Source organism: Peromyscus maniculatus, chromosome 23 (assembly GCF_049852395.1).
Source record: "Peromyscus maniculatus bairdii isolate BWxNUB_F1_BW_parent chromosome 23, HU_Pman_BW_mat_3.1, whole genome shotgun sequence".
In the NCBI taxonomy this organism is placed as follows: Eukaryota; Metazoa; Chordata; class Mammalia; order Rodentia; family Cricetidae; genus Peromyscus; species Peromyscus maniculatus.
The window spans coordinates 15,204,183-15,348,361 of NC_134874.1; the positions used below are offsets into that span (position 1 = coordinate 15,204,183).

Here is a 144,179-nt window from a genome sequence, read left to right on the forward strand (position 1 = left end):
GACAGACAGACAGAAAGAAAGAAAGAAAGAAAGAAAGAAAGAAAGAAAGAAAGAAAGAAAGAAAGAAAGAAAGAAAGAAAGAAAAGAGAAATGGTCAAGAGCATTTGCTGCTCTTCCGGAGAACAGATTTAGGTTTCCAGCACCCTCATGGTAACTCACCCATGTCTGCAACCCCAGGTCCAGATCCACTGATGACTGCTATGACAGCCCCCACAATCGCCCAGTCACCTCAAATTAATGCTAAAGTTGAGAATTTCTGTTGCAGGGTGTTATCTACTGAAAAAAAATTGTGTAGGGGAGGTTGGCATAGAGCAGATGTTCAAAGGTGAGCACTCAACGGGTTCAGTAGCTGTCCTAACAGTTTTGAGAGTTTACAAAAGCATGCGGACGACTAAGCAGATGACGGAGTGGCACATGCCTATAATCCCACCACTTGGGAGGCAGATGAGGAGGACGGTGCATGGATACGTGCGTGTCAGTGCAGGTACCCACAGAGGCATCAGACGCCCTGGAACTGGACTTCCAGGCGGTTGTGAGCTGCCACCTGGGTGCTGGGAAACCACCACCCGTCCCCCAGAAGAGCAGCCAATGCTCTTAACTCCTGAGCCATCTCTCCAGCCCAAGACTTGGGCTTTATTCAGGGATCGGAGAAGGCCTGTGGGTGGCAGGGGGTGGGGGAAGGGCACAGGGCTGTCAGTTGTTTGAGAACTCAGTGCTAACCTTACCTTACCTCTTAACATCTGGACACCGGAGCGGAGTCAGCCAGTGTGGACTTTGTGTTCCTCCAAGGCCATCTGGAGAGTTAACGCAAAGCAAGCAAGCTGTTCATGGTGGGTGCTAAGCTAGCAATAACTTGTATGTGCAGATTCCTCTTTACGATATGGAGTGTAGACTATCTGTTCCCATCCCCCACCCTGTCACTCCCACTTACCTTACACCTTTTGTTTGTTTTCTGTTTTTTCGAGACAGGGTTTCTCTCTGTGTAGTTTTGGTGCCTGTCCTGGATCTCGCTCTGTAGACCAGGCTGGCCTCGAACTCACAGAGATCTGCCTGGCTATGCCTCCCGAGTGCTGGGATTAAAGGCATGCACCAATGCCGCCCAGCCCACTTTTTTTTTTTTTTTTTTTAAATATGCTGTGATAAAGCAGTGGATTACCCACAACATTTAATTTCTGAATGGTTCACAAAGTGCTTTCAGATGAAGATCAGTTATTTCTTTTCCAGCTCCTAACAGGGCCTCATGTAGTCCAGGCTGGTGTTGAACTCACTATGGAGCTGAGGATGACCTTGAATTCTTGAGCCACCTACTAAGTACTAAAATGACAGATGGATACCACACATGGCTTATTTTGATTCTTCTTTAAAAAGAAATGTGTCTCTCATGTTCTGGTGTGAACAGAATTGGTTGGTGGTGTTTCATGAAGTCACTTGGAAGCCCAGGACCCTTCCAAGAGGTTTTATGGTCTAGGACACTCTCTCTTGAGTTGGAATCATTTTAAATCTTTGTACACCCTGCCCCCACCTTGAAACAGGGTCTCATCATATAGTTCAGGCTGGGCTTGAACTCTTGTCAAACTACCAGCCTCAGTCAGGATGTCTCCACCTGTCTCCCCCCAGATCCCAAAATCCACTACATCACCTCAGTGTGCAGCATCCTATCTTCTTGTTAACAGTGGTACCTTATAGACCAAAGCCTACTAGCGCCTGGTATTTATGTGTGCACACGCAGGGCATATGCTCAGGATAGAGGACAACCTCAGTTGTCATTCTTAAGGTGCCATCAACCTTTGTAAAATTCTTTCATTGACTTAAAACTTGCTAAGTAGGTTAGGCCAGCTGGTCAGCTAGCCCCTTAGGGGCCTGCCTATCCATCTCCCCTGTTCTAGGATTACAAGTGTGTGCCACCATGCTCAACTTTGTGGGTTCTGGGAACAAACCCATGTCCTGACAGAGCTATCACCCCAGCTTTTCTTCTCAGACAGGTTGTCTCTCATGTAGCCCAGGCTAGCCTCAAACTTGCTACATGGCCAAGAAAGACCTTGAACTTCTGATCCTCCTGCCTCTACCTCCCCAGTGCAGGGATTAGGTATTGCTGCTGTTGGCATTTGTGTGTGGTGCAAAGGATTGAACTCAGGTCTTGTGCATGTTGGGCCAGCACTGTAACACTGAACTATATGTCCAGCTCCTGCTGACATTTTTGTTGTTTGTCAAGTCAGGGTTTCTCTGTGTAGTCCTAGCTGTCCTGGAGCTCTGTTGACCAGGCTGGCCTTGAACTCAAAGATCCACTTGCCTCTGTCTCTTAAGTGCTGGGATCAACAGTATATGCCACCACCAAACTAACATTGCTGACATTCTTATAAGCAACTCCATCAATAACTCCCAAGGCCTAAAACATTCAGGACATACCAGGTTAGTTTCTTTCTCTTTTCAGACAGGGTCTTATGTAGCTCAGGCTGGCCTCTAAATTGTTATGTAGGCAAGGATGGCCTTGAATTTCTATCCCTTATGTCTCCGCCTCCAAAGGGTCCAGCTGGACACACCAATCTTTTATAGTTATTTAGCAAGTTATTTTATTGAGGTGGAAAGACTTGTTTGCAGAGCTGTCAGCATGGCTTAGTGGTGGTGGTTGTGAGGGCAAGAGATTGCCTTTTGGATCTAAAGGGCTTTTTCTTTTTTTTTTTCCTTCCCCAAGACACGGTCTCTCTGTGTAGCCCTGGCTGTCCTGGAACTCACTCTGTAGCCCAGGCTGGCCTCAAACTCACAGAGATTCTCCTGCCTCTGCCTCCCAAGTGTTGGGATTAAAGGCATGCGTCACCACTCACTTCAAAGAGCTTTCTTACTTGAAGAAAAAGATGACAAAAAATCCCAAGAATATGTGTTTGCTACTGCTGGCAGAAAAACCAAACAACGGAACCTATTTATTAAAGTAGATACAGAACTCCGATTTTAATACTGCTTTACATATTTTGTTTGTGAAGTAATTCCTGTGGTTTTATTGACCAAAAATGTCAACTGGTAACAGATTTGTTTAATGTTCACTCTTGTCACGCACGGTGGATAATCTTGAGGGGGAGTATGGCAAAGGCTTATATACACAAAGACGGAAGTTCTTATCATGCACGCCACATGAAGGGGCATTTAATTCCTTTTTACATATTCTCAAAAAACATTCAAGTGAAGACAGACTCAGACTGGCTGATAAAACTCTTTTTGTATGTTGAGGTCCTTCGTTTTATCTTTTTGTGATAAGAAAATTCAAAATTATTCATGTTGAATTTCTCATCATACATTCATTAAAAAACACAGTAAAAAAAACAAAAACCAACCCACAAACATATCAAGGAGGGCTGTAGATCAGTTAGCTTAGCTGCTGCAGTGGCTTAGTCCACTACCGGGGTTGTCTGCAGAAGAAGGGAAACAAAGCCAGACAGCTGGAGGCAGCCCTTCCAGCTGCTCACAGCTGGTTAAGAAACGACATACAGATGGTGACAACAATTAGGAAGCTGCAGAGGCTGTTCCTGGCCTAGTCAGCCACATCCTGATGATCCTTTCAGGTGTTTTCTTTTTCATAAAAGTAAAAAAATCTGAAAAGACACATTGTATATACTTTTTTCCCAAAATATAGATTTTTAAAAATATATATATATACACATATAATATATAGAGGTTGAAATTATGTAAAACCAATGAAGAAAACACCACTGTTGGGTCCGTGGGTGCAGCATACAGATTATATAAAATGTCCCCACAGCAGTTTGGGGCTCCCCTCCCTTTTCTCTGTTTCATGATTTACAGTCACGCCTGTGTATTATTGTCAAGCCTGGGAAAAGGCACTACTGAGGGCAGGTAGTGCGGAGAGCTTGGATATTTAGGAATGAAATTATTTAAATGAGCACATGAAAATGCAAAGTGGCACATTTTTTTTTTGCAACTCATTCCAGTGTCAAAGCGTAACAACAACAATAACAACAACAAAAACCCTAAATATACAGATGTAGCCAGGAAATATCTTAGTGCAAATATGAGAAATAACGGCATAATTTAAAGTTTCTTAAATAAGATATTGTCAGGGTCCAGCTTGTCCCACGATGTTTCTCTAGGAACAAAAAAGTAATGGCACCTGGTGCAAAGTCTTAAATCTTAAAAATCCAGAAAATGAAGATGGAAGTGAAAGCCCACCTACCAAACATTTATTATTTGAACTTATGAGGGGAAATGTGTTGAAGATCAAAATATTTTCAAAAAATAACGAGTTCTTCTGAAGTTGCTCACAATGCTGGTGGGAAGCCGCCGAGATGCCGGAGTCTGCGGAAGCCCGGTCCCGCCCTCAAGGCCCCTCAGAAGGTCTCGTCATCATTGCAGTTGGTGGCCCAGTGCCCAAACATCTCACAGATCTCACAGTATGGCCGTTCCTCGCTCCGGCTGCCGTGGTGCGTGGAATGCGGAGGGTCTTCCGACATCTGTGCCTGGGTGGGGCAGTCCTCTGTGTCGTGGAGGTCAAAGCAATCACAAATGTCACAGAAGAGGCGGGGTTTCTTCTTGGATTGTTTCTCCGGCTCATCGCTACAAATGTCAACACAGGAAACCAGGACGTTGGTCAGAAGAAATGAAATGCTGGAGGTCAAAGTACTAACAGAGATGCTACAACCACACAGGGACCCATGACAGCCACATCTGGGGTTTCCAGGGAAGCCAGGACAAAGCTTTGTACAATGTGCACCTTAGGCTGAAGAGACGGCCCAGTGGTTAAGAACAGAGTTCCCAGCACCCACGTGGTGGCTCACAATTGTCTGTAACTACGGTTCCAGGGCATCTGATCTCCCGTTCTGGCCTCCGAGGGCACCAGGCGCACGTGCAGTGCATATACACAAGCAGGCAGGATGTTCACACACACAGGCAGTCTAATAAAATGAGCAGCTGGACTGCCACGCTCTCTCACTCTCGCCAGACTTGAGGCGGTTCGTCCTGGCAGAGTGGGCACCCGGCAGCCGCTTCTTATCTGACAACCGACACTCAGACCTCTGCCGAGGGACTGAGCGCTGTCATACCTGTCATAACTGTGGAGGTCGTCCCCGTTGCCATTCAGCGCGGCTTCAGACATCATCTCCACCTTCATCTTGAGATCTTCGTTCTTTCTCTGAAGGTCCACTATTACTGAATTGAGGAAATCAATCTGATTTTTTAAAAGGGGGGGGGGAGAAAGAAAAGAAAGAGTGAGGGATGTAAATGCCTAAGCCACATGCAGCTGGAGTCTAGACGTTAGGAAGAGTGTGCTCACACGACAGCTGCAAGCGTGCGTCTCAGCAGGACCAACTGTGCCTGCTACAGAGCCTGTGCTTTCCAGTCCCCCCAAGGAACAGGCGTGCTGGGGTGCAGGACGAACTACAGCCAGCTGGGACGAGAACATAGCTGGGTGAAGGGGGCTAGGGACTTTCTTTCTTCCCTTTCCCATCCCTCAGTGTTGGCTACTAAGGAACCATTTTGTATGTATACACACACACACACACACACACACACACACACACACACACACAAATTCATGTCATCGAATCTGAAGCTGTGAATGGATAAACCTTACTTGCCATTCAGACAAATGACATTACACTTAAATCACTAGTCTGTGGATTGGTGAAATGCTACTGATGCTTTTCAACAAAACACAACACCTATTCTGTCCACAGTCATAATTTCACGTTTCTGAATACACAGGCATGGTTAATTTTTCTTTCGTGTGTGTGTGTGTGTGTGTGTGTGTGTGTGTGTGTGTGTGTGTGTGAATCCAGGGCTGAAAATACAGTTAGTGGCAGAGCTCTGCCTGCTATGTATGAGGTCCTGGGTTCATTTCCTGGAGTCATGAATAAATCAGTCGATAAATCAGCATTAAAATTGTCTATATTCTAGAACTGACTCAGGACTTTTCTGATATGTAGATTTGGAAAAGTGATAACGGAACCTTTCTTCAGGTCACGTGACTGCTCAGTAAAGGGACAGGGCAGCAGAGCCTCTTCAGGGAAGGTGCAGGCTCCACAGAGAAGCCACGCTCTCTTTCTGCGGAGGCGAGCTGTGACATGCTTGACACACAGGAAGGGCATCTGTCCCAAGAGCAGCTGGGCAGCAAGGACAACAGAGTGACTGTCTGAAGGAAGCATGTCCTGAACACGCCATGTCCTTTTGAACCAAGGGTATTCTCAAAACAGAACATTCTTCCCTCTTTACAAAGTAAAAGGTTTTATTTCTCTAAATTGAAGTTTCTCTCTCTCAACACACATACACACACACACACTTTACCTATTCTTCCTTTTTTTTTTAAGATAGACTTTGCTATGTGTCTCAGACTGGCCTTAAGCTCACTGCGTAAATTGGGAATGACACACACCTTTAATACCAGCACTCGGGAGGCAGAGGCAGGCTGCCCCCTATTACTTTGAAGCCAGCCTGGTCTAAACAAGTTAGTCCCTATTTGAAACAAACAAACAAACAAACAAACAAACAAAAAAAACCAATTCACTTTGTGGCAGAGGATGGCCTTGAACTTCCTTTCTTTACTTTTTTTTTTTAAGACAGGGTCTCCACATTGTAGCCAGCCTCAAACTAAGAGATCTTCTTGTCTCTGCCTCTTGAGTGCTGGCACTACATGGATGTGCTACCACACCTGACTTTCTTTTTTATTCTAGATTTATTTTATGTGTGTGAGTGTTGTGTCTGTGGCCTGTGGAGGTCAGGAGGGGTCACTGGATTCCCTGAACTGGAGTTAAGGATAGTTGTGGACCACCATGTGCGTGCTGGGGACTGACCCTGGTCTTCGGTAAGAGGAACCACCGTGCTTAGCCACTGAATCTCTCCAGCCCCCACACCTGTCTTTCAAGTGGCATCTTCTAAGTCATTCTGTTAGGAGCTCCATTGTAAGAACAAGGAAACCACACACACAACCACACGTACATGCACACTCAAATAAGGACAAGGAAACCACACACAACCACACATACATGCACACACAAATAAGGACAAGGAAACCACACACAACCACACATACATGCACACACAAATAAGGACAAGGAAACCACACACACACAACCACACAAAATGCACACACAAATAAGGACAAGGAAACCACACACACACACACACACAACCACACATACATGCACACACAAATAAGGACAAGGAAACCACACACACACACAACCACACATACATGCACACACAAATAAGGACAAGGAAACCACACACAACCACACGTACATGCACACACAAATAAGGAAGCGTGAAACAAACCATTTGCTGATGGGAAGAAAAGTTCGGCAGCGGCAGAAACAAACGGAAGCAGAAAGGAAGGGGGAGAAAACAATGTTAATTCTGTACTGTGCCCGTGAGACACACTAAGAGACAACGCTAATTCTGAGTCGGTGGGAGTCTGACAGCTATTCAAGGTAAGTTCTTGCAGCACTATTTATAAAACACAACCACAAGCTTAGAAGGATCACGGTGTCCTGCCACCAAAAGGGAACTAAGTGATGGTACACCCATACAACGGAATACTATACAGCTAAAGAAAGGATAAGCACAGGGTACTTTATGTGGTATGCTGCAACTTAATGTTAAAAAAAAAAAAAAACAAAACTGGAGAGGTGTGCTGGTGTCGCACACCTGTGATCCAGCAACTGGGAGGTGGGTCAGGAGAAGCACCTTGTTCAAGGACAGTTAGAGCTACATGAAAGCCTGACTCAAAAAAAAAAAAAAAAAAAAGCTGGGTTGCGGCAGCATATGCTTTTAATCCCAGCACTTGGGAGGCAGAGGCAGGTGGATTATGAGTTTGAGGACAGCTTGGTCTATAGAGCGAGATCCAGGACAGCTAGGGCTACACAGAGAAACCCTGTTTCAAAAAAAGAAAAAAGAAAGGAAAAAAACTGGAGGAGATTGTTTATTTATATCTAGTATGTGATTGTTTATTTATATCGTGTATGTGATTGTTTATTTGTATCGAGTATGTGATTGTTTATTTGTATCCAGTATGTGATTATTTATATTGAGTATGTGATTATTTATATTGAGTATGTGATTGTTTATTTGTATCGAGTATGTGATTATTTATATTGAGTATGTGATTATTTATATTGAGTATGTGATTGTTTATATGTATCGAGTATGTGATTGTTTATTTATATCGAGTATGTGATTATTTATATTGAGTATGTGATTATTTGTATCGAGTATGTGATTGTTTATTTGTATCGAGTATGTGATTGTTTATTTACATCGAGTATGTGATTGCTTATTTGTATCGAGTATGTGATTGTTTATTTATATCGAGTATGTGATTATTTATATTGAGTATGTGATTGTTTATTTGTATCGAGTATATGATTGTTTATTTGTATCGAGTATGTGATTGTTTATTTACATCGAGTATGTGATTGTTTATTTTATCGAGTATGTGATTATTTATTTGTATCGAGTATGTGATTGCTTATTTACATCGAGTATGTGATTGTTTATTTGTATCAAGTATGTGATTATTTATATCGAGTATGTGATTGTTTATTTGTATCGAGTACGTGTGTTGGAGATAGGGCTCTTGCTATTGTCACACAGGCTGGTCTCAAACCCCATGGTTCCAATGACCCTCCCATCTCAGCCTTCCAGTGCTAGAGCCAGAGGCGTGTGCTGTCACACACCATATCTAGCTGTCCATTAAATCTGCAAAGCTAAGACGAGGGTAAGCGTCAGGACTGTGGGACCAAACGGCAGGGACTGGAAACCTTTCTACTGGATACCCTGAGAACCTTTGAGCATGTAGTCCATAGCAATGCATTACGCACTCTCTCTAATGACAGGAACAGGGAGACAACAGGAGCGCTAACGGAGGAGCATTACCTGACTCTCCTGGGCTCTCTCGTCCTCTTCCGCCTGGGCATCAGTGTTACCTTGTATTAAAAACAACGAGAACAAGGACAATCAGAGGGGTCGCTGCAAACACCGCTGTGATGGGCTGCTGTGGATGGTGGATGCTCACTGTCAAGCGCCTCCGAGAACTCGGAGAAGTCCCGGCCTGCTCTCTGGCCGCTATTGGGTCTCACAGACGCCAGCCCCGCCCCTTCAGGGATTCTCTCAAGCACCAGCTCTGGGGACTGGTGCCTGGTGTTTAAGGCCGCAGTGATCGCTGCTCTCCTCTGCGGCCTTGCACTCTGAGACCTGGTGGCTGCTGGTGTGACGGCAGCTGTCACACACTGCCCGCCTTGGGTTACAGCAGTTAGGCAGCATGAGAAGACCCGACACCAGGCACACTCGGGACCAGCCCCTGTTCGGCTCAACAGTGGGAGAGCTGGGGGCAGGATGGTGAGGTGGGGGTAGGGGTGAGGAGGGGCGGCTGGGCAGCGCACTGGGAGGGCACCTCTACCCGTGGAGGCTCAGCATGGCGGTGAGGAGGAGGAGGTACAGGGGTGCCCTGGAACACCATGTCGGCATCCCCCTACCTGAGGAGCTGCTGAGCTGCCTCTTGTTCTCCTTGAGTTGCAGCTCCAAGTTCTTGACCTTGAGTTCAAGCTTCACCTTATCCGACTCCAGTGTCTGCACAACTGAATGCAGGGACTTGGCAGAGGCATTCTCTCCGCGAAGCACCGTGACCTGGAACACACATGCTGCGCTCAGCCTGGGAGGAGGGGCGGAACGTGGCCAGGGGACCATCATCCCCACGGGACATCCCCTACCTCATTCCTCAGCTTCTCCAGCTCGGCGTCCTTCTCTGTGAGCAAGGCACTGGTGAGACTGATGGACTTCTGCAAAGAAGCTTTCTCTTCATCGGCGTCTCTTATGTACTCGGATTCTCTACGGGACCAGAGGGTTAGAAGGGGTCCAGAAGTCAGCGGAGGGCGTGGTCAGCAAGTAACTGTTGCAGAACAGGCTTGAGAGTAACTTCAGTTAACGTGGTAAAAAAGGTGAACGGGGAAGTTGCATGGGGGGTCAAGGCTGTTATGCCTGTAGATTTTACTTACTGCGAGGGAGAAAAGGTTTAGCTATGCACAGACATGCAGAACCCGCATGTCATTGTGTCCATTTGAACTCAAAAAGACAAGTCAATACTGTTGGAAGATGGAGATTTTTAAAAAAAACTGTCGCACCCTCCCCCCCTAAAAAAAATACAGCAAAATAGAAAGAACCCCACGTTGAATACTGTTACTTCTGGAATAAATAATTATCAAGCAATGACATTTAAAATACACACATGCAAAGCAATTATACAGATGTCATGCAGAGCAGATTGATGCTGGAAATATCAGTTGGTTCTCACTAATTTCAGTAACTTCTTGGTAAATGCTGAGGTTGTGTTTTTAAGATTGTGTGAGCCAAAACAGTAGCAAAGATTATTATTATTCAAACTGAAAAATAACTGCTTTTCAACCAATCTGAAGAAGGCACCAGGCTGTTTCTAGAACTGAGCTGCAGGAAGGCTGGGGGTCAAACAGAAATGAGGGGTTCACAGAGCCTCGCCCCTGCTCCCTGCTGGCTCACTAGGGGGCGGGAGAGGCCTCTGGGGACACTGTCCCCCGTGGAGTCCAGGCGGAGAAGGGAAAGGGTGAGGGGGACACATGGAGGCTGGGCAAGACACAAGGAAGTCGGCCCCAAGGAGGGCGGGAGGGTGTGTACATGTATGGTGTGCAGGCGTTTTTTTAGGCTTTGCTGTGAAGTACGAACATGCTGAGGTCATGAAAGGCATGACTTAGTGAGGGACTGTCAGAGATCTGAGGAGACTAAGCAGACAGAACCACACGAGTGCAATGGTATTTCCTAGCTTGGACCCTGGATGAGAAAAATGATGGATGGACAATTGCAGAGAGCTGAGTAGTGGTGACTTGGTGGTCTGGGTACTGGTACTGAGGCTGTGTGACATGTCACAGTGGGGCAGCTGGCTAGGGAAATGAACTGGCCACGCCACCTTTATAACGCTTCTGTAAACCTAAGACCAGTTTTGAAAATACAGAAGTTCTTAATTTTCAATAAACAGATCTGTGTCACCAAATTAACTTTAGGGAACATAAAACAAGAGAAAAGTGTCTCGGGCTAACGCTCAGGCCACACAATCTCAGACACTGCATCAGTGGAGGAGGAGGTCGCCAGCAGGAGTCTGTCACTAGGGAGCTTTGAGTCCCTGCCAATTCCATGAGAAGCAGGTGGGGAGAGGGAGAGCAGGTGGCATTTAGTCTGTTTTCAAATCAGCTGGGGGAATAGGGAATGGAGTTAGAGATGGCACACGGAATATGGCTGGTTAGTGAGACCCAAGGTATCCGGCACGTGAACTACAAAATTCTCATGGCTCATGGTAAACTGAAACTCTACACGAAGATGGAAATAAACGTGTTGTATTGATCTCGTTGTGTGGCTTAGACCTTCAAACTCCAGAATGAGAAGTAGTGAGAGAAGAATCTGAGACTTTACGGAAGTGCTCTGACTCAGTCACCCTGGAGAGGAAGGAGCATCAGGGGCGTCAAAGTCCCGAGGGAGTGTGAGGACAGGGGGCCGTCTCAGAGTTACAGCAGGGCTTCTGGAGTGGGAGGAAGGACCAGGCAGTTCTGCAATGTGGAAAGGCAGGTTTGGGTGCTGCCCAAAGACACAGTAAATGTGGGCTCCCTGGATTTCTCTGAAACGTGTTTGGTATTTTGTTCTATCATAAAAATGAATCCTGAAGCTTTATTTAAGTAGCACTCAGAGTTGAAATAATTTTTTTTTGAAGTTTTAACTAAAAATTAGCAGGACTGGAGTTTGCTGAAGACAGATGTGGATTCTCCTCTGCCCAAAGACCTAGTTGGCTAAGATCCCATGGACACTTAGCATCTGGGAGGACAGTCACCAGTAACCAGCGAAAGGTCACCAACTCAACTCCGTGCCTATCCTGTCTACACACAACCCAAGCCATGCAGATGGCTAAGATGGTGGCAGGATGTTCCCTTCACGAATCAACCAAAGCACTGATCACGTGCTGAAGAAAGAGACGGCTCAGCGGTGAAGTCACCGCCACAAGCCTGATGAGTTTGATCCTGAGCATCCACATGGTGTAAGAATCCACCCACCCGCCCCCCAACACACAGTAAATGTTAAAGGAAGAAAAAAGAAAAAGAAAGAGGAAGAGAGAAAGCAGGAGGTCTACCAGATGACAGGGCACACAGGCTTGGCAGCTCATCTTTGTGACAGATCTTCAGTGATGGCTTCTTAGGCAATTTCTACGCCCTAATTCCTCTGCACAAACCAAGAGGGGCTGAATTAAACCATCTGTGCCAACATTACTGACGTGTGAGAGGCAAACAGTTTAAGCCATGTTGGCTAGAAGGGTTTCCTCATGCTACCAATACCAAGACGGGATGCTAACAGGATAAAAGAAGGGCTTCAGGGCCGGAAACTCTTGTCCTACCCCCCAAGGGAATGTGTCGCTCAGATTCTTTTCTTACTACTTACATAAGAAATAAAGTCCAGTCATGAAGCAAATACCTTCAAGTGTTACTGGGCAAGCTTTAAAGTGCAAGATAATAAGAGCCAAATATTAGAAACATGAAGAAAAAATGCAAAGACAGTAAGGAGAACTAAATTTGCACCCAAGTTCTTTGCTGTATATCGGTATCAAAAAGGAATGTGTGTGTGTGTGTGTGTGTGTGTGTGTACATTGCTGAGCATATTTTACAAAACAAAAGCAAGACACAGAGGGACAAAGGCAGCCAAAAAATATATACAACGATTTGGTTTACTAAAAATATATGAGATTTATTGATTATAACGTGGATAGACTTTCTTTAGTCTTACCATGAAAGACACACAGATATAGCAAAGGAAGCAAGAGTAGGAAAGGGAAAAGAGAGGATGAGGTGAGCATTGGTGAGCAGCGCAAGCTCGGAGACAGTCAGACAGTTACAACCCACAGGGAGCCCAGGGGCCTGGCCAGCGCAGGCCGCTTCGGGAGGTCCTCACGGGCTTACATTCTGCTCTACCAGGTGAAGTTAGACTCATAAACCCCCGTCTGAACCTCTGGCTTTGCTGTCCTTTGGCATTAAAAAGCCCAGAGCAGAAGGGGACCGTGCTAGCCCCCGGTGTGCATCAGCCTGGGCAGCTGTGGAGGGGCAGATGCCTCCAGTCCCAGCAGATAGACAGCTCCCCTTCCCAGCTAGACCCCTGGAGACCTGCTTTTCCCCGCTCCTCTTCGTCTTTTGTTTTAAGACAGGGTCACTCTGTAGCCCTGACTGGCCTGAAACTCACTCTGTAGCCCAGGCTGGCCTTGAACTCAGAAAGATCCTCCCGCCTCTGCCTCCCTAGTGCTGGGATTAAAGCTGTGAGACAATACACTGGCTGGCACGCGTGTCCATCTGTACCCAAGTTTTCAAATGATAACAGTTTTAAATTCAGAGAAAAATGATCACTCCGCCTTGCCTGCAATGCAATGTTTACCGATACCAGAACCACAAAGCACATGCAGGAGGGAGGATGCCACTGATCTAGTTACAACAGTCTCCTGGAGCCAGCTTGGCCTCCTACCTCTCCTTTGCTGGGGTTGCAGGCACATTCTACTGTGCTCGGTTCATAACTTAACGTTGTGTTTATTCATTAGCTCTTTCATTTACTGTGTGCATGTGGGTAGGTGCGCATGCCATGTGTGCGGAGGTCAAGAACAACTTGCTGGCATCCGTTCTCTCCTCCTATCATGTGGGTCTGAAGGGTCGCACTTAGGTTGTCAGGCCTGGTGGCAAAGCCCTCTTACCTCTGAGCCACCTCACCCATCTTGGCTTACAATTTAAATGTACTCCTTGGGGCAGGGCAGCTTTGCGACCCTTGGATCCCACAGAAGGCTTTTCCTAGGGAACCCAGGACCTTACAGAAGCTGGCCTGGAGCTCTCACACTGACTCCTCAGCGACTGCTTCACCTGATGGTGGGAGAGTCCTGCCAGTCTGTACCGTGACCATGAGGAATAGGGTCATCTCCTGCCTTCACTTCTAATTTAAACCACAGACCGGCTCCCGACACAAGGAGGCTTGTGTGCTTTTCTGACGTAAGCATTGGGAACAAGGCATTCACGTCAAGATCATATAAAGCCTTTAGTCCTCTCTGCAGGGCAGACAGAGTTAGACATCACAAGCACACGTCCACAGAGGACCTTTCCAAACTGACACCTGGGAGACACTGAAGGGTCTCACTTGTTGATATTTTAAAATACATTCAAACTCAGCCTTCCAAAATAGAAGCAACTGTCCATGAGAGTTGATTAACAAGAGGAAATCAGTTTAAACAGAAACTAAATTTATAACTTTTCCGAAATTTTCATCTTTAGGTTTGTTCACCAAAGTTAGTAGGAATCATTTTGGTGTTTTGGTTTTGGTGGTAGCAGACTGAGAGCAGGGCCTCATGTGAACGGGAATTGTCCAGTCACTACTCAGCGTTTAATTGTTTGAGACAGATCTCATTAAGTTGCATAGGGCTATCTTGCCTTCAGCCTCCCCAATAGACACTAGGCCTGGCTTAAATTAGCAGCAATTTTTGAGAGACACTTTGCTAAACATATAATTTAGTCAGTCACAGATAAGTGAGGACTCACAAAGTACACTATCTTTTAAAAATCAGTAATAAATACAAGGTACATGGAGAAGAGAATACAAAAACCTGAAGTTCTAGGTCTCAAGCCTGCACCCATTACTAATGGGCCTGAGTTCTTCACTAAGTTCTGGCCTGGGGGCTTCTGCTTCATCATTAAAAATGCACACCCCACCATTATCTTCCACTTTGAGATTATATGAATTTGTGAATTCAAAAGTGTTGTGTAAATGTAACGGGATTGTGTATTGCATCAGCCCATTTTCATTCATTTGTCCCCTTTTGAGAAAGCTACAAAAACAAGGTCTCGTTATTTTTCCGTCCAGTGGAAGCATGGCCACGGTGAGACACATGTGCATTCTAGAATGTAAAGACCTTGGATAAACTCAACAAAGGAAACCAAGTATTTTGTGCACATGCGCATGTGGGTGCGTGCGTGTGCATGTGCGTGTGTTTTTGAGACGGGGTTTCACTGTGTAGTCCGGGCTGTCCTGGAACTCACTCAGTAGAGCAGGCTGGCCTTGAACTCACAGAGATCTGCTGGCCTTTGCCTCCCTAGTACTGGGATTAAAGGCATGCGTCACCACTGCCTGGTGAATCTCAAGTATTTCTTAATTAAAACCAGAGAGAAGAAAAGGCTTCCCCTGGACCAAGGCCCAACAGCCTCTAAAACACAGCAATCCACATTGTGCAATCCAAATATTTTTGTAGGCTAAATAAACCCTTGAATTCCCAAGTGTGAGACACATCTGTCAAACATCAGCAGGACAGGGAAACCTCTGCTCTGACAAGAGAAGCACTTCCTAAGAGCATGGGAAAATCTTGGGGTTAGGCTGGATTTCTTTTCTCTCTTTTGTTTCTTCTTGTCTTAAAAAAAGCACAGGGTCTCAAACATCAATATGTACCCAAGGATGACCCTGAACTACTGATTCTGTCACTCCCAAAGATTATAGATGGTTTTGTTGTTTGTTTTTGGTGTGGGGATGCACACAGGAGCTCATACATGTAAAGCAAGCTCTCTATTGCTAGGTTATATTCTTAATCCCTACTTTACTTTAATTACTTAACTAGTTAATTATTTATTTGTGACGGGGTCTTATTATATAGCCCTGGCTGTCCTGGAACTCACTCTGTAGACCAGGCTGGCCTTGAACTCTGAGATCCACCTGCCTCTGCCTCACAAGTGCTGGCATTAAAGGCATGCTTTACCACTGCCTAGCTTTTAATTTTTTAAAGCAGGATTTTGCAATGTAGCATAAGTTGAATTCAAATTTATGATCCTCCAGTCCCAGCCTCCTGAGTGCTAGAATTATAGGTATATTTTATCCTGACCTGGCCTAAATATTTCATTTCTATGGACCCCATTTATCTCTACTCAAAAGAGCTTGGAAAGTTATAAAATATTATGGAGGGATAATGAATAATAGAAACAAAATGGTATTACTTATTAAAAAAAATCAAGCTTTCCCATAATTAAAATCAGTACTGTATCTAAAGTGATTACTATATATACAATTATCATAATGTTCATTACTAAAACCATTGACATGAGGCCGTCTGAATTTAGTAAAGTAGTTCTGAGTAGATGCAGTTGAAAATGGCTTAGAATTTTAAATTTCTGAAACCAGCACAGACGGATCTTCATAACTTGTCAACTGCAAGCACTAAATACCACAATGCCATTTTCTGAATTTAAGAAGTTGACTGTTTTCTACGAGCTAGCGCACACAGCATGTTCTGAAGCTTGTTAAACACACACACATCAGTAAACAAACAGGGAGCCTACCTCTTTTTCATTTCTAACAACTGATTATTGAGTACAGATCTTTCTTCTTCCAGCTGAAAAACAAAAACAGAGAGAGTTCAGTTGATAGCAAGTCCATCCACAGAGGTCCACCGCTCCTTCATACGATCCACTCCAGGGTGGTCGATCCCACCGGCTTCTCTCAAGCAGTGACTACTTAAAAATTGCTTTTGATCTGATGGTTCACCCCTTCCTGATAGGCCTGAGAATCAGAATATTCATTTTTTTAACAATATAATTTTTGTAGAAAATAATAAAAAACTGTGTCTGCATCTACCCATTTGTAAATGCTGTTATACATATAAATAACCATAAGAAAAGACACACCAAGTCATGTACGATGTTTCCTCAATGAAACCCAATGGGAGGAGGAATCATTTCTAAATTGCACTTTTCTATACTGGTTCATGTTACAGACACGAGAGAGACAGACAGATGGGGGAGGTCATGAGACAGGGTCCTGATATGCAGCTCAGACTGGCTTCAAACCGGTGCTCTTTTTCTCTTGCTTCAGCCTCCTGAAGGCTGGCTGGATCACAGGCATGCACCGCCATCCCTAGCTACATGTATGATATGTTGACCTTAAAAATAACACTTCAACTTATAAGGAATAGTAATGATTAATTTTTTTCAGATAAAAAAAAGTCTTTATAAGCCAGGCATGTTAGTACTGTAGTACCAGTCACTCAGGAGGCTGAGGCAGGAGGATCATTTAAGCCCTGTTAAAGACCAGCCTGAGTAATATAGTAAACCAGTTCTAAAACAAAAACAAAAAAATGAAAGGAAAAGAAAAATTATAAATTCGCTTTAAAGTAATACTCAAGGAACCAGGAATGGTGGCATACACCTATAACCCCAGCAGTCACAGAAGAATGAGGATTGGAAGCTTGAAACCAGTTTATACAAAGAGCCCTGTCTCAAAAAAAAAAAACAAAAACCAAACTAAATCTAGCAATTTAGGGTATCCAGGCATAGTAGTCTAGGTTTATAATCTCCAAACTCAGGAGGCAGGCAAACAGAGAGTTTGAGATCAGTCTGGGTGCATGGCAAGACGCTGTTCAAAAACAAAAAACACTCAGGAAAAACTGCAGAAGGTGTGCGGAGAATTGCTGAGACAAGAGCGGCCAAGAACTCATCACGAGGGGCATCCGATGCAGGAGCACAGGAGGGGTGCTCCTCGCACTGCACATGCTTGACATGTTTTATCATTAAAGCCTAAAAAGGAAGACCGGAGAAGAGATGGGAGGTTCTTATTGTGAGGAAGCCTGCAATGAAGGCTGTACCCAAATGGTCACGGTTTGGGAACACTAGAGCAGAAGAGTGTCCAGCAGCTCCCCTGAAAAACCACAGAGGGAGCTGGAGACGCTCAGCAGTTAGGAGCACTGGCTGCTCTTGTAGGGAACCCGGGTTCAGTTCCCAGCACCCACGTGGTGGCTCACAACTGCCTGTAACTCCAGTTCCGGAGGATTCAATGCCCTCTGGCCTCCATAGGCACCACATGATATATACTCAGGCAAAATACCCATACATATCAAATAAAAATAAATAAACCTTTAAAAACCAAAAAAAAAAAAACAAACAAGAGGTGGGGAAGGCGAGGCAAATGAACGAAACAGTGTACTGGGTACGTTGCGTACCTTTCAGCCCATCACTTAAACTAAGCTATCCAAGCTTGAGTGAAATAAAGGCCAAGGACAAACTCAGGGCCAACATCAACTCCGATTTCATAGGTCCAGTACGGACACTTGAATCACAAGGGGCAGGCAGGGCTTTCCATTCTGCTTCCTGCTGTAACTGAAAACACACGCAGGAGGTGCCCAGTAACTAGAGGGAGGGAACGACAGGATGCTGCGCTCTCCTCTCCGTGAGTAGGATAGTAACACACTTGGAAGCCCAGCTTCTCACAGGATGAGCTCCCCGCTGAGAGTCTAAGCTGAATCTTTTTCCACCAGTTTCCCCAGTGAGGTGGTTCACTTGGCCTATTTCAGTCTCTTCTCCGAGTGAGGGTTCTGAGGTCCAAAATAGCAACTCTGCCTTGACAGCACAAAACACATTCTCCGTGTCTGAGGATTTCTTGTCTCGCCTCCCACACACAGACAGACAGACTTCTGCTCTTGGAAGAGCATATGAAAAAGGAAAGATCCAGTGGGTCTGCCTGTGACAACCGGCTTGCAGAGACGAAAGGGGAATGGTAGAGGGAGGAGGTGATGCTGTGGGGCCCTCTCAAGGCAGAACTGGTACCAGTTTCTAGGAGCCACCTCCACAGGGCCACACCCTTTCCTAGGACAGATCTCACCCAGGGACCCATCAACGGAGAATATAAAGACTGTGGGCTAGAGGCTGAAGAGATGGCTCAGAGGTTAAGAGCACTGACTGCTCTTCCAGAGGTCCTGAGTTCAATTCCCAGCACTCACATGGTGGCTCACAACCATCTGTAATGAGATCTGGTGCCCTTTTCTGGCCTGCAGGCATATGTGCAAGCAGAAGACTGTGTAAATAATAAATAAATAAATTAAAAAAAAAAAAAGACTGTGGGCTATTGAGATGACTCCACGGGTAGAGGCTCTTGCTGCCAACCTGATAACTTGAGTTTAATCACGGGGACCCATGTGGTACAATCTGTTCATATGTGTTCAGTGGCATACACATGCCCTCCACCCCAACAAATAAAATGTAACTTTAAAACAAGGAAAGAAAGAAAAAGGAAAAAAAAAAAAACCCGAGACATTTCAGTGAAATTTGGGGCTGAACTCTAGCACCCCAACTCTAGCACGCCAGTAGAGTGAGTCAAGGCTACCCTCAGGCTGGCAGGACAGCTTCCTTCTCTTTTTATAGATGCTGCTGAGGGCTCCACTCATAAACACTGTACACCACACGTCCCCTCAACCCTGCTGCCCAGGGAAGCGGGCCTGCAACAGTGATACACATTCCGTTACCAATTCAAGTTGCATAAGCTCTCAAGAGATTCATGAGGAGACAGCATGTCTTAACAGCTGGTTTGAGTTTATAGGAATACATACACACAGCTGCCCTCTCAGACCCATACATTCGCAGCTACCACAGCCTGGCCAAAGAATGCTGCTGTGTGGCCACAGGGTGAGAGGACTGAGGGGACTCGGGACAATACGTACACATATCGTCTCAGTCCCGGTGAAGATAGCTAGCTATTTTCCCTCGGTCCCCTAGGAGCTCTGCCATAGCCTGACCAGCCGCAAATATCCTTCCCTGCACAGGCAAAGTAGAAAAGAACTGTCCCTTCAGCCCTAACGCCTTGGCAGCCATTCACAGCTGAGACACCCATCAGGTCCAGGGAACAGCCCTCTAAAATGTCCCTCAAAAGCTAGAGGTGAGCAGGAGGCTGAAGAAGTCTAGAGGGAGATCTCAGGAAAGAAACTTCAAATGTGTCTGCTCAGGGAAGACCGTGAGTAGATGAACTAATGCAATGCCTGACGAGTGAAGGAAAGACTCTCCAAACAGCAGAGGTTGCTGGCCTCAGGGGCCACACTGCATACAAAATTACCATTTCTCAAAGAATAATTAACTTCATTGTTTTGTTTTGAAAACACACTCTTTTTAAAGAGATTTTACAATACTGTATAGAAACAAAGTCAAAAGGAGGAAAACATCCCTTAATGCTGTCACTCAGAGACAACTCCAAATATCATCAGCTGAATGGCCTGGGGATGGACAGGCCGTTTTCATTTTAGTTGGCGCGTGCAAGTGCTTGGGCGCGTGTCTGCAGAGGCCAGCAGACTGCTGGGAGCCGGTCTTTGCCGGCCACTGCACTGAGGCGGGCAGGGTCTCTCCTGCTGCAGCACTGCACTGAGTACTCCAGGCCAGCTGGCCCGGGAGCCCCTGGGCAGCTCTTGTCTCCACCCCCATCCTGCCTTACAAGCTCTGGATGCGCACCACCCCAGTAGTTTGTGTGTTTGTGTTTTGTTGTTATTCAGACAGGGTCTCTCTCTGCAGTCCTACCTGGCTGGGAACTCACTATGATAGTAGACCAGATTGTCCTGGCATTCACGCAGCTTGGATTACACGTGAATGACCACGCCCTGCCTCAGGTAACCTTACATGAGGACTGGAAATCTAACTCGGGTTGTAAGGCTTGTGTGCATGGTTTAGTCCTTTACCAGATGAGCCAGCTCTCTGGCTGTCTTAGGGTTTTTGTTTTCCTTTTTGGATTTCCAAGACAGGGTTTCTTGTGTAGTCCTGGCTGTCCTGGAACTCATTCTGTAGACCGGGCTGGCCTCGAACTCACAGAGATCCGCCTGCCTCTGCCTCCCGAGTGCTGGGATGAAAGGCGTGCGCCACCACCACGGCCCGGCTTATGAGGAGACTCTGGCCAGCTCAAGCATGGCCAGCCCTGGTCTGGCAGGCCTTGCCCTTCTTCCCTCATTCCCCAAGCCAGCCATCAAGGTCTACTCCCTTATCTGACCACTTCCTCCTCCCGAGGCCGACCATCAGGAGTCAAAGGCTCCCTTTCGCTCACCTAATTAACATGCCCAATTAAAATTAAACACCTCGCCAGGCGTTGGTGGCGCACGCCTTTAATCCCAGCACTCGGGAGGCAGAGCCAGGCGGATCTCTGTGAGTTCGAGGCCAGCCTGGGCTACCAAGTGAGCTCCAGGAAAGGCGCAAAGCTACACAGAGAAACCCTGTCTCAAAAAAAACAAAAAAAAAAACAAAACAAAAAAACAAAAAAAAAAAAAAAAATTAAACACCTCATCCTAACATGGGGCTTCCCCTTGTACCTTTATAAACTGCCGTTTTTCCTATGTGCCATGTCTGTCTCCTCTCTATCCGGGGCAGTCCTCCTGCCATTCAGGGACAAATCCCCGGTCCCCCTGTCCCTTCTCCTTCTCCCTTGTCCTCCATCTCCTGTCTTTGTCTGTTGTTCCTGCAGTCTGTCCCTCCCTGGCAAATAAATCTCCTTTGGGCTGAGAACTTGGTCTTGAGGTGTTCTCAGCCGATACTTTTCCTTTCATTTTAAGATTTTTGTCTTAATAGTTTTTGTAGGAATTTGCTTTTTCTGCCTAGGCACTTAAAAACTTCTTTCTAAATTCTTGAGTTTCAATACTAACTTTTATTATAATTGTGAGTGATGATGTGTATGGGGCTCATTGGCACCCACACACGTCATCCACATGCACAATTTTTTAAAAAATACAACAACACAATAACAAAATATTAATTTTGACTTGGATTAGGACAGAACTTCCAGCATTTCTGAAATGGCTCTAAACATACTTCTGCCATTTTGTAGTACATGTTTATGTGACGCACTGTTCTCAGCCTTGACAGTTATAAAATTGTTGTTTGTTGTTTGTTTGTTTGTTTTGAGACAACGTCTTATACTATGGAGCTCTGGTTGGCTTAGAACTCACTATGTAGAGACTTTGGCTGGCCTCAAACTCACCGAGATTCACCTGCTTCTACTTTCCAAGTGCTGGGAGTAAAGGTAAAGTAAAAATATTGATCAACTCTTAAAAGTGTTGAAGATATCCTACATTCTGCAATATAAAACATTCATCCATTATTAGTATACAAATTTTCTTTCAGCTTTAATAACTCAAAGAACTATTTTACAATAAACTTATGATTATCAGTAAATGTTTAGTTGGTACACTTACTTTATATGCCTATGTACCTGACGGCCATAGAAATATTTCTCAGGCAAAAAGAGGTCACGAGTTGACGGTTCAAGCAGCCGTGGTTTTAGTTGGTGCAGTGGCACACAACTGTCTCCAGACCGCTTGGGAGGTAGACGCACGAAGATTAAGAGTTCAAAGCTGGCCTCAGCCACGTTAGAGTTTGAGGCCAGCCTGTGCTACGTGGGACCCTGTCTCAAACAAGAGAAGAACAGCAGCAACAGCAGCTCATATTCATGTGACACCAGAAGGAGAGACCCTGTGATCCAGCTTATAACAGCCCTGTTCTCTAGTGTTCCCTGAGCCTAGTTAAAATTCTCATGGCTGCTGTTCACTATTGTTACAAAATAACGCATAACAGCCTTAAATTAGCTTTCCTTTGCTAATCCATGTCTATGACTTTAGGCGGACTGAAAAGGCAGGCAAATTCTCCTGGATCAATTTAGATGTCAAACCAGGTTTTTGTACATTTTCTGCCATAACTTCGCTCAGAAAGGACTTTTCACAGTACAGCTATTGACCCGTCTTATCCTTGTCAAGCCATAGCCTCATTTCGCAACTACCGCTGGGGAAAAGCTGCTGTCTCCATGGTGACAGCTCGGCGTACCTGCTGTCTTTGTAAGATGGAATACATGTGAGGAGGCCTGCAAATGATAAAGCAGACGTTCATCTCAAAGGTGGCCTCCAGGTGTTCACTTCTATTGAAGACCGCACATTACTATATATAGATGAACTTTCTCTCTTGTTGTTCTGAATACATGTGAGGAGATGATAAAACAGACATCTCAACTGATAAATCAGACATCTCTCAACACTGACCATCTGAGATGCCTTCCTGTACTGTAGAACTCACGCCATTATTTTTAGAATACCCTATGAAAAGAAAATAATGCTCTGTACACTTTCCATTTATGTGACTGCCTGAATTCGGTCTCAGTGCTCCCACCACCCACACACAGCAAATCCCAGGTGAAGGGATCAAGAGCTTATCAAGCCAAGCAGTGGGGGTGCACAGCTTTAATCCTAGCTCTTGGAAGGCGGGGGCAGATGGATCTATGAGTTGGAGGCCAGCCTGGTCTATGGAGTGAGTTCCAGGACAGACAGGGCTACATAGAGAAACCCTGATTTGAAGAAGAAAGAAAAGGAAGGAAGAAGGAAGGAAGGAAGGAAGGAAGGAAGGAAGGAAGGAAGGAAGGAAGGAAGGAAGGAAGGGAGGAAGAAGGGGGGTGGAAGGAGGGAGGGAGGGGAATTAGGGTCTCAGTGTGGACCATGTTTTAGACTTACTATTGAGGAGAAAAGGGAGTTCCCATCTTACAGAACATCTGAGGTGGTATTCAGAGGTAGCTACCATAGGCAGGGCTGCAGACCTCAAAGGACAGGTATGAACGGAGAAAGAATGCATATAGCATCCAACAAAATGGGTAAATAAACATCAATAGATGTCTATTGGAGGGAGTAAAATTCAGTAATGAAAAATAATTACCCCCTCCTGAAATCATGATGTTAAATGAAGAAGACGTGCAGTATTTGATTCCAGTGGTATGTGATGTACAGCACAGACAAACCCTTAGAAAGAAGGGTGGTTTCCAGGGCCAGGAGGAGGGCATGGGAGTGACTGCTTAAAATGGGCACGCAGTTTCCCCCCTAAAGTTTTGGGGTTTGTTGTTGTTTTTTGAGACAGGGTTTCTCTGTTTTAGCCCTAGCTGTTAGTTATGCCGCGGCGTTGCCCCTCGTGGCTGGTCGCCGCCCACAGCAGCATCGGAGCAGCGTGCTGATTAAAAGAATCATAGCCATGGTTACCTTTTTAGAGCTTTATTGGGGGGGGGGGAGAGGGAGAGAGAGACAGAAACAGAGACAGAGAGACACAAAAGGGGGGGAGGGAGAGAGGGGAGCCGACGGGAGGAAGGAGCAGAGAGGAGAGGGGACAGAGGGCCCACAAAGGGCTCACCCTCTTTTTAGGCTGGGAAGCTGGCGAAGGCTGATGATGTAATTAAGGATCAAATCCTTACACTACCTGTCCTGAATCTCGCTCTGTAGACCAGGCTGTCCTCATACTTATTAAGATTCACCTGCCTCTGCCTTCTGAGTGCTGGGATTAAATGAGTGCACCACCACCTGGCCCCCCTAAAGTTTTAAATCTGTTTTGGAACTAGACAGAGGTAGTGATTGCACAACATGGGCACTATAAAATTAAACATCACCACACTGCACACTAAAATGTTTAAAATAGGAACTGAAATACACGCACAAACATGGAACAACAAGAAATCACCCAGGGCATCAGGCAGAAAACTTGCTGTGAGCACAAACTGCCCATGCTGTTGCGTTAACAGTCATAACTCCCGAGTCATGTCTACCGTCAGATTGCTAAACCAGACATTTTCTTTTGGTTCTGCCTAACATATTCTGTTTTAAAAGACAACATGGGGCTGGTGAGATGGCTCACAGGGTGAGAGCTTGCTGTGTAAGCCTGGCAACCCGGGCTTCACCCCTGGAGTCCTCATAAAGGTGGAAGGAAAGACTTGACCAGAGTGTCCTCTGACCTCCATGTGTGTGTGCTACGGGATACACACTTGCAATCACACATACACACATTCACATATGATAATATTGTTATGCACAGGCAAATAATAATGACAATAATTTTAAAAGCTTAAAAGCTAATGCACTTTGCACACTGTTGCCAGATAAACACTCTGGCCACTCGCAATCCCGACTGGCCCTGGTTGTTGGCCCTCTTCTCACTTAAAATGAAAAATCTTACACAAAAAAGACGACTTAACTTTAGGGTTGGAAGATGGCTAGGGAGTAAAGGCACTTGCCACCAAGCCTGACACCTGATGACAGAATATAATGGACTCCCTCAAATTGACCTTTGACCTCTACATGGGCTGTGACATGTGTGAATCCACACACAAATAATAAATAAATGTAATAATTTTTAAATGTGAGATTCATTTCTTTTATATATATACGAGATTTGGTCTGCATGCATGCCTGTGCACCACACTCACGCCTGGTGCCCACAGAGGGCAGAAGAGAGCATCCGGTCTCCTGGAACTGGAGCGGTGGGTCGCTCCTAGCCACCATGTGGGCACTGGGAACTGAACCTGTGCAACACCGAGTGCTCTAGACTGCTGGGCCATCTCTTTAGCCCTCTTTGTCTTATAAAGTAAGGATTTTAGTTGGAGAAAGCTTCCTAACAGCTAGCACTTGGCCGCGCAAGCAGCAGACAGGCGCGGGGACTCTGTTTCTGACCAAGCAGGCTTCTCTGCAGGGGACTGTAGGCAAGCAAAGGGTCCTTCCATGTTAGGATTCCCCTTCACACCACGGCAGGCCAAGCAAACAGGATCTCTAAGGAAGAGCCACTTCCAGCGCCCTCCATACCCACAGTCAAGTCCCCCTCATTATCTTCTCCCACCATTTTCTCCCTCCCCACTTCCTGGTTTGTTGAGACAGGGTCTCACGTAGCCCAGGCTGACCTTGAACTCACTATACACAGGAGGATGACCTTGAGCTCCTGACCTTCCTGCCTCCACATCCCCAGTGCTATGATCATAAGCATGCACCACTGTACCCAGCTTTTGAATTTCTTCACTGCCTTTTTAAAGAGAATAAACAAAACCACTGTCACAGGGAGGCAGGGAGGCAGTCCTCTAATTCAATAAACAGCCTTGTCTTGAAGAACAGGGTTTGAAACTTCCGACAATGATTCGTCCTGGTAATAGGAAAAGGACAAGCAGGAAGTAAACAGTCCTCAAGTAAAGGCTCTTCCCAGGGGAAGTAGAGCTTCCTCCCCAGGGACTCCCCAGTGAGAGCCTTAGTATGCAGACATATGTTGGGGTGTCTTGGGATTTATAAGCAAATAAACATTTGAAAAAGGAAAAATAATATACCAGCAAAGTTCAGAGTGCACCCCCACATCAACACTGTGGTGCTGGGCTTTAACCCAGAGCATCCTGTATTTGAGGGGTTGCCCTGCCACTGAGCAACATCCCAGCCTGCAAATACATTTGTACGATACTGTTCGGCCCCACCTACCCCATATTCCTGACTCACAATTTTGTTTCAAGCCTTTAAAACAGCGGTTACTAGAGAAGGAAAGAGGTTCCATCCTCAGCAGGGCAGCAGCAGGGAAGAGTCCTAAGCCATAGTTACTATTTCACATCTCCTTCCCAATGGGGTGCATCCCCAGCTAGCTGTCACTTCCGAGCCTCTGCTTCCTCACCCCTAAGACTCTCAGTTTCAGAGGAAGGTTAGGATGCCACAAAAGCATAAGGTTGATTATAAACTATTTTATATATGTATACTTGAACGTATGTATGCATGTATACATGCATGGGTGGATGAATAGATTACTGAGAGAGGGTCTTGCTGTATAGTTCAGGCTGGCCTCAAACTTGCAAACCTCCTGCTTCAACCTCTCAAGTACTAGGATTACAGTTACAGGGTTACAGGTGTGAGCTACCACACGCAGGTAGGTTATTTTAAGTGGGTGGTTTTCTCCATTCTTTCCGAGTGTACATATCAAGACAAGAATGATCTATATGTAATCTTTCTTAGTTATTATTATCATTTTCATTTTTTACCTTATTTTATTTATTTTTGGTTTTTCAAGACAGGGTTTCTTTGTGTAGCCCTGGCTGTTTTGGAACTCGCTCTGTAGACCAGGCAGGCCTCAAACTCAGAACTCTGCCTTCTGAGTGTTGGGATTAAAGGTGTGCGCCACCACTGGTTAGTATCACTTTTAATAATCTCCATAATCAGAGATGAGGATATAGCTCAGTTGGTATAGTGCCTGCCTTATATGCATAAGGCCCTAGGTTTGATTCCTAATTGAAAAACAAGGAAAGTGTCCATTACCGAGCTATCATGTTTTAGTTGACATGTACTTCTTTTCTGAATAAAAAACAAACAACAATCTAAAAGTGACACAATGACTAATGTTTTAGTTGTTTGTTTTTAAAGGAAAGGTCTCTCATGTGGCCCACATCAGCCTTGAACTGGCTGCTGCAGCCTGGGTGCTTTCAAACTCGGTGTAGCCAAGGCTGGCCTTGAACTCCTGACCCTCCTTCTTCTGTTTCCCTAGTGCTGTGATGACAGGCTCATCCACCAGTCCCTGCTCCCACTCTTTTTTTTTTTTTTTTTTAAGATTTATTTATTTATTATGTATACAGTGTTCTGCCTGCAGGCCAGAAGATGGATCTGATGATAGATGGTTATGAGCCACCATGTGGTTGCTGGGAATTGAACTCAGGACCTCTGGAGGAGTAGCCAGTGCTCTTAACCCCTGAGCCATCTCTCCAGCCCCCTCCTGCTCCCACTCTTTAAAAGGAAGTTTCTTTCATAGCTGTAGCTGCTATTTTCTAACACCCGGCAAAATGAGTTTTCAATCATGAAGCACAAAATCTTTTCAGTAGAAAGCTAAGTCAAGAGCTTTGAAAACTCAGTCAAGAGTCAGGAGGTCTCCTCAGCCCCCTCCAGCTGAGTAAGACACAAGGAATATAACTAGTCCAGTTCAGATCACAGCATAAGAGGACAGGGCCACCTCCCTGCTCATTCTACAGATGGACTCCACAGTCTCTACCACAGCTGTTCAAAGAAATGTGGAAAAATCAAAAAGAAAAGATAAGGAAGGGAGGGAGGGAGGGAGGGAGGGAGAGAGGGAGGGAGGGAAAAGCCAACGAGATAGACTGAGCACTTAAGCAAAATCCTTCTCTCCAAGTACTAGTGACACCCTGGTATTCAACATCCCAGCAATAACAGAAAAGAAAATCTTCTTCAGGTCAAAGGGGTTTCTACTTTTCATAAACTCAAATTTCTCACGAGCGGATCAAAGCAGAGTGCAGTGACCCCGCTTAAGTCAGTGCCCTTTGATTCTGTTCCAAGCCAAACACGAGGACAAACACTGTGACCCTGCTTGCCAGAGAATCTCAACAAGTCACTATCTTCTCTGGGCTTCTGTCTTCTGCTACACAAGGGTAAGGGCACCCCTCCCAGATCACCCTGTCATCTGGGGACCCATCACACAGCTGTCAGCTGTGTCCACCTGCAGCACCCGGCAACATCTCTCAGAGCTGGGAGACTGCAGCATTTTCTTCACGAAATGAGCAGAGTGGGGACAGCTATAATAAAAATCTTTTTTGTTTGTTTTGTTTTGTTTGTTTTTCGAGACAGGGTTTCTCTGTCAAACTGTCCTGGCTGTCCTGGAACTCACTCTGTAGACCAGGCTGGCCTCGAACTCACAGAGATCCATGAGCCTCTGTCCCCCGAGTGCTGGGACTCAAGGCGTGCGGCACCACCGCCTGGCTTCTAATTAAAAATCTTAAAGTGTGAAATAAACTGTGGACATGGTGACTTCCCCAATCCTCAGGAGGTAGAAGCAGGAGGCTTTCTCTGAGTTTGCAGCCAACCTGTGCTACCTGGTGAGTTCCAGGCCAACCAGGGATCCCCTGCCCTGAAAACACAGAAAGAATAAAATGAGGGGTTTTCCCCCACACTGCACCATCGTGGTGACAATGAAATGCACTGACCCTAAACTACTCCAGCTAATCAGAGCCAAGGCTTGCAAAATGTACCAGATCTTTCCCTTTGCAGGGCAGAGCAAGCATAAACGGTTAAAAATCACAGCGGCTGCCCTGGGGGTCAGATGTGACTAGCATGCTGATTCAATGTCAGAGAAGAATTCAAAGCAGAACACAGCATCATTTACAATCAGCTCTGGTCCCATGTGTAAGTAACTTCTGTCAGAAACCTCAGCGACGCAGATCTCAGCAAGCAGGCTGTGATGCACTCTAGTTAGGACGCACATTCCACAAATCAACACGCACACATATTCACAAGTCTATTGGGAAATTACTACCAAGACCAACCGGTAACTTCACACCAAAACCATATTCTTAGAATCCATATCCTCAAGACCAATTTCAGCAAAATAGGGGGAAAAGCCTTAAGGAAAAATAAATTTGGAATCAAAGTTGCGGTAGGGAGATGTTTGATTCTTTGAATTTAAGTGCACTGCCAGAAGACTAATCTAGGAAGGACCTTTTCTCGTTGCTTGTAAGGTCTGGTGCTGGTGCTGCTGGTGTGTGTGTGGTGTGAGAGTGGAACCGTCAATTCACTGCGACCCTACATTCTATAGCAGTGTGCCTCCCTGAAAGCAAGGAGCCGTGTAACACAGGTAAACAAGCCATCCCATTTGAAACAACCCAGTCACACAGAGCAAATCTGAGTAGCCTCTAGGAACGCTGCAAGCACAGCAGATGCCAGCACCCCAGATCTCAACCCCCCACTGAAGGTCCACTGACCTTTTGATGATTTGTGACTTCGTCCCGCGTTCTCCCCAGTTCCTCGGCAAGTTTGACGTTCTCTTCTTGCAGTGCTGAAAGCTGCTGGGACTTCTCAGCGGCTGCCTGCTTTAGGGTTTCTCTGCAAGGACAGTGAGTGCAGGGTTACCATAGAAACAAGACAAGCAAGGAAACTGTGGGAGACAACAGCTTCGCAGCACTGGGGAAAATAGATCTGGGTCACGTGCCTGATAAGATCTATAATAACAAGGGACCGCGTTAGCTACATGAAGGAGGGCCAAAAAGAGATTGGCTGACCACAATTATGACATTTTAAAATACGCAACAAACACTATCTCTACTCTGTTACCACCCCTACCCCACACAAAAGCAAATGGTGCCGTAAAATAGGTGAGAAATGACGTGGCCAGCATAGCCTTCATCTTTAGGAAAATTCCTGTTAGATAATTGACACTAAAACCCACTCTGGTGACAGCGACTTAATGGGCTGCCAAGGCACTTTGTTCAGGAGGCGCAGGTCTTTTCATCTATTTCGCTCTTGCTAAAATAAAAATCCAGTGGTCGCATTCACCAGTGTCCATCAGAGTCAGGCGCTGCTGTGAACCCGAGGGTATTTTTAGGACAACGGAAAGTGAAATGCCCACAGGAATTTTTTTCTGAGTAAACAGCAGTTATTTGATGGTATTCTTTCTACAATGCTAATTGTTAATTAAAAGAAGCAAATAAAAACGTAACACAGCCTGCCAGCTAACTCATATCATAAATGCTAACACAATAAGGTAGACGTTATTAGGTATTTTCCCATTATTAAAATTAACCTAAACATACATTCTGAACTATTATCTTTTACATATGGCTATTCAACATATTTTTACTTCCTCACTAGATCCTAGTTTTATGCCATAGAAGGTTTGGAAGCAATTTTGAGATTTAAGTAGGTCTATGCTGGGTAAACTCTTCTTAGCAAGCTGTCAGACGTGGCTGGATTCCGAATCCACTCATCTGGGTATGAATCCATTTGCCGATGCATGAGTGCATCTATTTTTAACTTCAATTGTCTAATGGGTGGCAGCGCTTGGCATCTTCAATTGTCTCAGTTTTTAATTCTCCACCTAGCTATACAACACATACTCTATGATGACCATGTGAAGATTTAGGAGAATAAATCTACACAGAAATTCTCTTAGCACACTAACTTTTTACAAAGATGTGTATTTAAAAGGACAGAAAAACTGAGAAAGAACATTCAGACTGTGCATCCATCAACCCATCTACTCACTGGCGTATATAGACACCCTCAGTTCCTTTGTGTCAACGTGACAAACCTTGACATGCCTGGGAAGAGGGGAACCCAACAGAGAAACTGCCCCATCCCAGTGGCCTAGGGCATGTCTGTGGGACATTTTATTAATGGCTGACTGACGTAGGGGGTGGCAGCCCGCCATGGGCAGCACCATCCCTGGGCAGGTGGTCATCCGCTGTGTAAGGAAGGGAGCTGAGCCTGAGTCCGAGAGGGAGCCAGTGAGCAGCGGTCCTCACTGCTCTCTGTTTGGATTCTGCCTCAAGTTCCTACTCTGGCTTTCCTCAATGATGGACTGTAACCTGTAAGCCAAATAAACCCTTTCTCCCCCGAGTTGCTTTTGGTTGTGGTCTTTATCACAGCAACAGGAAAGCAAACTAAGACACACACACACACACACACACACACACAGACTGCCCCGCTCCCCACATAGCTTAAGTTCACTGACTGGCTGAAGTCCATTAACACTTGACAAGCTGGAAGATTTTACTTACGATGAAACCATCATAAACTAAATACTGTATTTCTCAGGTTGTCACTGACTTCATAGGAACTTTTTTATTAGCCAGACAGTGGTGGTCCATACCTTCAATCCCAGCACTCTAGAGGCAGAGGCGGGCAGATCTCTGTGAGTTCTAGGCCAGCCTGGTCTACAGAGTGAGTATCGGGCCAGACAGGGCTGTTACACAGAGAAACCCTGTCTCGAGGGGGTGGTGGGAGGAAAAAGAACTTTCTGTTTATTGATACACAGTCTTGCTATGTTTCTAAAGCTGGCCTTGACCTTGAAATCTTCCTGCCTTGGCCGCCAGTGTGCTGGGACTACAGACACACCACCACACCTGGCCGTCAACACTGATGTCTGTGCTCCTCTTCTGCCTATTTAAAACTTTCTCATCACAGAGACACAAAGTTCTGGTCGTACAAAGTTTTTGAAAGCACTGTTTTAAAGAAAGCACAGTGAGGTTGGGTGTAGTGATCCCAGCACTCAGGAGGCTGAGGAAGGTGGATCTCTGCAAGCCTGAGGCCAGTCTGATCTACAGAGCAAGCTCCAGGACAGTCAGGGCTAGAGAGTGATCTTGTCTCAAAAAGCAAACACAAAGCAAACACAAAGCATTCTGTGGGCTGGTGGTGTGGCTCAGTGGTACAGCACTTGCTTAGTAACCCCCCTGAAAAAAAGAACTCACAGTAAAAAACTTCAAACAAGAAACTAAAGTTATTTTGAAAACGGCCACTGGGGCTCAGCAGGTAAAGCCCTTGCCACACAAGCCTGATGACTCAAAGTTCAATCCCCAGGACTCATGTAAAGACGGAAGAAGAGAAGCAACTTCTCAGAGCTGGGTGCCATCTCACACACCACAAGAAACAAGCAAAGATTTCTAACAACTGTGTGTGTGTTCACGGGGACATATGCAGGTGTGTGCATACACACGTGAGGCCAGAGGCCCACACCGGATGACTTCTTCTTTATAAGACAGTTCTCTCACTGAGCCGGAGCGGCTAGACGGCACCAGCAAGTCCCCGGAATCTTCCTCTCGCTGCCTCCCAGCCCCGAGCAGCACTACAGGTGTGCAGCAGTCAATTCCAGCTTCTACACAGGTTCGAGGCGTCCAAGTCAGCCCTCATGCGTGCACAGCAGCCATTTTCCCACGGGGCCATCTCCCAGGCTCTTAACCAACTTTAAAGCTACTTTTCTGTTTACAGGACAAGACAGGAAATATACGCTAGCTTTAAGGTGAGAGACAAAATAAACACTGTTGATCCTGACTTACATTTTACTCATAAATGTATTTATTTTGGTTTTCCAAGACAGATTATTAAGTTAAATTCAGTCTAGATTTCTTACTAAACCCGCTATGGAGAGAGAACAATTAGCCTGTTTCGTCACTGCTAAGATAGAAAGTCCCACAGCAATGGAAGCCACTTCATTGCCGCTCTCCCTGAAATTAAGAGCTGGCTAACCCAAGCCAAGGGTTCTCTCGAAGCAGCGCTAGAGGAGCATGGAGGGAAGACTACTGCCTCACAGGTGCGGGTTTCCAGCTGTAGGGGCAGTGGCCACGGGAGGCAGGGAGCTCGGTCACAAGGCTGCTGCCGCTCCCCTGGCACCAGTTTCTCTAGGCAGCACAATTCTGTCAGGTGAGGACAAACACCACAGCTCTGGAGCACACGGGCACCATTGTGCGCTTGTCAAGACGCACGCACGCACGCAGCTGTTTATTCTCTAGCTTTAGGCAATGAAGAATCAACTAAGGAACGCAAAGCACCCCAAGAAGTACTGTTCCCATCACACTGTCCTCTGAAAGCCGATGTCCTTGCCTTGAAGCGTGGCCAAGACAAGGGCAGAGTCCCAGGCCAGGGCTTTTCACCAGCTCCCCAGGCCTCCTTCCACTAGTTTCTATGTAGAGCTAAGATCTAGCTGTGGGGTGCCTTGTCACGACAGGAAGAGGGAATTTCCCCAGGCCTGGTGGGCAGAGAATCTAAAGCAGCCCTGGCACAGCGCTGCTCCTCTCTGTCTCAACAACTTCCCCCAGGGCAGTATCAGAAGAAAGACAGGCTTCCGTTGCTGTGGCTGCAGCGGGCATCTTACTGTCTTTGACTTCCACTCTATCCACAGGCATGAAGCAGGGCACCAAGACAAACTGGGGGTAGAGGTGAGCCAGGTTCTCACTAGACAGCACAGCTGGCCTGAAATTCAGAGTGGTCCTCCGGCCTGTCTCCTGACTTCAGGGGTTACAGGCATGCACCACCACATCCAGCTATGAGGACAACCTATGCCCACCCTTGCCTGGAGACTCAACACCTCACACACGCTAAGCATGCTCTCTACACCTGCACTGAGCCACTGTTTGTCTCTTCATAAGTACGACCCTGATCCGACACTGCGGTGATCTATTTGTAATCTAAGAAATAAAGCTTGCCTGAAGAGCAGAGGACAGAGCCAGCCAGAGTTAGCCACAGAGGACCGGGTGGTGTTGGTGTACCCAGTCTTTAATCCCAGCACTTGGGAGTCACCCGTCTTTAATCCCAGCACTTGGAAGGTTGAGACAGGAAGTGAAATGGCTGGGCAGAGAAAGGAATATAAGGCGGGAGGGGAGGAATTAGGCCCTTTCGGCTGAGGACTCAGAGGCATTCAGTCTGAGGATGCATGGAGACAGGATCTTCTCTTTTTGGCTGAGGAGCTGGCGAGGTGAGAAGTGGCTGTGGCTTGTTTCAGTATTTACCCCAACATCTGGCTCTGGGTTTTTATGATAAGACCATTTAGGATTCGTGCAACACTACACAAATTGGGAAGTGTGATATGATAGGACACAATTAAGTGAGGCATTTAGTGGGCAGACTCACTGGAGGACTGGTCCTATGTAACGATCAGTGTGAAAGGAGAATGCTATCAAAACACAGAGCTCTCCTGGTTAGGTCCACCGTGGCTCTGCCCCTCTGGGATCTACCGTGGCTACAGAGAGCTCAGGAGTAGGACCTGTAGCAATGGGAGGCCAGTAACCCCTCAGTGTCCCACACTCCAGGGAGCAGACGACTGTGTCACAGGGAAAACTGCTAAACTTGAACCCACCCCCTCTGAATGTCACTAGAATGTTAGTTTGTGTATGACATGTGTTCTTATTTATATGTGAACACGCGTGTGCAAGTGTGTAGGTGAGTGTGTATGACATGTGGGCAGAGGCTAGAGGTAGTCAGTCACTCTCCACTTTATGTTCTGAGATAGGGTCTCTCTCCGTAGTGATTTGAATAAAAATGGCTCCCAGAGGCCCCATAGGGATTGGCACTGTTAGGAGGTGTGGTCTTGGAGGAAGTGTGTCACTGGGGGTGCTCTTTGAGGTTCCAGATGCTCAAGCCAGGCCCAGTGTGGCAGTTTCTTCCTGCTGCCTGCAGATCCAGATGTAGAACTCTCAGCTCCCTTTCCAGCACCAGCCTGCAGGCCTCCATGCTTCCTGCCGTGATGATAACGGACTAAACCTCTGAACTGTCAGTCAGTCCCAATGAAATGTTTTCCTTATAAGAGCTGCTATGGTCATGGTGTCTCTTCACAGCAATAAAACCCTAACTAAGACACTCCCGGAACCTGGAGCTTACCATTGCAGCTATAAGAGATGTTCGGCAAACTCCAAGGATCCTCCCGTCTCTGCCCCACAGCACTGGAGTGTTGTGGAATATCTGACTGCACTGTGAAACTGAGACTGTCTTAATAAAATTAACCTTGAATCGGGGGCAGAGCCAGCAACTAGTTGACAAGCATTAGCCATAGAGAGTACGGAGGACCCAGGAAAACAGATAGATGCACAGGAAGGAGTAGGGAGGGACTTAGAGATTTGATCCTTTTTGGTTGGGGGTGGTGTGGAAAAACACTCTCTTGCTTGGTCTCCAAGCTGAAAAGGAAGGAGGAAGGTCAGCTGGTTGATTTTTTTTTTTTCAAGACAGGATTTCTCTGTGTAATAGAACTGGCTGTCCTAGAGCTCATTCTGTAGGCCAGGCTGGTCTCGAACTCACAGAGATCCACCTGCTTCTGCCTCTGAGTGTTGGGATTAAAGGTGTGTGCCACCACTGCCTGGCAGCTGGCTGCTTCTTGGCCTCTCTGATCTAGCAGGTTTTCACCCCAACATCTGACTCCCAGGTCCCTATTCATAAATAGAACAACTTAGGTAAAAACAACACTTGAGGCCGGGCAGTGGTGACGCACGCCTTTAATCCCAGCTCTCGGGAGGCAGAGCCAGGTGGATGGATCTCTGTGAGTTCGAGGCCAGCCTGGGCTACCAAGTGAGTTCCAGGAAAAAGGCGCAAAGCTACATAGAGAAACCCTGTCTCGAAAACCAAAAAAACAACACTGGAGTTATAGATGTGTACCACCATGCTCAGCTTTGTAAGCAGATGCCTGGGATTTCAACTCAGGTCATCATTTTTGCCCAGCAAGCACTTGATAAATGGAGCTGTCTCCCAGCCCCTATATTATTGTTGTTATCTTTCTTTTCTTTTTTGAGACAGAGTCTCATTATGTAGCCCTGGCTGTCTTGAAACTTATTATGTTAACGAGGCTGGCCTCCAACTCACAGAGATCTGCCTGCCTCTGCCTCCAAATGCTAGAATTAAAGGTGTGAGCCCCCATGCCTGACCCTAAATTGTTATTTTTCAACAAATGCATTTATTTTATTTTATTTTTTTGTCTCAGTAATCATTTTCCTAATTGTGCTATTTGTCTCTGGCAGGCTAAAGAAACATGACTCTCCAGTGACTAATCACAGCTGTACATCTGTAAGCCCGGAGGATGGGATTGTTGGAAACTGCTAAAGAGAGGAAGGGAATTAATCAAGACATCAGCTGGGGGTCTTCTTACCTGAGTAGCTCAGATCAAACCATTCCTAGGAGAATTTATTTCATTCATTTATTTTGAGACAGGGTCTTGTCTAGCTCTGGCTGACCTGAAACTCACTATGTAGATCAGGCTGGCCTCACATTCACAGAGACCCGCCTCTACCTGTACCTACTAAACATCTCAGCAGCCTGCTTCCTGAAAGAGCTTAAAGACCTCTCAGCAGAGGCGATGCACATACTAATTCCCTCCAAGTTTTTAGGCTTTTTTTTCAGAGACAATCTCCGCATCTTGAGTTGGCCTGAAACTCGTTAAGTACTTGAGGCTGCTCTCAACCTCCCTGCCGTCCTCCTGCTTCAGAATCCCAAGTGTGGGAATTGCAGGTGTGAGCTCCCATACCTCGTGTTGAATCCAAGACTGATGGATGGTACGGTAACAGAAGCTGGGAACTGACACCTTTAACTTGGCTTGAATATCCTCTGTTTACTAGAATTTAAATGGTGTGAAGCCCCGAGGGAAGGACCACATAACCCTTCTGCACTTCCTCCTCGGCCTTATTGTCCCTGGTGTGAAGGACACAGGGACTCACCGGACTAACTGGCTCTGGGTCTCTAGGTTCCCAGTGGACATGGTGCAGTTATCCACCGAAAGACCAAAGGAAATCCACACACTAACCATCACTGACAGTGCCATATAAACACCAGTCTCTGGCAAATGTAAACAACCAAGCTTGAGAGGCAAGGGCTTAGGTGGTGTCACCACCGGAAACACAGTCAGCTTGAAGGCTGATGGGAAAATCCCAAGAGAAAGTTTTCCAAATTACTGTCTATGTCAGAAGACTTGATTACTTTATAATCAAGGGACTGGGGATAGAGATGTATGACATTGAAAATGATATGCTGGGTTTTTTCATTTTCATTTTCTTTTTCTTTTTTTTTTTGAGACAGGGTCTCACTCTATAACCCAGGCTGACCTGCAATTTACCATGTAGGACAGGCTGGCCTCTAAATCACAATAACCATTCTGTCTTGAACTCTCAAGCACTTGGGATTATAGGCATGTACCACCATGTCTGACTTCTTTTCTATCATTAAAAAAAAAAAGATTTATTTTTACTATTTAGTTATTTTTGAGGCAGGGCTTCTCTGTGTAACAGCCCTGACTGTCCTGGAACTCACTGTGTGGACCAGGCTGGCCTTGAACTCACAGATATCCACCTGCCTCAGTCTCCCAAGTGCTGGGATTAAAGGTGTGCACCATTGTGCCCGACCTTTGAAGGACTTATTAATAAAAAGACCTCATAGTTCTACGTGTTATGACCGGCTATCATGTAAACACACAAACTTAACTCTGACACATCGCCATCCATGGGTTTGTATAGCTTTACAAAGTCACACTCAGACTCTGTGTTTCTCCCTTCAGCAACCAGCCCAATTCCCTCTGACCTTCAGCTTGGCTGTATCCTAACGGTGGTTCCTGAATCTGCTGGTGGAGAATGCTTTGTGGGGAACAGACAGACAACTACTTTACAAACCTTTCAAACACTTTAAAAATAGTGCTGCTTTCCTTTCTAAAAGGTAAAATAACTCCCCTCACAGGAGGTAAACTTACATTTCCTTCTTGAATTCTTCCATCTTTTGAGTCTCTTCATTGAGAAGTTCTTTGGATTTGTTCAGCTCTTCCACGTTCCTCAAGTTGTTTTCTTTAAGTGTGTCCAACTTAAAGACAAAGATAAAACAAAAAATTGATGAAATCATTTCATTTTTCAGTGACATGGCTGGATAAATGAGTCACAAAAACATGTATTTAAAAATAAATGAAATTAGTCATGTGTAATGAGCGGCAGGGAGAGTCATCTGGAGAAGAGATTACAAATAGCAGTCCTTCGTTTCCTGTACACCTGGCCAAAATGTCAAACTAGATTGCTAGTGCATATTAAAACAGAAGCTATCTTTAGTCCTGTGTGCTTCTAGTTGTCTGGTTCTTGTACAGTCCTCAGTATGAGCCACTGAAGTTGCCATTCAAAGCAATCTGTCTTTAAAACGCAAGAACTAGCCGGGCAGTGGTGGTGCACGCCTTTAATCCCAGCACTCAGGAGGCAGAGGCAGGCGGATCTCTGTGAGTTCGAGGCCAGCCTGGTCTACAGAGTGAGATCTAGGACAGGCACAAAGCTACACAGAGAAACCCTGTCTCGAAAAACCAAAAAAAAAAAAAAAAGAAGAAGAAGAAAAGAAAAAAAAAGCAAGAACTAAATTGTCAAACAGCGACATTATCAAGGATCAATCTGTAATGAAACAAAAACTTCTTTCCTCCCCCTCACTAACACAGGAGACACTTCCCAATCAATGTCAGTTCTAAACTTACGCAATTCTCCTTACAAAACGTATTTGAATCAACCATTTGTCAGTTGGGGGAAAGACTGTTATCCATCTGCAATTTCTTGAGGAGGGAGAAGCCATGCAGTGAGACTGAAGGGCGCTCACACATGCTCCATCCCACCTCTGTCCTGCGCTGTCTTAGCGCCTGCCTGCCCTCTAGTGGAAAAGCCAGGCATTTCATGAGCTGGAGGTGACTGATGGGAAGCTCTGGAGGGTGGCTGGAATTCTAGGAATGGAGTATCTACCAAGATGGAGCTTGTTCTCTCCATTCACCACACAAGGTGTGGTGTGGGGCCAGGCTGGCCATCTGGGCTCTATGCCTGTCTCTCTAGACAGAGGAGGGGTTGTCTCCCTTTGTCATGCCTGCCGTCAACCAGAATTCTAGAAAGTACCGTGCTAATGTTAACATCACCACCTTCCTCTTAATGATCTTTAACACCCTAGGTTTATGAACGAAGGAAATAAAGCATTGTAATGGGCCCACTTTGTGGTCTGGCAATAACAGACATGCTGAGGGAGGACATAATACTGCCTGACCCCATCCTCTAGGAAACGCTTTTTCAGGCTTCTAATTTCAATTTTCATCTGTGTGCACTCTCTGTAAGCTTTTATCTTCCCCAATTACCTCCAAATGTCTATTTGGGGAGGTCGTGATCTTTAACCTTGCATGAGGAGGCCTGGTCTTCATGTAGCTATTCCACCCGGGAGCATCTTCCTCTGAACAACTTTCTGAATGCTACCTGCCTGTGAAAAGCACCAGAAGCTATATAAAGAGCTTCACATCCCACTTTAGTGAAGCAATCGGCTCTTCAGACAGCAGCTTTTCAGAAAGGATTTTTATGGGCCGAGAAGATGGGAAGAGAGCATCAGAGAAAGGTCCAGAGGGAAATGCTGCTTGTAGACAGAACAGAAATAACCTGATGTCACAGTTGTCCCAGCTCTAGAAATGACTCCTTCAAGACAGCACAAAAGGATGAAAACACTGAACTAGGCCAAGAAAAAGCCTTTATCGGGGCTGGGGAGATGGAATGTGGTGGCTCAAATCAGGAAAAAGTTTAGGGGGAAATGTGTGGGATAAAAAGGAAGGATGTGAAAACTTAGCAAGTGTCATCACTACGTAGTTATCTAAGAACACCACAATATTAGAGCTTCCTTTTCACTTTGGGGGTTGTTCATTTGTTTAGACAGACACTCATGTAGCCCAGGCTACCCCTGAATTCCTAATCCTGCCACTATCTCCCAATTACCATACCTAGTGTCACCTAGTGTAAAGTTTAGTGCTATTAGTAAGTAATGAAGTAATAAATCTCATTCAACATTACCATGGCTTGGTGTACATAGATCTCTAACATAGATCAACCTGTTTTAAGTCCACACTTCAAAAGGACACACTCTGAGTCAAGCGACCAAGCATTCCATGAAGTTGGTAAGCTGTTCTTTGAACAGACAAACAAAATTAAAATCTGATTACTTCGCTCTGAAGTTTTGCATTGGTTTGCTTGGTGTCCTCCAAGAAGGCCAGCGTTTCCGTCTTCTCTTTGGTCATCTGTTCCATGATCTGCATGGCATCTTCTGCGCTCTGAGCAGCCTAAGCACAAAGAGACACAGTGAGGGACCGGAAAGGGCACTCTCTCCTGGCACCATCAGGGGCATTCGGGAGGCAAGGCCGAGGCAGCTCTCAGAGTCTGTGTGGTACGCAGCACACAGAGGATGAGAGTCAGCAACCCTAAGGCACACAAACCGAGGCAGGAAGTGTGTATACTGTGGAGGAGAACAGGGGAGTGGACCCTTCCCAGGGCATCTGTCATGAAGTCAACTCTGAAACCATCTCCATGTCCTCACATCCTTCTAAACCTACATCCAACTTCCACTGACCAGCATGTGCTCACATCCTGACTTACATTTGACAGACTATTTGGTGAGAATGAAGCGTAACAATCCTATATAACTGAATGGCTCTTAAATGTATTGGTGTAAGTGTAGAATTTTTTCTGGCTATTTCAATTTGGGGCTTCTGAAATCACTCAATTCAAGCTAAGAATTTTTCATATAATAATATAAATTATTTGGGCATTATTTAAGGATCAAGTGTTCCATGAGAAGCACTGAATGGGAAAATGTATGAGAGAAATGGAGTAATGAATATAACTGTATCTGTGAATAAAAAAGATGTATACAGGAATAAAAATTCTTAGCTACTAAATATCCAAAATAGTCATAAAACTGTTTGAAGACATTTGATTACAATTTCATTTGGTGGGTTTAATAATGTTCATGAGAATTTTGTATTATTATACGTGCTCTGCCATCAGCCACAGAGACTTCAGTGGCCGCTTCCACCTCCAAATGGACAGATACAATGATGGGAATAGAAGCCAAATCGCAGGCTGGATTTCAGTGTGTGCACATTCTAATACTGCTCTGAAACCTCCAAGAAACAGTTAACTTTTACAGTTAACAAAGCTTCTCCTCAAATTAAAGGGAAAAATGCATCTTTTTATTCACAGTTTTCAGGTCTTTCTGAAATGAGGGGAGACTACCACAATCAGACACTCAGTAATGAATCCACCGTCCCAGTTGTAAGGAAAGCCTGGACACACACAGCTGGCTGACTCAGGTAGGTTTCCCTCGGCTGCACAAAGAGAAATCACCTAAGCCACCAATGTTAGTGCAATTAGTGAGGAGCCTGGGGGCTCAGTAGGTGAACCTCTCACTTTACCGTGAATGAATGAAGGGTCTCAAGCTCTCTAATCTTAAGGGTAAGCTTGTTCTTGTCTTTTCTCAAAGCACGGTTTTCGCTTTGGGACTCTAGGAGGTTGGCTGAAATGTGGTTGTTGCTCTGGGCCAGCTGGCTAATCTCTTTCTGGAGGATGAAGTAGCTTTCCTCCAGCTGTTCCTTCTCCTTCAGGACCTCTTCAGTTCTCAGCATCATTTCTCGTTTCTCGGCCAGGAGGTTCTTGTTGTCCTGAAGCACCTCGTCTCTCTCGGTCACGGCCACTTCGTGGTTCAGCCGGAGGTCATCCAGGATCTTGGTGAGACAGCTGTGTAGCTCCTGTAATTCCAACTTGGACTTGGAAAGGGCAGCGAAGTCACTTTTGAGGGTCTCAATGTTGGCAGCAAGCTGAGCGGTTTCTGCACTCAGGAGCTCCTTTTCCTTGATGATTTCTACCACCTTTTGCTCTGAGTTGGTTTTCTCTTGGACGAGGGTAAAATTCTCAGTCTGCAGCTGCTCAGTACACGCCCTCAAGCCCTGGACCTCCTCCTCCAAGAGCGCTATTCTCCCATGGAGCTGGTTGCTGTCAATCAAAGAGGCCTCGCTCTCCTTCGCCCTGGCCTCCTCCTCCAGGATTAACGTCTGCTGGATCTCACGGACCTTCTCGTTTAACTTCTGGCACTCTTCTTGCAGGCTCAAGCCATCCCTCAGTAAGACGTCCTTCTCAGAGCGGCAAGCCTTCAGCTCGGCGGCCAAGTTCTCCTTGGCCTGCATCACGCTGGTGTGCTCTTTTTCAAGACTCTTTTTGGCATCCTGGGCCTCTTTCAGCATCAAGGAGAGGTCGCATTTGCTGCTCGCCAGCTCCTGGTTTTCCTTCTTTCTTTCCTGGAGTTCTTTCTTCAGAGCGTCGATATTATTGAGTAGCCTCATCTTCTCCTGCACGGCTACTCGTCTGTTTGAAGCCTCTTGGTCACACTTCCTTTTAAGATCTCCTATGGTTTTGATAGAATTTTCCCTCTCGGCCAGTAACTCTCCGTTTTGCATCTCTAGCGCTGATTTTTCTTTCAAGAGGCTATCCTGCTGCTTTTTAAGCCTAGCGATCTTCTGGCAAGCCACCTCCTTCTCAGAAGTTAAGTACGAGACCTTCTCGTTTAGACTCATCTCCAGATGTGTGGCCTCTTCTGAGTGCTTGTTGAGTTTTTCAGTGATGGTTCTATTTTCAGTTAACAGCTCCTCTTTCTCCACCAGGAGCTTCCTCTCAGAGGCTGCCAAGCTCTCCTTCTCGTGGAGAAGCTGGATACACTCGGAGTCCGTGATTGCCCGGCAGGTCTTAACCTCTTCCAGGAGCTTGGTGAGGCTTGCGTTGGTGGTCTGGAGCTGCCTCGTGTCCAGCTCTGCCTTCCTCAGCGCTTTGTTGGCACAGTCCAGCTGCGTGCGCAGGGTCTCCGCCTCCGTGCTGAGTAGCTGTTTGATCTGGAGGGTGGCCTCCAGGCTGGCGCTCAGCTTCTCCTGGCCCTGGCGCAGCGTGTCCTTCTCAAACTGCAGGTCTCGGTTGTTCTGGAGAAGGTTCTCCCGCTCCGCCTTTAGGGTGAGGCAGGTGTTATCGAGGTTCATCTGCTTCTCGGCGGCTGACTTCTTCTCAGTCGTGAGCTCCTCAATCTCCTGGACCAAGGACTTCTGGTCCTTGACGAGCTCCTCGTAAGCGCTCTGAAGCTTCTGAATGACGTCATCTTTGTCTTTGGACAGGAACATGTTCTCGGCAGTGAGCTTCTTGACCTGCCCCTCCAGGTGCTCCTTCTCCGCCCGGGCCTTCTCCGACATGGCCATCAGCTTATCCTTGCAGAAGCGGAGCTCCTCGATCAGCACCTGCATGCTCACCTTGGAGGCTTCCAGGGCGTCCTTCTCCATGTGCACCTTCAGGAGCTCTTCCTGCGTCACGCCGACCTCCTTCAGCAGCCTCTCCCTCTCCACCACCAGGGACTCCTTTTCCCGGTGCTCCTGCTGATAGCGCTTTTCGGCAGCCTGCTTTCCCTCGGAGGCTTTCTCCTTCTCTAAATGGAGGGTTTCGTTGACTGCCCACAGTTTCTGCTGGTCTTCCTGAAGCAGAGTCAGCTTGGTCTCCACTTCTACAAGCTTTGATAAAAGTGAACCTTTCTCTAACTGTAAAGCATTTGCCTCCTGTACAAGAAGCTGCTTCTCTGATTTCAGACCCCTCAGCTCTTCTGACATGACTTCAATCTCTTTTTTGGCTGATGTTAACAAATAAGTTAGCGACTACAGGGACAAGAGATGGAACAAAGAAGGGAACAAAATGAAATGCAGCAGACAAACGCAAGCCCAAATAACTTAATGCGGCCGAAGCCAGGCAAATGTAGAATGCTCTACAATAAGCTTCATAGAAACTATCTGAATAACAAAGGGATTAAAAACTAGAAAAGCATGGGATAAAACGATAATACAAAGCAAAATTAACTGCAAAGTGCCTACTGGCTTTTTCTCTTTGAAATGATGTGTGACATCATTTCTGTTTGGTTTTCACACTAGGGATAAGACTTTCCTACAGTTCTGTCCAATTATTTCTATGTCAGAAAAGAGTCAGAAGATTTTTCAAAAGCATAATAATTCAGAGCCGGACAGTGATGGCGCACACCTTTAATTCCAGCACTCGGGAGGCAGAGGCAGGCGAATCTCTGTGAGTTCGAGGCCAGCCTGGGCTACAGAGTGAGATCCAGGACAGGCACCAAAACAACACAGAGAAACCCTGTCTCAAAAAAGCAAAAAAATAAAATAAAAGTATAAGTCAGGGGCAAAAGCAAGTCAGGTGGGTATATTTTAATCAAAATGAGAAGTAGCAAGGGAAAATATTAGTATTTAAGCCCTTCCTTAGTAGGAAGGGGAGGCAACAGGCTAAAAGTGTCAGTCCCAGTAACATATATATGTTACTCAAATGCAGACTAATTTCTAGGCTTTGCTGGCTACAACAAAATGTTTTTTAAATATACTATTTATAAGATAAATTAATGATGTCTATATTAGCACTACCCAGAATCTTCTGTGACGAAATAAATGTTAACATTATTCACGCTCCTGCACATAGTAGGCATGTGACCAGTGAGCTCTTGAGATGCACTGGATGCACTGAGAGGGCTGGATTTTCTGCTGTACAAATTTAACTTTCCACAGCCTCATCTAGCTGGTGGCTACTGGAAGAGACACCAGAGTTCTGCGTCACTGGCTTACTTGCTCTGTGACCTCCTGAAGTAATGCAAGAAGCTTACTGACTGCATACATAAACTTCCTTGGGGTGACACATTTAGGTCTCATCAGACTCTCCAGAGTTTGTAACTTATTGAAATCCAATATCCAGATAACAAATTTGGAAGAGGAATAATCCTGGTATTTTAACCAAAGGGTGTTTTTTTTTTTTTTTTTTTGGGGGGGGGGGGGGTTCCGAGACAGGGTTTCTCTGTGTAGTTTGGTGCCTGTCCTGGATCTCGCTCTGTAGACCAGGCTGGCCTCAAAGTCACAGAGATATGCCTGCCTCTGCCTCCCGAGTGCTGGGATTAAAGGCACCGCCTGGCCCAAAAGGCTTTTTATAGAAAACCACCAAAGTCAGTGTAGCTTCCCACAAGCCACTAGAAGGCTGTGGTGTGGTCTACAAAACTGAAGGCCTTTGAGACACAGGGGACATTAAACATGGGACTCACAGCCACCATTAAATGGTGTGTCAAGCTGGGGTGTCTGTGAGAAAAGAGGGTACAGGAGAAGCTCTGACAGCAGGCAGAAAAGAGGAAACTGCATCCACTACACTTGACATGTATGTACTACGTCATGGTTCTCTTATTAACAGACGTTTCTGTGAGTTTTATGCTGCTATTCTGTTTCGGTCCTGGGATTTGATAATAGGGCAGGGTGGGTTGGCCTTAGTTCTACAACTAAGCCACATCCCTACCCCTAACAAGAGGTTTTTAATAGTTTCAAGTCTACTTTCATAATTTCTTTCTAGTAAACTCATACATAAACATTTACGGGGCTGGAGAGATGGCTCAGAGGTTAAGAGCACTGACTTCTCTTCCAGAGGTCCTGAGTTCAATTCCCAGAAACCACATGGTGGCTCACAAGTATCTATAATGAGATCTGGTGTTCTCTTCTGGCATGCAGGCATACATGCAGGCAGGACACTGTATCATAATAAATAAATAAATCTTTAAAAAATTAGGACAAAAATAATTTTTGAGCAATAAAAAATTTAAAATAGTAAGTAGTAGAAAGGGTAAACTTTACTAAGTTACCAAAGTCAAAAAACATATTGGGGTGCAGATAATTGAAGTTCAGGATACCAAGTTCTAACTATTTCCAACTAATGAGATATTCCTGACTGACTTGAGCCCAGCTTCCTGGTCAGCGAGGAGTTCACAGACCTTTCCTGGAGACATTCAAAGCCCTCTCCAGAGTTCTAATTCTTCCTGTAAGACGCTGCTCGCCAGCTGCGCTCCTCCAGTTCTAACACAATGCCCGCTTGCTTCCCTGGGCCTCTGCCTCCTGCTTTTCCGATGTTTGTCTCCCTTAACCCTAGTGACAGGTGGAGCAGGCTCAGCCAAGATCAGAGGGAGCTGCTTTCCCAGAGTCTACGCAAGCAAGCAAACAGACAGAAGCCAGGCAACAGCGAGCAGCAGAGGGGTGGGTGATGGCTACACGGTACATTCAGGGGGAAGACCGATAGCCATCAGCCTCCCCTATGAGGAAGGACAGCTGGCACGAAACACTTAAGGCCACCAAAGACGCAGCTCACCACTCTGCTGTGCACGCAGAGTCTAACAGGCCACACATGCCCCAAGCTCTCTCGCAGGCTCCACGGAACTGGGCTAAGACATAACACAATCGCACCATTTCTGCTCCAGGACATACTTTGGCTTTGTTGGCCTGGGTTTTCAGTTCCTCCACGTCCTGCATCAGATCTCTGTTGGCCTCCTGAGCAGCCTTCAGTCTCTCCTCTGTGTCCACCAGCATCTTCTGCAGGTTCTGCAGGATTTCTTCATGCTGTGCTTTTGTCTCAGAACTGGCTTTTTCATACTTGGCTCTCAGGTCCTGACACTGGGTGTGGCTTGTTTCCACCTTCTTCTCCTGAAGAACCCAAAGGAAGGGGTAAGGCATCTGGCTGCACGGTGACTACCCACCCGCCTTACCAGCAGCCCCCTCACTTCTCCTTACCAGTTCCAACAACTTCCCCTCCAACTCTTTCTTTTCCTCTTCGTGCTTTTTAGCTGCTTCCTGCTGGCTCTGTTCAGCCTGAAGAGTCACCTCCCCGATACTTTTCTGCAGCAAACTTGCATTTTCATTAGCCTTGGTAAGTTTTAGCTGCAGTTCTTCCACAGACCTAGAGTAAGTTTCCATGTAAGTTGTCAGAGAGTTCATTATGGGTGTGCACATGCTAGGTGTGCATGTAACGTGCATATGTGTATGTGCATGGTCACTGTGTGTATGCACAGTCAAGTGGGAGTCCAGGCATGCACAGCACATGGAGGTTGGAAAACAACCTCGGGTTCCAGTCCACACCTTCCACCGTGTTGGAAGTAGGGTTTCTTCTTCACTGTTTCATACTGGGAGATCCCTGTCTCCACCCCCATCACTGTAGGCACTCTGGGATTCCCTAGATTCTGGGGATCGGAACTCTCATTCTCGTGCATCAAACACTTTATCTACTGAGCCATCTTGACAACTAGAGTTTTCATGTTTTAAACTGAAGAATTGTATTAGAAATATACTATAATGCTGGGAGGTGGTGGTAGCGCACGGCTTTAATCCCAGCACAGGCAGAGGCAAGTGGATCTCTGCAAGTTTAAGGCCAGCCTGGTCTACAGAGTGAGATCCAGGACAGGCACCAAAGCTACATAGAGAAACCCTGTCTCGAAACTCCCCCTCAGAAAAAAAAGAAATATGCTATAAAAAACAACCATATCAGATTGCAAAATTTATGAGTAATTATACCTGAAGTCAAGACAAATTTAAAAATGACTTGTCTGAAGAATTTTAACATCTGTGATTGTTATAAATACAATTAGAGTAACAACTACTGTAATTGCAAGAATTTACTACTCTATATTAATAGATCAATAAAGAAATATGAGTTGAGATGAATGTATTGGGTCAGGTGTGGTGGTAGATGCCTTTCATCCCAGGATTTGGGAGACAGAGGCAGGAAGTTGAAGGTCAGTATAGTCTATATAGTAAGTTCCAGGACAGCCAGGGTTATATAGAGACCCTGTTTCAAACCAGATAAATTAGCTAACCACCATCCCTAACTCCAGTTTGTGGGACTCTGACGCCCTCTTCTGACCTCTGCAGGCACTGCACGCATGGTGTAGGCAAAAGACACACATAAAAATAAAGATAAACACATCTCAAAATATTTTTATTAAAGGTTTTTTTAATCTAGGAAATAAGATGAAAAATTTCAGCAGACCAGGTTACCAAAGGTCATTTAAGTGCCTCTTGGGAAAAGAAAATACGGTAATTACCATATTCTTGCTTAAAGAGAACCAGCTAGGTTCTGGGGAGATAGTAAGGTCTTTGCTTTGTAAGCAAGCATGTGGGCCTGAGTTCAATCCCCAGAACCCATGCAAAAAAAAAAAAACAAAAACAAAACAAAACAAAACAGGTGTGGTGGTGGCACATGCTTAGTTCCAGCACTAGGGAGAGGGAGACAGGCCAATCCCTGGGGCTCTCTGGTCAGTTAATGTAGCCTACTTCGAGAGTTCCAAGCCACTGAGAGCCCCTGTCTTTTTTTTTTTTTTTTTTTTTTTTTTGGTTTTTCAAGACGGGGTTTCTCTGTATAGCTTTGCGCCTTTCCTGGAACTCACTCTGTAACCCAGGCTGGCCTCGAACTCACAGAGATCTGCCTGGCTCTGCCTCCCGAGTGTTGGGGTTAAAGATGCGCGCGCACACACACACACACACACACACACACAGACTCATGTAGCTTCTCACGGGTCTAGTGAAAGCATGGACATTGGCCCAGAATCAGGGCTTTCAAGAGGACCAACCAGCAGGGAGGGAGGCACACAGGACGGCACCAGCTGTGTCTACTAAACACCTGCACAGGTGCCCTTCACAGGCCCTGCAAACCTGTGCAACTGCCTGAGGACCAAAGCTGCTCCGGAAGTGGCCAGCCAAAGGCCAGGTCACCAAGCACCCAGTGACCTTGACCTGTGCTGTGTGGGGGAAAGGCTAGTTACAGATGTAATTTTTAAAACATTAATACCTTACAAAGTAAAGTTCTAATGGTTCTAAAATGTCCCCTAAAACCTTTTGCCTTGTTAACTAAGTATTTGATTTCTATATGACTACTATGAAATGAAAAAAAAAAAAGCCACCGAGACCTTCAGATAAGCTGGGTGTGTTAGCACACACCTTGAACCCAACAGTTAGGAGGCATGTCTGGCAGACCTTAAGATAAAAGAAGTTTTAATACTAAGGAAACCTAAGTTAGTGGAAGAAGTACCACGACCAGGAGGTTCTGCTGTGGAACTCAGGGAGCCTCGGCTTCCTCTCCTTTAAGGAGAGAAGCTAGAAGAACACACACTATACAAACCGTGAGCACAGTGCACAGCCGCGCACAGCAAGCCCTCAGGAGGGGCTTCCTGTCTCCGCCGAGAAGGAAGTCACAGACTTCTTTAAGGTTATGTAAAAGATGGTCCTGCCATTATTAAACATGTGCCTTGTGTTCCTAAGTCCCTGGGAGATCTAGGAATCCTACTGTATCCCTTAACTCTGCCTGGCAGACCACATTTCAGGTCAAACAGCTCGGTAAGAGGGGTTTACTTGCTGAACAAGCTTGACTGATACCCAAAACCCACGGTGGAATTTAAAACAACAACAACAAACGTTACACAGGTGATTCAAAACGCACTGGGGCAGTGACAGAAAGGATAGCGCCAACTGACTTCAGTCCTCAGACAGACAGACACACACACACACACACACACACACACACACACACACACACACACACACACACACGAGGGAAAACCAGAGAAAGGGAACACAAAGAGAAAAGGGAAGAGCCAGGAAGGCTTCAAATAAGACAACCTTTGAGCTCTTTGTTTTTCTGGGGTTTGTTTCTGTTTTAAGGTAAGGTCTCACTAGGTGGCAGTGGTGGCACACGCCTTTGATCCCAGCAGAGGCAGGTGGATCTCTGTGAGTTCAAGGCCAGCCTGGTCTACAAAGTGAGTTCTAGGACAGCCACAGAGATGTTACACAGAGAAAACCTGTCTGGTGGCCGGGGTGGGTGGGTGGGGGAGACACGGGACTGGGTCCGCTCTGTAGCTCTGGCTGTCCTGGAACTCACTCTGTAGACCAGACTGGTCTCGAACTCATGCCCACCCAGCAGCCCTGAGCCTTTAGTCCTCTACCGAGCCTCTATGGCGCCAGTGGTCAGCCGTACCTTTCCTTCAGACGTAACTCGTCATTCATCTTTGTCAGCTGGGAAGAGTTGTCTCCTGACATCTTCATCATTTCTGCAATGTCGTTTTCTAGTTTCTCCTTTGCTTTTACCAGCTGTTGTTCTCTTTCATCCTTCTCTCTACATCTTGCCTCCATATCTGAACATATACAGAAAAGACAGAGCACTGTTGTGTTAAGAGCAAGAAAACGTCATTGAATGCATCCTTACCTGGGGATATCTGCAGCCAGCCATCCCTGCTTACATGGAAACCACACTGTCGCAAAGACAGATAATCGGACTGAAGAAATGAACAGTACAATAGGAAGAGGTGAGGGCTGAGGGAGAAACTGCGAAGGGAGAAAGGATGTTGAAGGGCGAAGGGAAGAGTCAAGTACCACAGAGAACCCTTTGAAGTGCTCACAGTTAAGTGAAGACCTGAAGGAAGGACAGGAAGCAGGACGCAAGTCCAAGGCCCCCGGCAGCACGTGGCCTGCCATGTCCACACAGCAAGGAGGCTGCCATGGCCACAGGGCAGTGGCCGCGGGGAAGAAGAGTCTAAGACACACTCCTGGAGATATGAAGCTCCTAGCGATACGGGGTTGGATGGACAAGGACTGTACCTCTGGTGTCATGTGACCCGACTCTTTGGCCAGTGTGTTGAGAAGAATGAAGGGCAAGGGCAGAGGCAGAGAGCAAGTGGCCGTCTGTGTGGCTGGCCGTGTGAAACACACTGAACAGGGACAGCAGCAGCAGCGTCTGAGGGCAGCTCTGCTACTGTAACGACACTCTCACCCTAGACACTGCGGTATTCATCGGGTTGTCCCCGGGCGACATCACCAGCTTACCTGTTAAATTGTCTCTCAACTTCTCCAGCTCGGAAGACAACGTGTTAAACTCTACCTCCTTTTGGTGCAGTTTATTGACAGTATCTATTAGGGTAAAGTTAAAAGTTCAGTATGTGTCACATTTAATAGGTCACCCAGAGCTTGGCTGGCTTCTGAACCAATCTAGCATATGCTCATGTATGGTTGGTTACATCTACGCTCATGAGCTCCAAGGACACGGGATACTAAAAGCTTCACTGCTGATCCCATACTACGATGACAGGGAGGCGTGAAGCTCCGCTTCCTCCCCACATCTGCACATCAGGAGGCCCTGAGTCTTCCCTAGACATCTCTTTCCTTCTTCTAGGCCAAACCCAAAGCTTATCAACAGCAAAAGCTCAGATACGATCGTCCTTCTCAGGAACACTCAGACTTTAATATGGAACAAACTTCAGGTCAAAAGAAGAAATGACTATTTCTGGAGTTTGAAGGTTCAGGAAACCAACAGAATGCAGTTTTTCTGCGCACTGTATAACTTCCAAAATTGTGGCATTAGACTATATTATGCACTCCCGAAGCCAGCCCCCAGCCCCATGATGACACACCCTAAAACTTTCTGCTGGAACTTCAGTGAGACCTACCTTGCATACTTCTCTGAACAGAGACTGCCTCCTCTGAAGCACCAGCAAACTTTTCTTTCTGAAGAAAAAGAACCAGATATTCATCTTACGAAGGTCTCAGGTGATGAAGACCAAACGTGTCCATCAGTTACAATGCTCTTTATTTTTGTAGCTGTTACGTTAAGACTATGCACTTAAAACATGTAAGCACCAATAAACTAGCAACTGTGTATCATGCACTGTGCTCCTGGGTTTCCATGTGTATGTATGCATGTATATTTGTATACAAGTGTTATGACTGTATACAAGTTTATATATGTGCTGCAAGAATATGTTTTGTCATGACTAACCCTCCAAGAGCTCCTCTGAAATCCTCCTGAAGGGTGGGGACATAGCTCAATGGTATTACTCTTGCCTAGCAAGGACAAAGCCCTAGGTTGATTCCCTCATACAAAAAAGGAAGAAGAAGAAAAGAACCACAAAAAGAAAGGAATCTGCCTGAACAACAAGTGGTGTTCTGGGTTTCTGCCCTCTAAGGGTATCCTGAGAAACCGGAACTAAATTCAAGGTTAATCTCTGTGTCTACAACTTTATAAGCAGAATCACTCCATCCATCACCTACTGTTGATGGTCTCTTGTTCTAAACACAATGACAAGCTAAGATAAAAAAAATATCTCTGCTTTTCCTGAAATAAACTTTGAGGTAGCTGTAACAAGGGATCTTTTAAAAGATTTATTTATTTGATTTTATGTGTATCAGTGTTTTGCCGGGATTTATAAATATGTACTACATGCATGCCTAGTACCCACAGAAGCCAGAAAGAGGGTGTCAGTTCCCCTGGAAGTGAAGCTATAGATGGTCAGGAGCCGCCATGTGGGTGCTGGGAACAGAACCCGAGTCCTCTTAACAACTGAGCAGTCTTTCCGGACTCCCAAAGACGATTTGGAATGAGTATTTCTAACCGAGGTGATTAAAAGATGAGCACACAAGCTAGCACAAGCCTACAAAGCGCCCATTTGTGTCATTCACAAAGCCAGGCTTCAGGTGGCTGTGTTCTTCCAATGGCACGTAGGGGAATACGCTTCCAGTATTTAAAAATAAAAAAGTAACTCAGCATTTTAGAAGAGAAGGCAGCAAAATGTGGTACTTAAAACATTTTTTGGGCTGGAGAGATGGCTCAGAGGTTAAGAGCACCAACTGCTCTTCCAGAGGTCCTGAGTTCAATTCCCAGCAACCACATGGTGGCTCACAACCATTTGTAATGAGATCTGGCGCCCTCCTCTGTATACATAATAAATAAATAAATCTTAAAAAAAAATTTTTTAAAGATTTATAGTTATGCTGGGTGTGGTGGCACACATCTTTAAACCCAGCACTGAAGGACAGAGGCAGTAGATTTCTGAGTTCGAGGCTAGCCTGACCTACAGAGTTCTAAAACAACCAAGACTACATGGAGAAACCCCTGTCTCAAAAAGAAAACAAACACCAACCTGGTTATTTTTAATTATGTATAGGTGTTAGGTTACGTGGGTATACACACTTAAGTGTGTGCAGGTGCCCTTGGAGGCCAGAGGTGTCCATCAGAACCCCTACAACTGGAGCTACAGGCTGTTGTGAGTTGTCTGACAGGGGTGCTGGGCCCTGAACGCTGGTCCCGAGAGCAACAACTACTCTGAACGGCTGAGCCACCTCTCTAGTCCCTGTTTCTTTGTTCTTTAAACTACATTAATGTATTTGTGTGAGTGTGTGTGCATGTGGGGGTCACTGGACACCTTGCTGGAGTCAGTTCTCTCCTCCCACCATGTGGGTGCAAGGGCTCAAACTCAGGCCTTCAGGCCTGTCTCTTTTCCCACTGAGCTGTATCACCAGCCCCTAAAACATTTTCTTAAAAGACTCCACATCACAAAATAGCCAGATGTGGTGGCACAAGCCTTCAGAGTCAGCACTCCGAGGGTAGAGGCAAGTGGATCTCTGTGAGTTCAAGGCCAGCCTGATCTACAGAGTAAATTTCAGGACTGCTAGAGCTACAAAGAGAGACCCTGTCTCAAAAAAAAAAATAAAAAAATTTAAAAAATAAAGCCACAGGGTGGGGGCGCATGCATTTAATCCCAGCATTCGGGAGGCAGAGTCAGGCGGATCTCTTGTGAGTTCGAGTCTACAGAGTGAGATCCAGGACAGGAACCAAAACTACACAGAGAAACCCTGTCTCGAAAAACAAAGCAAAACAAAACAAACAAAATCATAAAATAATGATTCGAAGGCCTTTTTTAAAAAAATGTTGTGTATTCTTCTGTATCCCAAAATCTAATCAATATTTATATGTATAATTCAGCTATTATTTGGCGTAAAAGGGCTTATTGGGAAATGTTATCATTTTTACTATTTTCTACAGAGAAAATATTTTCCAGTTTCAAATATAAAAATATATATAAATCCAGCACCTAAGTAAAAAGGCAGAAAAAAATGTAGTATATATATATATATATATATATATATATATATATTATATGCCAGGACTGTCCAACAGAACTTCCTGCAATGTAGCTACCAAGAACTTAAAATGCAACAGAGAAACCCAATTGTACTAAATGTAGCGATTTAATTTATGTAGCTATATGTGAACAGTAGGGTGATGAACAATATAGCTACTTTTAAAAGTAGAAATCTGAGGCTAGAGAAATGGCCTAGTCAAGAGCACTAGTGCTTACTGCTTTTACAGAGGACCCAAGCACCCACAATAGGCAGCCCACAGCCACATGGAACTCCAACTCTAGGAAATCTGACGCCCTCTTCTGACCGCCACAGGTATTGCACTCAATGTGCACACACCACCCATGAATGCACTTCCATACACGTAATTAAAAAATCAAATCAGGGGCTGGAGAGATGGCTCAGAGGATAAGAGCACTGCCTGTTCTTCCAGAGGTCCTGAGTTCAATTCCCAGCAACCACATGGTGGCTCACAACCATCTGTAATGAGATCTGGCTCCCTCTTCTGGCCTGCAGACAGAACACTCACTGTATACATAATAAATAAATCTTTAAAAAAAAAAAAAATCAAATCAGATCTTTGCTTTAAGTAGAAATCTGAGCTCATGCCTACAATCCCAATGGTCAAAAAGTTGAGGCAGTAGGATTGCTGTGAGTCTGAGGACAGCCTGGGCTACACAGTTGAGTGAGATTCAGAGCAGCCTGCTGCAGTGAGACTGAGAAAAGTAGGAAATTGTAGCACAGCCATTTACGTCAGAAACAATACTTCATTCACCACGGGGATCAGAGAGGTAGCAGAGTAACAGGGGGGCAGATGGAGCCGCTGGAGCAAAGGCTCCAGAGACACTGCCTAGGTTCTCTGCAAGCTTTCATGAACACCATGGCCCAGAATTACCAGCCTCCAGGAAGGTCAAATTACTGTGCAGGAGGCAAGGTAAGAGGAAAGCAAAGTGACAAATGTTTTTGTTTGTTTAGAAAGTCTTACGATTGAGTGGGGTGTTACCTTTTTTGGTTCTTGCTTTTTGAGACAGGGTCTCACTATGTAGCCTTGGCAGGTCTAGAGCTTGCTATGTGCACAAGACTGACCTGGAACTCCTAAGAGTCTGTCAGCCTCTGCCTCCCAAATGCTGGGGTTAAAGCCTTGTGCTAATACGTAATTTGGGATTAAGAGGAAACATGTAAAAGGAAACACAATTTCCTAAGGCAGACTACAATCCAGCGCTACTGAACTTGATAGCTCGCCGCCACACCAACAGAGGACACTCAAGACCTGGACGGTTGCTGCCCACAGTCAAAAAGGAGATGCTGCAGGCACAGTACAGGAAAGACTCTCGGTCAGGAAATCTGCCCGTGCTGGATGTGTGAGTGGGAAGAGCTAGCCCTGTGTTTCGTAAAACTACGCTGCCAACAACCGTCCAACTGCTTTACCAGAGGAAATGAACATTTTTTTTTAAAAAAAAAAAAGAAAAGTTAACACCTACCTTGACTGCTAGTTTCATTTGATCCAGTTCCCTTGAAGGCATTTATCAGCTGCTAATATATTCAATTTAAATCCGTATTTTTGAAGAAGTAGAGACACAGCTGTATTTTTTTTTTTTAAATGGAGAATGTTCTTTTAAACAGGAAAAGCCGGAACAAGGCTGAGGTTCAGATTCCCATCCAACAGGTACTTACCAAAGTCTGGAGTTCTTTTTCCAAAGTCTCCTTCACTTGACTGACTTCACTCAGAGTGTCCCGCAGGCTACCGAGCATTAGCTCTTTTCCCTGGAGCTCTTTGGTAATGCTATTAGCCTAACACACCGAGTTATATGTTACAGAAGCAAATGAACAAAAAAAGAAACAAAAAGGAATGATAAGGGAAAAATAAAATGTGAAAAAAATGAGAAACACAACAAAACAATACTGGAAAGAGTTATTTCCTGCTTGTTGGTTGTTTTTAATTCTAAGAAGCCAGTGTCTTTAAAAAACAATCACTCCTAGGTATGAGTACATCTTTTTTTGAGACAGGGTTTCTGTGTAACCCTGGCTGTCCTGGAACTCTATATGTAGACCAGGCTGGCCTCGAACTCAGTTGTATCCTGACATATCTAGCCAAGTTATGTTAAATTTTGTTTATGTGTACGTATGTTTATCTGTTTGAGTTTACGTGCACTACGTATTGGAATAAGCCTGCCAGAAGACAGCATCAGAGCTCCTGGAACTAGAACCGAGCCTGGGCCTCCACAAGAACGGTAAGCACTGTTGACTGCTGGGCTTTTTCCTAATGGCTTTTTTCCTTATTTTTTTAATATATTTTTTAAATTTATTTATTTGGTTTTTCAAAACAGGGTCTCTCTATGTAGCCCTGACTGTCCTGGAACTCACTCTGTAGCCCAGGCTGGCCTCAAACTCAGAGATCTGACTGCCTCTGCCTCCAGAGTGCTGGGATTAAAGGCATGGGCCACCAATACCTGGCTTCTAATGGCTATTTTTTAAAAGTCAAAATATACCACTTTTTATACCTAAATTTGAACAGCAACATGGTCTAAAGCAAGAAGTGCTGGTATTTACTTCCTAAATAAGCTACCTGATCAAGTTCATCTCTGAGCTTGAAAGACCCTAGTGCTGTGTATGTAGCTCCGTAGTAGAGCCTGTGCTGAGCACAGACATAAAACCCCAGGCACATTAGCACAGTCGTCTGTATTATTCTGCATATGTGTATGCTTATAATATTCCAACACTTGAGTCATATTTAAAGACCCACTAGACATTAGCAATTAGAACTCAGCTTTCATTAAATCTACCAGCCATATATTCTCCTCTAGTTAACTCGTTTCCCTTGCTATTTCCGAACACCACGAGATTAGAGAAGAGTCCCCTGTAGCTGTTTTCTTTTCAAGTGTGGTTACTTAGCAGACTTCTGTTGTTTCTCTGCCTTCCTCTCTCCCCACTTACTTATCCATCACAACACTTTCTTCTTGGCCAACAGAGCAGCTTCTTCCCCAAAACTCACCCATCACCAACACCAGAGCCCCCTCTAGTGGCAGGACTGGGAGAGACGCCCCTGAAGAACGGAAGCCACCTTGTAGCAGGGCTTGCTGGTAGAGACATGGCTGGTAGACACTTTAGTCTCCTAACCCTTGACAAGTAGCACATTCTCTAGTCTCCCTGTCTCCCCAAATGAAACACACAAAAAGGATCAGCCAGAAAAATAGAGCCTTATGTGTATTGTAGTCCCAGTACTTGGAAAACCAAAGCAGGAGGACCACTGAGAACCCAAGGCCAGTGTGGGCTACAAAGCCAATCCCAGGTCAAGCTGGGCTACAAAGTGAGCCCTTGTCTCAAAAAAACAAAAACAAAAACAAAAACCACAAGGAACAGGGATATAGTGGTACATGTTGTAAGCCCAGCACTTGAGAGGAAAAGGCAGAAGGATCATGAGTTCAAGCACAGCCTGGAGTACACAGTAAGACCTAGTCTCATTTTTCCCCCCATCTCCAAAAAGCAAAGGTTAGATGGCGTGGTGGTTTGAATGAGAATGTCCGCCACAGGATCATATATTTGAATGCCTGGGCTCCAGCTGATGTACTGTTTGGGAAGGGTTAGGACAGGTGGCCTTGTTGGAGGAGGTGTGTTACTGCAGACAGGCTTTGAGGTTTCCGAAGCCTACACGATTCCCAGAGTCTCTCCACTCCACCCCATGCTTGTGAATCAAAATATAAACTCTTAGTTACTGCTCCAGCACCATGCCTGCCCGCCTGGTGCCATGGCCCCAGCCACCATGGTCATGGACTCACCTTCTAAACCGTCACTCCCTCTCTAAGTTGCTTTGGTCATGGTGTCTTATCACAGGAGGACGGTGTCTTCATTGTGACATAACAGTAATAATGCAACGGCTCTGGCCTCCTGCCCTTACTTGTTGTCAGCACTACTTAAGGAAGCATGCTGACTGCCCGTTAAGAAGCACTCCAGAGCACAGGTTCTACTTTTATACCTAATCCTATAAGCAAGGGAGTGGTGTGGGCAGAAAGGGAAGAGATGAACTCAGAAAGTGTTTTTTGTTTTGGCTGATTGTTTGTTTGTTTGTTGTTGTTGTTGCTGTTGACAAGGTCTCTTTATGTGGTCCAGGCTGGCTTGGAACTGAACTGAAAAACCTCCTGCCTTATCATCCTAAGTATTATAGGCATGTACCACCACGCCCAGCCTGAGCTTATAAATCTATCTCTTCTCTTCTCTCTTCTCTCTCTCTATCCTTTTCTACACTATGAATATGTATTACTCTCATTGGTGATAATTTAATTGGTAATAAAAAGCTGACAGGCCAGGAGCTGGGCAGGAAGCTAGGCAGGAAAGCCAAACTGAGAATGATGGGAAGAAGGAGGGCAGAGTCAGAGGAGTCGAGAAAGATGCCAGCCAGCTGCCAAACAAGCAGGATGTGTTAAAAAGAAAAAAAAAAATGAGGTAATGAGCCACATGGCAAAGCATTAAGTGTAAGAGTTAGCTAGTAACAAGCTTGAGCTATTGGCTGAACATTTATAATTCATATTCAGCCTCCAAGTCAGTTATTTGGGACTGGGAGGTAGGGACAAGAAATGTCCATTTACATATGGCGTTCCAACATGGGGAACATTTATATGGAGTTTATGAGCAGCTGGCAGCATGCTACTCATTCCCGGCATGGACCTCAAAACATCCCAGAGTTGAGGCAGTAAACATGGCTCCCAGAGCTGGTGGTAAACATGCCTCTACCACAGAGACTAGACTCTTGGGGAACCAAGGGGGAGGAGCCAGCACCAGCAAGTCAAGACAGAAAAGGTTAGAGATACAAAGTAAGGACAGATTCAAACAAAAAGGGCCTCTAAATGGGTCACAGTGTGTTTAAAAAATATGCATAGACTTGGGAGAGAGAGAAAAGAATATATACAGTCTTAGATTTAAAAATATAGTTTTAAAATAAAGTCCTTAAAAAAGGAGTAGAGTAATAAAAAAAGTATAATAAGCCACATAAAGATGAAAAATACACAAAGAGTCTGGATACTATATGTTATTGTGTTGTCTTTAAATTTTTTTTGACTACTAATGTACAAATGATATGTGCTAAGAGACATTTGATATTGAAAGCTACTAGATTAAACCAACCTATATATTTTTAAAATATCTTGTCTTTTAATTTTAGGTAAAACATATGTTACTTTGGGAAAGAGGTTCTGCTTTTATTTCCACAGGAAATGAGAGGCTCTGGGTTCATTCTGGGTTAAGAAAAATCAAGTTTGATCAAGAAAGACCCCCTGAAAAAATCTCCAATGGGAGCAGATGGCCCACCCAGATGATCCAACATTTCAGAGTGCCTCTGTTGCAGCTTCCTCTGAGTTCTGTGTTCAGAAAGTCTTCAAGGCTGCTGGATGAGATGATCCAGCCTCACAGAGTCAGGACTTGACCATAATCCTGAATTTTCTCAGGGCCCCCAAAGATTACCAGCACCCCCAATCATAAGGATGTAGTTTAGAAAACTATGCCCACATTCCAGAGGAAATTTGGGTGACTGTCCAGACAGCCTGATGTCGCTGCCATTAGGCAACATTTCATCCTTCTAGGGTCTTTGATGGAATTGAAGACTAAATAGTTATAATTATAGTTTTTTCTTAGCTATAATAGAAAATAAATTAGATATAAAACTTTAGACTCACCAAGTTAGGATAGATAATTGTTTTCTCTAATACTGCCAAATGCAAATGGATTTAATATTATTACTATAATTCTTACTTAACTATTTTTGCTGTATATAGTTTTACTATATTAAAATTAAAACCTTCCTGTTTAATTAGACAAAAAGGGGAAAATGTTGTGGAACAATCTTTTTCTACACTATGAATATGTATTACTCTCATTGGTTAATAAAATGCTGACAGGCCAGTAGCTGGGCAGGAACTTAAGTGGGAAAGCCAAACTGAGAATGATGGGAAGAATGAGGGCAGAGTCAGGGGAGTCCAGAGAGAGGCACGAGCCAGCGACGGAACAAGCAGGACATGTAAAAATTAGGTAACAAGCCATGAGCCATGTGGGAAAGCATAGACAGAAATATGGGTTAATTTAAGTGTAAGAGTTAGCTAGTAACAAGCCTGAGCTGTCAGCTGAGCATTTATAATTCACATTCAGCTTCTGAGTCAGTTATTTGGGACCGGGCAGTCAGGACAGGAAACACCCATTTACACACATTCTCTCTCTCCTTCATATTCACCTTATACCACTGTTTTAGGGAGTCAGCTCTATTTTAAACAGATTTTTTTTTAAGCAGCTCTATTTTTTAACACCCTAAAATTTAAACTTAAATAGGAGTTTATATCATGGTCAGGAGATAAAGTAGCAGATAAGGTTTCCAGATGATGGGAAACCAAAATTCACACGGCTGGTCATTATTTGCTCTGATCTCAGATAAAACCATACTTGAGATCCTCAAAAGGTATTCTATTATACTCAAGTGGGTGCACCACACAATTCCTGTTAAATCAGGGATTTTTAAAGACAAATGACTTCAACTCAAAGGTAACATACAATGCAAACTAAACAAATGGAAAACAGTAAAAATAAAAAAAATGATGGAAGATGTCAATACAAACCTTGCCACTTTCAGCGTTCCTTTCAATCTCTAAATTTTTAATCTGCTTTTCAGCTCCCTCAAGCTGCTGTCTAAGTGTCTCGATTTCCAATTTACCTTCGGAATTGGCTTTCCGAAGCGCATCAAGATCCAAGAGCTCTTCTTCGACAACCTTGAGCTGTGATGTAAAATTATCAATGACCTTGGTTTGTTCATTGTACTTGGCTTGCAGAACCTCTAGCTCCTTTACCTTTATTTCAGCCTCCTGCAGTTTGCTTAAGGTGTCCTCCATTTCCACTAGATGCTGGTTTTCTGCACTGTCCAGTCTCGATTTAATAGCCTCCAAGCTGTCCTCCTTCTCCTTAATGATTTGCATCAGCTTGGTCTTCAGGTTCTCCATCTCTTTAGCGTGAGCAGACCGCTCAGAGTCCTGTTTATTCTGTAAAGCTTCTATTTCATGCTGATAGTCTAGTCTCAGTCTCTCGATTTGTGTCTTTAACTCAGCAAATTCGGCTGAGTCTGTTCCAATTCCTTTACTGAAAGATACCTTCAGCTCCTCCATTGCCTGTTGGTGGGATCCAATGGCGGTCTCCAGCTTAGACTTCCACAGAGCTATCACGTCTGAATTTTCCTTGTTTGCATGGTCAAGCTTGCTTCTTAAGGACTCGTTCTCTTTGGAAAGCTTTTCAGTGGCAGTGTGCAAAGCCTTGATCTCCTTCTGAAATGTCTCTTCCCGAGCTCCAAAGTGGTCCTTCAGAGAAGTCACCTCACTCCGGTGGTCAGTACGTGTGGCTTCTAGCTTTTCTTGCAAAGCACTTATTTCTTGCAAAAGAGAAAGAGACATATCCACATCCCCGGGAGGTTTACTGGACTCTAGCCTTCTTCGGAGCTCAGCTACTTCCTGTACTCTCAATGCTAGGTCTTTTTCTAGTTCCATTATTCGGGACTTTTCTGATACTGTAGCCACCTATTAACAGCAGTCATAAGAAACAGAGAGCACTGAAATAACAAATCACTGATGACTTTCCTTATTTCTGAAGCTCTTTACAAACCACCCAGAATCAAGCAAAGTAAAGCAATTACATTTCATGTAGGGATTAATGTCTACCTCACTAAGATAATGGCTTAAACTCAATTATGGAGCCTCTAATATAGAATTATAATCTTTTTTCACCATTATGAAATCTCAAAAGAATATTGAGCTTCCCCCACTCCAAGAAAATCTGTTTCTCCCGTAAAGACACTTAAACCAGGAAGCACTCATTAACTGTTAATAAGTTAACAGAAACAGTAGCTCCCAAAGTGATCAGTAATCTGCCTCCAGGAGGGAAGCTAGCTCACTGGGCCAGTTGTTCCTCCTCCTTCACCCCACGGCACAGCACTTCAGGGGTTACTCCACCTGAGGCGGCGGTTAAAGCCTGAACTGTCAGTTAAAGCACGCACCGCACCGCCGCTAACCACGTATGGCTGAGCACTGAGATGTGGCTCATCGGAAGCATGATGTGCTGAGACACACACATCGGGATTGGAAGACTCAGAGAAAAACAGACAAAATATCTTAATGATTTTAACCGTCATTGTATGGTAAAATAACATTTTAAATATACTTGCTTTTTACATATTATTCCAATTAATTTCACCTGTGACTTACTAAACAGCTCATGTGGGAATCATAAAATTAAGATTCTGGCTGGAGACATGGCTCAGAGGTTAAGAGCACGGGCTACTCTTCCAAAGGTTCTGAGTTCAATTCCCAGCAACCACATGGTGGCTCACAACCATCTGTAATGAGATCTGGTGCCCTCTTCTGGCATAGAGCACCACAAACATAAAATAAATAAATCTTAAAAAGATTTTAAAAAAAAAAAAAAAAAAAAAAAAAGCCGGGCGGTGGTGGCGCACGCCTTTAATCCCAGCACTCGGGAGGCAGAGGCAGGCGGATCTCTGTGAGTTCGAGGCTAGCCTGGGCTACCAAGTGAGCTCCAGGAAAAGCGCAAAGTTACGCAGAGAAACCCTGTCTCAAAAAAAACCAAAAAAAAAAAAAAAAAAAAAAGATTCTGTATATGTGGCTTTGCATTATACTTCTATCAGATAGCAGGTAAATGAGACCTAAAATTACCCGTGTTTCTGTGAGAAATGCATCATCTGTAGGTTGGATAAAAACCTAGGGTGGATGGTGAAGGATTTACTGGCTTTCTAAAATAACAGTAAAAGATGACTTACCTGCAATTACACACTGGACTCTCCCAGAAAGACCCCTTTCTGGCCTTTGTAACTCTGTCAACATTCTGCCGTACACATCTTGTCTCCCTAACCCAGTGGTTCTCAACATCAGTATGTATACAAACGGAATGTAGATTAAACTGCAAGACTCTTGCTACCTCCACACACTTTGATTCTATCTGAGCGCTGGAGTTTTAAGGAAAAATACCTTCTCAACTTGTGCCTTTCAGTCTTAGAAAGTTTCTCCACTGCTTCCTCACAGGCTCTCAGCTTGGTACAAAGAATATGTGAAAAATGGTATCTTACAACATAAAAATCACTTAATCTGGGAAATAGAAGGGGATACAAATGGTTCTAAAATCCCAGTGGTCCCAGATTTCAATAATCCAAACTTTTCGTAATTTTAGACTCAGCCCACATTGCCTTTACTGGGACAGAGAACACAGGACGAGTGTCTTCTGCTTCCTCTGCCCATGGCAGCATGCTGTGATGCTCAGTAAGATGTCCAGAAGAAAAGAGAAAGGGATGCATCTCACAGTCACTGACCTCTCTGGAACTGACTGAAGTTGTGGTATCTGTGGTTATATAGATGCTACAGATTAATCAGGTTAATTCATTTATATTCTGTTCTCTAGAAAGGGGAGGATCCATGAATTGCTTACCTACAACTAAGATATAAAGCATCAATGAACCCCTTGCTAGAAGGTTACAGCATAGATAAATCAAATCCCGTGTGACAGTTCTTAGTCACAACAAAACTGTCAAGTGAGAGAATGCCAAGTGAAAAGCAAATGAAAAATAATAGGAAGATGATCCTCGATGTGGCATTCTGTGACTTCTACTTTAAATTTTATTCCACGAGGCCTGCCCTCAGTCTCAATCTCCTGCTGGTTTATGGCCTCAAGTCAGGAACTGTTTCTTATTCTTCTCACATTTCTACACCACCAGGTGAGCTGGAATAAACCAGACTTCAGGCTTAGGGAAGTTCCAAAATGCTTCTTGGAAAGAACTGCAGGTGGTATAGGGGTCCGATGGACCACTGGTTATTTTCACACTTGACAAGTCAAGAGTGGGGACCAACAGGAGACGCCGTTGGTTATGGGAGGTTGTAAACTCTAATTTAAAATGGCTGCAGAAGTCCATTTGCAAATGGGTTCCTTATTATCCGGCACAAAACCAGAAACTAGTACATTTGTTTGCTGACAGAACTAAGCCACGGAGGAGAGTTTAGAAGCGAAAATATGTACTTCCTTACTTCAGTCACACCAAGGGTCTCCGTCTCCGAAGCCCCATGTATTTCCCAGATCAAGTCTTGCGTGCTCAGGTCGTAAGGAAATGGTACCAAATTATCACTTATTCTTTTTTTTCCTTACCAAATCACACGCTGGGGTCTTCCCTTCGTTTCTGAGGCCAACTGAAACCATTTCCTTCTTCTCTTTTTTGCTCTTTTTTTTTTTTTTCCAGACAGAGTCTTACTCTGTACTGAGGCTGGCTTTGGTCTGTGTGGCCCAGGCTAGCCCTGAACTTGTGGCAATCCTCCTGCCTCAGTCTCCCAAGTGCTAGGATTACAGGCATAAGCCACTATGCCCAGCACTGTTTATGTACTCATTTATGACTTCATCTGTGTGTGTGTGTGGCTGTGCATACACCCGTGTGTCTGTATGGGCATATGGAAGCCAGATGACAATCTCAAGTGTCTTTCCTTGGGCTCTGTCCACCTTGGTTTTGGAAACAGGGTCTCTCATTGACTTGAAGTTTGCCAAATAGACCAGAATGGCTAGCTGGCAAGCAAGCTTCAGGAATCCTGTCTCTGCCTCCCCAGGGCTGAGATTATAAGCGTGCACTACCTCGCCTGGCTTTTCCTCCCCTGGGTTCTGAGGACTGACCTCAGATCCTCATGCTTACAAGGCAGACACCTTACCAGATGAGCTACTTCCCTACCCTGTTTTCTTTATTAGAAAACAAAAATTTATGATGGAGAAAAGGATGACTATTCATTTGTCTAGATTTTTATATCAATGATTTCACACCATAAGAATTCCTACAAATACTATTGATTCAAAAGAAAAGTCAAGGTAACAAATTGATCAGATAGATACAAAGCAATTTTTGAAAATTTAAAGTTAAGGCCAATCACAGGCAAACATGATTAACAGGTACATGTATGAACATATATTTTTACATGTGCGTGATTCTGAGTATTTCTTTTAGCGCAAATTAAAAGGTTCTCTCCTGTGATGGTTAAGAGCACAGACTCCGGAGCCACGGGACCCAGAAGGAAACTCTGGCTCCGTTCTTACTATGTGCTGTGTCGTCATCAACAAAAATTTACCATCTTTGGGCTTAATGTCCTTACTCTGCAAAGTCTACAGAAAGGGAGAGAAAAGGACCACCTACTTCCGAGGATCATGAAAAGGCTGGATAATATTTACAAATCACTTAGAATGTGTGAATGGCACCTCTCCAGGTGCTCTAATATACCAATTAAAACAGGACTGATGCCCTGGCCACTCTTTCCCTAACACACCTGTCCTTCCTAACCTCGGAGATTTTTTTGACCTTGGTGACAGAGAGAGGGAGACGTGAGCTCAGTCAAGAGGAAAAAAGAAAAGAAAAAGAGAATTGGGGTCAAAGTCCTTAATTCTCATCAAAAAGAGCTGATGTTTCCATTTCTTTTTCCCGACAGGCCCGAGCGAGGGCAGGAAGTAGCATAAATTATTTAGAAACCCCTGTAACTAGGAATAGGAGAACAAGAGGAAACTGACTGCTTGTGGAAACTGGAGAGGAGTATTTCAAAGTATTCACACAAGAACCTGAAATACAGTGTTGGGTAACCGTGGAGTGTTTATGGTTATAAGGTCTCTCATCTTGATTTGGGTTGAGTCTTTACTTTTGACAAAATACCTGACATGCAACACCTGTACCTACTCGTCACTCTATGCTCGTGAATACCTGAGCGGTCCTGAGACCGACCTCAGGCTGAACCACTGGGTCAAGGCTCAGGCCACCAGCAGGCACGTCACCCGATGTGTCCACCCCTCACACGCGGGAAGCTGCTTCATGAAATAGTGAAAACCATTACCCTAGTGTCTTCTAACTCCCTCTGGAGTTTGTCAGCTTTGGTCTTTTCAAAGAGCAGGCTCTGTTCAAGCTCCTTAATGCGGGCATGCTCCAGTTTGGTCTGCGTCTGTTAGTAAAGGAAGAGGAAAAGAACACAACAGTGCCACCATGACATGCCAGCAGAGGAGGAGAGAGAGCGGGCGGCATGCAGGCCGAGCCACCGGTACTTTCTGCCAAAGGAAGAACGTAAAGGGGACAGAGAGAGAACAGGATGGAGCTGCCAGGGGACGGAGGGGTGAGGATGGACACATGGACAGAGGAACGAACGTGGGAGGAGGACATGAGCTAGTCTGTTGAGAAAGAAAACCATGGAAAACACATGAGGCCGGATGAAGTTTCAGATGCATGCAGCCAAAAATGTTATCTCGATAAGTGAAGTTTATCAGCACAAATTAGAATAGTTAATACTCCTTGAACTCTCGTCTTCCCCGCCCCTCCCCCACGGCTACCTGACATTAATGTGTACGTAACTGACTCAGGGACTTCACAAGGTTGTTTGACCCTCAAAAAGATCATCATTTTCATCTATGTGTGGGAAAAAGACAACGCCCCAAGTCTTCAAGCACTCAGTAGGTCCCCAGAGCAGACTGTTGGATCTGGCAAACAACTTGTGATTTAAAAAAAAAAAAAAGGGTAGAAGAGTCATCTTAGTAAGAAGAATCTAGGCTGGCTGGGGTGACTTAGGTCTACAATCCCAGCACTTGGGAGGCTGAGGCAGGAGGACTACTGCAAATATGAGGCTAGCCTGAGCTAACACAGTAACTTTAAGGGCTGGGCTAGGGTAAGACCTTGTCTCAAAAGACAATCATACATAAATAAACAAATAAAACAGGCTGGGGAAGCCAGAGTCGAGGCGCCCCGGCCGGCTGTTTCTGCGGGTGGGGTTCTCTACAGCGGAGCAAGGGCTGTAGAAGCGCTAAATCCCTCCCAACCAGGACTTCTCCAAGTCTTAGCTCTCGGTGGAGAAGAAAGGAGGATTCAAGATCACAAAGGCAGTTAGTAATGATCACCCACCACTGCCTCTTCCTCTGGAAAAGCCAATTAAGGAGATCAGAGCCAAAGAAGAGCTACGCTCCAGATGCAAGGGACTTCTTTTTATCCGGAAACAAAGCCATCCTTTCCCATCTCAGAAGACAGGAAAGGCTGGCAGTAAAACTATGCTGAGAGAACTGTTAAGATCCTAGCACGAGTGGGCCCTCGAAACCTCAGTCATCCCGGCTCCCCTTCCACAGATCCAGTTTCCTGCTTGGGACCCAGGAGGTTCCCTGTGCCTAAAAGACTCAAGTGTGGCCGAGTCTTGCTCCACTTGAAATAATCTGATCCAAGTCTCCAAGTACTTCCCCCGCCATCTCTCCTACCCAACTGGCCACTGGAACAGTTGTTCCTGACAATATCAGGACTAACTTAAGATCTGAACAATTATGGGCAGTGAGAAAATTACTACAGAGGTCCTAACAAAGTGAACTGAGTCGTAAAGAGCCTGAGGAGAGAGTCAAAGCTGTGAACATGTTCACTGCTATGCTGATGACTTGCGAGGTACTCAAGGGGTCACTTTGCTTATGAACCAGGCATGAACAACCATTGTGGGATATTTAAAAAGTGAACAGAAAACATTTTTTGAGACAGGATCTCATTTTATAGTCCTGGCTGGCCTGGAACTCCATGTAGAACAGATCTTAGAGAGATCCACCTGCCACTACATCCTGGGATTGTATGTGTGCACTACCACACTCAGACACAAGGCTTTTTTTAAAAAAACATTCTTCACTTACACTCTCTCTAGTCTGTTGTCTAGACAGCCCCCTGTATCCACGTGTGCCACAGAGAGAAGCTGTTCAACACTCTCCTTTACCAGAAAATGACTTAATCCAGATCTCCATGCTTAGGGTTATAGCTTCAGGAATTCAAACGAAAGGAAAAGGTCACTCACTATGTGCAGATAAAAAACAAATATCCAGCCAGGCATGGTGATGCAAGCCTATATAGTCCCAGCACCCGAGGAAGCAGAGACAGGGAGATCAAGAGGCAGAGGCCAGGTTATAGGGCAAGTTCCAGGCCAGCCTATTATTCCAGTCAGATCCTATTAAAAAAAAAAAAAAATGCCAAGAGAGGTGGGTGGCTCTTACTTGCAATTCCAGCACTGAGCAGCTTGAGGCAGAAGGATCACCACAGGTTCAAGGCCATCCTGGGTTACAGAGTAAGACTCAATCTTTAAAAAAAGAAAAGAGAGCTAGGTGGTACTGGTACTGGTACTGGTACTGGCGCACGCCTTTAATCCAGGCACAGAGGCCAAGGTGAGGCAGAGGCAGGTGGATCTGTGAGTTCAAGGCCAGCTTGGTCTACATACAGAGTTAGTTTCAGGACAGCCAGGGCTATACAGAAAAAGTGTCTAGAAAGTCCAAAAAAAAAAAAAAAAGAAGAAGAAGAAAAAGAAAAAAGAAAAACCATCCATGTACGATTCCCGAAATTCAGACTGTCCAGCTGAGTGAAACTCAGCACCCTGCCCTCTCACGTGCCCTCTCCCTGTCATAGAAGGGGATGCTCCACAGCGGACTTTCACCAGTCAGCAGCAAAGGAACACGTGATCCACCTCCACGCCACGGCCTGTGGTAGAAGTGTGCCACGGAGCAGGACAGCCCTTGAAAATGATTGCCTTCTGAGACTAAGATCTGGTGTCCCAAGAGGAAGCTCTTGGGACAGGGGCTTGGCAGGAGAGCAGAGGCCTTGCAAGAAGCGCACAGAGAGGCAGGAGGGGAGGGGGTCCCATGCACACTGACACTGGAGGCAGCAGAACCTGCTCTGGGTGAAGAGAAGAAGAGAGAGACCCAGATCACTGAAGTAGCTTCGCAAAAAGGCACCCCTCCTCAAAATGTCAACGTGAGCTCTCTATTTCAGCTCAACAGGTGGTGAGAAGAAAGAGAATGCTTCCTTTTGATTTTGTTCCTTTGAGCTGGCAAATCAAAGTGAGAGGTTTTGGGTCTTCTCCGTGGGTGGCACAGCGGGCGGGGGCGTACAAAGCAATGTTCTGCAGGCCACTTTGGTGGTCTCGATGGGGTACTGAATCTCAGTAAGGAGAGGGGGAGACAGCACCACACGGACAGTACTGCCGCTGGGAAAGCCCCCTCAGTGACAGCACACTTAAACTACCCTGCACATCCAGGAAGAATGCTGGCCTCTACGTACAGACAGGAGGGATCAACACGAGCTTGCATTTCTGATCAGCTACACTGGCTGGCAGCGGGAGTACCTAGGCTGGGGACAGGAGGTCAGACTACTTGGGAAGTATCTTCCCGCGTCTCTGCAGCTCTCCATCTCAGGGGTTTATGCTTCCCTCAGCTGTCATCCTTTCCGAAGTAATTCTACCAAAGTTAGAAAGCATAATGAATGAAGCGAAGGAGGCCATGCCCTCAGACAGTTTCTTTCCTTTCTAGCAGAAGTTCTTTAAAAAGCAAATATTCGCCTAACATTAAACAAACGAATCTACAGAGCTCAGTCATCACATACAGTTTCTTAAAGATACAAATGCACTTGCTTTGAAAGCCACATGCACAGAAATACTAGGGGAAAGTCCCAAGGTCAGATTATGCAGTTAGTATTTGAGTGTATCAATAAGCATTTTAATCTGGAACCAAACTGTGTTAAGGGAAATATCCACACAGTTAAGTGACCTCTTACATTCTCAGGGTCTTCAGAAAACTGGCTCTTTTGCTATCAGTAAAAAAATAAAAAAAAAAATAAAAAAGTAAACAACAACAAAAGAGATTCAACTAAAGTTTCAGTCTGTGTTAGGGTTTCAATATAACTTTATTTGATTAATTTCAAGTAAGTTTATCAGACAGACTCTACTAGCCTACTGCTAACGTAAATATTTTAACTCAACCTTTGCCAACCTCCAAAGGTGGTAATTCTCATGAATGGGATGATGGTATGAAACTTCTAATGAGACTTTGGGGTGTTTTTAAATGGATGACAACAACACAAAGGTCAACTAGAGGATGTGACTATATATGAGATGAGTGAAGAAGGTTTCTATTAAATTATTAAGACACCATTAAATTCTAGACCTTATAAAATCAAAACTCAGAAAGTGTTCCCTTTATTCTTTATTGACCATAAAAATATATTTATTTCCAAGGAGCCAACAGACTCCAAAATCCTGATGGTGGCAAAAAAAACCAAAAACAAAACCCAACCGACATCTCTCTTCTGCTGGGCATGGTGGTGCATGGCTGCAATCTCAGCACTTGGGAGACAGAGGCAGGAGGATTACTATAAATCTGAGGCAAGCCTGATTTGAATTGTGAGTTCCAGACCAGCCAGCTACATAGGGAGGCCATGTCTCTAGCTCTGCCGAATATCCAAAAGCTACATAAATAAGTGCAATTTTTACTAAAATGCTATGAAGAATCTTACAGAATCTTCAAATTTTGAAAAAGCTAATAATTTATATTTGTCATATATGTGGCAGTGGCTTAAAAAGCATCAAAACTATTTAACAGCAGTATCTAATTCAAAACTAGTAGGAGTGAATGTTAAGAAGAAACCTACTTACTATTATAGGAAAATGGGTGACTTTCAAGTATGCCATAGAAGTGGCATCAATTGTTCCTGGTTTTTTGCTCTGGTAACTACATTATTTTAAAAAGAAACTATCACTCTCTGAAACCAAAAGAATAAAATAAACTATGAGAACACATCATTTACTTTTATAGGGTTATAAAAGATTTATTCTGCCCCCCTAAAGCGCAAAGCCAAGCCACAACAAGAAGGCTTTGTGATGCACTATTATGTTGAAATTAAGTTCTTTGAAAATGCTAGTTCCAACATCAGAGGAACAAGCAGAGACTTACTTAAGACTGCCTGCCTTAGGACACACTGCCAGATTTATGACTTGATTAAATCCAATTCATAGCTTTTAATTTGGAAGCATGAGAAGAGTTCTGAGCTTTTCAATTTGCCACATGAATTAGGATACCGCAATCACAGGCACAAGGACCAACCATCACCTCAGCATAACCCAAGCGGGCCAGAGGCAGGATGCCTGCCATCCTCTTGACCGGCTGTTCTGACAAGGACAGCTGGCCCAGTGTGTCACCCATAATTCTCAATACTGGCATCCATAAAAGCTTTAGAGAGCTGGAAGGGTTTACCTCAAGATCGCCTTTGGTGATGGATTCTTCTTCTACGCGGAACTGAAGGTCCTCAACCTTCCTGTGGGGTAAACCAAAACAAAGCCCTGAGAAAGTACTACAAAATTCCTCACCCCACAGCAGAAAGTAAGAGCAGCCCCCTGGTGAATTCAGGGTCCGTTGATGAAAACAAACACCTTAGAGACACTAAAAATAAAAACATGCATCTTTAGGGCACTACTGCAGAAAAGCTGGGCTGTAATTATTTAGAAATTCCAAAATTTTATCTACGTATCAACTCTAGAAGGTGTAAGGTAAAATATTTTGAAAAGAAAAAAAAATCAATTGTTTTCCTTGGGTACATAAACCAGAATGGATTAATCAATCAAGATAAGATCAGTCAGGGGGCTGGAGAGATGGCTCAGCACTTAAGAGCACTAGCTACTCTTCCAGAGGACCCAGGTTCAGTTTCCAGTACCCATATGGAAGCTCACAATTATCTGTAACTCCAGTTCCAGAGAATCTGGCACCCTCACTCAGACATACATGTAGGCAAAACACCAATGCACATAAAAATTAAAAAAAAAAAAAAAAAGTCGTAGCCGGGCTTAGTGACACACGCCTTTAATCCCAGCATTCAGGAGACAGAGGCAGGAGGATCTCTGAGTTCGAGACCAGTATGGTCTACAGAACAAGATCCAGGACACCTTGGACTACACAGAGAAACCCTGTCTTGAAAAACAAACAAACAAAAAGATTTTAAGTTTCTTTATAAAGGCTAGGTAAGTGAAACCCGGCTGGAATTCCTTTAGTAATGCTGACTAAAGCTATCCTTGGGAGGTTTAGCATTCAGTGGCAATAAGTATATGATAATCAAATCGTGTCTAAATGATGCCACGTTTCCTGGAAAAGCTCCATCAGTGCCCACTCTCTTCACATAGCAGAGTTCAGTTGCTGCTGAATACAGTCATTCCCTTGGTTGCTGACAGTACATTTCTTGCTACGACATCATTGGAAAGGAAAAGATTACAGTCGAGGGTCACCTTTTCTCCTCTTCTAGTTGGTTGAGGAGCTCCACTTTCTCCCTGTCGGCAGCTTCTACCATCGTTCGCAGCTGGTCCATCTTGGCCTCCAGTTCCAGGACATGCTGGGGAAGCAAGGATGTCAGTGAGTAGCCCAGGAACACCTCCAAATGGGTATGGCGAAGTGTGACCGTGATGGGTGGGCATCAGTCTTGATACATTCTAATACTTTCTATCTTAGGTTATTCCTGGCAACTCGCCTGGAAACTAGATGACAAAAAACTCCACATCATATGGCAACAGAGGGAGGGCAGGAAAACAAGTCTTGGCTTTTCCAATATGAAACATAGGTCAATAATAATCTACACACACCATCTGTGATCACTAAGGCCCTAGTAATCATCAGTTAATACAGACAGATTCAAAGCCTAGACATAAAGACCAAATGGCTATGGTAAAATCAAGAAGAACAAAGCTTTATGATGATGATGATGGAAACTGGCACCCAGACCACAGCTTTCCAACAAGCTCAGAAAAGAAATTGAAACTCATTTCCTATGTTCAGATCCACTCCCTGGCTCCAAACACCAGGCACTCTTTTATAGCCTCATCACTCCATTTAGAAACCACCACCATATCGACAAGATCAACACCAGACTTCACCTGGTCATGCCCATCCCGGGCCAGGGCTAGCTCCTGCTCTATCTCCCCCACGTGGCTGGTAGCCTTGGCCACCTCGGCCCGCTCCAGGTCTCGCTCAGCCAGCAGCTGTTCAATGTGCTGCTGCTTCTCCTTCAAGGCCTCCTGGAGGGCAGTGGTGCCCGAGATCTTGCGGGCGTAGCGGGAGGAGGTTTCGGTCAACTGCAAAGGAAAGTCAGAGAAGTGAAGGGTGATGGTGCTGTGGGGAGGTGTGAGCAGCGCATGTGGAGCAGGCCTCTCCTCAGCAAAGCAGCAGCGCTGCCCCGGCTTGGCGGTTTGCAACACACAGGCCAAGTTCTCACCAAGAAGACAAGACCACTTAAAAAACACAACAACGATAAACAAACTCATGGCAAAGTTTGGAAGACGTTTAGAAGATGAATGTGGAGCTCACACATGGGTGCCGAGTTCAGCTGACAGGGCCTGTAGGAATCTAGACAGTTTTCACAAAGCCCATTTTAAAAGTTTCTCTAAAGCCAGACATCGTGGTTCGTTCACACCTGTAATGCAGGACTCGGGAAGCCGAGGCAGGGGGACTGCCAGTGAGCTCTAGGACAGCCTGGGCTACAGAGTAGAACCGTCTCAAAACAAAACAAAACACCCCAAGGTTCTTTAAGCTACCTCAGCCGGAGCTACGGTTATCTTCGAATGATGACGTCCGGCAAACCTTTTGATTGGCCTTAAGGCTGAGAGTTTTTAAAGCTTCCAAACATCATTCGGAAAAGAAGACATCACCCTCAGAGTTACATCTTTTCAACTGATGAAATCGTTGGATTTTTGTCAGGATTTCCTTCATCTTTCTTTGCAAAGGAAAAACATGGGAGGTATCATGCTGGAGCCTGGCCTCTAGGACTTGGATCCCAGTCACTAGATATAAGAGAAGTCTAGGTGAAAACAGACAGTCAGACACACAGACACACACAGAAGGAAGAGAAATGGTGAGTGGGAAGAAGACAGGAAGGAAGAAGGGAAACAGGAGGACAGGAGATGGCAGAGACAAGGGCTGGGGACCCTGAGAAAGAATGTGTCTTCTTCTTACCATCTATTAATCTCTGTTGTTTCACTACATCTGTATTGAAGCTAACAGTCACAGAAAGCCCAGAGGAGATGACTCTGCAGAAGCAGTAACAGGTAACTGGGCAAAGGGAAGCACATTCCTCTCTGCAGGCTCCCACAGCCTCTGCAGGCGTTTAGAAATGGCCCCGTCCTTAGTGAGCATTTGTCTGTGGCCTTGACTTAGCAGGTGCTGGCTCCAGATCAACTCAGCCTTTGCTTCTTCTACAAAAAAAGCTTATTTGTCACCCAAGTACTCTCCGTCAGTCTACTGAGCCTCATCTCAGGGAGCAGCCAATGGGGTCTTCGTCAATTAATGATCCAGCAATTGGATGACTCTGAGAGCAAAGGAATCCACTCGAACTCACACTGCCTTTTGCTGCTCATTTTGTGGACTTTCCTGAATTATTTAAACATATTGGGAGCAAATCCCATTTCTCTCTTTTTAACATTTGACCAGCTTTCCCCTCCTCGCTGCATGGTTAAGTTATATTTCTCACTAACATCTCCTTGCGTCCATTAAGTGTGAGGTCACCAAACCACGGGCAGAGATTTGCTTCAAGGGCCCATGAAAACTCCTAGGGACACTGAAGGGTGTGTAAAATCCCAAAGAAACGCAGGGTTAGCTGTTGAACAGCATGCAAGCGACTAGGTCAAACACTTCCGTTTCAGCACTAGGTTGTGATCCACTCCATTAACAGCACCATGGCTGCAAACCTGGGTGCTGGCAATTGTGAGGATACAAAACAAGTACCGTGCACAAATCAGAGCAGCACAGGAAATAAAGGCGGACACTATAGCTACTGAAGAATCAACTTCAACTACTAACTTCTCTGGGGTCTGCAGAAATGATGGCTCAGTGGCTAAGGGTGCTCGCTGTGAAATCAGGAGGACCAGAGTTCTGATCCCAGCACTCACCTAAGAAACCAGCGTCCCACAAAAGCCAGCTCCAAAGTGTCACACACACACACACACACACACACACACACACACACACACACACAAGTCAATGCTTCAAAAATACTAATTTTTCCATTTCTATCTTCCAAGGACAGAAATACACCTCTCAAGGAAAAGTTACAGTCACATGATTTTGTGTCCCCATTCTGCTCCCTCACAGGAATTTCAATCAGAAACTATAGCTGCTCCACAGAAATATCCCGAGAAATAAAGCTGTCTCACAAGACAGGGAGATATCCCTTCTGACAGTTTTCATCGATAAATGAAGGGAGGTGTGAGAAACCAGAACTTGTCTGCTAAATGTTGGGGGGGGGGGACTGGAGGATGCAGAGAGAGCTTGGTATTCCCCAAGAAATGGTCCCAGTTTACAAGATGGTAAAAGTTATTCCAGGAGACACATCCAAGAAACTGTTCCTAGAACAGCAGAGTAGATGTCCATGTTGGGATGCGCTGAGCCTTTTGGAACAAGGCTTTGTTTTTCACACCCCCACCCCCACCCCCGGTGGTTCTGTGACATTTTCCCTGAGACTCATTTGAAATCGGACTGGTGAGGATGCAAACTCAAACAGTCAGAAACATCTTTACTGTATCTGTACATAAAAGGAAGAAACTGCAGCCGGCTGGCCGAGGAGCATCACAGGCACGTAGGAGACGTCACCGCCCCTCCGTCAAGGACTGGAAACCCCGGTGCTGGAGTCCCGTCTAACCTCCTAACTGCTGCCTCAAGTTCACATCGAGAAGCCGAGGTCCGGAATTCAGGTGGGAGGAAAAATCTTGCTGCCATTTCTGATATAAACAGCATCTGCCTCACTTCCAAGAAATGGAGTTATGGGCAGGGAATGACATCAAAATAATCTGAATAACATACCATGTTAACAAAAAGAACCAAGTGTTCCTTGAACTCTAGCGATTCCACTTGCAATGCTCTAAGTGGGAAAAGGAGGAGAGAAAAAGGGACCAAGAGAAAGAGACAAAGAGACAGAAAACAAAACCTAACATGGCTCCTCCTAGCATGGTCAAGCTCCAAAAGGTCGCTCTGAATCATCTGGTCCACATGGGAGCACTCCACATTAGCTGTGGGTTAGACTACACTAAAATTAGAAAGCATTAAATTCTCTCAAAATACACTCATCCCTAAAACTGTTATAACTCAAAGAGAAAGAGACCTATGTCCACGATGAATGGGATCCCTCCAATTTCCCTGTCATTTGGACCCAAATCATTTCACAGAATAAACAGGAGTTGCTACAGATTTCCCAAGAACTAGCATACATTAAAGCTACTGTAATTAAAGTGCCACTCCAAAACTCATGTACTTGCTGGAGTCACAGTTCCACAACTGCCTTGCAGAGACTGTCACAACAAGCTACAGCCAACACTTAGAACACAGAGGCAAAGCAGGGCACTGGCTGTGGGCGTCTGGTGCCTCAGGAAGGAGGTGAGGAGGCTTACTAGTCCTGTTCGGCTGGGCTTGCTGCTCACGGAGGAGGCCACAGAGCTCATGGAGCTGAGAGAGGAGGCGGATGGGCTGCGCTTCAGGTTGGCAGGCGTGGTGGCCATCACTCGCCTCACAGCGGCGGCTTTGGCTTTGGCTGGCGTAGTGGAAGGGAAGCCGATCTTTGTCACTTTGTGGACAGGAGCAAACAATCCATACTTGGGCTGACATTGAAAATACCTTTAGAGAACAGTAAGAGGAGGAACAAATATAATTAATTACAAAAAGTAACAACTGTAAACAAACACTCTTCCAACTCAAAAAGTGTGAGATTATGTAAGGACCTAAGCGGCTCCACTATGTGATAAATGTAGACAGACGTTTAGAGACATAGGGATCCCCACTTAAGAAAACCATGACTCTGGCAGATCCACCAAAGTAAACTAGAAATGTCATTTATCTGAGGACACCAGAGATTGTGGCAATTACAATGTTTCAGTAACAGGAAAGAATGGCTTTGGGGCTGGGGATGTGGCTCAGTGGTTAACAGCTTGCCTTCATGTGAGAGACCAAGTGTTTGGTTTTCGATACACGGGACACACACAAAAGAGTGAGGCGGCTTGATGGCTTCATAATCATTTTAGAAGAGATAAAGTTCATATGTTTATATATGGTTTATAGGTCAATGTCAACTAGATCAGGTCATGATCAACCTACTGTAAACCAATAACAACAATGCATCATCAACCATTGCTGCACCCAAGGTTGTCAAAGCATGTGAAGAGGAAACACTCTAAGCCAGGCATGACTCCATACACTAAAATCTAAGCACTTGGGAGATGAAGAGGATCAGGAGGAGCTCAGGAGCAGTCTTGGCTACTTGAGGGATTTGAGGCCAGCTTGAACTATGTGAGACCAAAAGGAACTATGGGAAATCCTCCTACAGCCTTCTGTACTCCTTGAGTCCCATCTGTACTCCAAGGGCAGAGTAGGGATGCTCTTACAACAGAGCCAGTGCCTGAGCACAGTTTGGAATTCTTATCAGACATGAAGAAACATTTTACATCTCTTCCTGACAAAGGCAGTCACCTTCTCTTTGCCTCAGCTCTGTTCTGGTGGCCAGGAACTTGCAGAGGCCCCACTACTTTCAAAAAAGAAAGCCAGAAGGAAAATGATCTTTGCTGGGCAGAGTGGTGCTCCATGGTCAGCTGGTCTAGCCTAAAGGGTAAACTCTAGGCCAATGAGAAATCTTGAAGCTGACACCCAAAGTTGCTCTCTGGCATGCACACATGTGCATATGCGTTTAAAACAAAAACAAACAAAATATTTTCTAGCTAGGTCTCAGGAATAAAAAAGTCTAGACGTGGTGGTATACACCTTTAATCCCAGCACTGAGAGGCAAAGGCAGGTGGATCTCTGTGAGATAGAGGCCACTGGTCTACACAGCAAGTTCCAGGACAGCCACAACTACAGAGAGACCCTGTCTCAATCAATCTATCAATCGATACATAAATAAAATTAAAGCGTAGCTCCTTGTCAGTCACAGCAGCTCATATGTTTAGTCCTGATACTTGGGAGACTGAACTGGGCAGGAAGATTGCCACAAGTCTCAGGCTAGCCTGGGTTACACAGGCAGTCCCAGGCCAGCCCGTCCCATAGAGTAAGGGTGTCTCACAAACACACTTGTAGGTAAGAGGGAGACACGACGTCACACAACCGACCTCGTCCCAGCCACGGCGCCGTCGTTCTTCCCCAAAGGCTCGTCTAACTCCACACCACACCATTCCCCCTTGGCAAAGTCGGTCTCTCCAAGAAACCGGACCACACCGGCCTTAGTGCCGCCGACCTGCAGGGAGAACAACAGGTGAGACTGCAGAGGGGAAGAAGGCAGCGGCTGCCCCTCCGTGGTCCTAACACATGACGGGCTGCGCTCCATCGCCCATCAGCGGCTTCTCTGCTTGTCTTCTCAACTCTGCTCAAGTTATCCCGGAGCCACCCGGGCCACTTACCCGAGTGACACACTGCTAGCCTGACCTGATGTCTGCGGCAGTTCGGTAATGAAACATTCTAGGTGTGTGTACTCATTAAGGCTTCTTACCAAAATATTCTCTCTTAGAGAAACGCTTGACTGTAGGCCAGCCGGATGGCTCACTAGGTAAGGGCACTTGCTGCCCCAGCACGGGGGCCGAAGGACCTGCATCCAGTCCCTGGGACCCACATAAATGTGGGAGGAAAGAGCTGACTTCACAAAATGTGTACCCACAGACACACATACACAACAATAATGAATAATATCAATTTTAGGAAATACTTGATTACGTCAGAGCCATTTTCTTTCCTGGTTGGAAATAAATTATGTGCTACGAAAGTAAAAACGCAGCAACCTTAAAGAGGAGTAAAACTCATCTGTGACTCTGGATGCTTAGTATCTTCTTGTACTTCCTTTGCCTCAACACGGTGACGTCTGGGTGTTAAGGACATATCGACATGTGGTCTGGGCTCACTAATTGCACAGCAACTGAAAATGTAAGCGTTTTATGCTGGGCGGTGGCAGCGTACCAGACTCAGGAAGTGGAGGCAAGAGGCCTAGAAGTTCAAAGTCATCCTGGGTTACACAAGAAGTTAAGGGAGAGGCAGGTGGATCGCGTGAGTTCCAGGACAGCCAGGGCTACAGAGAAATGGTCTTGAAAAACAAAAAACAAAAATCAAAAAAAGACAATTTAAGTACTTTAAAAAATGACTGAGTCTACTGTAAAGGTTCTGTTTCCTTACAACTGTTAAAAATACCACTGCTCACAATGTTATTCACATGAGGTGCTCAAAACTAAGATCCTTTTTAAATATTTTCCCAACTATTTTCAATATACACATAAACATTAGTTATCACCATAATTATCCCATCAGCATTATTAAGTTCTCCCTCACACATACATGAGAATACACACTTGGTCCAGGTCCATCCATGGCAACAGCAAGCCAATCACTGCTCCTTAGCAACCTGCATCAGTTGTCTGACCACAGCACCTCTTCAGCACAAGCGTTCCATTTTCTCACCTGGCTCCTTTTGTCATTCACCCACCCCAGTACGGAAGGCTGAACACAGGGCCCTGTGTGTGCTACCACGCTCAGCATTGACGTGGATGCTGGAGGTCAGACTCGGTCCTCACGCTTGCCAGGTGAATGCACGCATTACTGAGCTATCGCCCCAACCTCCCTGCCTCTGCCCAGTTAGTTCTTTATTGTTGTCTTGGTTTTGTTTTTAGAAATAGGATCTTGCTACATAGCATAGCCAGGCTTTGAATACTCAATCCTCCTGCCTCTGCCTCGAGAGAGCTGAGACTGCAGGCATACAACACCATGCCTGGCAGTTTTTTTAACTGCTAAAATGTTAAATCAAACAGTTCAGATTTCTAAGTCCCTCTGTGTATGTGTGTACCTCACTCTCTCATTCCCTCTCTCTCTCTCTCTCTCTCTTATTTTTTATTTTTTGGTACAGAGTTTCTCTGTGTAGCTCTGGCTGTTCTGGATCTCACTCTGCAAATCAGGCTGGCATTGAACTCAAGAGATCTGCTTGCCTCTGACATCCCAGTGCTGGAATTAAAGGTATGCACCACCACCGTCCAGCTACCATGCTTAGTTCCTAAATCTTACTTCTTTAACTAATTTAAAGTTAAAATGCTTCTTATTTCTAAATCAAAGATTTATGTTTAACAAAGACAAATTAGTGTGGTGGAGGGGAACATGGTGAACAGCATTGCTGCAGCCTGGGCTACAAAGAAAAACTCCATCTCAAAGAAGGGAAAGGGAGCCGGGAGGTGGTGGCGCACGCCTTTAATCCCAGCACTTGGGAGGCAGAACCAGGCTGTGAGTTCGAGGCCAGCCTGGTCTACAGAGCGAGATCCAGGGAAGGCTCCAAAACTACACAGAGAAACCTGTGGGGGTGGGGGTGGGGGGGTGGGAGACACGGGAAGGAGAAATAATTAGAAGAGGAGGGGAGGAAGATGATGAGATAGATGGAAAACTGAAGAAGCAGCGGCCACAAGTGACTTGTGCACATCAACTCACCAACACCCTGTCTCCAATCTTGAGTTCCCGCTCTCCTTTCTTGACGGAGCCAGCCTCTGAAAGGTTGGAGATTGACTCGCTGGCAGTTTTCGTAAGGTTGCTGATTTGAGACGGAGTCGCAGTTTCTTTTGCTGTTGAATGGGACGGTTTGTGGGGAATGCTCGAGGGCGTGGCTGGAGAAGAGGACACCGCGGTGGCCGCAGCCGTGGACAGAGGCGAAGCAGCTCTTGCGTGGGCTGTCTGCAGGCCATTGGCTTCCTCTTCTGCCTGCACCTTCCTTGTTAACTTGGAAGGTCGGGTGAATATCCCCTTTAAAGGTTCACACTGGAAATACCGGACGCCTGCCACAGAACCGTCGTTCTTTCCTATGGGTTCGTCTAAAACAATCCCAGCCCACTGGCCTGGTGCAAACTGAGTTTCCCCGAGAAACTGGATAAATCCGGGCTTATTCCCATTCACCCAAACTCGTTCTCCAACTCGAAAGTCATCCACAAACTCTTCCTGGGTCTCTGAGGATGGAGGGCCTGCGGCTTTCTCACTGGCCAGTGTCTTCTCCACTGGAGCTGCAGCTGAAAACAAAGGCGGGTCAGAGAGATCCAACGTCACACTCAGGCAGCTATGTGCTAACCTGAAGAAAAACGGAGAGGGGGCTGGAGCGGTGGCTCAGTGGTTAGACACACTGGCTGCTCTTGCAGGGGACCCAGGTTCAATTCCCAGCACCTACATGGTGGCTCACCACATCTGTAACTCCAGTTCCAGAGATCTGACATTTCCTTCTGGCCCCAGCCAGCAACAGGCATACACACCCATGGTGCTCAGACATACACATAAATAATAAAAGAAACACCCATACACATAAATAATAATAATAAAAAAAAAACTTTAAACATAAAAAGAGAAAACAACAGCAATATGAACAGACCGTGACTTGCTGGACAAGTTTTTTTTTTTTTTTAAGTAAGGAAGTGGAACACTCTCAAAACTCTGTGAGCTGGGGAGCGAGGTTTATTCTACTTTTGCAACTAAGACTGGACATCATCAAGGCAAGGGGGAAAATCGTTCTTTCCCAGCCCTGTATTTATAGTTCTGATATAGTCTCATTCATGCCTACCCCACTCCCTTCCTGAACACTTCAGGAATACCCAGTCAGATCCACTGAGACCAGTTCACTTCTGTATGTCAAGCTAACAAAACTCAGATCATTTAACCGGAGACATGGAGTCATGCTTGATGAATGAAAGGACTGGGGGCTGAGGCCCCTACAATCTCTACTGCAACACTATTATATAAAATATTTTATACACAAACCTACTCCTTTGATGGCAGAGGCAGGATCACAGCAAAAACAAAGATAGCCAAATGCCTGGGAAGACAAGACACTTTTGTACAACCGCTATCCTATCAAAAAGATAGTAGTTAATTTGTCAGAAATGTGTGTGTATTTGCACTGAAAACATCCATTTAGTCATCCAATAAGGATTTATTAAATATTCAGTGTAATTTGGAAAGGTGCACATTCCTAACCAGACTATCGTTTATGAGGCAGATCATGATCTCAGGCTGTGACACCACCTCCCTGAGTTTAGTTTCTTCCATGTAGGGAGGAGGCAGCGACATCTTTCAAGGGCCTTTAAAAAGAAAACGAAATGACTGAATGTACGGATTCATCCTCTACATGTTTCATCAAGGGGCTCTTGCGTCTCTAGGACTAGTCCAAGGTATTGTTCGAGATCAGGAAACAAAGCAAGGAGCGCAGTCTGTGCCCTCCTAGAGGTCAGTGGGAAGAACGGGGAGGAGACAAGGAAGCAGGTAGCCTGTGCTGTGGAGAAGACAAGAAGCACCCCCACACACCCAAGAGCCGACATCTGGCCTGAGGCCTAACTGCCGAGAAGTGTAAACAACACTGGGAGAACAGCAAACTGTGTGCAGTACACGTCTGTCGTTTATAAATTCCCAGCCTACGGTAACTTGTTTTACCAAGTTATGGTAAGGTTCCAACCTTTCACAGGGGCCACCTAGGACCACCAGAACACAGATATTTACATTATATTTGTAACAGTGGCAAAATTAGTTATGAAATAGCAACAAAAATAATTTTATGGTCACCAGAACATGTATTAAAGAGTCGCAGCATTAGGAAGGTTGAGAACCACTGTGTTAGAGCATTGTGAATGGACTGAATCACTCATGCATAAATGACAGGAAAGGCCTTCCTCACTGGTTTGAGAACCAAACACTGTTCAGTTAGTGTCATCCAGCCTTTTAGACTAGACTACTGTTTGTTTGTTTCTAATTCCATGGAGAAAGATCTGGAAAAATTAAGGAAGAGAAATCAAAATACCTTAATACGGTAGGGATCAAATAACTCAAGTGACTTAACTTGTTAATTACTTTAACTACTCACACTAAACCAACTAAATTAAGAAAGGATAACCTCCAAAAATGTGACTCCTAAGAATTCTAGAACTGCCCGATGGTGGTGGCGGCGGCGATCGCCTTTAATCCCAGCACTCAGGAGGCAGAGGCAGGCGGATCTCTTTGAGTTCGAGGCCAACCTGGCCTACAGAGTGAGTTCCCTAACATCCAGAACTATACAGGGAAACCTTGTCTTGGGAGAAGAAAAAAAAAAAAAGAATTCTAGATCTGAGTGGCGGTGTGGGACTCAGCAGGAAAAGTGCTCGGAGGACTTTAGATCACTGCATCACAGTAAATAGCGGAGCGTGGGGCACAGACAAGGAAACCCCTGGAGCTCACTGTCCAGCTAGCCTAGCCAGAATGTGGAGTTCCAGGTCTAGGGTCTCAAATTTTGGGTGGAGAAAAACTGAAGAAGTTGCCTGACGTCAACCCCTGACCTCCAGGGGTGCTCGAAAAGGTGGGTGTGCGTGCACGCCTGAACATACAAGTTTTGTTGTTGTTTGTTTTGTTTTTCCCCAAGACAGGGTTTCTCTGTGTAGTTGTGACTGTCCTGGAACTCGCTCTGTAGACCAGGCTGGCCTCGAACTCAGAGATCCACCTGACTCTGCCTCCTAAGTGCTAGGATTAAAGGCGTGTGCCACCATGCCCAGCTTAGTTTTATGTTTTTTAAGAACTCCAAATATAAAACTCTGCTTCTTCATCAAAACTTTTTCAAATACCGATTTTTATAAAGTTGTCTTTTCAGAAAATAAAAAACATCTTTAAATCCAATGCCTTTATACAGGATAATATATGATCACTCAGTGATTAAGAGTGTCTGCTGCTCTTGCAGAGGACCTGAGTTCAGCTCCCAGCACCCATGTCAGGTGACTCACAACCAACTATAATTCCAGCTCTAAGGGATCTGATGCCCTCTTCTGGACTCTTCCAGCACCTGCATGCACATGCATACACACATACACACATACACACACACACACACACACACAAATAAATAAATAAATAAATAAATAAATAAATAAATAAATAAATAAACGAATCTTTTTAAAAAAAAATTAAAAGTAACAGGACATGGTGGCGCACACCTTTGACCCTAGCACTCAGGCTGGCAGAAGCAGGCAAGCCCCTTTGTTCAAGGCCAGCCCGATCTACAGAGTGAGTTTCAGGACACAGGGCTATGCAGAGAAGCCCTGTCTCAATGAAATGATTAAAACTAAACAAGTCGGAAGTGAAGCATTACCAGCGGCAGATGTCTTCAAGGCTGTGCTCCCAGGCCTGAGGATCTTGGAGGGGGCCTTCAGCCCACTGGGTTTTAGCATACTCATTGTCCTGGAAGGTCGGCGCTCTCCCTGGCTGGTGCTACTATCTGTCCCCAGTCATCCGTACAAATGTGGTGTTTCTACAGAGAACTCGGTCTCTCGATCCAATCTGAAAAGGGAAAGAGAACAGGGACAATAGTTATTCCAAATGAGCACAGTAGTGGTGCAAGAGAATCACAGGAAGACATCATTTTGTTTGGGTTTTTTTTTTTTTTTTTTGGAGGGGGGCGCTTCTGGAGAACTCAATAATTTTTAATAATGTAAAGGAACTCTAAGGTGTTTCCCAACTGTTGCTATACTCATTTTTGTCTCTATTTGGAGTTACAAAGGTGTTTTGTTTTGTTTGAGACCAGGTCTCACTATGTAGCTCTGGCTGTCCTGGAACTATGTAGATCAGGCTGGCTTTGAACTCACAAAGATCCGCCTGCCTCTCTAGTGCCAGGATTAAACTCCCTGTTCTAGGGTTATAAGCTTGTGCCACCACACATGGCTGGGAGTTAGAAGATGTTAAGTCTTCATTTTACATTACAAGGGGCTTCCAACACCAAGTGCCTCTAATTCAGATACTTAAAGACTTGGGTGCCAGGGCTGGAGAGTTTGCTCAGTTAAGAGCACTTATTGTTCTTGCAAAGGACCTGGGTTGGATTCCCAGCACCCACAAGAGGTTCACCACTTCCTCAGGAACTAGGCATTCATGTGGTGCACAGACAGACAGACATGCAGGCAAAACACTCATATACACTAAATAATAAGGGGGTGATAGCAGAGGCTGGGGGAGGGACTGCGAGGGAGGGAGGGGAACTATGATAGGGATGGGAAAAACTATTAATAAAAAGAAAGACTTGGGCCGGGCGATGGTGGCTCCCAGCACTCGGGAGGCAGAGCCAGGCGGATCTCTGTGAGTTCGAGGCCAGCCTGGGCTACAGAGTGAGATCCAGGAAAGGCACAAAGCTAAACAGAGAAACCCTGTCTCGAAAAACCAAAAAAAAAAAAGAAAAGAAAAGAAAAGAAAAACTTGGGTGCCAAGTAAGCATGTTCAGGTTTGCTGTTTTGATTCCTACCGTTTCAAGACCGCACTAAGGGTTATGAATACCAAAGCCTGATTTGCAGCCTATGGAAAGACCAGTCTATGCCCAGAGCAGCAATACCACTGTGCGTTAACATCAAGGGTTTACATACACAAAACAGGCACCTCCACAGGCAATTTCAGACGTGCTGGTGCTCACAGTGTGAGGTATCAGCACCACCTAGAACTTGTGAGAAATGAGGATCTCAAACCTACTGAAACAAACCCTGGCTGGGCTGCTATCTGTGATTCTGATGGGAGCATTTGAGAATCATTACTCAATTATTAATCAAAAAATAATCAGAGGTTCAATTTCTCAATTACATGCACATGAATCATCCACAATTGACTCTCAATACCTCTACAGCAACTCAGAATGTTGCCTCCTCTGTGGCTCTGTTTCAGGGGTTCTCCCTGCCTGCAATGTGCTTTCCAAGTCTCCAGCTTAGCTGCTCAAATCTGCGCTCACCTGCCGTACAGAACCTACTCAGCGCCTCACCAATGAGAATGTATTCAACTTTCTATTTCCCATAGAGTGTCCATTCTGTTTAGTCTGTGTGCTCTCTGTGACAGAGTTTCATGGATCCTGGATACCAGCTCTTTCCTTTCACCGTTTGAGTAGGTTCTGGGGGTTGAACTCAGGATGTCAGACTTGTATGGAAATGTCTTTAAGCCACTGAGCCATCTCATGGCCGTTTCTTGTTTTTTTTTTTTTTTTTTTTTTTTTAAAGATCTATTTATTTATTATATATACAGTGTTCTGCCTGTACATATGCCTACAGGTCAGAAGAGGGCACCAGATCTCATTATAGATGGTTGTGAGCCACCATGTGGGTGCTGGGAATTTAACTCAGGACCTCTGGAAGAGCAGCCAGTGCTCTTAACCACTGAGCCATCTCTCCAGCCCCGTTTCTTGGTTTTTGAAACAAGGGCCTCACACTGTAGTACTGACTGGTCTCAAACTCACAGGCACGAGCCACCACACCCCACTCAGTCTGGATGCTTTTCATAGCATCTAGCAAGCTGTCTCTGTGTGGATTGTGGATTCTCTGGGAAGAAACTATAGTCATCTTTATATTTCCTACAACAATTAATAAACAACATTCACTAAATAAAATTAAAAATAAAAGCTCCAAATGTTTACTCTAAAATTAGCTGGGGTGTACCTAGTATGTTTTTCAATTATACTTCTTGCTCATTACAGATGACAGAATAACATATGATAGACACAAACATATGGAGCTTACAATGTAGCTAGGGAGAAAAGATCCACATGGACAAAAAAATAATAATAAGCATATAATGTGATTTATGAGAAATACCAAACCATGTGACTATCCTGGAAACATCCTAGAAGAGCGAAAGAATGAAGTAGGATGGAAGAAAAAGGCTTCACCAGCAAGGTGAGGCGTGTGCGGGCTGGAAGGAAATACACAGCACACAGTCAGGAGACCAATGAAGGAAGAGGGGAGGACAACGCCTGGGAACTGACAGCGAGCTCAGCTGGTGTTGTCCTCCCCTTCTCGAGAGACAGCGAACTCAAGATTATCAGAAGAAATCAAGTTTAAAAGGAGAGCTCAAGAACCTCCGATCAATCTAAGAAACTGATCACTTACTAACCTTCCACCTGGCAAAGACCAGCACAGCTGTGAGGACTAGCTGCCGCTGAGCACGAGTCCAAGTCCAGCTTTTCCTACTACAGGGCACAGGGGGGTGGACTAGGATGAGTATTTAACGGCTTACCTTTACTCAATACGCTTTTGTATCTTAACATAAACTACTCCCCCAGTCTGTGACACTCAAGGCTCAATATTATGCCTCTGTGTTTTTAAATGTGGTAGTCACCAGCTACATGTTGCCTTTGTTTGTTTGTTTGTTTGTTTGTTTTGTTTTGTTTTATCTTGTTGAGATAGAGTCTCACAATGAAACCCTGGATAGCCTGAAAGTTACCATGCAGATCAGGCGGCCTAGAACTCACAAAGATCCGCCTGCCTCAGCCTCCCAAGTGCTGGGATTACGGGCATACACAGCCATGCCTACCCTACCTTTTTCTTTTTTAAAGACTTACCACCCCCCTCTCTGTATACAATCATTCAGGAAGGTGCATGTGGAAGCCAGAAGAGAGCATAATACACCCTAGATGTGGTTGTGAGCTACCTGACTGAGGGGCTGGCAAACCAACTCCAGCCCTCTCCAGACTTCTGCACGAATAGCAAGCATTCTTTATACCTTGGAACCATGTATCTAGCCCCTACATGTTAAATTGAATGGCTCGGTCACATTCAAATGTACAATTAACTGGCCATGGTGCCACAGAGAGAAGTTTCCATCATTGCACACAGGACAAATAGTTCTACTGGACAACAGCATTCCACAACCTCCTCCACCCAAAGGTTCTCTCCTTGCCAAAGAATCTACCATATCAAGTGACTGACTGAGAAGCAGGAGAGCTCAGGAGCACTTATTGCTCTTGCAGAGGACCCAGTCTGGCTCCCTGCACCCAGGTCAGGCAGCCAGGCAGCCACAGCTACCTGTAACTCCAGTTCCAGGGACTCTGTCAACCCCTTCTGACCTACATACCTACAAACATGAAAATGTTCATACACATAAAAATCAATAAAAACATTTTAAAGGTGACTGCCTGAGCACAACATGGTGGTGTAAGCCTTTGATCCCAACACTCAGGAGGCAGAAGCAGGAGGATCTCTGAGTTCAAAGCCACCCTGAACTAAATAGTGAGTTCCAGAAAAGCCAGGATTATAAACAAAGACCCACAAAAAAGTGACTGCCTGAGGAAACACTAAATACTTCACAAAAAATGCCTCAAACAGTTGTTTTGAGACCCAGACTTTTGTGTCTGAGGCTGGCCTAAAACTTGGTATGTAGCCAAGGATGACCTTGGACTTGAGTCCTGTGGCCTCTATCTCTCCAGTTCTGAGATTACAAGCACCCACCACGTTGTTTCTATGATGCTGGGGATAGAGCCCAGGGCTTCACGCAACCTAGACAAGCACTCTAGTAACTGAGTCATATTTCCTATCTCTCGCTCTCTTTTCTTTTTTTTTTTTGTTTTTCAAGACAAGGTTTCTCTGTGTAGCTTTGCGCCTTTCCTGGAACTCGCTTTGGAAACCAGGCTGGCCTCGAACTCACAGAGATCCACCTGCCTCTGCTTCCCGAGTGCTGGGATTAAAGGCGTGCACCACCACCACCACCACCGCCACCGCCACCACCACCGCCCAGCCATATTTCCCATCTTTCAAAATGTTTTAACTCTATTCTTAGAAGTAATTGTGATCTCTTTGAGGCGGCTGAGGCAAGAGGAATACAAGTTCAAAATCAGCCTGAGCTACAGAGTGAGGCCTTGCTTTAAGAAAAACAAGCAAATGAGTGAATGAAGCAAGTTCAGGGACACCTTGTTGGTGGCCTGAGAAATTAGTGGTGTGGCTACCACACTATGAGCTGTTTCCTAAACCCGGATCAGAATATCTCAAAGTTAAATGGATGTGCAGCTACCAAACAAAGCAAAACTGATCCAAGGCCCACAGGGAAAAGTCCAACCGTTCCAAAAACTAATGGCTGTGTCAAAATAATAAACAACGCCTGCCCACAGGAAAGACTTTATGTGGATGTGTATAAACTCCTATTTTTTCAGTTAGTCACATCCAAAGAGGTAGCTCAGACCTGTGATGCCAGAAATTGGGAGAAAAAAGTGGGAGGATAGCCACAAGTTCTAGGCCAGCCTGGGCTACATAGTGAGACCTTGCTTCAGAAGGCCAAAAAGAGGAGAGAGAGACCACTTTCCAAGAAAAAGGTCACACCGCTTTATAGTCTTGCTTTGAGTGTGTCTGTCTGTCTGTCTGTGTCACGTATGTCTGTTTGTACTTATGTATATGGGTGTGTGCAAAACCCAAGAGTTTTGCATCTATAACACTGAATGATGCCTTAGAGTTTTTTTTTTCAAGTCAAGAACTATTTGTAAAATGTTTATCTTTAGAACTTACATCACCTCTGAGATTTAAAAATAGCTACTGTTTTGCTCGAACTCTTAAAAGGAAGCAGGAAGACCATCTACTTCCAAGCACCAAGCGGTACCAGAGAGCAGAGCATGAAGGACTCGTTGACTACACAATCCCTTCTTGCTCCTTCTCATTCAAGGGTTTACACTTCCGCCCCAAAACAGGAAGCTGTGTTGCTCAACATCAATACTAAAGAAACTGTTTGGGTTGCGCGGAAGTGGTGCACACCTTTAGTCCCAGCACTCGGGAGGCAGAGCCAGGCGGATCTCTGTGAGATCGAGGCCAGCCTGGTCTACCGAGCAAGATCCAGGAAAGGCGCAAAGCTACACAGAGAAACCCTGTCTCGAAAAACCAAAAAAAAAAAAAAAAAGAAAAAAGAAAGAAAAAAAGAAAAAAAAAAAGAAACTGTTTGGACTGGGCAGAAGTGGTGCACATCTTTAATCCTAGCACTCGGGAGGCAGAGGCAGGCGAATCTCTGAGTTTGAGACCAGCCTGGGCTACAGAGTGAGATCCAGGAAAGGAGCAAAGCTACACAGAGAAACCCTGTCTGGAAAAACCAAAAGAAAGAGAGAGAGAGAGAGAAAGAGAGAGAGAGAGGAAGGAAGGAAGGAAGGAAGGAAGGAAGGAAGGAAGGAAGGAAGGAAGGAAGGAAGGAAGGAAGGAAGGAAGGAAGGAAGGACAAAAGAAAGAAAACTGTTTGGCTGTCTGTCCTGGGTACCCAACAGAATTACTTGGGAGATAAAGGCAGGCCTGAAATTTTTGAGCTAGATTAATACCTTAAATTTGTAATTTAACTCGGATCTGATCTAGAACTCAAGGCCAAAGAAGCAAGATATTTATGTCAAAGAAGCAGATAACCTTAGATGACCTGTCCTTGGGTTTAAAAAAAAAGTGCTTTATATTTCTTAAGCTTTGCTTACAGTTACAGTTCCAGAAAGTAGGACATTCTTCTATTCCAAGAAAGTGTTCATCCTCTATGAAATTATGGTTTAGTCCACATTTGTCTTGTATGTGAGTGGGGGGGTTGTTTTATTTGGATTTGTCTGTTTGCTTGGTTTCCAAATACTTCTTTTTATTATTTTTAAGTGAGAGAATGTGAGTGTAGGTGCCTTCAGAGATCGGCGGTATCAGATCCCCACGGAACTGGAGTTATAGGCAGTTATGAGCTGGGAACCGATCTCGGACTCCTCACAAGAGCAGTGCATGCTCTTGCCTAAGCTGTCTCTCCAGGCCCTTGTTTGCTTTAAAAAAAAAATGGTATTTATTTACTGGGGAGAGGCGCATGTGTGTCACAGTGTGTTTGTGTGGAAGTACTTACTGGGGAGAGGCACGTGTGTGTCACAGTGTGTGTGTGGAAGTACTTACTGGGGAGAGGCACGTGTGTGTCACAGTGTGTGTGTGGAAGTACTTACTGGGGAGAGGCACGTGTGTGTCACAGTGTGTGTGGAAGGCAGAGAATTACTGGCCAGAGTCAGCTCACTCTTCCCACCACATGGGTTGGTCCTAGGGATCTCACTCAGGCAGGCCACGCTGGCAGCAAGCACCTTTACCTGCTGGGCCATCTCCACAGCCTTGGTGTTTGCTCTGAGATAAGGAATGCTATGGCCTAAGCCTCCTGGAATTTCTGGCAATCTTCCTGCCTCAGCCTCTACCAGTGCTACACCCCAGCTTTGTGTACACGCTGTATCAAATATATTGTTACAGTTCAATATCTAGATGACAACACCACCTAGAACAGCGATTCTCAACCTCCCTAACGCTGCAACCCTTCAATACAGTTCCTCATGTTGTGGTGACCCCCAATCATAAGATGATTTTCGTTACTACTTCATAACGTTAAATTTGCTTGTCATGAATCATAATGTAAATATCTGTGTTTTCCGATGGTCTTAGCTGACCCCTGTGAAAGGGTCATTCAACCCCAAAGGGGTCAAGACCCACAGGTTGAGAACTACTGGTCTAGAGGCTGCTTCCCACCATGAGAATGGTGGCCACGTTAGGCAAGCACCACAATGATTAGTAGTCACTAGTTTCAAGAATTCACGGTTCCCTAGCCAGTGGTGGCGCATGCCTTTAATCCTGGCGGATCTTGGTGAGTTCGAGGCAAGTGGTTTACAGATTGAATTCCAGGACAGCCAGGGATACAGAGAAACCTGACTCAAAAACAAACAAACAAACAAACAAAAAAAAAAAAGAATTCAAGGTCCCCATTTTCCTCAGATACACTCTCTAAACCTTGTTTGAACAGGAATTACAGAAAAATGGTCTTCTGTTCGAAACAAGTGTTTAAAGATTGAATACGGGGCCGCCGGGCGGTGGTGGCGCACGCCTTTAATCCCAGCACTCGGGAGGCAGAGCCAGGCGGATCTCTGTGAGTTCGAGGCCAGCCTGGGCTACCAAGTGAGTCCCAGGAAAGGCGCAAAGCTACACAGAGAAACCCTGTCTCGAAAAACAAAAAACAAAACAAAAAAAAAGATTGAATACGGTTTAATATCACAACCTTCGCAAAATATAGGTCTTATGTTTACTATGTACTCTTTTTAACAAGTGATCACCTAAAACCTGCCTCCTAAAAGTGAAAGTAGGAACACTGAGTCTGGAGAGATGAGGCAGCATCTAAGAGCACTCATCTGCTCGGGCAGAGGACCTGGGTTTGGCTCCCAGGACCCACCTAGTGGCTCCCAGTGGTTTGCAACCCCAGTTCCAAGGGTTTCTTCTTCTTACTTCCTTGGGCTCCTGCATGCACACGGTATACATACATTCATGCAGGCTTATGCACATAAATAAAAAAATTTGAAGTGAGAATATTCAAAACATGCAGATAAAGAAAATATTTCTTGTAGCAGAAAAGAATGGGTAAGTTAGTAGGTTCTTTTTTTAAGGGCTATAACCATGCTAGGGAGTACTGTCTACATCCCCAGCCCAATTATTTGGACCTTAAAAATAAACAAACAACAACAATTAAAAAAAAAAAAAAACCTAAGGAACTCTAGTAATTATTACTTCTCAAAGTTTGGAGGTGAGATCAGTGTCACCCAACATTTTATGCAAAGCACACAAAGGTGTTACTGTTCTAGCTGCACAAACTATCATTTCAAGACACCCAGTGGGCGACTCCCTTCTGCTCAGACTTGGAACCATGTGACCCACCTTAACGACCACCCACAGAGATTTTGTAAAGAGAAATTCAAAACCTAAAGTCAGTTCTAGTCTCCCTGTATAAAGATACCTGCAAGAGCCGGGCAGTGATGGCGCACACCTTTAATCCCAGCACTCGGGAGACAGAGCCAGGCAGAGGCAGGTGGATCTCCGTGAATTCGAGGCCAGCCTGCTGGTCTACAGAGTGAGTTCCAGGTCAGCCATGACTACAGAGAAACCCTGATTCTAAAAGCTTAAAAAAAAAAAAGAAAAGAAAAAAGAAAAAAAAAGAAAGAAAGAAAAAACTACTCTATGGTTAACAACACTGGCTGTTCTTGTAGAGGACCCGGGTTCATTTCCCAGAACCCACATGGTTGTTTACAACCATCAGTAATTCTAATTCTAGGGCATGTAAAGCCCTCTTCTGACCTCCACTGGCATAAGGCACACACTTGGTACACAGATACACATGCAGGCAAAACACTCATGCACATAAAAATAAATATTTTTTAAATATTCCTTTAAAAAAATATCTAAATACTGCCCCCAGATAAAAATTCACTTCTAACTAACTGGCAATTTCAGGAATTTTGCTTGCTTGCTTTCTTCCTGGTTTTGTAATAGTCTCATATAACCCTGCGCTTGGTATGTAGCTAACTAAGGCTGGAACTAAACTCCTGACCCTCCTTATCTGATTCCCACATGCTGGAAGGAGCAATTTCAAATTTCTAAGTCTATGTGCATAAGTTACCTCATTCCTAAAATCTGCACATTTAAGAAAACAGGGACACGTGACTGGGAAAAACAAGGAACACAGAGGACAGTGCTGTAAAAAGCACAGTTACCAGATGTGACTGCACGAGTTTAGGGCTAGTCTGGGTTACATAGCCTATCTCAAAACACAAAAGTAACAGCCAGGGCTACACAGAGAGACCCTGTCTCAAACACTCAGACACACGCACGCACGCATGCATGCATGCACGCGTACACACACGCACACGTACACACACACGCACACGTGCACAAGCAAAGCCAGACACAGTGGCACAAGCCCATAATGCAAGCACTTAGGAGATAGAAACAAGAGGATCATGAGTTCAAGGCCAGCCTGGGATCTATATTAAATTCAAAGCCAGCGGAAGACTATAAAACCATGCCTCAAAACCAAAAAAATAATGACTTGGATTAAAGCTCTTAATCTCCCCAGTTAGAGTCAAACACTGAAGGTTAAAAGACTTAATTCCTACTTTACTTCCTGTTTTTGTTTCTTTTTTGAGACAGCATTTCTCTATTATGTAGCTCTGGCTGTCCTGGAAGTTGCTACATAGAACAGACTGGCCTCGAACTCACAGAGATCCGCCTGCCTCTGCCTCCCGAGTGCTGGGATCAAAGGCGTGCGCCACTCCACTCAGCTCCTAAATAAAATACAGAAGGTGACAATTTATCAAGTGTTTGCTTCAGGAGTCTGGGAACATAAAGTTCTCTATGAATGCTTCCCCTGCAGTGCTAGTGACCAAACCCAGGGTCTTGAGCATGAAAGGAAAACACTCGACCAATCGGACAGTTCCTGCAACCCCATGACATTTCCGTTTGCTCAAAGAACAAGAGGTGCAGGCCTGTATTCCCAGCACTGGTGAAGGAATGTCACCAGTTTGAGAGGCCAGCCCGAACAGAACAGCCGAGGTGAGACCTAAGAAAACCTCTGTTAACCTTGCAGGTATCTGCATGAACTCACACTGGCCCTTACAGCTCCACCTGGAAAATAGTCACCAAACTCAATGTTGACAGCTCCTCGGTTGTGATGCGTCTCAACTTAAGTCTGTAGGTCAGAAGTTATTTATACTCCTGATAACTGGATCTAACCATTCCAAAATGTTATCGCCTGATGTTAAAGACATATTTTCACAGAACTAAAAATATTATGTCTATTTGCAGAGAAATGTGGTGGCAAATTACATAACGGAGCACTGAGGACCCAGAGTGAAGGCACACTGCTGCTCATCTTCTGAGGTTTCGACTTGCGCTAGCTACCCTGCCAAGGAGAGCCACAATGGCTTTCTTACCATTATATAATTCTCCAAATTGTGTAATCTGAATACATAAGTATAAAAAACAGAGACATCAGTGTCTACCTTTTATCTACAGAACTATAGAAAATTCAACCCAAGTCAACTAATAGAGGACAGACTGGTACCTCATGGTGCCTATGGAATCAGGCCATGCCTCAGCTAACATCTTCCTAGAAGCTAAGAAACATTTTGAACTCTCTGGCTGTGAGGTCATGCTGGTGACCTCACAAATGGGAATTCTGATGTTTGCCTGCCTCTCTAGCCTTATCCCTTTAAAGAAAAAAAAAGAGAAGGTTCTATATTACTGAGGCTAGAGCTGATGCCAAAGTATATGTGCTTTGTCAAGACATCCTGCTCCCACCAGACAGGAGCGTCTGCTGCTGCTGAGAGGCAGAGCAACACAGGTGAGTGTACGTACACGTACACACACACACACACACACACACACACACACACACACACCCTAAGAGCTCAACGCCAGTAACATGGGGACACAGTCTTCCAGTCTGCACACAGTTATTTTGGTTCAGCTACAAATACTGTTTTCTTTTTTGTCCTAGAAAATTAGGCTACGGCGAAGAACCCTGAAAACTGAGTAGGAAGGTAATCACAAGCTGAAAATAACTGCTGCCCTTGCCCTGCCTCTGGTACCCTGAGGAGCCACCAGCCCTAATATTTACTGTTTACCAAGCCAGTGGAGTCAAGACGAAAATGTGGAACAAGTTCATTTTTCCAATGTATTTATTTGACATCCCAACCGCAGTTTCTCCGGCCTCTTCTCCCGGTCCCCCCGACTCCTCCCCTCTGCCCCCCCAAACCGACACGTCCTCCTCCATTACCAGTTCATTTTTAAAATGCCAAAAGTTCCTGCAGCCTTGCTGTAGCTCTGGAATATCATATCTCACTGGAAAAGGGCAAAATGGCCAGCTGCTTGCTGCGTTCCCTTCTGACTTTCAGAGCTTACAACCCAGCATAGAATAAAGGTAATAATAAATACATCTCTTTGCTTTATCTTGTGATTTTTTTTTCTAATGGTCTCATCTGCTATTCTCTCTAATTTGTAACCTAGGTTGTCCTCAAACTCACCATCCTCCTTCCAGAGTCCTGGGATTATTATAGACATGAGCCACTACACCCCATCCTAATTGTATTATTTTTTTACTCTTGCAGCATAGAAGAGGAAACCTAGGACTCTTGTATAACAGACAAACACTACTGCTGAGCTAAAGCCCCAGACCTAAAGTTTCATTTTGGTTTTTTCCTCTTGCGCTCTCTCTTTCTCAGTAAGGACTCAGGTGTACACACACACACACACACACACACACACACACACACACACACACACACCAGTGGAAGTCAGAGTACAATTTATGGGAGTCAGTTCTCATCTTCTCACCTGCCCTGCACCACAGAGACTGAAGTCAGGCTTGGGGGCGAGTGCCCTTGCCCACTGAGCCATCTTGCTGGCTCCTGTTAGTTCTTTCTATCCAGGATAGGACTCAAGATGAAGTATGATCAGTGGCATGCTGTGAGCTAGGACCTGGCCTGTCCATTCACAAGGCCCATTTTACTTTCTCCTTCTTCCTGAACTCAGACGGCTTCCTTGGCACTTCCTTGGCACATGGTCAACCACATGACTGAATTTTAGCCAACAGAATTAAAGAAGCATGAGAGCACTGTGCTGTTTCTGGCCTAGACCACATGCAATGGCCACACTCTGTCCTGGTCGCTTGAGAGAGATGAGCCCAGCAGCCCTGGAAGCACCTGGTGAAGATGCCAGAGCAGTGGGATGGGACAGACCCACTTCTTTCAATGACTGCTCTCTCTCCACTCTCCTATTCTGAGACTGGGGCTGTAGCTCAGTTCACTCACAGGGTTTGCCTACTGTGCATGAGGTACCACATAAACTGGGTGTGAAAACGCACACCTATGATTCCAGCACTCTGAGGGGAAAGGGAATGGAGTCAGGAAAACCGTAAGTTCCAGGTCAACCTCAGCCACACAGCAAGTTGAAGGACAGGCTAGGATACAGTGAGACCCTGCCAGATAGATAGATAGATAGATAGATAGATAGATAGATAGATAGATAGATAGATAGATAGATAGATAGATAGATTAAAAACAAAATAGAAAAAAAAAGAGGAGGCTGGAAGGGAAAGACAGATTTGAAAAGCACAAAACTATAAATAAAAGTTTTCTATGTTCAGAAAAGCAAGACGGCATTTTACTAGCAAGAATAAGATGTGTGAAAAGAAGCCATGCAGTTTTGGTGACCAATAAGACTGATAATGTCTGGCAATGGCACTATTCACTCTACTTTTCTAGGTCTGAAAATTTTCATGATTAAAAGGATTTATTATGTGAGATATCTATTTTAGTAAAATCAACCCCCCCTTCTCTGCAACTTGCATAAAAAAGGTTTAAGAAATTTACAACTCATCAAAACAGTTCCCCAAATAAGAATTAAGTAACTTATGCTCAAATTAAGGGGGAAAAAAGCCTGGCGGTGATGGCTCATGCCTTTGACCCCAGTACTTGGGAGGCAGAGGCAGGAAAAACTGCCTTTTTTCCCTTGAACTTCTTAGATTCGTTTTTATTATTTTTTACATACGGTGTTTTGTCTGCACGGATGTGTGTATATCATGTGCATGTTTGGTGCTTAAGGAGGTTAGAAGAGGGTGTCAGATCTCTTGGGACTAGAGTTATACATGGTCACAAGCTGCCATGTGGGTGCTGGAAATTGAACCCAGGTCTTCTGCAAGAGCAATAAGTACCCTTAACCTCAGGCCATCTCTCCAGGCCCCCCAAAAGAATAACCTTTCTTTTGTAACAGGGCCCTGCTATGTAGCCCAGGCTAGCCTTCCTTGAATTCACAGCTATGCTACTGCCTTAGCCTTCAGAGTGCTAGGATTACAGGCGTGCACCACCACACCAGTGCTGGGGGTCAAACACGGCTCTGAGCATGCTAGGCAAGCACTCTACCAATTAACCATACCCCAGCCTGAGCTCTCATTATTTTCTTTGTTTGTTTGTTTTGTTTTGTTTGTGGTTTGTTTGTTTTTAAGACAGGGTTTCTCTAGGTACCATTGCCTGGCCCAAACTCTCATTTTTAAAATGTCATGACCTTCAATCCCTGCACTCAGGAGCCAAAGGCAGGCAGATTTCTGAGTTCAAGGCCAGCCTGGTCTACAGAATGAGTTCCAGGACAGTCAGGGATATACAGAGAAACTCTGTCTCAGAAAAAAAACAAACAAAACAAAAACAAAGTCATGCCTCAAGCCGGGCATGGGTGGCTCATGCTTGTAATCCCAGCACACAGGAGGATCAGGAGTTCAAGGCCAGCCTGGGCTACCTTAAGGCTTGTTCTAAAAAAAAAAAAAAAGTCTTGATTTAGGAAGAGTGGGAGAAGCTGGACAGGGAAATGAGATGTGTGGTTTCTGTCTCAGCTAACTGACCTGAAATAACTTATCTAACCCTTACCAGACCTCAGTATTTCCATATATAACCTGAAGCTACTAATCAATTATTATTCATTTCCAATGCCACCCTTTGGGGGTTCCACCAATGCCTTAGATTTCAAATCCCCGCAAGGGAAAGGGAAAGGATTCAAAAGTAAAGGAAAGTGATTCGGGCTCTGTCTTTGCCAACGTAAAACTACTCTGCCAACAGCGGAGTGATAAGATCACTCACGCTGTAGTTCCTGGCACTCTCGTGCAGCAGGGGACTGCCCTGAGCAAACCACACTCTACAGATCGGCTCAGGCGCTTTGCAGGCTGCTCTTTCCATCTGTAAACTGAAAACACCTCTTTCCTCTAAACCTTCTGGTGGGAGGGAAGCCAAGGACAGTTCAAGAATTTGCGGTGAATTCTAGAAGTTTCCAGAATCAGTCTAACCGGAGCCCAGCCGGACAGCTGTGAGCAACAGCAGCAGAAGGGCTCAGCCCCTTACCTGGAGACAGCTGCACCCTGAAGATTCTGTTCTAAATGATGCTGGCCACGAACTGAGGCTCTGGGGTGCTGGGAGTCCCGCGGATGACTTTCAAGTCAAGCCTGACAGAAGTCAGACCCTGTTCTCTAACACCATCCCCTCGGTCCTGGGCAGTTCATTCAGAGCCTAATTCTGTCCCCCAAGTCATGGTTACGTAAGTGTGGCTGCATGGTTGTGCTGTGTCACTTGCTGTCCCCGCCCCCAACACAGAAGGGGCAGTGTAACCTGAGCTGCTGGGCTGTGGCCACCGAAAACACCCGACAACCCTGGGTAGCTTTCCAGAGGCCTTGCCTCTCACAGAAGAAAGGAGCCTTCTTGGTTTGCTTTTCTTCTTTCAGTCCTGTTCGCTCATACTGGGAAGACAGACTGGAAAGGCACAGTTTCTTTAGCTCCTGAGTGAATACCAAAGGTCGGCATTTCAGTCTGGGGCAGGCTATCAAAGCCCAATCGACCAGTGCACAGGGCTGCTTGAGCCCAACTTAACCGGCTCACTTCCTGGCTGGAAAGAGCGTAAGGCCCATGGATGAGAAATGCAGGGTCCTGTCTCCCATACAGGATCCTTTACAAACCCACCCACCCTCTCCTGCCATGCAAAGGCTTCTGGGAGATCACAAGACTGACTGAGAAGAGAAGGGACGGGAGAGATGGCTGGAGGGTTGGGTTAAGAGAGTGCATCTCACCGCAGAGGACTTGAGTTCAATGTCCTGGGCCCTTGTCAGGCAGCCAGCTGCCTGTAACTCTAGCTCCAGGGGATCTGATGCCTCCAGCCTCGGCAAGCACCTGAGCTCATGTGCACATACCTGAGTCCCTGCCCCCCCACAGAGAGAGAGAGAGAGAGAGAGAGAGAGAGAGAGAGAGAGAGAGAGAGAGACGCACACGTGCACACAAAGCATTTTTTTTTTAATTAAAAAAAAAGGGGAGGGGAGCCAGGTGTGGTTGCACACACCTCTAATCACAGCACTCTAAAGACAGAGGCAGACAGAGTTCTCTATGAGTTCAAGGCCAGCCTAGTCTATGTAGTAAGGTCCAGGACAGTTAGGGCTATGTAGAGAGAAAACTAAAAAACAAAATGAAAATACAACTTGGGGAAAGGTTTTTGTTTTTTGTCTTTTAGAATGAAGGCTAAGGAATCTGAAGAACACTGGACAAATGAGACAACTGAAGAAAAAGGACAAATCATCTATCCCAGGAAACAGAGTAAAATGGCCTATTGGTATATCATCTATAAAATTTTATAAGTCTTCCTAAATGTTTCTTTCTGCTCTTCTCTAAAGAAATTTAACACTATTGGTCTTCTAATAGTTCCAGTTCAATTAAAATTTAAAGCTGACTTTGGAGTTGGAGAATGGCTCTCTCCTTCTTTAAACTCAAGCATGCTGTTAAAAGGAAAATGCAAACTCCCTGTATCACACCAGAAGAAAAGAGCCATCTTTTGCTCTGGGACAGGAGAAAAACCAAATTAATTAAGGGACTATTCTATTACTAATCTCAACTCTTTGATTCTATTCTGATTCTTTAAACTTTTCTTAAAGTATGAATTTTATATCAAAATTTACAAGATTAATACATATAGATATATGTACATTTAAAACTTTGTTAAGATATGAATGATCATGTAGAATACTAACTAATTCTAGAAAAAAGGCTTCAATTAGCTGCATATGTATGTCTTTGTGTTCGAGTCTCTTATCAGTTTTCTGCAGGAAATCATGGCCAGGCCTAACATCAACTGAAGTCTCCAGGAAGAAGATGGGGCCCCACAACAACAACAATTCCACGTGGACAATAATAATATCACTAAGCTGACAAACATCATCTATAGATCAGCTTTGAACTACAAAGTGCTCAGAGCAATTTTGAGAGGGCTAACTGAGATGATCCAGTCTCAAAGACTACTTGAATAAAGACTTGAGATAAACCCTGAACTTTATACACAGACTGGATAACAAAGGATATAGTTACTTTTTCTAGAATTTGACAATTAACCTAAAATTTTTCTTTTCAAGATAAAGATACCTTCGCCCATACCCAGCAGGAAGCAATTTTAAGAATACGATGTCCACATTCCCAAAGAGGTGGTGTGGGGTGGGTGGTTTTTTGGTTTTTTAATGGGTTTTGGGTCTGGGATAATTTTCATTGTTTAGGGGGGTTGGTTACAAGTTGTTGTCAAGGGTTAGGAAAGAGGCTAAGCAAAGGAGATTAGATTTAAGGTTCTTGTTTTTTTTTTTTTTTTTTAAAGACAATTACTAGTTTTAAATACTTTACATTGAATTGGATTGTTTTATATTGTATACAAATTATATATATTGAAATTGATAGTTAGAAAATGCTATATGTATATTTCTAATTGTACTTATACCATTCATTTAACAAATAATGCAATTTTCTGGTCCTTGAATTATTATTACCAACTATTAGGATATAAAGAAATGAAAGTTAGTAGTTAGACATTATAATAGAACTTGTAGTCATATTAGGTATGTTTTCAAGATTGAGCAGATATATTTTAGATAGACAGGTCATCTTCAAACCCTTCAGAGATCTACAGAATACGGCATTTAAAATGTTTAAATAACTTAGAAAATTTTTTTGTTATGACTATGAGACATGTCGGCTCCTGGCAGTACCAATCTACTTCAGAGAGAATATGGGCATTGAAGAAACTGCATATGGAGTTAACTTTCATTGTGGCAAAAGTTAGCCACTGGACAACAAAGTATCCTCGAATCAACTGCTGACAAACAGGACAGACAGGACATGAAACAAAGGACTACCGATTCTTGCTAAAACAAGTGTGGTTATGGCTTTATCAAAAGGCATCTTCTGAGACCAGGACAATATGGCACCATCCCTGAAGTGGCCTTCGCAATCCAGAAAAGGTACAGTGCCCTTTTCTTCGAAGGCAGCCGAACAGGCAGTGGGCCAATGGCTTCTGATGTGCAATGGAACAGCAGCTGAAACAGTTATTCTTGAAGAGTAACTAAGCTCATGCCTCTCAATAGTAGAATGACATTTTATAGAGGGATGTGGAGAAGAACAGGATGCTTAGATGAAGCCACACACACACATAGCCAAGAAGAATGGACAGCTGAATTCAAAAACCATCAACAATTTCCAGAATTTAAAATCCTGAATCATGACATGACACTAGTGGAATTCAGGTGTTTCTGGTACATGGACTGCTCTCACCCAATGTGAGGTTGAACTGTTGACCTTGTGTACATCCTACTTCACAAATGAGTCTGTCAGATACACTAAGCCTATAGGCTGAAGATGATGCCTCAACACTGCAGAGAAACCTCAGGTGACTGTCCAGGCAGCTGGCTGTTTCTGTCAACTCACAATTTTTTGGAAGTTGTTTGCATGTACTTCCTGTTTTTATTTTTTATTAGGTAATAATTATTTCCTTCTTGGGTCTCTAAGGGAGTTGAAGATTAGTGAGTTATAGCTGAAGATTAGTTAGTTATAGTTGAAGATTAGTTAGGATAGAAAGTGAATTAGGTACATTTTGGACTTACCAAAATAGGATAGATAATGGAATTATTTTCTCTGAATTTGTCAAATACAAATGGACTAGACATTGTTTAGGTATTTATTACTTGTATATATGGTATATAGTTATTGTACTTTTGTATATATTTTTTCTTATGTTAGTTATAACCTTTTTCCTTTTTATTAAAATAGAAAAGGGGAAATATGGTGACATTTGATTTGTACTAAAATGTGATTTGTATGTTAATAAATAAAGTTGTCCAGGGGTCAGAGCTAATAGCAAGCCATCGCAGAAACTGGGCGGTGGTGGTGGTGGTGGTGGTGGTGGTGGTGGTGGTGGTGGTGCACGCCTTTAATCCCAGCACTTGGTAGGCAGAGCTAGGTAGATCTCTGTGTGTTCAAGGATACAGCCAGCATTGGAGACACACACCTTAAATCTCAATACCAAACATAGAAGACCTGGAGGTCTGTACAGACAGGAAGTGACGAGGCAGTCATGTGGTTGGGTTTACAACCAATGAGAAGGCAGAACAGAAAGTCTTTATAAAGACAAACACACAGGAAGTAGCTCTCTTTCGGAGAGGTAGGGCCACCGCCAGAGGAAGGGTAAGGTTTTTAGCTCTTAGCTATTGCTCTGACCTCTCGGCTTTCTTCTTTGCATTGGTTCTGTGTTTCTTGTTGAATAAGATGGTTACTTCTGCAATACAAGGCAGCATGAGCCAACAGCAGCTGTCTCTTCTGACAGTTCTCCAGCCCAGCCCTTTCCTGAGCTCGGGCCACTGGGCAGTGCTCTGCTGCTCAGTGACAAACCACATTCCTAGTCTTGTTTGCATTTCATGCAGTGACGAAGTTCCTCATGGCCAGGAAGATTTGGCTTGTCCTGCTCCCAAGTAAGTTTATAAGATTATTTGATTTAGAACCATTTTTTTTCTGCAGATTATTTATTTATTATGTATAGTGATCTGCCTGCAGGTAAGGAGAGGGCGCCAGATCTCATTACAGATGGCTGTGAGCCACCATGTGGGTGCTGGGAATTGAACTCAGGACCTCTGGAAGAGAAGTCAGTGCTCTTAACCTCTGAACTATCTCTCCAACCACCTATAACCAATTTTTAAAAAGTATTGAATTGACTCAACATCAAAACAAGAATCCATAAAATAATGCCAAACGATGCAATTTTCAAACTAGAGCATCAAGTAGAACTATATCTTACCTGTGAGCCACTGATGAAGATGATAGCATTATTTTCCCAACTCTGGAGGCTCTTTTTAAAACTAGGCCAAGGAAACTATGAGCAAACTATTCAATTACTACCTCTTGTGAGTGCTATTTGAGCTGGCTGAAAGTCTTAAATCGGATAATTACATCTGTTGACACCGCTGTATTTTCCAAACTATCACTGTCCAACAGGAATATATTGCAAGACAAATAAGTAATTCTGGATTTTCTAGTGACCAAATTATTTAAATAAGAACAAAACATAGCCAGACATGATGATGCACACCTTTAATCCCAGATAGAGACAGGTGGATCTCTGTGAGTTCAAGGCTAGCTGGTCTACCTAGTGAGTGCCAGGACAGCCAAGACTGCAAAAAAAGTTAAAAAAAGAAACAAGTAAAATTATTTTTTTTAGCCCAATATATCTAGGCTATTATTTCAAAACACAAGCAAGGACAAACAAGATGGGCTCAGAGAAAAAGCACTTGTCACCAATCCTAACGACTTGGGTTGGATCCCCAGGACCCACTTAAGAGAAAGAACAGACTTCTGCAAGTTGTCCTCTGTCCTCCACACATGTGCCTAGCATGTGCATAAATGTGAAAAAAAGGTGCAATCAATATACAATAACATTTTTCTCATACTAGTTCCTTGAAATCAACTGTGTTTTTTTATGTTTACAACACAGCCCAATTTGGACTTGCTTTGTTTAAAATACTCAAACACTCACGTGGGGGAAGCCCAGGCACATGCCTGTGATCCCAGATAAGGTGAGGCAGGAGGGTTGCTTGAGTCCTTGAGTTCATAGCTAACCCAGTCAACACAGTAAGACACCTCAAAATAAAACAAAATAAGAAAGGACAGGATATACAGACTGCATATCTAAGACCAAAAAGTAAGACAGTTCTGATCTTGTCATCAGATCAGGAACACCACTGCCAACCAATGACCTGAGACCCCTGGGTACGTAGCATCCATTTTCGCACTCTATATGAGGGAAAGGGTGGAGAAATGTAAAACTCTTGAATATAAAACTGAAAATTTTAATTGTTCTTAGGATAAAAAAGAAAAATGGCACTCACAGTAAGAGGAAATTTACAGTCTCTATTTGACAGGTGATGTACAGGAGGCCCTGGAGGAAGCACAAGGCACTGCCCAGTAAAACTGACAGCTCAGCACTAAGAGTTTGAAAACACACCCACAAAACCCAAAGCAAAAGACAGAGGGAGTGACAAATGAAAAATGTATTAAGTATGTCTCAAGATGCGAGGAAGAAACCCAAGAGTGAGCAAGCGGCAGAATCCAAGCCTGCAGAGCAGGAGGCAGGCACGTCAATCAAGTCCAGGGGGGTGTGAACACAGTCCTTCTGAAGCACCACTAGATCAGCTTGTTCTGTCTGTCTGCGCAGGAGACCATGCAGAGCCAGGGGATGTGCTGATCAAAATGCGTAGAGCTCAGAGAGGTGGCGCATGCCTGCAATCCTAACACTTGGACACTGAGGCAGGGGACCCCGTTTGAGGCCAGCCTTGTCTGCGTATGAGACACTGTCTCAAAGAAAAGAAAGGAGACTTAAAGGCTGCAGAAGAAACTACAGAGGAAAGAGAAAGGTGGCCGGGCGGTGGTGGCGCACGCCTTTAATCCCAGTACTCAGGAGGCAGAGGCAGGCGGATCTCTGTGAGTTCGAGGCCAGCCTGGGCTGCAGAGCGAGTTCCATGACAGGCTCCAAAGCTACACAGAGAAACCCTGTCTCGAAAAAAACACGAAGAAGGAGGAGGAGGAGAAGGAGAAGAAGAAAGGTGAAGAACATAGCCAAAGTATTTATTATTCATTTCTTACTAATCTGCTCCCTCATTACCCCTAACTCTCATAGACTGCCTTTGTCTTAGAAGCAATCCGCTAGCTGTCATTTAAAATAAATGTGATACCTGGCCCCGGGGCACAGCACACACCTGCAAGCCCATGGCTGGGGAGGCGAAGACAGAAAACGGTGAGTTCAAGCCTAGCTTACATCGGCCAGCATGGACTACAATGAGAACGACGATGATGACCCAGGGAAGAAAAGCTGCATCAGTTTCATCTAGAGACTACTGGACTTCCCAGTGGAGACAGAACACTCCTCCCTGGGCAGCCTTAGGCAGTGAAGCCGAAGGAAGAAACAGTGTGACTGGCCACTGTCTGTCATGGCCACTTTTTTGTGGCCCAGGGAACAAAACCACAAGATATAGAGAGAGCAGAGTCTATGTGAGGTAGAGTACCTGGAGAGGGATCTCAGCCATCGAGAACCATAATGGGTGACAAGAAGCCACCTTCTGCCACCATTTACTCTGACCTCTCCTGGAACAAGGGAAAAACATGTGACGTCACCCAACACAATTAGAGCACAGGTCACAAGACAGCCACTGTTTCAAACCAATGTAATAACCAGTGACATCGGCCAAGGAGAAGAAATGTTGAGTCTGGGTTTCAGCAACAACTTCGGTGTGCTGAGGAAGATGGAATAAAATCTTAAATTTGGGTAGGATGCTCTTGATGGGATAGAGAGATCACAAATTTCCGTTCCTTTTTTAAAAGATTATTTACTCTTAAGTTGGGACTGTTTTGCCTGAATGTACGTATGTGCACTACATGCAAGTCTAGTGGCTGCAGAAGTCAGAAGATGGGGTTGGTGTCCCTGAAACTGGACTTACAGATGGTTGTGAGCCACCTTGTGAATGTTGGGAACTGAACCCGGGTCCTCTCCAAGAGCAGGCAGTGCTCCTGACCACGGAGCCACCTCTCCAGCCCTCCCAGTTATTTAACTCTCTATTTCTAGCAAAGCATTCGAAAACCCAGGAATTTAAAAAAAAAAAAAATTTAAGCTGGGCATGATGGCACATGCCTGTAGTCCCAGCACTTAGGAAGCAGAGGCAGGAGGATTATGAACTTCAAAAATGTATTTATTAGCTGTGATGGTTTGAATAAGAATGGCTCTCATAGGCTTGTATGTTGAAATATTTGTTCCCAAGTTGGTAGAACTGTTTGGGCAGGATTAGGAGACGTAGAGGACAGGCTCTGACATTTCCAAAGACTTGAGCCATTTCAAGTCTCCCTCCCTCCCTCCCTCTACCCATATCTCAGCTGCTCCTGCTGCATGCCTTTGCTCCGCCATCATGGATGCCAACCCTCTGAAACCATAAGCCCCAAATTAAATGTCTTTTAAAGGTTGCCTTGGTCATAGCGTCTTTATCACAAGACATTAGCATATATTGACTATTCAATGATAGGTTTCATTGTGATTCTTTCAAGTATGCATATAATACTTTTTAATACTTATTTCTTATTGGGGATGGGTGGGAACGTCTATGTGTAAAGATCAGAGGACAATTTGCAAGAGCTGGTTCCTTCCTCCCACCACGTAGATCTGGAGAATTGAACTCAGGTTGTCAGGTTTGATGACAAATGCCTTCATCCTCTGCGCCATCGTGCCAAACCCCACATAAGGTATTTTGATCACAGTGACACGCCTCTATCCTTCTACTACTAGTCCACCTTCTACTTTCATGGTGTGTGTATGTGTGTGTGAGTTCCAATGAGTTTCACTAGGGTTGCTTACAGGAGTATGGGCCAGGGATTAAGGTATTATGGGTTAAAGGGTTAAGAGTTAAGGCACAGGGACTGGAGAGATGGCTCAGCGGTTAAGAGCACTGACTGCTCTTCCAGAGGTTATGAGTTTAGTTCCCAGCACCCACTAACTGTCTGTAACTACAAGATCTGACATCCTCACACATGCATACAGGCAGAACACCAATGCACATAAAATAAAAATAAGTAAGTTATTAAAAAAAAAAGTTAAGGTACATGGGCACCTTACCAGTGCCTATACCACTGAAGAAAATGTCTCTCTGAGTCACCCCTTCCTCAGTCACTACTAATCCTCAAAGGTAGAGAAGATAAAGAGCCCCTCCCAGATCCATGACATAAAGTTAACAGGAAGATTGAGAGTGTGACGCTAGCCTAGTGAAGTCCAAGCCAGACTAGGTTATATAATAACTGTCAAAAAAGTGAAAGAAAATATAATACCAAGAAAACCTGAAATATAATACAAAGTCTAAACTTCCTAAACATGTAGGTGAGCCAAAAACTAACTACAAACAACCTGAAAAAATCCTATGCAAAATGAAATTGAGAAAAACTTTTCATATAAACTAGAAAATGCAATATCTAAGTCTAGCTCAAAAGTGACAAACAAACCCATGCCTGTAATCCCAGCACCTGAGAGGGTGAGGTAAGAGGCATAAGATACTGCTTTAAAAAGGGAAAAGTTGCCGGGCAGTGGTGGCGCACACCTTTAATCCCAGCACTCAGGAGGCAGAGGCAGGCAGATCTCTGTGAGTTCGAGGCCAGCCTGGTCTACAGAGCATGTTCCTGGACAGCCAGGGCTATACAGGGAAATCCTGTCTCAAAACACCAAAAACAAACAAACATCATGACTAAAAGCAACATGAGGAGAAGAGGGTTTATTAAATTAGAGCTTACAGTCCATCATCAGGTGAAGCTCAAGGCAGGAAACTGGAGGGAGGAACTGAAGCAGAGGGCATAGAGGAACCCTGCTTACTGGCTCACTCAGCTTGCTTTCTTACACAACCCATCCCTCCCCTGCCCAGGGTTGGCACTGTCCAGAGTGGGCTGGGCACTCCCACATCAACCATCAATCAAGAAAATATCCTATAGACCTGCCTTCAGGCAATCTGATGGAGGCATTTTCTCCATCAAGGTTCCTCTTCCCAGATGACCCTAACCTGTATCCAGTTGAAAAAAAAAAACAAACAAACAAAAAAAAACAATCAGGACACTGATGTAAGACTGCTAGACGTACTCTCCCTGATACTTCTCTATGTAAGTATTTAGGAATATTTCATATACAAATTCTATGTGCTTTTTTGGGAGGGGGCAGGATCTCACTAACCATGGCTGGAACTCATAAAGATCCTCCTGTCTCTGTCTCCTGAGTTCAGGGATTAAAGGCATGCACCCCCATATCGGTCCCCCTAAACCTTTTTAAAAGGTCAGTCTCAGTCTAAGGAGGTAGCTCAGTGGTAGTTTGAGTACTTGCCTAGAATATGCAAAGCCCTGGATTCCATCTCCAGTATTGAAAGAAGAAGAAAAATGAATGAAAGAGACAGACTCAGCAGCCTTAAAATGAACAAGTTGAAAGAGCAAAGTACTGCTCTCGAAGAGCCAGAGTAAAGAACAGAGATGATAGTAAACAAAGCAGTCACTATTCAAATGATCAATGTCAAGAAGCCCGTTTAGACACTCCGGGGCCAAGACAAGCCAGTGAGAATCAGAAAATTAATTGGCTCCTTAACTCAAAAGGTGTTACAAGGGAGTCTTACTTCCAGTTTCTTCTGATCAAGCCCTCACAGAGCAATTTATAAAATCAACCTGTCAGCATTAAGCGTTGGTTTGAAAGGATCACACAATAAGACGCTGACAGTGAATAGGAAGGTTTACGGCATCTTTTCGGAAAAGTCAGACGGAGACATAATCCTCTGAAAAAATTAAGTCATACTTGAAAATTATATGGTTTTAAAACTTAGGGTGTATGACACAGAATAGAGTACAAGTCGTACTCAGTGGTTTTCTAAAGGGAGGGGAAAGAGAGACAGAGACAGAGAGAAAATGCAACCAACCCCAGCAGAGGCTAGGATTTAGACAATGCTGTTTTTAAGGGGAACTCTAAGCTCTGATGCAACTGCCAGAGATTACGAATATCTGCTTGGCTCAATGGAATGAGGACTACTGTTTTTTTTTTGTTTTGTTTTGTTTTGTTTTGTTTTGTTTGAGACAGGGTTTCTCTGTGTAGCTTTGCGCCTTTCCTAGGTCTCACTCGGTAGCCCAGGCTGGCCTCGAACTCACAGAGATCCACCTGGCTCTGCCTCCCGAGTGCTGGGATTAAAGGCGTGCGCCACCGCCGCCCAGCTGAGGACTACTGTTCTTATGACTTCCATACACAAAAACCAACAGCCTCCCAACGTTCTTCCATCTGCACAAGAATGTGGAAAAATAAGAAACCCAGAAAGCTAAATAATTTGAGCTACTCTGTTCATTCGCAGGACATTCTACAAAAATTCCCGTGATTCTGTAATTCTGATACATGTCACTGCTCAGAAACAGATCTTAAAGGAGACTAAAATGACTAGCTGTGGTTATTATCTCCCAGAAGAATTTAAGGTCAGCAGCAGTCAATTATACTAATGTGTAAAAGGGAACAAGATGCTTAATATAGCAACATAAAACTTCCGACTCAGAAGAGACCTTAGCAATCTAGTTCAACGAACTCACTTTACCACTGAGGAAACTGATACTAAGGTGTAATCACTTGTTAGTTAATAGTTAATAGTCTCAATCTCTAGATAGACTGCTGACCCTAGAGCGCGCTGGCAAACAAGTTTCTGATCTGTCATACGCAGCAGGGATAGGAAAGGGGCATTTCAGGGGTGTTCCAATTGCCTGCCTTCCCAATCCTCACAGAGGAATAGAAGGCAGCACACTGCTGCTGCTCCTTGATGGGGCACACCAACTGTTCAGAACAAGAGAAGGACACAGACAACTCAGAAGACTCGGAAACTCCCTCACTATTTGGGATGTGGGCTCCCCTCTTTAAATGGCTTTTTGTTTTTACTTGGCAAATGAGCAACTATACAGTTCCTGTGGGTCTTGAGAGCCAACGGGAAAAGGAACATTTCCAGATTGACAAGCAGACTGCAGAACGCCGATTTCAAAAGAAGCCGTCGGTCTATTCAATGCGCTCCCAAGTTCACCGTGGTCTGGAGCACTCAGCCTAGATGCCGTCAGCGGAAACTCAGAGTTGCTTTCATTTGGATTTTAGGTGCCGGGTTCAGTGTTGGTCACGGTCGTGTGTAGCTAACCTGCCATGCAGACACACAGCAAGTTCTACCAGACCTCTGAAAGAAAACTCCACCTTTAATTAAACCTCGAGAAAGACAACCGGCGAGCACACAAAAGGGCCTGCAAGCTGGCAGGACACAAGTTCTGACAGGAGGAGCGCAAGTTGCTTTTCCATTCGGAACAGTGAAGTCCTTGTCAATCACAAGTTCCCCACTGACAACTGCTCATTAAAACATGCCCTTTCAGTCACGCAAGTCACTCCTACTCAAACTAACGCTGTCAACATGGCAGGAAGAAAGGTTCCATTTCTCAGGCCAGGAAACCTCATTGTCTCCCAGTACGACCGAAATGACAGAATGATACTGTTGGTTGAAAGGCGAAGGGGGGTGGGGGGGAGAAGAGGAGCATTTACTGAGTTCACACCCATTGCTCCAGTTAATCTACATGCCCACGATCGAGCAGCTGTTATCCACAATTTATAGATGAAAGAACTGGGGCTCCCAAGATTTGAATAAAGTCTTCCACAAAATAACAGAGCTGGAGTTTGCAGTCAAGAAGAGGATGGAGCTGGGCATGGTAGCACACACCTCCTAGGACTCCAGACCACCGCAGATCGACAGTTCAGAGATAATCCTTGGCTGTACACTGAGGATCTACCTTAAAGGGGGTGGGGGCTGCTGAAAAGGTTGAAGAGGCAGCTAGGGCACTGAAGAGCATTATTGCTCTTCCAGAAGACCCAAGCTTGGTTCCCAGCACTCACATCAGAGAACTCACAAACCACCTGTAATTCTGCACGCGCGCGCGCGCGCGCGCGCGCGCGCGCACACACACACACACACACACACACTCACAAACACACACTTGTAAATGAAAAAAAAAAAAGTAAGCTAAATGTGGTGACACACGCCTTTAATCCCAGCACTTGGGGGGCAGAGGCAGGTGGATTTCTGTGACTTCAAGGCCAGCTTGGTCTATATAGGAAGTTCCAGCCAGCGAAGGCTATGCAATGAGATCTTGCCTCAAAAAATAAAGGGGCCGGGCGTGCACGCCTTTAATCCCAGCACTCGGGAGGCAGAGCCAGGTGGATCTCTGTGAGTTCGAGGCCAGCCTGGGCTACCAAGTGAGCTCCAGGAAAGGCGCAAAGCTACACAGAGAAACCCTGTCTCGAAAAAACAAAAAAAAATAATAATAATAATAAAAAATAAAGGGAAAGAGAGCTATTGCTGGGTATAATGGTGCATACCAATAATCTCAGCTCTCAAGAGCTTGAAGTAAGGGGATCACTGCAAGGTTGGGGCCAGTCCAGGCCTACACAGTAAGTTCTAGGCTAACCAAGTCGACATAGAAGACTCCCCACCCCACCTCAAAAAAAAAAAAGGAAAAAGAATAAATTCTTGTTTTTAACTTGTCTTCTTTTTTTTTTTTTAAAGATTTATTTATTTATTATGTATACAGCATTTTGCCTGCATTATGTCTACACACCAGAAGAGGGCACAAGATCTCATTACAGGTGGTTGTGAGCCACCATGTGGTTGCTGGGAATTGAACTCAGGACCTCTGGAAGAGCAGCCAGTGCTCTTAACCTCTGAGCCATCTCTCCAGCCCTTAACTTGTCTTCTATGAGCAGGCAGGTGTCTCTGGACCAGGGTTTGAAGCTGTTTTCCTCTAGTGGTTATCTGGGCTAGTGCCTCCCATAGCAGGTACTTGACAACTGCCTGATGAATATATGGAATATATTAATAAGAGAAGCGACAGGCCCAGCATCCCAACACTACAGTGGCAGAGGCAGCCTGGTTTACATTGCAAGTTCCAGGCCAGCTAAGGCTGCACAGTAAGATCCTGTCTCAAAGGAAACAACACAAGGACAGGGTTCGGGGTATCTCGGAAAGTTTTTGCTACGTAAGCATAAGGACCTGAGGTCAATCCCTCGAACCAATATTTAAAAACAAATAAAAAGAGGGGTTGGAGATTTAGCTCAGTGGTAGAGTGCTTGCCTAGCAAGCGCAAGGCCCTGGGTTTGGTCCTCAGCTCTGAAAAATAAATTAATTAAAAAAAAAAAAAAAGAAAGAAAGAGAAAAAGAAAAGACAGGATTGCGGCCCAGTGCCCTATAGTTGTAATTCCAGAGCTGGAGAGGCTGAGAAACGTAGATCCCCCAGAAGTCCTTGGCTAGCCATCCTAGCCTAACTGGTTAAGTTGAAAACTAGTCAGAGCCCCTATTTCAAAATAAATAAATAAATAAATAAATAAATAAATAAATAAATAAAAGCAGGGGTGATATCTGAGGAACACCAAAATTGACCTCTGGCCTAAACTCACTCACTCATTCTCCTCTCCTCTCCTCTCCTCTCCTCCCCTCCCCTCCCCTCCCCTCCCCTCCCCTCCCCTCCCCTCCCCTCCCCTCCCCTCCCCTCCCCTCCCCTCTCTCTCTCTCTCTCTCTCTCTCTCTCTCTCTCTCTCTCTGTAGCTGTTTTAAGCAGGGGAGGGCCAGAGAGATGCTCAATGGTTAAGAACACTTGCTGTTCTGCAGAGGACCCAGATTTGATTCCCACACCCACTTGGCAACTCCCAACCATCTGTATCTCCAGTTACAGGGATCTGACACCCACTTCTGGCCTCCACAACTGCCAAGCATGTACACTGTACACATATATACAGACAAACGCACGTAAAGAAAATAAAAACAAATCTTTTTTTTTTTTTTTTTTTTTTGGTTTTTCGAGACAGGGTTTCTCTGTGTAGCTTTGCGCCTTTTCCTGGAACTCACTTGGTAGCCCAGGCTGGCCTCGAACTCACAGAGATCCGCCTGGCTCTGCCTCCCGAGTGCGGGGATTAAAGGCGTGCGCCACCACCGCCCGGCTACAAATCTTTTACTAAACAAAAAACAAAACAATGACAAAAACTGACGGTTGAGGCTGGAGAGATGGTTCAGTAGTCAAGAGTGCATACTGTTCGTGCAGCAGAGCTAAGTTCATTTCCAAGAAGCCATGGTCAGTGGCTCACCACCACCTACAACTCAAGCCCGAGGAGATCCAATGCTCTCCTCTGGCCTCTGCAGGCACTGCTCTCACATACACAAGTCCACACTTAGATACACACACACATATACACACTTTTGTAAAAGTCTTGAAAAACAAAGTCTTCAAGGGGCTGGGCTTGTAGCTCAGCAGTAGCGCACTTGCCTAGCATGCACAAGGTCCTCGATTCAATCTCCAGCAAAACACACACACACACACACACACACACACACACACACACACACACAATATTTTCAGGCTTTAACTGGATCTGTAGATACGACCTAAATAACAAGAACAGGACTCTTCAATTGACTGCTGCAACCAATAAAGGCTACTCATATTTTTTTTTTTTTTTTTTGGTTTTTCGAGACAGGGTTTCTCTGTGTAGCTTTGCGCCTTTCCTGGAGCTCACTTGGTAGCCCAGGCTGGCCTCGAACTCACAGAGATCCGCCTGGCTCTGCCTCCCGAGTGCGGGGATTAAAGGCGTGCGCCACCACCGCCCGGCTGGCTACTCATATTTTTAAAAAAAAAGATTTCTAGAGCCAGGCAGTAGGGGCGCACGCCTTTGATCCCAGCACTTGGGAGGCAGAGGCAGGCGGATCTCTGTGTGTTGGCCCTCAGTTGGTGCTGTCTGAGGAGGTGGTACAGCAAGCATCATTAGGGGTGGCTTTTAGAGTTCACAGCCTCACCCCACTTCCAGATTGCTCTCTCTGCTTCATGCCTACAGGTGAAAATATAATCTTCCAGCTCTCTGGTCCTGCCTCCTCTGCCATTATAGACTCTCACTCTGGAAACATAAGCCCAAATAAACTCTCTTGCGTAAGTTGACTTGGTCATGGTGTTTTATCACAGCAACAGTGAAGTAATTAACATATCCTCTGACTTCCACATTCATGTTGTGGCGCGTGCACGCATGCACGCACACACACACACACACACAAATGTGAAATAAAAATAATCTGTACAGTCGGAAGGGAAAAACTAATCAGAGTTGCCTTTCTGTTATCCATCAAACCCAAATTCCAGATGATTTGCACATCCTGAACATCTGGATCCTTAGGCCCATGGCTTCAAAAATAACATTGTCAATCAAGGACTTGCCACTTTCAAGTGACAAAAATGGTCAGGCTCTTCAACTGGGATTTAAACCAAGCTTAGATATAAGTAAGCGAGGGAGAATATAGACACCCAACTGTGTCATTCAAGTTGGAAGCATACTGGGCCACATGATTACATAAAATTTAGGGAAGCAAAATGTCTGTCTCAGGCTCATGAAGATTCCTGCGAAGAGACACAGGACGCAGATGAAAACGCAAGCTTCCCCAGGGACTAAGATGCCAGATAGGTGTCCCAACAGGGATTCCGTAACAGGACTATTTCCTCTTTTCAAGGACTTTGCAAAAAGTACTTTTAAGATGTTGCTAGACCACAATAAACAGACAATCAAAAACTAGACCCACCCACTGAGTTAGTGCTAATGGAATCTGTCCTTCTAGAAGTGCCAGATGGAGATGTAAAGGGAAAAAAGCTCTTTACAGATTGTGGCCAAGATTCCTTGGAACTTCATGCCAGGTCCAGGATATTAACCCAGATGTCCTAGCCAAATTCAAGGTTGGTTAAGTACAATCTGTCAATCTATTTAAAAAAAAAAATGGAGTGGGAGAAGCTCCTTCTGTACCCTGACTACAGTCTGAAGAGGTCACTCTTCCCTAAAATTCCTGTACAGTACCATCAGTAATGCTGATTTAAAGCATATGGATTCTTGAGTTCCACCTATATGGGAAACATACCCTATGTTTATTAAAAATATATAAAATGTTGAAATAATTTAAAGCCTCCTTAAACAGCTGTTTAAAAAACTCATACAGAATACTGCAGATACTGTTTTCCAGTTAAGATTGAAAATACTTATATAAAAGTTTGTTAAACTGGGTTTAAACCAGCCAGGCAGTGGCAGCACACACCTTTAATCCCACCCAGTACTTGGGAGGCAGAGGAAGGTGGATCTCTGAGTTCAAGGCCAGCCTGGTCTTCAGAGTGAGTTCCAGGACAGCCAGGGCTACGCAGAGAAACCCTGTCTTAGAAACTGTGTTTTTCCCCACTCCCACCCAAAAAAGAAAAAGAAACTGAAGCATGAAACCTTTTTTTTTTGGGGGGGGCGGGGGTGGTGTGTGTGTGTGTGTGTGTGTGTGTGTGTGTGTGTGTGTGCGCGTGTTTCAAGAGAACCATGAAACTTTTAAGACTAAAAAGCAGGGCTGTGCTGCCAGAAATAGGGCTGGGGAGAAGAACATATGCACACCTCATGACATAGACCCCTGGGGTTAAACAAAGGTCCCGGGCTGATGTACAAAAACAGGCTGGCTCAACGGTTAAGAGCACTGGCTGTTCTTCCAGAGAGCCGGGGTTCAATTCCCAGCATCCATATGCAGGGTTACAACCATCTGTAACTCCAATTCCAGGGGATCTAACTGCCTCTTCTGGTCTCCACAAGCACAGCATCAATGTGGTACACAGACATACATGCAGGCAAAAATCCATACACAGAAAAAAAAATTTTAATAGTAAAGTATAAAGGTCTATATTCGGGGCTAGAGTGATGGCTCAGTGGTTAGGAGCACTAACTGCTCTTCCAGAGGACCTGAGTTCAATTCCCAGCACCCACATGGCAGCTCACAACTATCTGTAACTCCAGTTCCAGGGGATCTGACACTCTCACACCAATGCACATACAATAAAATTAAAAATAAATTATACAAAAAAAGTATATACTCAATAGGAAAGTGGTGGTGGGAATACAGCATGTATGGAACGAGGTTTAATCCCCAGTGTGAGTGTGCATGGAGGGGTCAAGTCCAGTACCTGGCTAGCCAACTTTTGAGCAGCCACTCAAAAATACCTTCTATTGCCAAGGCATTTTGCACATTTGCTAAAATAACATAAACTAGGGTTCAGTTCTTGCTCTGTTTTCATTAGCTATGAGACTTTTAAGCCAGACAGTAAAATTCTTTGAACTTTTCATTCTCCATGTTTTTAACTCAACCTTGATCCCAGTTAATAAGACAGCAGAAAGTTGGGCATGGTAGTCAATACCCAACCCCAGCTACTGCAAGACACTAAGGGGGCAGCATGGTGAGATCTAGCTGATCAAAGGCAACATATAAGATCCCTTTTTTTTTTTAAAGCCAGGTATGAAGCCTGGTGGCGGTGGCACACCAGGACAGCCAAGGCCACACAGAGAAACCCGGTCTCAAATACAAGAAACAAAACAAACAAAAAGGCCAGGTATGGAGCCAGGTGGTGGTACAGGCCTTTAATCCCCGCACTTGAGAGGCAGAGGAGGCCCAAAAGGTCAGGTACGATGTCAGATGGCTCCCACCTGGAATCCCAGCATGCAGGAGGCTAAGCCAGGAGTTAAGGGGGGGGGGGGGGCAGTGTGTGCACCGCTCAGTGGTAGAGTGTTGGCAGGGTACATGTGAGAGGCCTGGGTTCAACCTCATCTCTCAGACAGACAAGCGGATAAATGAATGGATGACACACTAAATCATTCCGGGTCTTTCAGTATTCTAACAAATAGCTTCAGGGTAACAGCCTGTAAGGCTTCAGATGATCTGCACTCCAAGCTTCCGATATCAAGTTGAACTTTCTGGTCCCTCTTTCATATGATCCCTGTTTCCTTCAGGGACTAACATTCTCTAACTTTCTTTACATTTCTACTGAAATCATTCTCAGCTGGGTCTCTTGCAACCCTATCTGAAACTCCTATAATTTTATCCACAACTCTTTGTATTCCTCCTTCTCTGGTTAGTATTCTTTTTTCTTTGCCATGCATGGCATTCTAATAGATAAAATACTTATGTTTAATATGTGTATCATCTTCCTAGGGGAAGGGAAGTTTTGTTTTTCCAAAACAGGGTTTCTCTGTGTAGCCCTGGCTGTCCTGGATCTCACTCTGTAAACCAGGCTGGCCTCGAACTCAGAGACTCACCTGCCTCTGCCTTCCGAGTGCTGGGATTAAAAGCCACCAGTGGCTGGCAGAGAAGTTCTAAGAGAATGAGGTTAGGTCATTTTATCCAGGGCTGTGTCACTAGCCTGTATCACTAAAAGGGTATATGGCACAGTAAATGGCTGGATAAGTACCTGTGGTGTGAATACTGAACAGACTTCATTACACAGACAGACAGATTCACCACAGCTCCATAAACAGCCTCTGGAGGAATCACAACACTTCCACGATATTGAAAGGAGAAGTACAGGCTTGCCATGACTAATAACATTGACTCTTTGATTTCTTTTTCATGTCAAAGAAAAACTCCAGGAGCCACATATGGTAGCGCACACCTTTGGTTCCAGCACTTGGGAGGCAGAGGCAGGTGGATCTCTGAATTTGAAGCCAGCCTGGTCTACAGAGCAAGTTCCAGGATAGCCAGAGCTACATAGAGGAACCCTGTCTTGGAAAACCAAAAGGAAAGAGAGAGAGAGACAGAGACAGAGAGAGAGACAGAGACAGAGAGAGAGAGAGAGAGAGAGAGAGAGAGAGAGAGAGAGAGAGAGAGACACGGGGGAGGGAGGGACAAGAAAAACTATTTGATCTCTCACCTCATTTGTACAAGAAAATTGGCTATTCGGATAATAGGAAGTTAAACAGGGTGAAAAGTCACCAAACACTTCATAGATAGATGGCTTTTGTTTTTTTAATTACATTTAATTCATTTAGTGTGTGTATGTGAGGTCCAAGGACAACTCTCAGGAGTCAGTGGGTCCTATGAATCGGATTGAAGGGCGAGATTCTTTACCTTCTGGGCCATTTTGCTAATCCCAACTGGCTTTTTTGTTTGTTTTTACAGTTTTTGGAGACAACCTATTACTGTGTATCCCTAGCTGGCCTAGAACTAGCTCTGTAGACCAGGCTGCCTCTGCCTCACAAGCTCAAGAATTAAAGGTGTGCACCAGTATGGAAATTTTGGGTCAAATGGCCTTTTTTTTTTAATGTCAACAAATATTAAGCCATCTCCTTGTGTCTTTACCATGAACACTTGGGGGTTTTTTTGTTTGTTTGTTTGTTTTGTTTTGTTTTTCGAGACAGGGTTTCTCTATGTAGCTTTGTGCCTTTCCTGGAACTCACTTGGTAGCCCAGGCTGGCCTTGAACTCACAGAGATCCACCTGCCTCTGCCTCCCAAGTGCTGGGATTAAAGGCGTGCGCACCACCGCCCGGCTTTTTTTTTTTTTTTTTTTTTCCTTTAGCTCTGACATCTACAAAGCCAGTCTTGAAATTTATGGATCACATAATTTCAATCAACTAAATAAACATTTTGAGCACATAAAATGGCAGAATTGTGCAGAGAATTCCACAAAGTAGGGGGCAGGGGCAGGAGTGCTGGAGAGACGGCTCAGCAGTTAAAAGCAAGTGCTGTTCTTGCAGAGGACCTGAGCTGGGCTCTTAGCACCCACATTGGGAGGCTACTTGTAACTCCAGCTCCCATCTGGCTTCCCTGGGCACTTCCCTAACATGCACATACTTGCCACCCCTTGGGTGTCTGTGTTTATGTATATATATGTATATATATATATATATATATATATATATATATATATATATAATAAACAGGGCTAAAGAGATAGCTCAAAGGTTAAAAGTGCTTACTGCTCTTGCAAAGGACCTGGGTTTAGTTCCTAGAACCCACATGGTAGCTCTTGACCATCTGTAACTCCAGTTATAGGGGATCCAACATCCTCTCTGACCTCCTCTAGCACCTGGCAGGCACACAGTGCACAAACACACTCAAGCAAACACTTGTACACATAAAATAAAAATAAATCATTAAAATTAAATTTTAAATTTTTTTTTGGGTTTTTTTTTTTTTTTGAGACAGAATTTCTCTGTGTCGTTTTGGTGCCTGTCCTGGATCTCGCTCTGTAGACCAGGCTGGGCTCGAACTCACAGAGATCTAACTGGGTCTGCCGCCCAAGTGCTGGGATTCAAGGCGTGGGCCACCACCGCCTTGCTTAAATTAAAAATTTTTAAAGCCACACTGGAGATGAAGCTCAGTGGCTGTGCTTGCCTGCCCTGTCTAAGGCATCAGTCCAATCCCAAGCATGGTTATTACAGGGGGGAAAAAAAAATCAAACATTACTGAGTTAATCCACAAACATAATGGGTCATGTAACAAAGTTAATATTAGAAACTGGGTAAAAATAAATAAAGTATTAAACTTCTAGGCCTGGAAAGACGGCTTCATCAGGAAAAGGTGCTTGCAGCCAGGTCTGACAACCTGAGTTTGATCCACTGGACCCACCTGGGTAGCACAGATCTTGATCCATGGACTTCCATGGCAGAAGGGAAGGCCTGGCTCCCTCAAGAGGTCTGACCTCTGACCTCCACACCCATGTGATGATACACAAACACACACACTAAATGTACTAAAAATTAATTCTTAGAAGAAACTATGAAACTCCTTAAAGTTTATATCCTTAAAGAACCAGATTGGCCGGGCACACCTTTGATCCCAGCACTCGGGAGATGAGTTCGAGCCCAGCCTGAGCTACAGAGTGAGTTCCAGGAAAGACGCAAAGCTACAAAGAAAAACCAAAAAAGAACCAGATTGGCTTGCTTTTTTGAGCTAAACAATGGCTGTAAAATAAATAAATAAAAAATAAATAAACAGAAAACAGCAAGATCTTCATGTTCGGGGATCCTAGCAAAGTTCCCACCCAGTTTCATTTTTACCCCTTCGAAGTGGGCCTAGTGGATGCCTAATAGCTTCCTCTGAACCTCAACAAGGAGCACTCACCCACTCTGTTAGCTTTCATAATGTCCAGCCTTGCTCTGAGCCACTGATTCACTGGGCTGACAAAAACTACTAAGCTGACCGAAGTACAACTCCTGACATCACTTACTAGCTGTGACTCTGACCTTTCAATGCCCTCTCGGCAAATGTGGATGACAACAACCTTCCTAGGTTGGATGAATTACGAGGAGATTCAAAACCCCACACCTGCCCCAGAGCCTGGCCAGAAGCAGCCCTCAATAAACGTTAATTGTTATTATTTCAAGAGAAAGAAATGCCCCCGAGGCTTTAGAGCAGCAATGCCTGAGGATTCTGGCCAAAGATTCTCAGCTAGCATGCCTAGAAGCCAAACACCGCTCTCCTGACTGGGAACCACTAATAAGAGAAATAATAACAATATCCTAGAACCAGAATCATCACATCGCGGCAGCCAGCCACGGCATAAATACTTAACAGAGCCCCAAGCAGCCGGGCACAGTCTTGGCCTAGAAGAGGAAGAGAGGCCAGGCTGCTGAATCACACACACACACACACACACACACACACACACACACACACACGAAAAAAGAAAAAAAAATTATAGAAATCATCTCCACGCTCCTTAAACAAAAAAACCCACAGTAATTGGCGCCCAAATTATTTGCTAAAAACAGGTACCCATCCACATGGGTCACAGACCTAACGTGTCATTTCGTCTCCATACCCGAGAGGTGGGGCTGGGCAGGGAGGAAGGGGGTGGTGGTGCGCGGTTCCCGGCAGATGGAAACGCCACATGAAGAGGAGAGACAGCGGGATTTCAGGGCCGGACTCCAGGATCAAAATCCGATATATATATATATATATATATATATATATATATATATATATATATATATATATATATATATATATATATATATATATATATATATATTTTCAATCATAACGCAAGACCTCCAAATCCGAGGCGAAAAAACCAGCAGCCTCTGCTTTTTAAACGCTCTCCCCCGCCCCCGATCCCCTCCCCGCCGCCACCCACCCCCCTCCACCTCCCCGAACAAGTGTCATCCGTCTCCCGCGCCAATCCCCGGCCGCCGGAGCAGGTTCGGGTTACCCGGCAGCGGTGATTTCAGAGAGCTCCGGCACCCCCGTGCGGCCCCGCCCGCCCTTCCACCTTCTCAGAGATCCGAGGGATCCGAAGAGGGGGGAAAAACAAAACCACAAAAGCCCGGGGCCGAGCAGGGACGTGGCCCGGCCGGGCCGACCCAGGCAAGGACGCCCTCCATGCCGGCTCGCACACGGGGGCACCCGGCGTCCCCGGCCTGACTTAGAGGAGGAAGGGCTCCGGCGGCGGCGGCGGCGTCCCGGGGCAACAGGTCCAACCGGACCCGCGGCCTCCACGAGGGGCAGAGCCATCCCCGGAGCTCCCCGCAAACAAACCACCCCCCGATCCCAAGAGCTGAGGCGAGGACGCGGGCGAGCGGCGGCGCAGGGGGGGCCAAGGAGTCCACGCTCCATCTTGAGACGGGCGGGAGGGAGGAAGGCAAGGCCCGGGCCGCGGCTGACAGGGCCGGCCGGCCGCGCGCGGCTCGCCGCCAAGCCCTGGCTCGCTCGCTCGTTCGCCCGCTCCTCACTGCCCGCCGTCACCGGGTGCGCCCGGGTCGCCGCCGCAAGCCGCGGCCCCGGCCGGCCGGGGAGGACGTGGCGGGAGCAGAGGGGCGAGCGAGCCTTCCTCTCCCAGGCTCGCCGGGACCCCAGCGCGGCGGGAAGGAGCGGAGGGAGAGAAACGGCGAGGAAGGAGAGAAGAGAGAGAGAAAACACAGGCTTCGCTCACCGCCCGGGACGCCGCGGGTCTCCGCCACCTGCCTCACAGCAGCAGCAGCAGCCGCCGCGGCCGCCGCCTCCCTCCCGCCTCCCCGGCTCTTCGGCTCGGGGCGGGGAAGAGAACGTGACGCGCCGCCGCCGTCGCCGCCGCCGCCGCGGGGCCGGGAGGAGAAGACGCCGCCCGCTCGCCCGCCCGCCCGCCCGCCCCTCCCCGCTGCCGCTCGCCAGCTCCCCGCCGCCCCTTTGTCTGCGCGCCCCTACATCCTTCACCACCACCCCCGCCCCAGACCGCCGCGATAACGAGCGAGCCAGACGCCCCGGGGCACCCACCGAGAGGCCTGCGCCCGCGGGCGCCTTGGCATTTCAGGCGCCTCCCCGGTTTCCTAGCCAAGGAGTGCCCAGAATTTTTGCAAGTCACCCCGGATGGCTTGGCTAGCTTGGCTTAGCTGGTTCTGCACGTCGGTCGAGCTGACCCCTGCTGGGATGGGGTGGGGTGGGATGGGGTGCGGTTGGGGGGTAGGGGGTGTATGATTCATTTCTTTTCGCCTCCCCTGGCCGCCCCCGAGCAGGCTGAGAAATCCTTGTTGCCTCTAGTTGGAAGGGATGATGCCCCCATGTGCAAGGCTAAGCTTGGGACGGACCGTGTCTCTGCTCTCCAGGAAAACACTGAGGGGTTAAAAAAAATAATCCTTTGAGCCCAGCCCAGGCTGGCTGCAGCCCGTTAGTTTTAAGAAAAGCCTCTTTTATTCGCCCTAGTCGTTTGGACGGAAGCCCAGGTTCATGTCCCGTCCCGGCTCCTCCCCAAGGAGGGATCCCCTTGAAAAGCTTTTGAAAGGGACTGGAGAGGACCCTGCAACAGCCCGCTCAGGGCTGCGGTACCAGAGGGCGGCCAGCATGTCGCTCCCATGGACCATGGCAACCCCGCAAGTTTCGCAGCTCCCCGGCAGAAATCTGCAGCTGTTGGGAGCCCGGAGGGGGGGCGGGGGTTTGCAGTCGACTCCTCGGTGTTGGAAGGGGCCACCGGCTTCCTCTTCCTTCCCGGTAGGAGAAAACATTCCGGAGGGTGACCTCCCTTGTTGACCTCGATTCAAAACATCCTTGTGTCTGGACGAGCCGGCAAGCCACAGAGCTCAGGAAGGGAACTCCACTGGAAAGGCACGAAGTTCCGAACAAAAGTGAATTTACCTGCAGACCCTCCTGTCTATTTAAGCCTTAAATCACCATAAATAAATGAATGAATGAATAATGAATGAATAAATAAATAATCCGTTACCTGATTCCACCTGGACCTGATACACAAGCTCCAAGGTCAAGAGGTGATAGTACCCTTGGGATCCGGGATTCATTCCTACTCAGAAAAGCAGTCCTGACCCCCTCATCTGAATACCATAGATTGGGGCAAAAAGCCCTGTTAATGGTGGAGTCAATATACACTTCGAGGTTTTGCTTTATGTTTTGTGTTGAGCCCATCTTTTTAAAAATTATATATTTCCTTTTTTGTTGTTGTTGTTTTGTTTTGTTGAGACAGGGTTTTTCTGTGTAGTTTTGGTGCCTGTCCTGGATCTCCCTCTGTAGACCAGGCTGGCCTTGAACTCACAGAGATCCACCTGACTCTGCCTCCCGAGTGCTGGGATTAAAGGCCTGCGCCACTGCGGCCCACTTTATTTACTTTTGATTCTGTCTTTCTATATAGTCCTGACTGTCCTGGAACTCACTAGAGGGACAATATTAAAGGTATGTCCTTCTGCACCTGACAAACCTATGATTTTGTTGTTGTTGGGGTTTACTTTGTTTATTGAGACAGGGTCTCACTATGTAGCCCTGGCTGATCTGGAACTCATTATGTAGACCAGAATGGCCTCCAATTCAGAGATCTGCCTGCTTCTGCCTGGTGAGTGCTTGCTTGGGTTAAAGGCATGTGCCACCATCCTTGGATGTTAGAGTTTTTTTTGTTTTGTTTTGTTTTGTTTAATATTTACTATTATTGTGTGTGGTGTGGGTAGAGGAGAGACATGCAAGGCTTGTTCCACCTTTACACAGACTCCAGGACTTGAACTCAGTTCTCTAGGCTTGCTAGGCAACACCTGGGAGCCATCTTGCTGGCCCCTGTAGAGCCTATCTTTATTTAAAATATATTAATTTGCATTTTTTGTTTTTTATTCTCTTTTTTGAAGAACTCATTAAACTGACCACAGTGGTATATGTCTATTAATCCCAATATTTGGAAGGTGGAGACAAGATCAGAAGTCCACTGTCATCCTCTGCGGCCAGCCAGAGCTACTGATACCCTCTCTAGAAAAGCAAAAAATCCAGTTTGGTGATGCAAGCCTTTCGTCCCAACACTTGGGAGGCAGAGGCAGGCAGATCTCTGAGTTTGAAGCCAGCATAGTCTGGACCAGTGAGATAAAGGTGTCTACCACCAAGCCAGGAAATGTAAGTTCAATCCCTGGGCCCCGCATGGTGGAAAATGAGTACCAGCTTCCGGTAGCTGCCCTCCTGTGACTTCTACACAAACCCTATGCTACATGCCTTCCTTTCCCATACAGCTCAACACACAAAATAAAATACCACTAAAAAATTATTTTCCAAGAAGTTACTTGTTAAGTCCCCCAAAATAAGCACTCATCAAGCCACTGTGCTTTGTTCCTTTGTCTTCAGATGGGGTCTTTTACAGCTGAAGATAACTTTAAATTCCTGGTCCTCCTACATCTACTTCCCAAGTCCTAGGATTACCAGCATGTGTTATCACACCTGCTTTATGATGCTGCAGATCCAACACAGCAGTCACTTGGGTGCTAGGCAATCACTCTACCGACTCCGGTACATCCCTGGGATTTGGTTTTTGGTTGTTGTTGTTTATTGTGTTTTGTTTTACAGGCTCTTTCTATGTAGACTCATCGGCATCAAACTCACAGAAATCCACCTGCCTCTGCCTCTGGAGTGCTGGGATTAAAGGCTTGTGCCAGCTGGCATGCCTGGGCAGTCCCTTGTTTGTTTTTGGAGACACAATTTCATGTAGCCCAGGCTAGCCTCCAAATTTCTATATAGCTAAGGATGATCTTAAATTCCTGAGCCTCCTGCCTAACCTACCAGGCCCTGGTATGACAGTCCTGTGCCACCAAGCCCAGATTTCAGTGTGTCTTTTAAAATGTGTGTCACCTGTAAAGGTATAAGAATAGGAGCTAGGGATGTAGTTCAGTTCATACAGTATTTGCCTTCCTTGCATATAGCCCTGGGTTTAAGTCCCCAGCACCACAGAAAACTAGGCCTGGTGACACTTACGTGTAATCTCAGGAAGTAGAGGAGAGAAGATCAGAAGTTTAAAATTATCTTTACCTACATAATGAGTTCAAAGCAAGTTTGGGCCATATGAGAACCCATGTTAAAAAATATATATACAGCCAGGCAGTGGTGGCGCACGCCTTTAATCCCAGCACTCGGGAGGCAGAGGCAGGCCTGGGCTACCAAGTGAGTTCCAGGAAAGGCACAAAGCTACACAGAGAAACCCTGTCTCGAAAATATATATATATATACAGGGCTGGAGAGATGGCTCAGAGGTTAAGAACACTGGCTGTTCTTCCAGAGGTCATGAGTTCAATTCCCAGCAACCACATGGTGGCTCACAACCATCCATAATGAGATCTGGTGACCTCTTCTGACATGCAGGTGTATATGCAGACAGAACACTGTATACATAATAAATAAATAAATCTTTAAAAAGATATATATATATATATATAATATAAGCCTCATGGTGGTGAATAACTTTAATCTCAGCACTGGGGAGGCAGAGGCAGGTAGAGTTTGAGGCCAGCCTGGTCTACAGAGCGAGTTCTAGGACAGCCAGGGCTACACAGAGAGACCCTGTGTCTTAGTTAGGGTTTCTATCACTATGAAGAGACACCAGGACTATAGCAACCCTTAAAACGGAAAAACAATTAAAAGGAGGGCCTACATTTTCCCATCACAGTCCATCATGGTGGAAGTCAGGACAGGAACTCAAGCAGGGCTGGAACCTGGAGGCAGGAGCTGACACAGAGGCCATGGAGGAGAGCTGCTTACTGGCTGCCTTACAGTTCAGAGGTTCAGTCCATTATCATTATTGTAGGATATGGTAGTGAGTGTGCAGGCAGACATGGTGCTGGAGAGGTAGCTGAGAGTTCTTACATCTTGACTCACAGGCAATAGGAAGTGGTCTGAGACCCTGGGTATGGCTTGAGCATAGATGAGACCTCAAAGCCCACCCCCACAGTGACACACTTCCTCCAACGAGGTCATATCTACTCCAACAAAGTCACACCTCCTGATAGTACCTAATAGTACCACTTTCTTTAGGAGCCATTTTCTTACAAACCACCATACCCTATCTCAAAACAAAAACAAAAACAACCAAGACCAAAAAAAAAAAAAGAAAGAAAGAAAGAAAAGAAAGCTGAGGATGAGACCCTAGATTCCATCAAGATTTATTTTCATTATTTCAATCTTTGCTTTCCTCCTACATATTTATTCATTTGATTTTGAATTTTTAGGAAAACTTGAGGGATTATGTTATCGCCTTCTACCATGTGGGTTCTAGGGTTGAGGGAATCAGCTTTGGTAGAAAAGCACCTTTACCTACTGAGACATCCCACCCACTCTCATTTGATTTTTTTTTCTTTTACTTTTTCTTTTTTTTTTCTTTCTTTTTTTTTTTTTTTTAATATTTATTTATTATGTATACAGTGTTCTGTCTGCATGTGTCCCTGCAGGCCAGAAGAGGGCACCAGATATCATTACAGATGGTTGTGAGCCACCATGTGGTTGCTGGGAATTGAACTCAGGACCTTTGGAAGAATAGTCTGTGCTCTTAACCACTGAGCCATCTCTCCAGCCCCCTCCCCCCTTTTTCTTTTTCTTTAGACAGGATTTTGCTTTGTAACTTTTAAGCTGTCCTGGAACATACTATGTAGACCAGGCTGGCCTTCAAACTCACAGAGATCCGCCTGCCTCTGTGTTGGGGTACTTTCTGCAGAGCTGCAGCTGGTTTGATCCTGGAGTGTTGGCACCTGGCTTTGATCTGCCTTTTGTGACTGCTACCTTCTGTCTCTGGTACCTTCTGTTTGAAGTCTTATCTGAGAGTTTTCTAGGGGGTTCAAAGCTTAGGTAAACTGAGTTGAAGGACAACCCAGAAAACTGTGGTATTCCTTAACTGAGAATTTGCATTTGGCATTGTCCCTTTGGGGGACTCAGAGAAGAGGTTTTGGTATACTGAGTTGACTTGCTAAAGGTAACAAGACAAGGGCCCTTTGCAAAGCTACAGTGAGTCACTCCGGAGAAAGACTGGCCCCCAGGCAGCTGGAAAGGTTAATTTCATCCTTGAGGTGCCTCTGTGTCTTGATTCCTCAGGCCTGCGTGAACCCACACCCAACATACAACAACTCGGTGTCCCCAGTGGTGGGATTAAAGCGATGCACCCCTTGTCCAAGTCACGGGACTGTTTTGACTCAGGTTTTCACTCTATAACCAGACTGGAACCTGTGACCCGCCTGCCTCTGCCTCCTAAGATTAGAGTTCACATGTGTTCACTACTGTGCTGGACAGAGACAGTCCTCTGCTACAGAAAAAGGGAACACAAAGATGAAATGAGAATGCTCTCTCTCTCTCTCTCTCTCTCTCTCTCTCTCTCTCTCTCTCTCTCTCTCTCTCTCTCTCTCTCTCGCTGTCCTGGAATTCACTCTGAAGATGCTCAAACTCAGAGATCCACCTGCTTCAGCCTCCCCTGTGCCGGGACTAAAGACGTACACCACCACTACACATTGCGAATGCTATTTCTTTTCTTTTTTGGTTTTTTTTTCGAGACAGGGTTTCTCTGTGTATCTTTGCTCCTTTCCTGGAACTCACTTTGTAGACCAGGCTGGCCTCGAACTCACAGAGATCCACCTGCCTCTGCCTCCCGAGTGCTGGGATTAAAGGCATGCACCACCACCGCCCGGCTAGAGTGCTATTTCTATACGCCATGCTGACACTTCTGGTTTAATAGAACTTTTTTTCTTTTAAAGCAAAAATGGTGGAAGAATGACAGGTAGGCTGGAGCGATGGCCCAGCGGTTAAGAGCACTGGCTGCTCTTCCAGAGGACCTGGGTTCAATTCCCAGCAACCACATGGCAGCTCACACTGTCTGTAACTCCAGTTCTAGAGAATCTAACACGCTCACACCAATGCATATAAAATGAAGTTAAATAAATTATTTTTTAAAAAAATGACAAACAGCTCTGTTTAGATTCCGAGGATCAGCTCTCAAAAGAAAATTGTCTCCTGACTACAGAAGCATGATTGTACACATTCAATTAACCAAGAGCAGCAGCAGGCACATCATCATGTAAACTGTACCTCAGGCCTTCTAAATAGACTAGGCTTTCAGTACATGCCGCACTATACTTCAGTGGTGGAACAAAATCACTTCTAAAGTTACCACCACATTTCTAAGATTCTGTGACTTTTTTGTTTTGTTTTGTTTTTCGAGACAGGGTTTCTCTGTATAATAGTCCTGGTTGTCCTAGAACTCGCTTTGTAGACCAGAGGCTGGCCTCGAACTCACTGAGATCCACCTGCCTTTGCCTCCCAAATTCGGTGATATAAAGGTATGTGCTGCCAGGATTAGAGCTAAAATTTCTTTTTTTTTTTTTTTTTTTTTTACATGTTGTGACCATTTATCATTTGCTTCCTATTGGGATGATACCAAGTTCTGTCGCTCTTTTAAACTGTAGCCAAAGTGAGTTTTTGTGTGTTTGTTTTTGAAACAGGGTTTCTCTGTGTAGCCCTGGCTTTCCTGGAACTTGTTCTGTAGGCCAGACTAGCCTCATACTCAGATCTGCCTGCCTCTGCTGCCTGAGTGCTGCTGGGGTTAAAGGTAGGTGTGTGTGTGTGTGTGTGTGTGTGTGTGTGTGTGTGTGTGTGTGTGTGTTAAGTCATTTGGACCTTTATATTATTTGCTGAAGGTAAAAATCTCAACCAGGTCATACAATAGGCCTAACTGAGGTCCAAGATCAAAAAAAGGGAGCCATTCAGGGAAAAGATCTTCACCAACCCCACATCTGACAGAGGATTGATCTCCACAGTACATAAAGAACTCAAGAAACTAGACATCAAAATACTGAACAGTCCAATTAAAAAATGGGCTAAAGAGCTAAACAGAGAATTCACAAAACAAGAATCACAAATGGCTGAAAAACATTTAAAGAAATGCTCAACATCCTTAATTATCAGAGAAATGCAAATCAAAACGACTCTGAGATACCACCTTACACCTGTCAGAATGGCTATGATCAAAAACACCAATGACAGTCAATGTTGGAGAGGATGTGGAGCAAAGGGAACACTCCTCCACTGTTGGTGGCAATGTAAACTTGTACAACCACTGTGGAAATCAGTATGGCGGTTTCTCAGAAAATTAGGAATCGAACTACCTCAAGACCCAGCCATCCCACTCTTGGGCATATACCCAAGGAATGCTGATTTATACCATAAAGATACATGCTCAGCTATGTTCATAGCAGCACTATTTGTAATAGCCAGAACCTGGAAACAACCTAGATGCCCATCAATGGAAGAATGGATGAAAAAAATGTGGTACATATACACAATGGAGTACTACTCAGCAGAGAAAAACAATGAAAGCATGAAATTTGCAGGCAAATGGATGGAACTAGAAAAAATCATCCTGAGTGAGGTAACCCAAACCCAGAAAGACAGTCATGGTATGTACTCACTCATAAGTGGATTCTAAATATAAAATAAAGAACAATCAGACCACAACCCATAGAACCATGGAGGCTATATATATAGCATGGAGGTCCCTAGGACAACTGTGGCTTATAATAAATTTCGGTTTTACTCAATTATTGAAAAAAATAGCCAAACGAATGGAAACACATGAACTATGAACCAAAGGCTGAGGGATCAGGCCCTCTGAATAGGTGAGACAGTTGATTGGCTTGATCAGTTTGGGAGGCAACTAGGCAGTGGGACCAAGTCCTGTGCTCATTGCATGAGTTGGCTGTTTGAAACCTGGAGCTTGTGCAGGGACACTTGGCTCAGTCTGGGAGGAAGGGACTGGACCTGCCTGGACTCAGTCTACCAGGTTGATCACAGTCCTTGGGGGAGGCTTTGCCCTGGAAGAGGTGGGAATGGGGGGTGGGCTGGGGGTAAGGGGAGGCGGGGGGAGGGGGGAGAATAGGGGAAACCGTGGCTGATATGTAGAACTGAATGGTATTGTAAAAGAAAATAAAATTAAAAATTAAAAAAATAAAAAAGGGAGCCATTCAGCCTCTTAGGCTCTATATCAGGAAAAGGCTCAGAACCTTGTCAATGATTCCCCAGGTTGGGACCTTTTTTTGGATTCTAGGTGGCAAGAAGTGATACCCAGCCAATTGCTGGTTTGTTAGTTTGAGACAGAGTGTCATTTATACCAGGCTGGCCTGGTACTCATCATGTAGCCAAAATGGACCTCGAATCTCTGATTCTCCTGCCTCTTCCTCCCAAATGCTAGGATTACAGGTGTGTACCATCAAGCCTAGCTTATTTTTCTACTTTTACTTTCTTAAAATTGTTTGTGTCAGTGTGTGTGTGCATGGGTATGAGTGCATGTTAGCAGTATGTGTTCATACACATATGTGTAGTTCAAAAGGCAACTTCCAAGATCCTGTCTTAGGAGCTACCTCGCCAATGGAGACTTTATGGGGTGCTGGGAGAGGACGGAAGTGCTCATGCTCACATGGGAAGCTTTTTGCCATCTCTCCAGCCTCTGTATCTCTACTTCGTAAATTATCAGTGGGCAGTGGCGGTGGTGGTGCACACTTTTAATCTCATAACTCGGGAGGCAGAGGCAGGCAGATCTCTGTGAGTTCTAGGCCAGCCTGGTCTACAGAGCGAGATCCAGGACAACCAGAGCTACAGAGAAACCCTGTCTTGAAAAAAAAAAAAGTATCACCCCTCTATCAACAAGTATAAATGAGTATTCTAAGCCACTACTTCATGTCCCTTACCCTCTTAGTCTCCAGGCCCTGAGCCCCTTGTGTTCCCTTGGCATCTCAGATGAGCTCCCCCACACTGCACCACACACTTTCCCACTCGGCAGCTACAGGAAAAGTGTAAAAGCACAAGCTGGCACCTTCGGTGAGGAAGTTAATTTTAGTTTAAGAAGCTCTTTTTGTTATTGTAAAATGTGGTTTCAGGCTGCTGAAGTTAACACTCCTTTCTCTGATTGTTTTTTTTAAGATTTATTTGTTTATTATGTATACAGAAGAGAGCACCAGATCCCATTACTGATGGTTGTGAGCCGCCATGTGGTTGCTGGGAATTGAACTCAGGACCTCTGGAAGAGCAGTCAGTGCTCTTAACCTCTGAGCCGTCTCTCCAGCCCTCTCTGATTGTTTTAAGGAGTTTAGATCCAAAACAAAATTAGTTTGTATTTTCTTTCTTTCATTTTGTATTCTGTTATTTTATTTTTGGAAGTGTTGGATGTTGGATATTGGCCTTACATATGCTAAGGCTGCATAGTGAAACCCCGACTGAAAACTGGCAGAAAAGTGGACCCAGATGAATTTCTGTGTGTTAAAACAAAAACAAAACAAAGCCAGGGTTTCATTATTTAGCCCTGGCTAGCCTGAACTAGCTATGAGGACCAGGCTGTCCTCAAACTCAAACAGAGGTCCACCTGTCTCTGCCTTCCACACCCCACTGAATTTGTTGATTTTTTGTTTTTGTTTTTGTTTTTGAGACAGGGTTCTTTCTCTGTGTCACAGTCATGGCTGTTCTGCAACTTGGTTTGCAGACCAGGCTGGCCTCGAACTCACAGAGATCCTCCTGCCTCTGCCTCCCAAGTGCTGTGATCAACGGCGCACACCATCGTGCCCAGCTGGAATTTGTTACTTTTGCAGGGAATTTTGTGTGCTTGTCTCTCGCACACAGGAAGCCCTAGGTTTGATGCCCCGCCCCACACAACTGAGGGTGGTAGTGCATGCCTGCAATTCCTGCAGGGACCTGTGTTCTACCTCTTTTACAACACAAGCCCTTCATCATGCCTTTTTTTTTTTTTTTTTAAATCTGCATTGGTGTTTTGCCTACATATACGTCTGTTTAAGGGTGTCAGAGCTTGGAGTTCCAGACAGTTGTGAGCTGCCATGTGGGTGCTGAGAATTGAACCCAGGTCCTTTGGAACAGCAGCCAGTGCTCTTAACTGCGGAGTCATCTCTCCAGTCCCCATCATACTGGTTGCAGAGTGCTTTTGATTGAAATTAAAATAACAATTGAAGACTGGGTGGGGTAGTGCATGCCTTTAATCCTAGCACTAGGGAGGCAGAGGCAGGCGGATCTCTATGAACTCAACAAGAAGGCCAAGGCTGTGGCTTAACCAGTATATGTCAAGTTGACAAAGGGTCAGTTGTGTGGGCCAGTTTTATGTCAACTTAACACAAGCTAAAGTCATCTGAGAGGAGGGAATTTCAATTGAGAAAATGACTCCATAAGATCAGGCTGTAGGAAAACCTGTAGGGCATTTTCTTAATTAGTGATTGTTTCCATCCTTAAGCTGGTGGTCCTGAGTTGTTTTTGCTCTTTTTGGGGGCCCCCACCACCCAGCTCCCAAATAAATCATACACAGAGGCTTATTCTTACTTATAAATGACGGGCCTTAGCTTGGCTTGTTTCTAGCCAAGCTTTTCTTATCTTAAATTATCCCATCTACCTTTTGTTTCTTGGCTTTTCCCATTCTCTTACTTCCATAAATCTTCCTTTTACTCCATAACTGGCTGTGTAGCTGGGTGGCTGGGCCCTGGAGTCGTCCTTCTTTGGCTCCTTCCTTCTCCTCCCAGATTTCTCCTTCTATTTATTTTCTCTACCTGCCAACCCTGCTTACCTCTCTCTCATGCCTTGTCATGCCTTGCTATTGGCATTCAGTTCTTTCCTCTCTCTCTCTCTCTCTCTCTCTCTCTCTCTCTCTTTTTTTTTTTTTTTTTTTTTTTTGGTTTTTCCAGACAGGGTTTCTCTGTGTAGCTTTGCACCTTTCCTGGAACTCGTTTTTTGGAGACCAGGCTGGCCTTGAACCCACAGAGATCCGCCTGGCTCTGCCTCCTGAGTGCTGGGATTAAAGGCATGCGCCACTGCCGCCCGGCCAGTTGTTCAGTTCTTCATTAGACCATCAGGTATTTTAGACAGGCAAAGTAATACAGCTTCACAGAGTTAAACAAATGCAACACACCTTAAAAATAACATTCTACAATAAATAAATAAAATAGTCTACACTGGGTTCTATAGCAAAGCAGGCTGAGTAAGTAAGTCAAGAAGAGTAAGCCAGTAAGCAGCACCCCTCCATGGCCTCTGTGTCAGCTCCTGCCTCTAGGTGCCTGCCCTTTTGAGGACCTGTCCTGACTTCCTTCAGTGATGGACTAAGATGTAGAAGTATAAGCCAAATTAAACCCTTTTCCTCTCCAATTTGCTTTTGGTCATGGTGTTTCACCATAGCAATAGTAACCCTGACCAAGACAGAAATGAGGCTGCTTGATTGACATAGGGAGTTCCACACCAGCCATGGTTACTTAGTGAGACTTAGTGTAAAAAACAACAAAAAACAACATACACACACAAACACATATATATAAACAGTATTTACATATGCACACATATTTACATATATAAACGTATAAACACATATGTTCTAAATCTATATGTACATCTGCAGATGTAGCTTAGTGGTAGACCACTTGCCTCACAAGTATAGTTCATGAATTCAACATTTACAAAAACAAACAAAACAAAAACGGAGAAAATGGTTGAAAGGAAAACCAGTCATTTTCCATGTACTCAAGCCAAAAACAGGTCCAGAACAATAAGCCACGGGGCACCGCTTCAGATCTCTGCTTCTGAATGTCAGGGACTAATGGTTTCAAGTCATAACCCTGTGTCTTCGGGAGAAGAAGCAGAGGTAAAGTGTTGCTATCCCCACGTCACAGATGAAAGAAGCAAGAGCAGGTAAATTAGCCGCTCGCAGCTCCAGGAATGAGCATCACACTTAATCGTAGCTCATAGGCCTTTCCCCCGATGGACAGGTGTGCATCTCTGTTTGCAATGTCTTGGCAAATACTAAGTTAAGCCGTATAAAATTGCTGGTTTAAGCCGGGTACTGGTGACGCACGCCTTTAATCCCAACACTCGGGAGGCAGAGGCAGGCTGATCTCTGTGAGTTCGAGGCCAGCCTGGGCTACAGAGTAAATTCCAGGACAGCCAGGGCTACACAGAGAAACCCTGTCTTGGGGAAGGGGGGAATTGATGGTTTATCTTTTTTTTTTTTTTGTGGGTGGGGGGGGTTATGACAGGGTTTCACTGTGTAGCTTTGCGCCTTTCCTGGAACTGGCTTTGGAGACCAGGCTGGCCTCGAACTCACAGAGATCCGCCTGCCTCTGCCTCCCGAGTGCTGGGATTAAAGGCGTGCGCCACCACTGCCCGGCATCTTTTATGAACTTATTTATCTATTCTTTTCTACATTTATTTATTTATATATTATTTTCTATGGTTAAGGACTGGTTGATTGAGAGCGTGCTTGCGCATGCGTGACCCAGCAGCGCTTACGCAGAGGTCAGAGGACAACTTGTAGCGGAGTTGGCTCTTTCCATCGGTCAGGTGGGTTCTAAGGATCCACAGGCTCAGCAGCAAGAGCCTCTACCTGCTGAGCTATTATTTCACTAAAAACTCTACCCACGGAGCCACACCGCCGGCACTTACTGTTTTTCTGTACAAATAACGCATTCGTCTGGGCATGGCGGCACATACCCGAGGCGGGTGGATCTCTGTGAGCTCCAGGCCAGCTTAGTGTACATAGGGAGTTCTATGCAGGGTTACAAAGCGAGACCCTATCTGAAAAAAACAAGAAACAAACGGGGGGGGGGGGCGCTAGAGAAATGTCTCACCACCAGTTTAGAGCACTTGTTGCTTTTGCAAAGACCCTAGGTTCGATTTCTTTTTTGTTTTCTTTTCTTTTTTGTTTTCTTTTTTTTGGTTGTTGTTGTTTTACATAGGGGTTCTCTGGGTAGCCCTGGCTCTTCTGGAACTCGCTCTGCAGACCAGGCTGGCCTGGAACTCAGAGAGACACACCTGCCTCTGCCTCCCGAGTGCTGGGATTAAAGGCGTGTGCACCACTATCGCCGACTCTCATTCTCCAATCCTTATCTAGCAGGCAGGAGCCTGTTCATTTAGATCCAGAGGCTGATAGTAAATGGCTACTGATAACCCCAAGATAACATTTGCTCTTGATCTACAACATACCTTCCCTCCGCATTCAAGGGAGGTCAAGCAAGCATCCAGCAGGATCTTGGCTATCCACCCAGCTCCTGCAGAGAGCTTAGTTCACCCAAGTTAAAATCATCACACACCCAAACCAAGACATTTTCAGAGCATTGTAAAGTTCAGACATCCTAGCATATCAGTTATCACCACACCCAGTGCATACATATAAACTTGCTGTCTGGGTGAAAATGTAAAAAAAAAAAAACACCTAATGGGCAATGGGCATTAGTGTGAGGATTCTGACCTGCCCTTTGGGGACCCACTCAGCATCCGGAGGCCATCCAACATTCCCTTTAAGAAAAAGCTCAGCTCCTCTCCTCTCTCTCTCTCTCTCTCTCTCTCTCTCTCTCTCTCTCTCTCTCTCTACCTTTAATGATAAAATTTGCCACACAGATGTCATGTCTGCCATGTGAGTAACTTTCCACTATGTCAAGCTGTCTTCTGCATAGTTTGCAGTTTTTAACCCCGCCCCCCAGACTTGTGCCAGGGACAGTCCACAGGGGGTCCTCCAGACACACTAGCCCCAGAACCAACTCCAAGGATGCCAACCAGGTGAATACTGACAGGTTAGCTTCGCCCACATACCCATCATAAAAAAACTCCTAATTCGTTGACACTTTTTTTTTCATTTTTTAAATTTATTTATTAAATTTAATTTTACATATCAGCCATGGATTCCCTTGTTCTCCCCCTTCCCACCCCACCCCACCCTACCCCCTCCCCTCGTTGACACTTTTTACCGGATGAATGGAGGCATTTCCAGAGAAACAGCAGATGCAATGGCTCCTGTACCCCTGATTTGGCGTACCGTTCCCCCAAGTTCCTGGAACATCACTGCTTGCAACCTGCCTCCTCGGCTCCCTCAAGGAACAGAGGCCCGAGATCTCCACACTTGATGACAGCTAACTGAATGCTGCTTCTTCACTCACACCTCCCACCATGAGTGACCCCCAACTCCCCCCTCCCCACCTTCTCTTGAGAATTCAGCACCCTCATCCCCCCCCCCCCGACTTGCTATCAATAACTCACCTTTTCATAATAAAGTGGAAGAATGTTAATATTCTGACCCACTCCTTGGGGATCCACCCAGCGTCCTGACATCACCTTACATTCCCTTTAAAAAATCTCCTTGGGGCTGGGAAAATGGCTCAGTGGTTAGGAGCACTGGCTGCTCTTCCAGAGGACCCGGGTTCAATTCCCAGCACCCACACGGCAGCTCACAGCTGTCTGACACCCTCATACCAATGCACATAAAATAAAAGTAAAAAAAAATATTTTTAAAAAACTCCTCTCTCTCTCTCTCTCTCTCTCTCTCTCTCTCTCTCTCCACACACACACACACACACACACACACACACACACACACATTAGATAGATAGATAGATAGATAGATAGATAGATAGATAGATAGATAGATATGAAATAAAAATTAACAACAGCAATCCCCCAAACTACTGACTTAACTAATCACATTCTCAAGACAGGGTGTCTTAGTTAGGGTTTCTATTGCTGTGAAGAGACACCATGACCACAACAACTCTTACAAGGGAAACATTTAATTGGGGTGGCTCTCTTACAGTTCAGTGGTTCAGTCCATTATCATCATGGTAGGGAGCATGGAGCTGGCAGCATGCAGGCAGACATGGTGCTGGAGAAATAGCTGAGAGCCCTCCATCATGCCGGTGACAGAAAGTTGTCTGTCACACTGGATGGTATCTTGAGCATAGTGGAGAACTCAAAGCCCGCCCCCACAGGAACACACTTCCTCCAACAGGGCCACACCTACTTCAAAGCCACCCCTCATAGCGCCACTCCCTTTGGGGGCCATTTTCTTTCAAACCACCACATTCCACTCCCTGGCTCCCAAAGGGTTGTAGCCATATCATAGTGCAAAAGTGAAATCCGTCCATCTTCAAAAATCCCCTTAGTCTATAACAGTCTAAAACTTGTTTCAAAGTCCAAAGTCTCCTCTGAGATTCATGGCAATCCCTTAACTGTAATCCCCTGTAAAATTAAAATCAAAAAGCAGATCACATACTTCTGACACCTACTGGCACAGGATATACATCACCAATCCAAAATGCAGGGAAGAGAGCATAATGAGGAAATATTGGTGTGGGGGCCCCAAAACAGTTTAACCACATGCCCAGACACAGTTGCCATGATAGACTTACTGGCAGGTACCACCTGGTCCCCAGAAAAAGCCATAAGCTGACTCTTCTCAGGGAGGGGTCATACCCGACATTCAAGCATTCCCAGCACACATCTATACCCCTAGACAAATGACAGCCAACCAGGGTCCTGAACCCTGGAAATCCCCTCACCCCTAACCTTTACTATGATAAAAAAAACAAAAAACAAAAAACAAAAAACCATCCTGCCCCACATGGGCTCAGCACTCTGATCATACCACCTGCATGGGACACACAGATGGTCCTTGCTTGAGCTTGAAATAAAGGCTCTTTGCTTTTACATAAGGGATTCGATTTTTGTAGTGGTTTTTTTGGGGTCCCCACAATCTGGACATAACAATTGGACCAAAGCAAGACCAAAAACCAGCTGGGCAAACTCCAAACTCTGATCTCTATGTCTGAAGTCAAAATGCTGTTCAGATCTCCAACTCTGTTCAGCTCTGTTGACTGTAACACACTTCTCTCTCTTTTGCTGTTTACACTCCCTGTTAGTAGCTCTCCTTGGCAGGTATCCATGACTCTGGCATCTCTAACATTTTGGGTTCTTCAAGGCAATCCAGGCTTCAACTTCACAGCTTCATGCAATGGCCGCTCTAGGCCTCCATTCAGGGACACCCCTGATACATGCCTGGCCTCAGTAGGTCTCCTTAATTCCAGGGACAAATTCCACAATCCCTTTCTTCTATGCTTTTTTTTTTTTTTAAATGTATACAGTGTTCTGTCCACATGTATGCCTGCAGGCCAGAAGAGGGCACCAGATCTCATTTCAGATGGTTGTGAGCCACCATGTGGTTCCTGGGAACTGAACTCAGGACCTCTGGAAGAACAGCCGGTGCTCTTAACCTCTGAGCCATCTCTCCAGCTTCTCTTCTATCCTTAACTCTAAAGTCAGACCCATGTGGCTGAAGCTACCAAGTTCTGCTGCTTGCTGGGGCTGGGACATGACCCCCTTGTTCAATTACATTTTCTCCACCTCTCTGCTTTTGATGGTTTCCTTTGCTGCCTAAGCTTGGCTGTTCTGGAACTTGCTCTGAAGATCAGGCTGGTCTCAAACTCAGAGATCTGCCAGTGCTGGGATTAAAGGCATGTACCACCACATGCTGCTCCAAAATTTTCTTCAGTTCCTTTTTTACAAGTTGGAAATTTAACCAGGTGGGATCTGGCCCTGAGGTCACCGCTCCCTTTATTCCATTTCTTAGTCCGTTTATCTCCTTGAATACAGGAGTTAGCTTCCTCCCACTTTCTGGTGCTCCTTTTCTCCTCAAACATTTTCCCTTGCTCAGCTTGCTCCTTTTCATTACAAATCTTCACCAGAGTCAACACTAATAACCACACAACACAGTCTGTACTAGGCTGTTTTGAGATTTCTTCTGCCAATGGAATTAATCCAAAACTCTTCACTTTAGCCTCAGAGAGACTCTTTGGATAAGAGCAAAAAGCAGCCACATTCTTCACCAAAATATCCCAAGACCAGTCTCTAGGCCACGTACTAAAATCCTTCTCCTCTGACGCCTCTTGATCCCTACAGTTCAGATCATTCTCAGCTCCACTGTCTTCCATGCTCCTACTAGCATGGCCGATTAAGCAACACGTAAAGCATTCCACTGCTTTCCTAACCCAAACTCCCAATTCCATATTATTCCAAACAAAAACACAGTCAGGCCTATCACACAACAATACCCCACTCCTGGTACCAACTTCGGTCTTAGAGTTTCTATTACCGTGAAGAGAGACCATGACCATGGGAACTCTTATGAGAAAAACCGCTTAAAGGCGTGGATTGCCTACAATTCAGAGGTTCAGTCCATTATCATCATGGAGGGGAGCATGGTGGCAGCATGTAGGCAGACATGGTGCTGGAGAAGCAGCTGAGATGCCTACATCTTGCAAACAATAGGAAGTCGACTGTCACACTGGGTGGTATCCTGAGCACAGAAGAACTCAAAGCCTACCTCCATAATGACACACTTCCTCCATCAGGGTCATACCGACTCTGACAAAGCCACACCTCCTAATAGTGCCACTCCCTTGGAGGTCCATTTTCCTTTAAGCCCTGGCTGTCCTGGAACTGGCTCTGTAGACCAGGCTGGCCTCGAACTCAGAGATTTCCCTGCCTCTGTCTCCTGAGTGCTGGGATTAAAGGGTCCACCACCACTACCTGGCTAATAGCATTCTTTAAATACTAAAGAAAGGGCTGAGACTGTAATTCATCATGTAGCCTAGGCTGGTCTTGCACATTTTTTTGTGTGTGTTTTGAGATAGGAGTCCCTCTATTTCCTGGAATTTGCTGTGTAGAGTACACTGGCCTCTTGCTGGGATAGAAGGTGTGTGCCACCACGCCCGGCATTGAAATAACCCTTTTTAAAAGTTTCTTCTTCCTTTTTGTGGGTTACTTAAGATTTGTTTTGATGTTTAAAGAGTGTTTAGTGTTCAATGCCTACAGAGGTCAGAAGAGGGTGCTGGATCCGATGCTACTAGAGTTACAGGCAGTCGTGAACCACAAGGTGGGTGCTGGGAACCAATCCTGGAGCCTCTGGAAGAGCAGCCAGTGCTCTTACTTAATTAATTAATCTCTCCAGCCAGCTCTTGTGATATTTAAAAGTAGGGTCTTGGGGCTGGAGAGATGGCTCAGAGGTTAAGAACACTGACTATGTTCCCAGCAACCACATGGTGGCTCACAACCATCTGTAATGAAGTCTAGTGCCCTCTTCTGGCCTGCAGGGGTACATGCAGGCAGAACACTGTATACATAATAAATAAATAAATCTTAAAAAAAAAAAAAAAAGTAGGGTCTTTATAGCCCTGACAGTTACTATTCAGACCAGGTAGTCTTGAACTTGCTGTGAGCCTCCTGACTCTGCCTCCAACATACTGACATTACCGACATGAGAAACTGGGCCTGGCTTCAGGAGTTTCTTCCCTTTATCGGCCCACAGTGAAAGGTCTCTTGTTAGGTGGCTGCATTCTCTCAGCTTGCCTGAGAGGTCTGTGTGGTGACGTGTTTGTTATGGTCTGCCTAGGTCGGGAGGTTTTATTCCTTTCTATATAAAGTGGATTAAACCTGTCAACTCGCGCTGACCAGTCATGTGACACAAACACGTCCAGTCTGAATTTAAACATGATATTTCAGGCCAGTCATAAGACAAACACAATCTGAAAAGAACATTCTATTTTTGGAGGCCATGTGGCTAAGATTGGGGTGTTTGGAAATTCGGTGCACTCAAATGAGGGAGGATTGTTAACATTACTCTGACAGCCTTATCCCAGAAGCTGGACAACATGAGCTAAGTAGGTTTTTTTTTTGCTGCTGTTTGTTTGATTTTGTCTTAAAACAGGGTCTCACTATGCAGCTTTGGTTGGCCTGGAACTGTCTATATAGACCAGGCTGGCCTTTAACGAACAGAGCTCCTCCTGGGATTAAAGGCATGAGTCACCATGCCCAGCCTGAGCACACGTCTGTCATAGTGATGTTCTGCCTCACCGTGGGTCTAAAATCTAGGCAGCCGAGGACTGTGAAGCGATGTACCTAAATCGTGATGAGGATTTTATTTTATTTATTTATTTTTGGTTTTTCGAGACAGGGTTTCTCTGTGTAGCTTTAGAGCCTGTCCTGGAACTCGCTCTGTAGACTAGGCTGGCCTCGAACTCACAGCGATTTGCCTGGCTCTGCCTCCTGAGTGCTGGGATTAGACGTCACAATCCTCCTGTCTCAGCCTTCTTAGAGCTGGGATTGCAGGTGTGCGCCTCTAAGCCAGCTAGGTAACACATTCTTCTGCTACCCGCCTGCTAAACCTGTCCTGATTTCTTACTACCACGAGACCATTTTCAACCATCCTAGTATATCAGGGTTCGTTAGTGCTCGGTGCACAGGAGTAGAAGCTGAGCTGGGGCGGTGAGCAGAACTGGGGTTGTTTGAAAGGCCCCAGCCAGGCCAGGCACAGTCAGCGTGGGGAAGAGAAGGGAACTCCTTAGTCCGTCCGTGAGAAGTTTGCCTTGGGTCAGCTCCCACAGCCTGTCTGGATCCAGTTTCATTTGTCATTCTGTTATGACTAATGCCCAAGCCGCTGCCGCGACTGAAATCGAGAGCTCATTGTGTGATGAGGTCACCCTGCAGAGGAGTGGTGTCAGCTGAGAGCTCTGATGGAGAGCAGGATAAAGGCTGCAGCCTTATCGTTGCCATCCCTCCTTGGCTTACAAAATTCCAAATATAACCAGGTCATTGGCAGTTTTGTCTTAACAAACGCCTTTCCCGTTGCTTCAGATCTATAACAGGATTGGAATTACACATATATATGTTAATATATTGGTCTTTTGAGAGACAGTCTCACTATGGCTATCCTGGAACTCGCTCTGTAGACCAGGCTGGCCCTGAACTCCCAGAAATCCACCTGCCTCTCCAGTGCTGGGATTGAAGGCGTGCACCACCATGCTCAGCAGGTTCTCTTGTACTGTGTGGGTCCCGAGGATAGAACCCAGGTTGTCAGGCTTGGTGGTAAGCAAGTAAGTAACTACTGCGTCATCTCCCTGCCCCTCCCCCTTTCTTACATTGATTAATGAATTTATTTTTGAGACAGTCTCGTACTCTAGGCTGGCTGTAAAGTTGCTACGTAGCTGAGGATGACCTTGATCTTCTAATTCACTGACTCCTCACCTTGAGTGCTGGGATTACAGGCATACATCACCATGCTGATTTATAACGTGCTGGGGTTGGAACCCAGGACTTGGTGCGTGCTGGGCTAGCATTCTACCACTAGCATTCCCAGACCTGAAAGGATTTTTACAGAATTACAAAACGCCATTCAGTTACCCAATAGAAAAAGTAAAAAAAAGTAAAAAAAAAAAAAAAAAAAAAGAAAAAGAAAAAGAAAAAAGAAAAAAAAGTCTATAGAAAAAAACAAAAACATGCAATACCATGTTAGTTGATCCAGGACCATATCCTAAGCATGCATTTCTTTTTTTTTTATTATTATTTTTTTAATGTGCATTGGTATTTTGTCTACATTCATGTCTGTGTGAGGGTGTTCGGTCCCCTGGAACTGGGGTTACAGACAGTTGTAAGCTGCCTTGTGGGTAGTGGGAATTGAACTCAGGACCTCTGGAAGAGCAGCCAGTGCTCTTAACCACTGAGCCATCTCTCCAGCCCCACATTTGTTTAAATCCCAAGGTGGGATTACAGGTGTGAACCACCAGTAAGCACTTTCCTTTACCCAAATCACTTCTTCCTAAACAGTCTGAAGTGATCTGCACTATGATAACAAATGAACCTCAGAGACTGAGGGAAAAGGGATTCTCCTGAATCATGAAAACACAGGCTGTCAAAGGCATTGTAATCTGAGAGAACTGAGTCAGACCTTGGAAGCTACTTGGGCACTAAAAATTGTTACAACATTCTTGTTGGTTTTGTCTGCCCATGGCATTCTTTAAATTGTAAGACAGAAAAAAAAAAAAATTAAATGAGGGCCAGTGAAATGGTTCAGCGGGTAAAGCTGCTTCCTGCCAAAAATCACCCGAGTTCTATCCCCAGGACCCACATTGTTGGAGAGAACTGTCTCCCACAAGGTGTCTTCTGACTTTCATATGTGCACTGTGACAAATGCACACATACACACACACACACACAATCTAAGATAAAAATGTAAAGTGAAAGGGCTGGAGAGATGGCTCAGTGGTTAAGAGCACTGACTGCTCTTCCAGAGGTCCTGAGTTCAATTCCCAGCAACCACATGGTGGCTCACAACCACCTGTAACGAGATCTGGTGCCCTCTTTTGGCCTGCAGTCATACATGCTGTATACATGATAAATAAATAATCTTTAAAAAAAAATGTAAAGTTTGCCGGGCGTTGGTGGCGCACGCCTTTAATCCCAGCACTCGGGAGGCAGAGCCAGGCGGATCTCTGTGAGTTCGAGGCCAGCCTGGGCTACCAAGTGAGCTCCAGGAAAGGCGCAAAGCTACACAGAGAAACCCTGTCTCGAAAAACAAAAACAAACAAACAAAAAAAAAATGTAAAGTTTAAAAAAAAAAATAGGGAAAAAACCCAGAACATTCTAGGAAAGAACTTGAAAATGCAGTCGCCCGAGAGGGCATCTGCGGTTATGGGAAAGCAGAGGGCGCCGAGACTCAAGCCTTCTGATCGGCAGCTCTTTGGGTTTCAGTCAGGGTGGTGCCTTCTTTCCCCTTGCTCAAGAAAATGAGAGCCTTGTTGTAGCAACCTGTGGGACTTCACTTGACAAACAGATCCCCACCCCTGCCGAATGTCTGTCTTGAAGTGTTTGCTTATTACCTCACTAGCCCACACCTGGAGACCTGTCACAGCACTGACAAGTCCAAACAACCTGTCCTCTCTCTGTTCCACATTCTCATCCTGACACCCAAACACACATTGCACATTTGAAAAGAGGGCTACCTCCAGGAAGCAAAGTCATCCTATTCTGACACCCTCCTGTGTATGGATTTCTGTCTTTAAAAATAAGCTCCATGCTGGAGCTGGAGAGATAGCTGAGTGGTTAAGACCCCGGTTCGATTCTCAGCACCCACATGGCAGCTCACAACTGTGCACTTCCAGTTCCAGGTGATCCAACACCCTCACACAGAGACACATTCAGGCAAAACTCCAATGCACATAATAATACTAATGAAAACAAATAAATATTACAAACAAATAAATCGAAGTAAATTCCATTCATTCTGAATTCTGCTTCAAAATTAATCTTCCTAGCCCAGTGTGGTGGCACACACCTTTAATCCCAGCACTTGGGAGGCAGAGGCAGGTGGATCTCTCTCTGAGTTTGAGGCCAGCCTGGGCTACAGAGCAAGTTTCAGGACAGCCAGGGCTACAGAGAAACCCTGTCTTGAAAAACAAAACAACAACAAAAATTACTCTACTCTAAAGAATGGCTTGGGGGTTGGAGAGATGACTCAGTGGCTAAGAGCACATACTTCTCTTCCAGAGGACCTGAGTTAGATTCCAGGACTCATGTGAGGTGGCTCACAACTACCGGCCTGCAACTCTAGCCTCTAGCTCCAGGGGGACCTGAGACCTCTACTCTCATCGGGCACGTGCCTAGACACACATACATACAAATAATTAAAAATGAAAAAAAAAAAAAGAATGGTAGTGGGGGGGTGTGTGTGTGGGAGGGTGGCACACACCTTTAATCCAGCATTAGCTAGGCCAAGGCAGGCAGATCTCTGTGAGTTCAAGGTCAGCCTGGTCTACCAAGCAAGTTCCAAAAGGGGAAAAAAAAAAAGAATGGCTTGAGGGGCCATTGGATAGATCAGCAAAGGCACCTGCTGACTTGAGTTCTGTCATCAAGTTCCACAAGGGGGGGGGGGGAGAACTGACTCCCACAGGTTGTCCTCTGATCTCCACCTGTACACTGTGACATGCACCTCCCTCAACCCCCATCACACATTTGTTGAAAATAAATGTTTTTGTTTTTGTTTGAGACAGGGTTTCTGTGTAGCTTTCAAGCCTGTGCTAGAACTCGCTCTGTAGACCAGGCTGGCCTCGAACTCACAGAGATCTGCCTGCCTCTGACTCCCGAGTGCTGGGATTAAAGTTGTGCTCCACCACCGCCGGTGGGCTGTATATGTGATTTTAAATATTGCTTGGAAGCAGGCTTGGTGATGAACATCTATAATCCCAGCACGTGGGATGCTCGGACAGGAGGAATGCAGTGGTTTTGAGGCCAGCCAGGGCTATACAGCAATGCCAGAGTAGCTTGGGCTATAGGAATTGATCTGAACTCAAGAAGGA

The 144,179-nt window shown here is 45.2% G+C and overlaps 1 protein-coding gene and 1 long non-coding RNA gene across 35 annotated transcripts; one reads left to right on the forward strand and one right to left on the reverse strand.

Moving 5' to 3' along the window:
- Positions 1–2,872: 2,872 nt before the first annotated feature.
- Clip1 (CAP-Gly domain containing linker protein 1) lies at positions 2,873–121,055 on the reverse strand. Of its 34 annotated transcripts, none has more exons than XM_076560044.1 (27): positions 120,923–121,055; positions 83,350–83,537; positions 79,695–80,263; positions 77,351–77,475; positions 75,647–75,869; positions 72,146–72,343; positions 71,504–71,607; positions 70,482–70,542; positions 69,007–69,039; positions 65,294–65,398; positions 60,239–60,955; positions 55,089–55,205; positions 50,945–51,002; positions 50,325–50,408; positions 49,480–49,636; positions 46,248–46,413; positions 45,945–46,160; positions 41,043–43,310; positions 39,795–39,911; positions 37,557–37,663; positions 29,329–29,449; positions 16,353–16,405; positions 9,708–9,825; positions 9,474–9,624; positions 8,875–8,924; positions 5,049–5,173; positions 2,873–4,563 (listed from the first exon to the last, which is right to left on the reverse strand). In XM_076560044.1, exons 2-27 carry the CDS (start codon positions 83,432–83,434, stop codon positions 4,338–4,340), a joined length of 6,354 nt encoding a protein of 2,117 aa, XP_076416159.1. In that variant the 5' UTR covers positions 83,435–83,537; positions 120,923–121,055; the 3' UTR covers positions 2,873–4,337. The 34 variants fall into 34 exon arrangements, with proteins under 34 accessions (XP_076416159.1, XP_076416150.1, XP_076416151.1 ...); XM_076560035.1 differs by having other exon boundaries at positions 60,011–60,955; XM_076560036.1 differs by lacking the exon at positions 120,923–121,055 and adding an exon at positions 97,666–97,852 and having other exon boundaries at positions 60,011–60,955.
- Positions 93,979–94,715, forward strand: LOC121825306 (uncharacterized). Its single transcript, XR_006067453.2, has 2 exons — positions 93,979–94,121; positions 94,278–94,715. It is a non-coding gene; the product is annotated as an uncharacterized LOC121825306 (long non-coding RNA).
- Positions 121,056–144,179: the final 23,124 nt, after the last annotated feature.

Bases quoted from the DNA above. Each gene is read 5' to 3' on its own strand.
- Clip1 (XM_076560035.1), bottom strand. From the start codon at position 83,434: ATGAGTATGCTAAAACCCAGTGGGCTGAAGGCCCCCTCCAAGATCCTC. The intron at 72,344-75,646 runs GTAAGCCTCCTC...TTTCCTTTGCAG, and splicing joins AGCCCAGCCGAACAGGACTA to TTGACCGAAACCTCCTCCCG. The intron at 4,564-5,048 runs GTATGACAGCGC...TGACATTTGTAG, and splicing joins GACCTCCACAGTTATGACAG to CGATGAGCCGGAGAAACAAT.